Source organism: Dipteris shenzhenensis, chromosome 7 (genome assembly GCF_047967505.1).
Source record: "Dipteris shenzhenensis isolate YYH24624 ecotype China chromosome 7, Dip_SZ_1.0, whole genome shotgun sequence".
NCBI classification, from domain to species: Eukaryota; Viridiplantae; Streptophyta; class Polypodiopsida; order Gleicheniales; family Dipteridaceae; genus Dipteris; species Dipteris shenzhenensis.
In genome coordinates this window covers 50,758,746-50,902,924 of record NC_141602.1, presented here as the reverse complement: position 1 = coordinate 50,902,924, position 144,179 = coordinate 50,758,746, and the positions used below count along the sequence as shown (strand labels likewise).

Here is a 144,179-nt window from a genome sequence, read left to right as displayed (position 1 = left end):
AATTGTTGGCCTTCATTTGCAACATGAATTTTTTCATTGGCCTTCCCTAGAATCCCAAACTGAAATTTTACAGGCCTACCCTAATCTTCATATTGAAGGACAAAATCTGACGTTGGCCTTCAAAAGTAAGTAAATAGAGGCAAATACATATATTTATATTCTGCAAAAATTTAAAAAATTCTTCAATTGCTGGCCTTCATTTGCAACTTGAATTTTTTCATTGGCCTTCCCTAGAATGCCTAAAGGGCTTTGAAGCCTGTTGAAGGCTTCAAATTTCAAGGCTAAGTCTGCGTTATAAGTTGTATTCTTCAGGAAACTAGTGACTCTGTATCATTCATACTTTCAACGAGAAATGGGATAGAACAAAGTATATCAGAGCCATGCCCCTTCCTTCATTTCACAAGAGTGGCTATTTATTCATCCCCTTGTATGAGGTAATCCCTCGTAGAGCAGCCAGCCAAGGGATGCCCTTATGTATTCATATTGTACCCTTTATTATGGAGTTTAATTATCTTTGGTGTCCATGTCACTAAATGGTTTACTCATAGAAGTTTCTTTTCTTTGGGGAAAAAAACTACTGACTTTGTTCTTTTCATGCTAAAAATTCAAAGTCAACGGTACACTATTCAAAACTTCTGCACTTGTGTATAGTCCAATTTAGAATTGGACCAATGAAAAGTCCCAATATGATGAATATTGTGCTAATGTGGTTTTAAAGCTAACTTTCAAAATAAAAATTTAGTGAAGATGATTGGGTGTAGGTATTTTTTGTGAAGTTTAGGGAATGTACTGCATATGGATAAATTGCTCAATTCGTAACTTATTCATTGTTCAATGGAATGTGACAAAATTGGTATTTAAACTAATGTACACAATTTTAAAGTCTTGAATCATATTAGGATAACGTTTGCTTCAGTGTAGCCAATCGTGAAACTATTTTCAGGGCCATTTTGGGGCCGCGATGTGATGTGCTCCTCAATGAATATTTGAATTTTGCACGGACCCGCGCTCTCACCGAAAATTTTCTCAACATCATGAAGGCGCACTGGCGTAATAATGAGATGTAATCTATTTGTTCTGAACACCGCATAGCTCGATACATGGCATCTCTGCACTGCTTCACGTAGTGCAATCCCTGGCCTACGCCGCCTGATCATTTATCATCGCACAGCCTTTTGCTACAGCTTTGCCACCTGTCACTGGGCACCGTACCCATGCAGATCATTTAAATTGAAGGTTGGCTTGGAGAGACCACCATGCTAGTTCTTGGCATAATAATTAGATGCAATCTATCATTCTGAACACCACTGCAGCGCAGTCTCTAGCCTGACCACCTGTCACATCATGCAGCCTTTTGTCGCATCTTTGCCCATAGCCCATGCAAATCATAGGTTGGCTTGGAGAGACCACCGCATTGGTTTTTTGGCATCATTCTGAGCCTTGTCTCAGCACACTCTTTGGCCTAACGACTTGTCATCGCCTAGAATTCAAGGTTGTCTTGGAGAGACCACCATGCTAGTTCAGGGAGTTATAGCTCCGTTACCTATTTTTACGATTACAGGAGGAGGTCTATGAAAACCAGCACGCTGGCAAACAGAAGGAGATCTATGAAAGCCACCGCGCTAGTTATTTGAGTTATATATTTGTGTACCAAGGAAAATGTATTTAGTTGTGAAACTAAGCAAAATGCAATTGACGATATGGCCCTTGCGGGGTCCCCTTTAGGGGCAAGGGCCATATCAACATGCCATTGTTGTCCAGTGGCATCCTAGATATTGTATAATGCACTTCGATATCGAGTGAAAATTGAGCAAAAGAGATTGCAATGTACATCTACATCCAATAACAGGTTATATAAAAATTATCAACTTATACCAAGCAAAAATTGAACAGAGGATCTTACATTTATAAAAACTCGACAATTATTGAGGGCCTTAAAAGCCAAAATGTTACAGGTAGCGGCCATAACCATTCAAATATAAAAGTTAACTACAATGCATAGTGAGAGCCTCAAATTGAACAAAAAGAGATTATATAAATGCCTTAGAGACCAAAACATTATATCCAGTGAGCCAAAAGATCATTGAGAGCCCAAAAGATTACATCCAGCCATTGTTGAGAGCCTCGTCTGAGTGAGAGGGAATTTGTACAACTTAGCTTTTTGCCAGTCTAGCTTGTTGCATTTAAAAAATTTAGAGCAGGGGCGGAAAAGAGCTAGAGGAGGGGTGTGGAGCAAAGTAGCAGAGCATGTGGAGCAAAGTAGCAGAGCATGGGCAGATCAAAGCAACATAGTAAAATGCTAAATGCAATGGATCTTATATATATTATAAACTTCGAGCCACCGTGGTGGCTGAGGGTTCCATCCATATTAATTGTAGGCCACCTCGGTGGAATCTTAGGCACTACCCCAGATGTAAAGAATAAGGGAGAGAGATAGGAGACTCAAGTTCAGCTTTCTTCACAACACACAAAAGAGAGAGGACACAAAGTTGGAGGGTGAAGCCTTTCTTCACTTTTGCACACAACAACAACCATACAATAGAAGAGGGAAATACCCTATATGTCAAACCTAGAATACGTGGTTCATATGTGAACCCAAACCAAAAACATACGTGGTAGTCTAACTACACCACGAGTACAACTAACATAGGCGGTGACATAAATGATAGTCATCCAGGAGATATATCGGGGGTAGAGCTTGATATCTCAACACTCCCCCTCAAGCTCAAATCCATCTCACGTACACCAAGCAAGCTCCTAAATCTGCAAAGCTTCTCGGTACCCAATGCCTTCATAAAAATATCAGCCACCTGCTCCTCAGTGCTGACATAGACAAGATCAATCTCACCAGCTAGAACCTTCTCTCTCACAAAGTGATAATGCACCTCAATGTGCTTCGTTCTAGCATGATAAACTGGGTTATTAGCAAGCATGATGCTGCTAATGTTGTCACAATGAATGACAACTGCTGCATGAATTGACTGTCCCATATCTGCAAGTAGCTTTCGTAACCAAGCTACCTCACATGCAGCCATTGCTGCACCCCTGTACTCAGCCTCTGTGCTCGACAAGGCAACTGTTGGCTGCTTCTTGCTGCTCCAACTGATGGCACCACTCCCAAGGGAAAACATAAAACCACTAGTAGATCTCCTGTCTGAGACACTACCAGCCCAGTCAGCATCTGTGTATCCATGTACCTGTAATGCACACCCAGCTTCATAAAACAGTCCATAATGCAATGTGGACTTCACATACCGCAGTATGCGCCTAGCCGCATCCAAATGTGGCTTCCTCGGTGTCTGCATAAACTGACTCACCAACCCCACAGCATAGCTCAAATCTGGTCTGGTTATAGTCATGTAAATCAAGCTACCTACTATGCGCCTGTACATAGTAATATCTTCAAGAAGCTCACCTGTCTCTGCATTGAGCTTCACATTCTGCTCCAATGGAACAGAGATAGGCTTACAGCCTGTCATCCCATATTTGGACAGCATGTCCAAACCGTATTGCCTTTGCAACAGCCATATCCCACTCGGGGATCTAATAACCTCAATGCCCAAGAAGTAACGCAGCTGTCCCAAATCCTTCATCTCAAATTTCTGCTTCAACAACAGCTTCACTTCATTAATGTCTGCATCACTATCACCTGTAATAATCAAGTCATCAACATAGATGACTACAAGCACAATCCCTTTGTTTGTCCTTTTCACATAAAGTGAAAAATCTGAATTGGAAATCTGAAATCCAATAGTGACAAGATATTGCCCTATCTTGTCTGACCATGCCCTCGGCGCCTGTTTTAAGCCATACAAGGCTTTGCGCAACCTGCATACAAAATCGGGGTGTGAATTATCCTCATAACCTTCTGGTTGCATCATATAAACCTCTTCCTGCAAATCACCATGCAAGAAGGCATTTTTCACATCCATCTGATGCAAAGACCATCCCTTTGCAGCAGCCATAGCAATTACTGCTCTCACGGTTGCCATCCTTGCAACTGGGCTGAAAGTTTCCTCATAGTCAATTCCATATGTCTGCGCAAAACCTTTGGCAACCAATCTTGCCTTGTACCTGCTAACAGACCCATCAGCATTGTGCTTTACTTTGTAAACCCACTTGCAGCCAATAGCCTTCTTATCATGAGGCAAAGGCATCAAATCCCAAGTGTGGTTTGCATCCAAGGCAGCCATCTCTTCATCCATAGCTGCTTCCCAATTTTTATGCCCTGCTGCATCCTCAAAACATGTGGGCTCTGACCATATAAGCATAGTGATGTGCTGTATACCCATCATATCTCAGCCTATCAACTGGATACTTAATACGAGTGGACCTCCGTACAACTGGATCAGTTGCAGGAGTCTTTAAATCATGCCTGCTTTTCCTTGCACTAGGTGTAACAACAAAAGGAATCCCAAGTTCCTCATCAAGGCTCATTTCAGAGCCACTTGACTCTCCATCAACATGAGAGCTACCAGCAGACACATCAAACACTGGAGCATGGTCCACTTTTTCTTTTCCCTTATGTGATACCTGCACAACACTATCAGGACTGCCATGTGACGATTCACTAGATCTCAATCTCCCTGTCCATGCATTAGATCCACTAGTAGAGGACTCTCTGGGTCCACTCAAGGCTTGAGATTGCTGCTCTGCATTTATTGCAGCATTCCCATTTCCTGCATCTGCATCTCCTACCATAACAGTTGGTGCATACCAGCTGCTCATTTCATCAAAAACAACATCTCTGCTCACTTGCATTTTGCGGGTGGAAGGGTTATAACAGCGATACCCTTTCTGGTGCAGAGCATATCCAATAAAGATGCATTTTTCTGCCTTTGGATCCAGCTTTGTTCTCTTCTCATCAGGAACATGAACATAAGCTATGCAACCAAATACCTTCAAGTGAGAAATATCTGGTTTTTGGCCTGTATACATTTCTTCAGGCGTCATGCCATGGACAGCTGCAGTGGGGGTTCTGTTCATAATATAAACAGCAGTTGCTACTGCTTCAGCCCAAAAATAATCAGGCATGTTTTTCTCATTTAGGATCGCCCGTCCTACTTCTGCAATATGCCTGTTCTTCCTTTCTACAACCCCATTCTGCAGAGGGGTAGACCTGCATGAGTACTTCCTTTGAATTCCCTGTTCTTTCAGATATTCACAAAATTCTTCTGAAAAGTACTCTCCCCCTCCATCAGATCTTAGCACTTTAATATGCACACCTTTCTCTTTTTCAACCATGGCCTTAAAAGCCTTGAAATGGCTGAACACTTCACTTTTGTGCTTCATAAAATAAATCCACACCTTCCTAGTGTAGTCATCAATAAACATCACATAATAATGGCATCCACCAATAAAAGCAACTTTGGTTGTCCAAACATCTGAATGGATCACTTCCAAAGGTCTTTTGCTCACCTTAGCATTTTTGGGAAATGCATGTCTGGCCTGCTTACCCATTTGGCATGCTTCACATACCTTTTGCATTCCCTCAACTCTGAATTTAGGCAAACCTGCAACAATGTTTTTCGTTTGCATAGATTTCAGCCTTTGTATATTCACGTGCCCAATGCGCTTGTGCCATATCTCAATATCTGCAATGACACCTCTCCCATGCGCAAACATAGCAGCTTTCACCTCAGGCATATCAACATCCAAGGTGAACATTCTGCCATTTTTGTTGCCTTTTGCAACCAAGCGGCACTTATTTTTCAAGTCCTCAACAAAGCATCCATCAGGATTAAATCTAACCTGCAGACCTTGCTCAACCATTTGGCCAATTGAAACCAGGTTCTTAGTGATTTTTGGAACATGAAGTACATCTGCCAAGTACTTCGTTTTGCCATCCTGCATAGCCAATGGCACTTTACCAACCTGCGTAATTGGGTGCGCAGTATCATCACCTGTTTCAACATAACCTGGCTTATCCAAATTTCTAACATCATGAAGCCACTCACCATGACTAGTCATGTGGTTAGAGGCACCTGAATCAACATACCAAACATCATTGCAAGCTGCAGCATCTCCTGACATGGAGTTAACCATATGCTGCATCACAAAAAGGTGCTCATTTCTGTCGTCACCATGCCCACTTGATGATGCATAGTTGCTTTGCTGCAACTTCCCACTTTTGATGTCATTCTGCTTTTTATAGCATGTATTCTCCTTGTGTCCAGGCTTTCCACAATAATAGCATTCTGTGCTGCTATTTACTTGCTGGTTCCTTTGCCATGAACCACGGCCTCTTTGGCTCCCCCTGCCTCTAGAACTACCACGTCCTCCTCCATAGGACTGGTTTTCCTGTTGTTGCTGTTGGTTCTGATTTCCTGCACGGCCACCAAAACGGCCTCTTCCTCTACCCCTGCCTCTACCTGTATTCGAGTAGAAAGCAGTCTCTTGAGAAGTTGAGGTGGCTGAACCACCATTCCTTTGCTCTTCACTCAGCAATAAGTTCCTGAAAATCAGGAAATGTTTCACGGACTCCAATGGATGTCCGAAACTGTGCATAATCTTTCCCAAGACCATTCAAGGTCACGGACACTAAGTCAGGTGCTCCAATGGAGGCAAGAGAATCTGCAAGGCCTTTCACCTTCAAGGAATACTCATTTATATTCAGATTTTTCCTTTGCACATTGTGCAACTCCTGCTTTAGCTGCATCTTTCGTGCTTTGGTATTTGTGCTATACAGGTTCACCAATGTATCCCATGCCTCCTTAGGCGTCTCTACATCCTGTATATGCACAATCATAGAATCTGAAATGCTAACAGACAGCCAATACAAGCATTTTCTGGCTTTTTCATGCCATTCTTTAAAGGTCTTCAATTCAGCAGGAGTGGGAGCAGCACCCAAAACTAGTTCTGCAGTTTCACCACTGATGTACTCCCAAACTCCCTTTCCCATAAGGAAGTTTGTCATCCTGAACTTCCATGCTTGGAAGTTGTTCTTGTCAAGCTTCTCACTGACAATGGTAGACAGATTCTCAGACATTTTACAAATCACGAATTGCAACAGCAACCTGTAAACACAGCAAATGCCTCACAAGGGCAAATAGCATATACTGCGCTCTCGCCACACCACGAAGGGCCTCTCAATCTGAAACAGTGCACTCCTGCACTTCTGGCTGTGCTACCTGCAGAGATTTGCTCCCAAACTCGAAATAGGAAAGCAACACTGGTCCTCTTACCAGGACACCACAAACTTGGCTTGCTTTCTTGAGCTCCTTACCACGAACAAGGCTCTGATACCATGTAAAGAATAAGGGAGAGAGATAGGAGACTCAAGTTCAGCTTTCTTCACAACACACAAAAGAGAGAGGACACAAAGTTGGAGGGTGAAGCCTTTCTTCACTTTTGCACACAACAACAACCATACAATAGAAGAGGGAAATACCCTATATGTCAAACCTAGAATACGTGGTTCATATGTGAACCCAAACCAAAAACATACGTGGTAGTCTAACTACACCACGAGTACAACTAACATAGGCGGTGACATAAATGATAGTCATCCAGGAGATATATCGGGGGTAGAGCTTGATATCTCAACACCAGATGGGCTGGTAATCATGAAGAAGACAACATGTGGTGCCACTTCGGTGGCTGGTAATTAACTGCCAGCCCGATGGAATCTTAGCCACGACAGACGTGGCTGATGAGAGCCACCACCATTGAGCAGTAATTCCTACAAAGGTATTTATTATGAAGCTCTAATCGGTGTGCGAGTTGCAGGGTGTTTGCAGGGCATGGGCAGGTTACAGGTACTTAATCTTCCAAGATTTGATGAGTGGGAGGTGTGAAAATTCAAAATTTGTGGGAGTAGCAAAATTTCAGCCACCGGTTTTCCCCCCTTCGGCGATACATGTCAGCAGAATTGGATATCCCAAACAAGTGCAATGTGGCCTAAAATGCTTTAAAACACAAATAGGCCAAAGGGCATGCTATCAGGTTTGATGCTATGTATTATTAAATGCAATGAGCTTTGGCATGCTTATGAGCCATATAGCAAGCAAGTGCATGGATAAAAAACACTTCAAAATTATAAATAGTGTTGGATTTATTAAAATATCTTTGCACATGCATAAACTGCACTTTTCCAACTTCTTCCATTTTAATGTGAAGCTAGATACTGATACCAACAACTATCAATGTTTTAAGACCACCATGCACTAGTCCCAATAGTTTGGATTTCAAATTTTCAATCCGTTTTGGTTTTCAACAAATCAAAAAGCGTGCCCTCAAATGGGTATGCATCACTTTAGCACAACATTGGAGGCCCATTAACCCATGCATAATGATCTTATTTAGGTGTGTCCTTGGGTTGAGGAGAAGCTCACGTAGTGTACTTTTGAATGATTACTTGGCTGCATGTGTGTATAGAACAAAATTTTGATGTTTTTTAAATAAATTGCTATATCCTATAGTCTCTAGGATGCATGCTTCACATGCAACATAGCACTTGTAATGCTTTAACGGTCTTATTCCAAATCCTTATTCCATAATTTTTCTCTCATGTTCAAGTTTGGAATGTGTACTACAACTTGAAGACAAAGTTTGCCGAATTCCATTGAGTAATGTATAAGTTATGGGTCATGCAAGATACCTATACACAAAAAATTTCCTGAACCTCACCAAAAATGGCTACACCCAAGCAAACAATGACCCTATTCTAAGATTAAAACATTACAAAATTAGCATCTTGAATGAGATCATTAAACTATTGGAAATGCTATTATGCCTATGAAGCATGTATCTTGGACAATATATGATATCCAAAATATTTAAAAAACATCAAATAGTTATTCTACATATGTATGGAAGAAATTGTTCATTGAAAGTGCATTGCTTGAGCCTCAAAGGATGCAACCAATTGAGAACCTTTGCTATGGTTTAAAGGATGTTCAATATTGGGCTGCAATTGTGTGCATACCTTTGAGGGCATTTTTTCTTATTTGGTTGGAAATGCAAAACTTTTGACAAGATGCACGAGCCACAATTATGTAGCTTCTACATGGTGCTCTTAGAACTCTAATATTCAATGATATTTGGAATTTACCCATAAATAGATGTATTAGAAACAACTCAATCCATACATGTACAATGCTCTTTGAATAAATCTTAACATTATTTATCATTTATCCTTTTTTTCCGGAGTCACTACCTTGCAATGATGCCCACAAGCATATCAAAGTTGGTCCTGTTTCTTAATCCATACCATCAAACATGCTAGCAAGCCATCTTGCCTTACTTTTTTTGTCTTCCCTTGGGTGTAGGACTAAGTGAAGGTGAGAGTCCTTTTCAAAGGGAAAAATAATTTTTTTGATTTTTTTTGTTTGTACACCATTCAAAACTAAATAGGTCCTTCTCATTAATGGGTTCTTAGATGAGGACAAAAATTACAGATGGTTTCATTGCATTCTATATGAGCTACTCTACGTTCACTTAATGGTTCGATTTAGGTGGGCACTAATCTTTTGTTAGTGCTGCGTAATGGTAACCATGTCAACAAAAAGATCGTGCTCTAAAATTTCAAGAGGCAATCACTTGTAAGTAATATGTAAGATAGCACGTGCAACCAACAAAAGGGGTTCTATATTTTTATGGAGTTATGTAAAATATATATACATGAGCGGTTTTTTAATTCAAAAAGTGAAAATTTCCTAACATAAGGGATACTTTAATTCAAGATTTTGCATCAAGAAAGCTCTTCTTATATTCCATATTTTAGAGATTGAGGTGTAGATGAAAGGGCTACCCACTTGTCTTTCATTTAGCAACATGAGAGGTACCACATGGCTCTTCATGAGGCCTCTATGCTTTGCCAAGAGACCTGAACCAACAAGGTGAGGCAAATGATGAAGTACGTTGTGTGACCCTACAACAGACACGTTGGGTGCCTGCCATCTTTGCTCTCCCCCCAAACTCATCATTGCTTCCTTCGATTCTCAGTCCCCCTCTTGAAATTCTTGATCTTCCTTGTGTGGTTTTGCTTCCAAAATCTTTCCAATCCCATGCTCCACAATGCTGATGGAAATGGGTAGAGAAGATAAGGGCAAAGAAAGCTCTTTGGGCAACAAGAATGTGGGCTATTCGGGAAGCATGGTAGGAGATCCCCACTTGGGCTGATGAGCAACGCTTTGTTTGTTAATGATGGTGGCACAAAGTTCGAAGTATTTGACAGGGCAAGCCTTGAAATTTTTTTTACAAAGATGGTATATGTGAGATGGAGATGTTTGGTTTACATGAGAGACATGGTAGGCAAGGCAAGGGAAGGCTACCAAACGATGGTGGCATTCTCATCATAGTGCATGCGCAGATCAGGGAGAGCTTTTGTGTTGTCACAAATATTGCCAAGAAACTCTGGGTCTGTGTGATGTAACTTCAACGTCGAGAGGTTTTCGATTTCCTCAGTGCAATCAACCTTTGAGTTGTGCATGACGATGTGGTGCAAGAAGGCTTTGAATGGCAAAATTGTAGCAATTGGCGAGATTGTGCAGGAAGAGATATAACAAAGTGGTTCTACCATGCAAGAGGGAAGAGGAAGATCGCACCATTCACAAGATCGAATTAGCTCACTTTCAATCTGCTCGGTAATTTTGATTTTTGAAATGCAATTTCTAATCTCAACTCTTATCTCTAAAGTCCAATTTTTATCTTAGAAACGGACGAATTTGGCAAATCTTGATCCCTAAAGTGCAATTTCTTATCTCTAGGCAATAACCTAGAAATGGACAAATTTTGATAAATATGTCCAGCAATTATGATCCTTGACGTGCGGTTTTCTATCTCTAATGCTGGAATTAGACAAGTTTTGATGTACCTATCTAGAAATTCCAATTTTCACAAGCTCCTCCCAGCTACACTCTAGAAGAAAGACGAAGCCTATCACAATAGCTTTGGTGAAAGAGAATCTTTCTCAATGTGTGAACATTGTAATTTGTCATGAATGTTATTGTTAGTGTATTGACGGGCTTTATGGTAAGCTTCACAGGGCTCTTGGAGTTTGGTAGTCATATATTTATGATTGCCTAATGATACCTTGAATACTGTCATAGCTAAGAATCTGCTGATTTGTCTATCTTCGAGTAGAAACCTCATGAAAAAAAATCTAAGATGAAGAGGAATCCACAAAGGGACATACTGGCCATATTCACCTACATATGAAATCAAATTCACAATGAAACTCCCTATAACAGGCAATGATCAATATTCCATGTTCAGAACACTTCTTCATAACTCACACGTTTTGATGGGAAACATCTGCAAAACCGAGCTAGCTTTGGAAGAATGAAATGGGAAGAAACAACTCACACGCTGCCCTTACGAAAGTGCCAATTCTCATTCTTGTATTCAAGTACTATTACATTTTTGCTCCTTTGAATCTAACTAGGAATCCCATCCTCTTCATTTGTTAGATGGATCTAGGACTGTCTGCTAAAGTCCCATTCTTCCTTTCAGCTCTTGCATTCTGCTGAGGAGTATCTACACATGTGAATTGTCTTCGTATGCCATGATTTTTGCAAAAGTTCATGAATGCTGAAGACATGTATTCACCTCCTCTGTCTGATCTCATGACCTTGATCTTTCTACCTATCTGGTTTTCTACCATGGCTTGGAATTCTTGAAATCTGGAAAACACTTCAGATTTCTCTTTCAAAAAGTAGACCCAACAATATCTATTGTAGTCGTCGATGAAAGTCAAGTAATAAAGTGAACCATTGATGCTGTGGGTCTGGGCATAACCCCATACATCTATATGAATCAAATCAAGAATACCTCGTGCACGAGAGGTAATTCTGACAAAGTTGGTTCGCTTTTGTTTGCTGAAGTAGCATGCTTCACAAACTTTTCCAAGAAACTGTAGCTTCGGAATCCCAATTGCCATATTCTGATTCCTGAGATCTACTATGGCTAACCTAGCAATTTCTTTGAGAGGGAGAATTTCATCCCTTATGATTATGAATTGTCATTTGACTATGCAAACTTGGATGTATGGGAGAGCTACTAGCTTGAGCATCCCACTTCTCATAGGTTGTTCCCCAATAATCCTTAAATGCTTTCTCAACCTTGTGCTTAGGTTTTGTGCACTATAATAGAAAGTATGGGTCATCTTCCTCATTCTCCCTAGAGGCAACGACAACTGCAAAGTTATCCCCCTCTTCCAGATAGTTAGTGAGGTCATTGAAACTCTCCCCAAACAATGGTGAGTCATTGTTTGTCTCTCCATTATTTGTCACTCCATCTAAACGTAGAGGGAAAACTTGAACTCGCTCCCATGTCTTCACAGTTGCAATATTCTCACAATCGTCATGATCCCCTATGATGCATGCACTAAAGAAACAAGAAAGTTTTCTTGTTTTAATCAGTTGGCTATTTGAAAAGCCCCATATGCTATGCATAGCACGAACTCCTTTAATTTTATCACAATCATGTCGTCTTCTCCTTTGCACTTCATCCACTTTCACTTCATGGAACACTTTGCGTACTATACTATTTTTAAGGCTTTGTTTACAATATGTTGAATGCGCTCCTGTGGAGAGGTTGGTTGTAAGCCATGTTACAACATCAAGGACATCATTGAGTTTTTCTTGAGGGCATGGTAATTGGTGTTTAAAAAGATATTTCTTAATAACAGCACCAAGGCTCCATCATGTTCACCATTGCCATGGCTAGGCCCAACAAAATTCCACATCATGTCTAGACCAATCAGGAATTTGAACCTTGAGACAAAGTACAATCCACAGGCTGATTTAAATTGAGAGGCAGCACCATCTTACCACACCCAATGTTGTTTTATATTTTTTGCATGGAGGTTTTCCATTTTCAGCCATTCCCAATGTAGTAGAAAAGCATGCTACACAAATAAGGTTTCATGTTCCCTATCATCTAAAATGTAGAAATGGTATGTGCATTGCATTGACCCAGATTCCTATGATTCAGCAAAAATATTGGAATCAGGTATAAAAAGTTGTGCCCCCATCCCATAAGTACTTGTTCAAAAAACACACCTAGGACCGTATTTTTTTACAGTTGTGCATGACACTAAGGCAAAAATAGTATTTAATGCTAAGTGGCATGCCCATTCGATAAGTACTTGTTTGGATAACACACCTAAGAGGGCATTTTTTGACAGATGTGCATCACACTAAGGCAAAAACGGTGTTTAATGCTTGATCGACAATGCAAAGCATATCTGATTGGCACAAAACTTTTCATGCACCTCAACCTAGGTGGTATCGACTTTCATGCAAAGTGGAACTCCCATCCCATAGGTACTTGTTCTGATAACACACTTAGGAGCGTGTTTTTTGATGGTTGTGCATAACACTAGGGGAAAAAGGTGTATAATGCGTGATCAACCATTGAAAGCATATCCGATGGGCACAATACTTTGCATGCATGCCAACCTAGGTGGTATTAACTTTTTTACATAGTGGCATCCCCATCCAATAAGTACTTGTTCGAATAAGACACCCAGGACCCTATTTTTTTATGATTGTGCATGACATTAATGCAAAAACGGTGTTTAATCCTTGATCGACCATGCAAATCATATTCGATGGGCACAATACTTTGCATGTGTCTCAAACTAGGTGATATTAAATAGCATGCAAAGTGGCATGCCCATTTGAAAAGTACGTGTTTGGATAACACACCTAGGACCGTGTTTTTTTATGGTTGTGCATGACACTAAGGCACAAACAGTGTTTAATGCTTGATCGACAATGCAAAGCATCTCCAATGGGCATAATACTTTGCATGCACCTCAACCAGGTGGCATTAACTTACATGCAAAGTTTCGGGTCCATCCTATAAGTACTTGTTCAGATAGCACGCCTGGGAATACGTTTTTTGATGGTGGTGCATAAGACTATGGGAAAAACAGAGTATAATGTGTGATCAACCATGCAAAGCATATCCAATGGGCACAATATTGTAAAAACGCCTCAACCTATGTGGTATTGAGTTTCATGCATAGTGGCATGCCCATCCCAAAGGTACTTGGTTGGATAACACACCTGGGAGCGCGTTTTTTGACAGTTGTGCATAACACTAGTGGGAAAATGGTGTATTATGCATGATCAACAATGCAAAGCATATCCGATAGGAAAAATACTTTGAACGTGCATCATCATAGGTGGTATTAGGAGCGTGTTTTTTATGGTTGTGCATGACACTAAGGCAAAAATGGTATTTAATGCTTAATCGACCATGCAAAGGATATCTGATGGGCACAATACTTTTCACATAACCTAGGTGGTATTGAGTTTTAAGCAAAGTGGCGCACCCATTCGATAAGTACTTATTTGGATAATACACCGAAGAGCGTGTTTTTTGACAGATGTACATCACAATGAGGCAAAAATGGTGTTTATTGCTTGATCGACAATGCAAATCATATACTCTGGGAACAATACTTTACACACACCTCAAACTAGGTGGTTTTGACTTGCGTGTAAAGTATGTCCCCATCCGATAAGTACTTGTTCGAATAACACACCTAGGACTGTGTTTTTGGACAGTTGTGCATGACACTAAGGCAAAAATGGTGTTTAATGCTTGATCAACCATGCAAAGCATATCCGATGAGAGAAATACTTTGTGAATGTCTCAATCTAGGTGGTATTGACTTGCATGCAAAGTGGCATGCCTATCCCATAAGTACTTGTTTGGATAACACACCTAGGAGCGTGTTTTTTTACGGATGTGCATCCCACTGAGGCAAAAACATTGTTTAATGCTTCATACAAACCATATCCGATGGTCACAATATATTTCATGTGCCTCAACCTAGGTGGTATTGAGTTCCATGTGAAGTGGAACACCCATCCAATAAGAATTTGTTTGGATAACACACCTAGGAGTGCGTTTTTTAACAGATGTGCATCACACTGAGGCAAAAACAGTGTATAATGCATGATCAACCATGCAAAGCATATCCGATGGGCACAATACTTTGACGTGCCTCATCCTAGGTGTTATTTACTTGCATGCAAAGTGGTGCACCCATCCGATAAGTACTTGCTTGGATAACACACCTAGGAGCGATTTTTTTACGAATGTGCATCACATTGAGGGAAAAATGGTGTTTAATGGTTCATTGCCCATGCAAAGCATATTCGATGGGCACAATACTTTGAATGCACCTCAATATTGGTTGTATTGAGTTTCATGCAAAGTGGCATGCCCATTCAACATGTGATCTCTCTTATATTATTGGAACACATGGACATGAACCCACCTCTTTATATGACTCACTCTTCCTATTTTCTAAAGACCCCATAATATCCCATACACAAATAACTCTCACCCTTTACCAAGGCATTTATCATTAATACACATGGTATTTACAATGATCCATTTCACTCATCCTCTCAATCCCATACAATATCTTAGAAAATAGAAATAAGTGAGAGCCGCTAGGCTATCACTTGATACTCAAACTCTTATCAAAGATAGAGAAAAACAATACCAATGCCAAATAAAAAGTATCAATTTTTGGTGTGAGAGTACAATACTTAAACTCCATTTTTTCCTTAGTGTGATGCACATCCTTCAAAAAATACGCTCCTAGGTGTGTTATCTAAACAAGGATGGGCATGCCACTTTACAAAAAATTCAATACCACATATATTGATGCAAGCTTCATCGACCATGCAAAGCAGATCACATGGTTACAATACTTTGTACGCACCTCAACCTCGATGGTTTTGAGTTTCATGCAAAGTGGCACGCCCATTCGATAAGTACTTGTTCGGAATACATACCTAGGAGCGTGTTTTTTGACAAATGTGCATCACATTGAGGCAAAAATGGTGTTTTAATGCTTGATTGAAAATTTAAAGCATATCTGATGGGCAAAACACTTTGCATGTGCCTCAACCTAGGTGGTATTTACTTGCATGCAAAGTGGAGCACCCATCCAATAAGTACTTGTTCGGATCCAGGGAGTGCATTTTGTGATAGTTTTGCATAACACGAGGGGGAAAACGGTGTATAATGCGTGATCGACCATGCAAAGCATATCCGATGGGTACAATACTCTACAAACACCTTAACCTACCTAGTATTGAGTTGCATGCAACGTGGCATGCTAATTCAATAAGTACTTGTTCGGATAACATGCTTGGGAGCACATTTTTCGACGGTTGTGCATAACACTAGGAGGAAAACGGTGTATAATGCGTGATCAACCATAAAAAGCATATCCGATGCACACAAAACTATTCATGTGCCTCAACTTAGGTGGTATTTACTTGTGTGAAAAGTGAATCCCCCATTCGATAAGTACTTGTTCACATAATAGACCTAGGACCATGTTTTTTGACGGTTGTGTATGACACTAAGGCAAAAATGGTATTTAATGCTCAATCGAACATGCGAAGCATATCCAATGGGCACAATACTTTGCTATACTCTAACCTAGGTGGTATTGATCTGCAGGCAAAGTGGCATGCACCATTCGATAAGTACTTGTTCAAAAACACACCTAAGATGTGTTTTTTGACGGATGTGTGTCACACTAAGGCAAAAACGGTGTTTAATGCTTGATCGACAATGTAAAGCATATCCAATGGGAACAAAACTTTGCATGTCCATTAACCTAGGTGGTAGTGAGCTGCATGCAAAGTGGCACTCCCATTCCATAGATACTTCTTTGGATAACACACTTGGGAGTGCGTTTTTTGACAGTAGTGCATAACACTAGGGAGAAAACGGTGTATAATGCGTGATCGACCATGCAAAGCATATTAGATGGGTATCATACTTTACAAACATGCCAAAATAGGTGGTATTGACTTACGTACAAAGTGGCTCCCCCATCCAATAAGTACTTGTTCGAATAACACTCCTAGGACGATGCTTTTTTATGGTTGTGCATGACACTAAGGCAAAAATGGTGTTTAATGCTTGATCGACCATGAAAAGCATATCAGATGGTCAAAATACTTTGCTTGTGACTCAAATTAGGTGGTATTGAGTTGCATTCAACGTGGTGCACCCATCTAATAAGTACTTGTTCGGATAACACACCTAGGACTGTTTTTTTTTTTTTTGTGCATGACACTAAGGGAAAAACAGTGTTTAATGCTTGATAGACAATGCAAAGCATATCCGATGGACACAATACTTTGAACTCACCTCAATCTAGGTTGTATTGACTTGCATTCAAAGTAGCGCATCCATTCTATAAGTACTTGTTTGGATAACACATCTGGGAGCGCGTTTTTTGATAGCGCGGTGCATAAGACTCGGGAAAAATCGGTATATAATGTATGATAGACCATGCAAAGCATATCTGATGGGCACAATACTATGCACGTGCCTCAACGTAGGTGGTATTGAGTTTCATGCAATGTGGCTTTCCCATCCCATAAGTACTTGTTTGTATAACACACCTGGGAGCGCATTTTTCCCAGTTGTGCGTAACACTAGGGGGGAAACGGTGTATAATGCATGATCGACCATGCAAAGCATATCCAATGGGCACAATACTTTGCACACTGCTCAACCTATGTTTTATTTAGTTTCATGCAAAGTGGCACATTGATCTGATAAGTACTTGTTCGAATAACACACCTGGGAGCATGTTTTTTCAACGGTTGTGCATAACACTAGGGAAAAATGGTATACAATGCGTGATCGACCATGCAAAGCATATCTGATGGTCACAATACTTTGCACACACCTCAAAAAATGTGGTATGTACTTGTGTGCAAAGTGGCACTCCCATTCGTTAAGTACTTGTTCGCATAACAGACATAGGACCGTGTTTTTTGACGTTATACATGACACTAAGGCAAAAACAGTATTTAATGCTCAATCGACCATGTGAAGCATATCCTATGGGAAAAATACTTTGCACATGCCCAAACCTAGGTATTATTGAGCTGCATGCAAAGTAGTATGCCCCATTCGATAAGTACTTGTTCGGATAACACACTAGGAGCGTGTTTTTTTATGAATGTGCATCACACTGAGGCAAAAATGGTGTTTAATGCTTGATTGACAATGCAAAGCATATCCGATGGAAACAAAACTTTGCATGCACCTCAATCTAGGTGGCATTGACTTGCATAAAAAGTAGTGCTCCCATCCCATAAGTACTTGTTCGGATAACACACTTGGGAGTGCGTTTTTTGACGATTGTGCATAATACTAGGGAGAAAACGGTGTATAATGCATGATCGACCATGCAAAGCATATACGATGGGTACAATACTTTGCAAACATGCTAAGCTAGGTGATATTGAATTGCATAAAAAGTGGCTTCCCCATCCAATAAGTACTTGTTTGAATAACACACCTAGCACCGTGTTTTTTGATGGTTATGCATGACACTAAGGCAAAAACAGTGTTCAATGCTTGATCGACCATGCAAAGCATATGCAATGGTAAAACTACTTTGCACATGCCTCAAACTAGGTTGTATTGAGTTTCATACAAAGTCGCATGCCCATCCGATAAGTACTTGTTCGGATAACACACCTAGGACCGTGTTTTTTTAATGGTTGTGCATGACGCTAAGGTAAAAACGGTGTTTAATGCTTGATAGACAATGCAAAGCATATCTGATGGGCATAATACTTTGCACGCACCTCAACCTAGGTGGTATGGACTTGCATGCAAAGTAGCACATCCATTCTATAAGTACTTGTTCCGATAACACACTTGGGAGCGCATTTTTTTACGGTGGTGCATAAGACTAGGGGGAAAACGGTGTATAATGCATGATCGACCATGAAAAGCATATTTGATGGGCATAATACTATACCTTGACATGGGTGGTATTGAGTTTCATGCGATGTGGCATGCCCATCCCATAAGTACTTGTTCCTATAACACACCTGGGAGCGTATTTTTTCACGGTTGTGCATAACACTAGGGGGAAAATGGTGTATAATGTGTGATCGACAATGCAAAGCATATAAAATGGGTACAACAATTTTAACATGCCTCAACGTAGGTGATATTCACTTGTAAGAAAATTGGCGCTCCCATCCCATAAGTACTTGTTCGGATAACACACCTGGGAGCGTGTTTTTTGATGGTGGTGCATAATACTAGGGGGAAAACAGTGTATAATGTGTGATTGACCACACAAAGCATATCCGATGGGCACAATACTTTTAGTGCATCTCAACCTAGGTGGTATTTACTTGAATGCAAAGTTGGGTCCTCATCCGATATAAGTACTTGTTTGAATAACACACCTAGGACCATGTCTTTTGACGGTTGTGCATGACACTAAGGCAAATACGGTGTTTAATGCTTGATCGACCATGCAAAGCATATTCGATGAGCAAAATACTTTGCACATGCCTCAACCTAGGTTGCATTTACTTGCATGAAAAGTGGCGCACCCATCCAATAAGTACTTGTTTGGATAATACACCTAGGAGCGTGTTTTTTTACGGATGTGCATCACACTGAGGCAAAAACGGCGTTTAATGCTTCATCGGCCATGCAAATCATATTAGATGGGTGCGATACTTTCACACACCTTAATGTAGGTGGTATTGAGTTGCATGCAAAGTGGCATGCCCATCCCATAAGTACTTGTTTGGATAACATACCTGGGAGCACGTTTTTTGACGGTTGTGCATAACACTAGGAGGAAAATAGTGTATAATGCATAATAGACCATTCAAAGCATATTTGATGGGCACAATAATTTTTAGGCACCTCAACCTATGTGTTATTAACTTGCATGCAAAGTGGCATCCCCATCCGATAAGTACTTGTTCGAGTAACACACCTAGGACTGTGTTTTTTAATGGTTGTGCATGACACTAAGACAAAAACATTGTTTAATGCTTGATTGACCATCCAAAGCATATCCAATAGGTACAATACTGTGTACATTCTGTAACCTAGGTGTTATTGAGATGCATGCAAAGTGGCACACCCATCCAATAAGTACTTGTTTGGATAACACACCTAGGAGCATTCTTTTTTATGAATGTGCATCACACTGAGGCAAAAATAGTGTTTAATGCTTGATCAACAATGCAAAGCATATCCGATGGGCACAATACTTTTCACTTGTCTCAATATAGGTGGTATTAACTTGCATGCAAAGTGGCATCCCCATCCCTTGTCCGGATAACACTAGGGGGGAAATGGAGTATAATGCATGATCGACAATGCAAAGATGGGCACAATACTTTTCACACAACTCAACCTAGGTGGTACTAACTTTCATGCAAAGTGGCATGCCCATCCCATAAGTACTTGCTTAGATAACACACCTGGGAGCGTGTTTTTTGACGATGGTGCATAACACTAGGGGGAAAATGGTGTATAATGCATGATCGACCATGCAAAGCATATCTGATGGGCACAATACTTTATACATGTCTCAACCTAGTTGGTATTGATTTGCATAAAAAGTGGCACCCCCATCTGATAAGTACTTTTTTGAATAACACACCTAGGTCTGTGTTTTTTGATGGTTGTGCATGACACGGAGGCAAAAACGGTGTCTAATACTTGATCGACCATGCAAAGAATATCCGATGGGAACGATACTTTGGATGCACATCAAGGTAGGTGGGATTGAGTCCCATGCAAAGTGGCACACCCATCCGATAAGTACTTGTTCAAAAAACACACCTAGGACCCGGTTTTTTTATGGTGGTTTAATTGAGGACCTCTCCCCTCCCTCCTTTATCCCTAAACATTTATACCACTTTCCCTTTATTTAATTGAAGCCCTCTCCCCTCCATCCTTTATCCCTACTAAATATCTTGCTATCATATACTATGAGACTTTTCCTTTTTATTTAATTGAAGCCCTCCTTCACCCCTTTATCCTTAAATATTTTATTTAGTGAAAGCCCTCCCCCACCCCTCTTTTGCCATCATACACCACTCCCCCCTCTCCCTAACAAATAAAGTACTAATTAAAAATTATAATCAATGAGTAGATTATTAAAAAGAGACTAATATTTATGTAATTGTTGTTGCTATAGCTTGCTTGCAAAGCTTGCAAAGGACTCTCACAAAGGACATGGCTATAGGTTTTGTTCTAGGAATGGATGTGACTTTATGTAGCAAAAGAGAAGTAGTTGCATTTTCTACAATCCATGATAGTGATCCCAATTCAGTTTGCCACTTTTGAAGACTTGGCAAAGATCAGGTGGTAGTTACTATATCAAAGATTCTTAGTGCACATGTTGAGCTAAAGTATAAATGTGGAGATATGGAAACACTTGGAGATGTTATGCCCTACAATACATCCCAACAAATCATTTATAGCATGGGAAAGAGACGAGACTTATGCAACAGACACTCTCAAGAATATAAAGTGTACCACTTTGGATTTTACTGTAGGGGACATTTTACAAATGAGGTCATTTGCAAATAAGAATGTAGTAGAAGGTGAAGTATTGGGATTTGAACAAGTGGAGCAATGGTCATTTGCATAGATGAGGATTCTAAAAGTCACTGATGATGGTATGGTTGATTACATAACATCCTTATGTGATCCCTACTATGAGGTAGGCAAGAATATGAGATGGAGCATGCAATTAAACATGAGAAAGAGGCACGTGGTTTTCAATGATAAAGATAAGGTATACTACAATATCAAAGGACCTAAAAAGTGTGCCCACGTGCCAAGCTCTATCACTTCAAATGTGGATAATTTCAATGTACTCAATTATAGAAGTGACATCTTATCTGGAGTGGATGAGTTCATTAGCTACTGGATTATCCCATGGTACATATTGGGATTTAGTCAGTAAGGCAAAGGGCGGCAAAAAAATTAGCATTCATGATATAGAGGAAAAACTCAAAGTATTCGACTCTATTGCAGAAAAGCAAAGGCAAAGAGGGGATGCCATGGCTTCTTCTCATACTTTGTATACTCTTTGGAAGAAGAACTTTGGATATGTTAAAATCCCAAAGAGGCAAAAAATGTCAAAGTGCAATGTCTGTGATGATTTAAAGCAAGCGATTGAGAGTGCAACATGCCCAAATCAAAGGGAATTATTAAAAAAAAAACAAAACTCTCATCATGACCTTATTTGACATTCCAGACAAAAATATGCATTTTGGAAGGAGCAAGCTATTTCGCATCCCGATGACTACATGTGCCTTATTGTAGAAGGCATGGATCAGAATACAACAACATTGCCTTGTTTTCTTGCCACTCCACCTAAATTACAAGGAAAGCACTTTCTAAAGACACATTTATGTGGAGTGTTGTGCATGGAATTAAGATTTTTGCAGATATATGGATTGATTTTTTGCATCTACATGATAGCAATCAAGTTGTAACATTGATTACAAATGCAATTCGCAATGTACATGCAGAAAAAGGTCGCCTGCCACTAACTTTGAGAATACAAGTTGATAATTGCTAGCAAGAAAATAAGAATGTACTCATGTTTGCATTCTGCTCAATGCTAGTTGCTCATCGAATCTTCAATGAGGTCGAATGATGTGGATTTTTGTATGTTGGGCATACACATGAGGATATCGATCAGGTTTTTAGCACAGTCTCAACAGAGCTTAAATGCAAGGATGTGGAGACAACAGATGACTTGGTAAGAAGATGTGGAAGTCAAGTTGGTGGTCGTAAGGAAAGTACGGTATGTGAGAGGCTTCATTCTACCTTTCATACAAATGGGTGGTGACGCATTGATAGGTCAACCAATACACACTACTTTCATTTTTTTTTTAAATGAAAAATTAGTAATGCAATGGCAATTGTATTCTCATGATAAAAATGGGAACCTGAAGAACCTTATAGTCTCTTAACTTCAATTGCCAGCAAGGAAATGTATCCAACATGGGCTCCTATATAAGAATTCAATGAGAGGTCTAACTGTGAAATAGAAGGACTAAAAACATTTATTACATACAAAGAGGAAATCCTTCAGAGATACCCTAATTCAAAGCCTACTTGGGGAGAACACACTACCACTGTAATTAACAAGACACACAAATTAATAAAGGACCTTGAGAGAATGCGAGGCTCAAAGGATGTTGAGGAAGAGTGCAATTTATTTTGGCCAAATGTTCATAATGATTTGCACCCAACTCCAGTCTTTGAAAATGAATTTGTATCAGTACTCCCACATCCATATTGTGGACCAAAGAAGAGAGAGTTCCTACCACAAGTAGATATAGAGGTCAATTGTTTTGTTGTGATTTGGCCATCAGATGATGAATATGATAATGTGAAGTTTTGGGTTGCAAAAGTAGTTGATGTGCAAAGAGATGATCAAGGAAGAGCTACAACATTTATAGCAGTATGGTATGAGCCAAAGGGAAGGAAGGAGAATATGGATTACAACACATTGTATACTAATTGTATAATGAAGGATTGGGTCCCAAATGATGAACCAGTCTCACAAGTTTCGACAGAGACAATCATAGTGTCTTGGCATTCAAGGGCAAAGAAATCAAAGAAGTGCATGGGATATGAGGTAGAAGGAAAAATAAAAAAACCGCAGCAAAGTATTTTGCATATACATGAATTTTTAAGGATGCTCGCCATGGAGAAAGTAGAAGGAGACAACAAAAATGAAGAATGTCCATGATAAAATCTTTGTATTGAAGTCCATTGAAGGATTCAATTTGGGTATTAGGCAAGGAGCCAATCAATTATAATTGTATATTAGACTAGGTACAATACTGAGTCATCGCCTCCTATGTCAAATGAGAGTCAATGCAGATGTCACCCAGGATTGGCAAGGCAATAGCGAGTTAATGCAGATGGCACTTGGCAAGCGACAAGTAATAAGACAACGGGGAGTCAATACAAATGGTATGAAAGGCTCTTTAAGAGCAACAATTTTGTAAATTTATGGTATATCATTTTATACAAAGACTCTAGCTAAGAGCAACATTTCTCAATGTAAACATATGATAGCTATAATTGCTATAATTCTTTTTTCTTTTTTTTAAAAATAATTGCTATAATTCTTTGGTTCAATACAAAACATGGGTCTTATGGCATGTCTTTTTTCGATTAAAAAGTTTTAAATTCATGCAAATTCGTGCATATTGCGAGTGACAATGTTCTTTAGATGAAATATTTAAGTCTCCTTTCATGGACTTATAAATTATCACCTTAAGGAAAATTTTTAAAAATAATTAAATTAATAATAACTTACGAATAGCTAGAATTTCCAAAATAGGATTCTTTTAAACAAAATTCTTGCATGTTAGTGCAAAAGTATAGATTGAAAAAATAAGATTTTTATGTGAATATGCTAGTGCCACAAACTGAACTTTTGATTTGGGAAGGATATTTTCACAAAGTAAAATTTTGATTTGGGAAGGATATTTTCACAAAGTAAACTTTTTCATTTGGGAAGGATTTTTGGGCTTCGTCCAAAAATAGCAGAAAAAGTCCAAAATTAATGAAATAGGTGTTGTGAAACTTGAATCACAGACCAGCATTGGTTGTCCACTCGACCAGGTTGAAAGACCACCTAAGACATTGGGTAGGGATGCCCATTTTCTTGTATCTGGTTTTGTTTAGTCTCATATACCCTTTGGCCTTTCATAGATGTTAATCTCTCTCTCTCTCTCTCTCTCTCTCTCTCTCTCTCTCTCTCTCTCTCTCTTCCAGTATAGCTTAGATGCTCCATCTATCGCATGTCGATACCACAAGGAGAACTAGGTCATTCACAAGGACCGCCTATAGCTACACACTTCAAGACCTGGTTGGAGCCCAAAGAGCTTCCAAAGAAGCTCATCGTCTACAGGGATCACTATTTTCACCTCTCAAAGAAGGGTTTCATTATACCTCTAGAATACGCATGAATCCCATCTACTGCACTCACTGAGGATCTCCATGGGTAGTTTCGAGTGTCATCGCATCGACTCTATATCGAGAGTGGATGAGCTGATGCGATTCTTAAGGAAGGATGCATATGCACATTGTATGATTCGCAAGGAGATTGAGTGAGAGGAACAATTCGCATTCACATGCCCTATGTACTATGATATCCATGGCTTCTATCATTGCCTCTTCAGAGACTATTTTGGGCTTCTCTTCAGGCTCCTTACATTCCTAGACTACATGTGTCTTGCTGCCTTCCTTCACGAGGCACTTCAGCATAGAGAGCTTCTACTCAAGGCATAGAGACAGGCCTCTGACTCATAGTTCGATCCCTCTCAAAATAGGATTACTGAGTTTTTCCACTCAGACCGTATAGACCACATAGCCCCTACCCATGTAGAGACCTAGAGTCCACTCAATTCGGATAGACCACATAGCCCCTACCTGCACAAACACATCATACTTGACAGCAAACAGACACATAGATTGCACTTGGTGACCTGCCATCCTTGTTCAGAGACCTAGGGAACAACCTGTAGGAGTTACAATAGGTTTCGTTAGGAGCAAGGTCATCGCGCTAAGAGACCAAGATGGGCTACACTTGTAGACAACCACCAGTGCTCCATCATAGGCAACACATCATCACAATCTCACCCTTCCCCCGAGTCCTTCTTGAAACCTACACAATCATGAAGTCACATTGTGCTGGATGAGGATGATGATTATGACTCCACTTATGCTATATGACTGTATTTTTAGGATTTAGTACCTCCACCCTTCTGCTTATTTGTATCAAGTTTTTATCAGTCTCATAGACCCATCAATCTTTCGTAGACATTAATAAACTCTCTCTCTCTCCCTCTCTCTCTCTCTCTCTCTCTCTCTCTCTCTCTCTCTCTCTCTCCCTCCCTCCCTCCCTCCCTCCCTCCCTCCCTCTCTCTCCCTCTCTCTCTCTCTCTCTCTCAGCCCACCACCTCACGATCCCTTAGCCCAACCCACCATCCCTCAGCCCCTCCCCACCTAGTCTCTGTAGCTGCCTATCTATAGTCCAACACCTAGCCTAGGCTCCTATCTTGACACCTAGCATATCCCCTACTATGTTGCATTGACCTAGGCCTACATGGGGAGCCCTGTTGTGTGTCACGAATCAACATGGGTACCCTATCTGGTATGACTACACATCCTAGAAAGAACACAAGAGACCTTTGGTGACACCACGGACTACTCCCAACTACTCCATGTCCAAGAAACTAGCTCTAGGCCAAGAAAACATTGGGCTACCCCATGAAAGTGCATCGGATGCTCCAAGAAAGGGCCTAGGCTACAAGATCAAGGCCAAGAGCCAAATCAAAAGTCAAATCAAGAAAAGGGTAAAAGGGTAGCTTCTGTTAAATTATACAGTGCAGCGAAACAAAAATTGAACAAAGAATAGAGAGTACACAATAAACTAGAGAGGAACAAACTTTTCCTTCAATACTAATGTAGTACAGATGATGGCTCCGTCCACCCGTGCGCTCCCATAGTGGAGCTTAGATGGTGATCTAGACAGATACTAGGTGAAGAGCTACTAGCTGGAAGATCTGATCTGATACAATGGACTGGGGAGGTTGCCTCTTTATAGCTATGAGGGTGGTAGTCGGATCAACATAATAGTCGGCGGAGTCGACCAGTCGACCTAGCCGGTGGAGTCGACTAGTCAGCCTAGTCGGTGGAACCGACTAGTCGTCCATGGAATATTCAGAGAAATTCCTATACCATCGCCTCGGGGGCTCTTGCCCCCGAACCCCCACCAGAGGGGGCCACCGGCCCCCCTGGGGACCAGCTAGCCCCCAAGCCCCAGTAAGAATAAGGGGCTCCCACACAATCACCTTTCTACCATCAACAATCTCATTGATTGACCTCATCTGACATGCAAGTCAGGATCCATCCAGTGTCCTAGGCTCACACATGGCTTCTCCTCATGTGGGGGCCTTACAACTTGAGCATCTTGGACCATTGGTGGGGTGGTTACCAAGAGGGTGGGGCATTGAGCATATCTAACACCCCCCCTCAATGTCCACCCGTAGGTGAACTACCTTCTCGGCCCAATGCCGAGTCTCTGAAGATGACCCTGAAGCTGATCCTTCCCGAGTGCCTTGGTGAAGATGTCTGCTCATAGTGTGGGAGAAGGTTCTAGTAGGTTTTATTGATCTAGTTTATGTCAGCACAGAGGATCAGGTAGTTGACATATTCATGAAGGCATTGGGCACAAAGAAGCTACGCAAGTTCAGAGACCTGCTTGGTGTGCAGGAATTGGGATTGAGCTCGAGGGGGAGTGTTGAGATATCGAGCTCCACTCATGATCTGCTAGGGTGACCGTTGTGCATTTATGTCACCGACTTGTTAGTTGCAGATGCAGTTCGTACACCGCCCATGAATAATAGTTGGATGATGGCTATCTTTATGTACTCTAGTTAGTGGATCAGTTAGTATGCCACCTAGGTTAGTTGAGTTTGGTTTGAGACCCACATATAGGGTTCATCTATTCCTTTTGTACTAAGTGAGAGAGTTCTTTTGGTTTTCACAACTAAGAAGAGGAAAACTATTTTCAGCCTCCACCTTTGTGTGTATTCTCCCATTGTGTATGTGAGAAAGCTGCAAGTGAGACTCCTTACTTCTCTCCCACTCTCTTCACACTTTTTTCCACTTTTTAATGCTTAATAGAAGTGGGAAAATTTGGCTGTATTCTTATAGTCAAGAAACCCCAAACCTTGGATTTGAGCATCTAATCCTATCATGCAACATCCTAGTTTTGGACTACAAAATTATGCTTCAATAAAAATTTCCAATGATTGACATAATGATGGGTCTTAGAGGTAATGAAGCATCAGGATCAGTGCCATCAAGGATTTTGATCATTGGCAATTCTCTTGAATCATACAAGTGGGCATTATGGATGCGCAAACCCAAGGTTTAGGGTTGTGTAATGGGCAATGAAACCGAGAACTTTTGCCTACTTCTACATAGAGAGCAAGGGGGGGAGGAAGAGAGTGGGGATGGGATGTAGAGAGAAAGAGTAGTGAGGGGAGGGGAGGAAGGAAGGCAAAAGGGGCTCTGGAGAGGCAAGGGGTTAGGTAGAGGAAGAGAGGAAGGGGGGGCTATAGAGAGGAGGAAAAAGGCAAGGTGGGGTTGTATGGGGGAGGAAGATAGGAGAGGGGGTTGACTATGAAGAGGCAAAGGGGTAGGAACAAGAGAGGAGAGTAAAGTAAAGGGCAAGAGGGAAGGTGGGGCAGCATAAGGGTAAGATAAAGAGAATAGAGGGAGGTGTGGAAGCTGAAGAGACATGGTGGTAGGAGAATGCCAAGCTAACTAGGAATGGAATGGAAATATGGAAAGCATTATGGAAAGGCAAAATGGAAAGAAAATGAAAGAACAAGTGCTAGGCAATGATAACCAAAATACTCACATGTAGATAGCTTGATATTCACTGATATATAAAGACTTAAGACAAGTACAACACTATATAGTATGACACAAGACTCTAGAAATCCATAGTGTATATGGGATAACTCCCAATATGACATGTGGCATGTCCAGGACTCACTAGACTATAAAACACCCCCTAGACACCTAGAACACTCATTTTTTACTCACTTTGGCTTCATATTCCAACACCCCCCCATGAAGGCAAGGTGAGAGACTACTGGAATGGAACCAAGAACAGAACATCACAATGACAATCATCAAAATGTGCACCCAATGTAACTTAGAGGCTAAAGTATGAGCATGTTCAGAGGTTGATCCAAGCAATCTCATGGCTTGAGACTCAACATGCTCAGAGGCTCACATTATAGCATGGCTACATGACCAACTCATAGGTCTAGGAATACACCAACATCTTGGAACTCCGCCAGGCCTGATAAAATGAGATCTATCAAAGACAATACATATGGTTCCCACATTACATCCCCCTTGGCTTCATAACAGGACATCTTAGAAAGCCACACACCAAAATAGGAAAACCAATACATCTTATTAGGAGGACTATCCAAGGCAGAGAACCTTTAGACTCAATGAAAACCAAACACTCAATATATATTATTTTAGGGGGACTATCAAGGGCAGAGGACCCCAAAATACATCAAGCTATAGTAATAAAAAAATAGATCTCTTATGATAAGAGATGTCCTCCAAGTAGCCACTGCACATGTGTGCACATCCTTGCGAGACGATGACGATGCCAAAGAAACGCAAGGCAGGAATGCCCCAAAAGATGTGTTGGTGAAGTCCATGGGGTAGCTAGATGGAGCACTCACATAGTGACTCTCAAAATGGCTAAGGGAGAGTCATCGATGTCAAAGTAGAGGCCCTGGAGGTGTCACAAGCACTTGAAGAGTCAGTCAAAAGTGGAGCTCGGGCACCAAGGACAATCGGGTGGTAATCAGAGAAGTCGGGAAGTGTTTGGAGCTCGCATCAAGCTCAAAGTAGAGCTCCAGTAGAATGTCGGGCAGAAGGAGCAAATGGCGGGCTAGAGCAAAGGTCAACGATGGAGAGGATGGATAGCTCCACGTTGATCTGGCTACATTATGCTTGGGTTGTCAAATCATTGAGCTCCAAAACAAAATTCGCGCATAGAAACAAATTTCATCACTTCTTGCAAGGGTTGTAACTTTTCACAGAAAACTTAGATTGCAATGATGTTCGAACAAAATTTTTAGTATTCAAGGTCCTCCACAACTTTGCTAAAGGCACAAAGCCATGATTCTACTTCTAGCTTCGGATAGAAGCATCACATCATCTGCTGGTCACAGAAAGATGTAGCGGAAGGAAGAAGAAGAGAGGTGGCAGATCATGGTGTGGAGAAGAGAGCTCAAAGAAGGAGAGAAGAGGGCAGCCTTCCAAAAGGAGGAGGTAGAGTAGCTTCATTGGCCTCCCTCACCTCAACCTCTTGGAAGGGAAAGGGAAAGAGAGAACAAGGCTAGGGACGTGGCTCTGATACCATATGAAGAGACATGGTGGTAGGAGAATGCCAAGTTAACTAGGAACGGAATGGAAATATGGAAAGCATAATGGAAAGGCAAAATGGAAAGAAAATGAAAGAACAAGTGCTAGGCAATGATAACCAAAATACTCACATGTAGATAGCTTGATGTTGACTGATATAGAAAGAGTAAAGACAAGTACAACACTATATAGTGTGACACTAGACTCTAGAAATCCATAGTGTATATAGGATAGCTCCCAATATGATACGTGGCATGTCTAGGACTCACTAGACTATAAAACACCCCTAGACACCTAGAACACTCATTTTTGACTCACGAAGCAAGAAATAGATGAGAAGGGATCTTGCTGCCACCATACCTTGACATAGATTCATCATGCCACCACCGTATCTTGCTATAGCTTTTAGATTTTTAACTTTTTGTAAATGTTTTTGAATCTGTTGGTCAGGGAAATGATTTGGAAATATTGGGTATTAAAGGATCTAAGGTTGTGCTCCACTCATCAAGATCAGTTGATAAACATCTAGCCACTAATCTTAATATGCAATCATGCCAAGTGAGAATATCATTAAAATAGAATTTCAACAAGTGGTCAGATACCACTAACTAATCTATTTATAAAATTAACTTAGTTTTGTAGATTGGTGTTTACAAAATTGGGTTAGTTGCAAGATGTAAAAATTGGATGTACAAAATTGTTTTATATGATTGCTTTTACACTATTCTAAGTTATTGCTACTACTCTCCTTTCATTTGACTCCTCCTCCTCTTTGTCATGCTCCATCTATAGAATGCAAGCCAAAATATTTTCCTTCAATTCCATGAAACACAAACACTTTCTATAAGAGACCACAAAACTCTTTGAGATGTCGATTACAAATGTTAGAGAAAATTTCACAATTGGGGTTGTGAAATTGAGTTGCAAGAGACTAGTATTGAGGACTCCACCATTACACAAGCACTTATGGATGTAGAGGATGGGGAGAAAGGCTCCAAATTGGATGGTTGGCAGATCAACATTTTAAAGTAACTACTTGAAAGAGAATGTTAACTGTGATTTTTACTAAAGAGGTGAGTATAATTGCCATCTTCCAATAGCTACCAATGTCTAGTTCATTGCATATTGCCTTTTCAAGTGCAAAGTCAATTCAAATGGTGCAAGCAGTCCCAGTGAGATATGATGGATATGTTTTGTATAAGATATCAATGATAACTTCAAGGTCTCCTATGCAAGGAATGGATTAGAAGAGTGATGGGAATGTTTTGATAGAATAAGCCACAAGCAAACAAGAGTACTTTAGATGCTCTATAAGACAGAGCAGATGTGTAGGTTATTTGAGGTTGCAGTGTTAATTGTTCTTATGGTCACTGCACTGGTACCCTTAACGAAACACAATGGAAAGGTAAACTAAAGAGGAGACTCTCTGTAGGCCTACTTACACAAGACATTGGAACATTTGTTTTTAGACACTGCGGTGAGGCACCTAAGTGTTTTGCTTCATGTAGTGCATTCATTTACTATTCTCTACCCCACGACCATGAAAAAATTACCAGATTTACAATTCACATGCATGGATTAAGTGCAATGGTCCATCAATTTATGCATCAAGATGATCTTGCAAAAGTGGAATTGTTTTAGGCCTTGGGTGGTAGTAGAATCCTTGCAAAGTAGATGGAAAGAGACACCCCATCCAATTTTGGTTGGCTATTACCTAAATATGGCATAAAAGGTGAAATTTTTGGTTTTGTCAAGCATAGCACTTGGATTGTTCCGACTTTCTCAATAGGGGAAGTAAATGGTAGACCTCTCCATCATGAAGTGCATTTGTATTGCACCGTTTTGTGCTCATTTTGACTTGGATTAGAGACATTTAGAACGTGAATGGTTCCAACTATTAACTATGTGGTGAATTCAAATGTAAACCTATGGGTGGGCGGAAATGATATAGTATATATTGTCTTGCATCAATTGGTTATGTATTTGCCATCTTTCCCTCATGGTGGTGTGGCTATTTGGTTTGTTTGGTAAGACTAAATATGTTGAGTTGGCCTTGTATGCTTCTATCAGTATGTTTTTTAGGCTTACACCTTTCTTTAATGGAGGACTTTCTCAGTGTTTTCTCACTTATTAATGTCCATTTGCTTTTCCTTGCTCGCATTTTGGTAGTACTCCAATCAGATCTTCTTGTGTTTGTGCATCTCCATCTCTAACTCTCTTAGTAGTGTGCACATGTGCATGCAGATATGTGTGTTTCCTATGCTTATTAAGTAGATAGACAAAGATATGTGATTCATGTGATTGGTTGTATAAAGCAATTAATGTGAAGAGAGGGGCTAACATAACTAGCAGGGGGGTCAATGGTGGTATGATTAAGGGATAAAGATATTGGATGCATGATATCAAAGTGGTCATGACCAGTGGGAGATGATGTAAAGAATCCACATATACAAAAAAGCATAATGGATTCTTCCTACTATATATAAAGGAGGATAATCCCAAACCTACCATGTGGAAGAATTTTGAGGTTTGAGAAGAGGAGGAGGGAGGTTCAGGGAGGTAGCAGGTGAATCTGCATGATAGCATGGCTAGCACTATAGACAAAGCAGGACCTGAAGCTGACGACGGTATGTGGGAGACATTGTGGGACCCGAAGTTGCACAAGAACCACTAACATGGCCCGCCAACAGCTACAAATGATGTGGCACAGATGATTACCAATGACTTGGTGTGACAGATGACTGTAGACAACATGGAGGATGGGCAGACTCGCATATGTGGTTAACAATTGGAGAGAGAGAGAGAGAGAGATTTTGTGTGTGTGTGTGTTGTTATGGATAAATTTTACCAAGGTAAAAGGCATAAATATGTGTGTGTGCTTGTATGTGTGGCAATATTATAATAAAATATGGTGTGCAAAGGGCCCAGGGTTGAGATGGCAGGACATGACCATGTGCCACCCTTCCACATAAGAGGACCCATAAGGTGTGTTGTACATAATCCATGGTAGTAATATTATAACATGTTAAGGTGGCGTGGTTCCTCCATGTGCCACCCCTCCACCTAGGCAGTCCCATGCCTGCATTTAGTGAGACATGGCCCAAGGACCATGGGAGAAGTAATATAAAATAGGTGGAGATAGATATTATATTGGATTATTCCCTCCATGTAGGATAGGCCCATGTGGGGGGAGTGTAGATAGTCTAAGAATGCAAGTTAAATAATGGAGAAAGTAGGATGAGGTGGCAAGATTCCTTGTGCCAACCCTCCACTTGTCCTCCTAGATGTTTGAACGTATTATAAAATTGAGAAGAGACCAAGGGAGTATCTTAGACTTGGGATATGGGGTTTGATTTATGTGGAAAAATGAGGCAAAGGGTTGTCGCACACAATTGAGAGTGCGTACCCACCTAGCCCACATGGGAGATTCCTCCACACACACTATGCATGTGGGAGGATGCATTTATTGGGAGAGACCCCCTCTCTTGGCTATAAAAGGAGGGGGCTATTACTTGATGTGACACACTCATTCTTGTAAAGCCACCATGCTAGTACCTTGATTTCCCCCATCCTTCCTTTCAAATAAAGCATGACTCTCTTCTCTTCCCTTAATGTCTCCATCTCTACATTCCACCTCCCATCGTGTACATGCTCCTCTTCCCCCTCTCCCTTCCTCTTTGTGCCATGGTCTCCCTCTTCATTCCCACCCTTATTAATCAATTTTCCCCACCCATGTTAATGCTTCTCCCTTCACGTTCCCTCTCCCCCATGGCCCTCAAGCATTGCCATAGCTAGCATCTAGCCTCATGCCTTGATTTCTTTTCTAGATAATAGAATTGGTATGGCTCTCGGGATGCGAAGTCTTCATGGCTAGTGGCATAAAATCCATCGACATTCGTTACTCCTACACCTGTGTGTAGTTTTGTGGCATCTGTGCATCTTATGCGTGCGGATCTCTATTTTTGTGCCTCCAATCTACGACATCTGTGTGTCTTCTGCTCGCGGTTCTCCGTTTCTGCGGCTGCAAAATTGTGTGTCTTCTGCTTGCGGTTCTCCCTTTCTGTAGCTACAAAACTTCTGCAACATACATCGTGCCCCCCAATCTTCTCCTTCTCTTTCTCTTCTCTTCTCCTTTTATTAAGAAGTGGGAATTGAACCCAAGATCTCCCCATTCACAAAAGGAAGACTTACCAATGGGCCAGCAAATAGGAAGTGATGAAAACGTAATGATATTGTTTATATGTTGAAATCTCATGAACTGTAACTCTCTAACCGTGTGGAGTTTCCTCTTGCTGTAAAAAGAAAAAGTACTTCATTTCATGTGCTCTATTCATATCTCATACTAGATTGTAGATTCTGAAAATTTTTAAGTTCACTCCTTGAATGCACACCACATGAGGAGGGTGGATATTTATGTCACTTCTCGACGGAGTTCAAGGACTTGGTGCTTGGTCCTCTGCCCATTACGGCTACCAATTGGCAAGATCTCTTTCTTGATCTTCATGTTGATCTTTAACAACTGATTGTACAATGCATTGCTCGAGGAGATGATGGGTGGGATGATACACCTTGGATGGTTCAAGGTGAAGAACTAGTGATACACTGGGAGGGCTTTGATTCCAACTCTACTCATGTGGGGGTTAAAGGTCACTGTGCCCTAACCCTGGTTATGTACAATACTCAAACACATATATAAATGAATGAAAAAAAAGATTAGGGTGGTCTGCACCCACCAAACGTGTGTGGCTCTCTGTCTCTCTCTCTCTCCTTCTTCCGTTCTTGCCTCTGTTGAGAACACTCTCAACTGGTATCAGAGCCCGGGTGATCTAGCTGAGCGCGCGTGAATGCTTGAAGCTCAACAGCTCTGTGGGAGGAAGAAGAAGCTCTGTGGGAAGCTTTATGGGTGACTTTACTTGCATCCGAGTGTGCAGAGACCTTGGAGGAACCTTTGGAAAAGTCACTTTGGCTTTGCGAAGTGGTTTTGAGAGCTTGCTAAGTGTTTTCAAAGAAAAAGTCGTTTTTTGAGCTTTTCCCTGTTTCGTTCGATGACAGAGACTCCATATTGACTTGTAGAGGCAACTATTGCTTGCTTTTGGTGTCCACTTCACTTCAGGAGCTTGGAAACACCTTCATTCTTGAATCTGGGATCATTTCATTGGATTTCTGACTCACTGTGTCAGTTTCTGCGTTTTTTGCCCAAGTGTTGGAACTCAAGTTTGGAGCAACCATTTGCAGATCTGTCAGTTCCGGTGGACTCAGGAGGTCCTAAAACTTCTATGTTGCTCATCATTCGCACTCCGGTTGAGTTTACAAACAACTCTGTTTCCAAAAACTTTTTTCAGTCCGTGTGTTGGACCCAGTGATTGAGACCACGATTTCCAAAACCGTCTGTCCCATTGCGTTCCGGATGCCCAAAAACCCCTACCTATCAGTTCTTGCGTGATTCGGTGGAGGATTTTCAGAGTTATAGATCTCTGTGTATTCGATTTCGTCTCTCTGTTATGCATTTTTCATTCTAAGGTTTTGAAACCTTAGATTTATGCCACATGGCAGTGGATAAGTGTTGCCTCCCATTTCTCACTCATCGGTTGGGATTTTGGAGTTCTGGCAGAAGAGAGATATTTACAGATTTTCTTGCTGAGTCCGATTATGCAATGGCGCCCATGTTTTGAGGCATCTCAAGTTCTATTTTCAATAGCAGTCATTATTGTGGGACCATGATTTCCTGAGCATACCTTATGCAGATCACTCTGGTTGCAATGTGCGCTCATTCGTGGTGTGCATTTGGTTGCAGTGGATGATTTGTAGGCCATTTGGATGCATTGCGGTCCTTATTGGATGCGCTGATAGGCCCAAATTGCCTTATGGGATGCTATTTTTTATGGACGCTTTGCACATGGATGCTATTTTATGCTGAGGGACAGCTTTGACACATTGCAGGTGATGCACTGATAGTGCTATGCTCTCTTGGATGAGATATTATTGATGCATATGCCAGTGGACGGTGTTTATGCTTGAGTCATTTGGCACTTATTAGCATTTCCTTTTGGGCCAGATTTGCTCATATGGATGCATAGTATATGCACATGAGTCAGATGCATCTTTTGATGCTTTGAGCTTTGAGTTTTGGTGATATTTCACTCTATTGTGGCATACACATTTGGGTGCACCTGGTATTTGGTGTGATTCTCTCTTGCAGGCACTAGCATTTGGGATTTTGTTTCATTTGCATCATGGCGTCCTCTTCCATGTCTGAAAAGGAGTTTTTCAACATTAAAAAGTTTGATGGGACAAAATTTTCTTTGTGGAAAGAACAAATAAGGGATGTGCTTATTCAAAAGAAGCAGATTAAACCCTTGATAGGGATTGAAGCTAAGCTTGCAAATATGTCTGAGGATGATTGGAATGAGTTGGATGCATTAGCAAAGTCTACTATTAGACTTCATCTTGCAGAGTCAGTTTATTTCACAGTAGTGAATGAGCAGACTGAATGAGCAGACTACAGAAAATTTGTGGAAGAAACTGTGTGCCACTTATGAGAAGGAAACTGCCTCTAATAAAGTTTACCTCATGAAGAGGTTGTTTGAGCTGCAGATGAAGGAAGGGGTCTCCATTGCTTCTCACTTCAATGAATTCAATATTATTTTCAGCCAGCTTCAGGCTCAGAAGATGAATTTTGATGCGGAGACTAAGGCAATATTTCTCTTATTTCATTGCCATCCTCATGGGATACCTTCCGTACAGCTGTCAGTAACTCTGCACCTAGTGGAGTACTGAAATTTGATGATGTTGTGGGTAGCTTGTTGGCCGAGGAGATTAGACGGAAGTCTATGGATGGCAACAAGCAGGATGCAGCCTTAAATGTGCAAAGGGGCAGATCACAGTTCAGGGGGAAGTCCCAAGAAAGAGGGAAGTCTCGTAGCAAATCCAGGGCACGGAACATTAAGTGTTACCATTGTGGCAAGAAGGGCCATATGAAAAAGGATTGCTACAAGCTGAAAAGAGAGCAAAAGGATAAGAAAAAGAATGCAAATTGGGGTGCAAATCAAAAGGAAGAGAGTCCAAGGGAGGACAAAGGAAAAGTGAAGATCGAGGAGATCAATGCAGTCACACATGATGGTGACAATGACATTCTCTTCATGTCTAGTTTATCTGCAAAGTTGCTTACCACTTCAGATGATGCATATTCCTAGAATTGGATTTTGGATTCTGGTGCTTCATTCCATGTTACTCCCCATAAGGAATGGTTCTCCACTTATGACAGTGGAAAGATAGGTTGTGTGCATCTTGGAAATGACTATGCATGTGACATAGTGGGAGCAGGTGACATAAAGTTTTCTTTTGCAAATGGGTCTGCATTTGTTTTGAAACATGTGAGACATGTGCCTAAGCTAACCAAGAGTCTTATCTCAGTGGGTCAGCTAGATGATGCTGGTTTTCACACCACTTTTGGCTTTCAGAGTTGGAAAATTCAGAAGGGCTCTATGCTTTTGGCCAGGGGTGCCAAGTGTGGGACTTTGTATCCCTTACATGTATCAGGGGTATTTGATCATGTTGTTGCAATAACCGAGCAGCCAAGCACTTCTTTGTGGCATTGTAGGTTGGGGCACATGAGCCAGAATGGAATGAAACTCTTATGCCGTTTGGGTTATGTACCGCATTTGAGTTTCTCTGATTTTGAATTTTGTGAGCATTGTCTCTATGGGAAGCAGACTAAATCACCCATAAAAGAAGGGGAAAGAAAGAGTTTGAAATGCTTGATTTGGTGCATTCAGACGTATGTGGTCCCATGCCTACACGGTCATTAGGCGGGGCCGAATACTATGTGACATTCATTGATGATGCAACTAGGAAAGTGTGGGCTTATGCTATAGCTCGGAAGAGTGATGTATTCCAGGTATTTCAGAAATGGCTGGCCTTGGTTGAGAATCAGTCAAGTAGAACGCTTAAATGCCTACGGACTGACAATGGTGGAGAGTATCTTTCTCATGACTTTCAGCATTTCTGTGATACACGTGGGATTAAGAGGGAGCTCACATCCCCTCATACTCCAGAGCAAAATCCAATTGCAGAAAAGATGAACTGTACCATTCAAGAAAGGTTACAATGCATGCTTTCCAATGCAAGTCTTTCTGGTGGTTTTTGGGCTGAGGTAATGAAGACTGCAGTACATGTGATCAATAGATCACCTAGTAAGACTTTGGATGGTGGTATTCTTGAAGAGGCATGGAGTGGCAAGAAGCCCTCTTACTCTCATTTGCGTATATTTGGGTGTGAGGCATATGCAAATGTGCCAAAAGAGCTTCGAAAGAAGCTAGATCCTAAGTCTAGGAAATGCATCTTTCTAGGTTATGGTGAAAGTGGAGAGATGGGCTATCGAAGCAAAGAAGGTCATACGCAACCATGATGTGGTCTTCAATGAGAAGAAGATGCATAAGGCACCCATGAGGGATGTTGAAATGGGGAGAATCAGTTTCCAGGATGTGAATCCACCTACATATGTTGATAAACAGCAAGCTGTCCATGCACCAAATGTGCAAGAAATGGTACCACCAAGTACTCCCACAGGTATACAATCAAGGGTAGATGATGGATCATCTATTAGTGGAAATGATGAGCCAAATGTGGCTGATATGCAAATGGCACAGCAATCTGAAATGCCTTTGAGAAGATCATCTAGAGTGTCTAGACCACCTGATAGGTTTGTTCTAGGGGTAGACTATGTGATGGTTACTGATTGCGGGGAGCCTTCTTGCTACAGAGAGGCTATGATGCGTGAGGATCAACACAAGTGGGAGTATGCTATGCAATCAGAGATGAGTTCACTTATGAAGAATAAGACTTGGGACTTGGTTTCTTTGCCACATGGAAAGAAAGCATTGCCATGTAAATGGGTCTACAAAATGAAGGTCACAGGTGATGATGTGCCTAGGTACAAGGCCCATTTGGTCGCTAAAGGGTTCAAGCAAGAGAAGGGTGTGGACTTTGATGAGATATTCTCTCCGGTTGTGAAGATGACCACACTTAGATGGATGCTTGGACTAGTGGCATTAGAGGATATGGAGCTTATGTAAATGGATGTAAAGACAGCTTTCTTGCATGGGGATTTGCATGAGGAAATTTACATGGTGCAGCCAGAAGGCTTTGAAGAAAAGGGCAAAGAGCATTTAGTTTGCAAGCTGAAGAAGAGTCTCTATGGTCTTAAGCAAGCCCCTAGAGAATGGTATCAGAAGTTTGATGCTTTCATTCAGTCCCAAGGTTTTAGAAGGAGTGAAATTGATCACTGCCTCTACACTAAAAGGGCTAAGGATAGTAGCCTGATAATCCTGGCACTATATGTGGATGATATGCTATTGGCTAGCAAGAATACTTATGAGCTAGATGCATTAAAGGCCAAGTTGCATGAGGCCTTTGATATGAAGGATTTGGGACTTGCAGGTCATATTCTTGGTATGTGCATCACGCGTGATCGGAGTAGGAAACTCCTTTGGCTTTCACAAAAAGAGTATGTTACAAAAGTATTGCAGCGCTTCAATATGGAGGGGGGGAAGGTAGTGAGTACTCCATTGCCTCCATATGTGAAACTGAGTCATATAGATATTCCCAAATCAAATGAGGAAAGGGCCATGATGGCCAAGGTTCCTTATGCATCAGCGGTTGGGAGTCTTATGTATGCTATGATAGCTACTAGACTAGACATTGCATTTGCAGTGGGAATTGTTAGCCGGTATATGGCTAATCCAGGAAAGAGGCATTGGGAGGCAGTTAAGTTCATCATGAGGTACATGAAGGGTACCAAGGAGATGTGCATCTGCTTTGGTAGAGGAGACATGCATGTACTTGGGTACACAGATTCAGACTATGCAAGGCATGTGGATAGTAGGAGATCCACTTCTGGTTATGTGTTCACGTTTGCAGGTGGTGCAGTGTCGTGGATGTCTCACACACAGAAGTGCGTTGCTTTGTCTACCACAGAGGCTGAGTATGTTGCAGCCACAGAGGGTTGCAAGGAGGCTATATGGCTTGATCGGCTAGTGGGAGATTTGGGGATTCGTACAGGTGTACCGACATTGCATAGTGATTCCATGAGTGCTATTCAACTAGCACGGAATCCGGTCTTTCATGCAAAGACCAAACACATTGAGGTCAGGTACCATTTCATCAGGGAGGTACTTGAGGACAAGCGCATAGAGCTTGTCAAGGTTCATACAGATGATAACCCTGCAGATATGCTGACGAAGAGTCTACCTAGTCAACGGTTTGAGTATTGTCGTGTATTGATGGGCATTGGATAGTATGCTCACTGGTTGTTCTCCCTTAAAGACACATTGTCCTTTAAGTGGGAGGTTGTGGGGGTTAAAGGTCACTGTGCCCTAACCCCGGTTATGTACAATACTCAAACACATATATAAATGAATGAAAAAGAAGATTAGGGTTTCTGCACCCACCAACCGTGTGTGGCTCTCTGTCTCTCTCTCTCTCCTTCTTCCATTCTTGCTTCCGTTGAGAGCACTCTCAACTCATTGTGCGGTGATCGAGCTACTTGCTGCATCAGAGGTAATTAAAAAGGTGACAATCTTCCGAGGGTGGGATGATCCACAAGCTTGGGGGGAGATTTGGCACATCTGCTCATTAATTTATGTAGATAAGCTCGTCTTGAATGATTTCTTCTCAACCTCACCATAAAGGTTTCTAAGGCTCGGCTATGGTTGGTAATGTTTCAACCAAGGAATCCCTTTGTACCTAATCAGCCCTTTGAGCCACATTTTGAGCTTCATGTTGAAATTCTTTTTGCCCAAAAGATAAACTATCTATAACAAAGGATTGTAAGCTTGTTTGCTACTGAACATCTTGCTCAAGTATTGTCTTCTCCCCACCCTCTCCTTCTACCTATCTTGGAATACCGAGAATCCTGGGATGTCCAAATTTTAGTCTTGGTGTAATGACATCTTGGATCCTTTAATTTGACTGAGCATACAAACCTTCATCCAAGGCTGCTGGTGTGGGTGTGAAGCTCACTTCACCGAGGGGTAAGGTGTATTGTTATAGCAAGTCTACACCTATAAGTACTTGCAACCAAGCTGAGTACTTGGCACTCATTTTTGGGCTACAAAAGTTGCAAGAACATCACATCAAGCAACTTGAGGTGCGAGGAGATTCTCAACTCGTGTATGAACAAGTTAGTGGAATGTGCGGAGCGAAGGCTTGGTTCCACAACATCAATAAGCATTGGAACTTTGCAAACAATTTGAAGAGGTAAAAATTCAGCATATCCCTCGAGCTCAAAATTTAGTTCCTGATCTCTTGGCACATGAAGCTTGTACTTCAATCATGCATGAAACGAGTGGTAGCACTACCTCAACAAAGCCGCAAGCCATGAATGAGGGTGATCATTTGTAAGGAATGCAAAGGTTGTGGTCATCGTGAAACTAAGTCTTGTGCATATTTGATATGAGTTTATCGACTTCAGAACATCATCATAAAGGTCCTTAAGGACATTTATCAAAAGAAGGATGCCAAACCGCACACCCCTTGAAGAAATAGCATGGCGACTACAAGAACTGGAAGAAGTTGAAGGTGATGTGCAAGCTCTCCAACTGTTGACATTTGTCATGGCATTCTTGTTTGCCTTGATGAACAACCTCATGCAACGCCATGTCTCTAACCCTACCTATAAAGATGGATGCAATATCATGCCTCAACCAATAAGGTTTTGTCCTTTTAAGATTGTCTATGAGCTATTCTATGCTGAAGATTCTTCCCATATAGCATTTCACAATACACTAGTCACACCCTACCCTGCCTATGTGTGCTTTGTGGATGCATCTTCACTTGATTTTCATTTCAAGCTACCTCTTTCCATTGTTTGCCAATAGATAAGCCTCATTTTGCCTCTCTCTTTTCCATTTTCCAAGCATGGCTGACATTCTTGTGTTCTGTGGTCGGGTTGAAGAAAATCCAAATGAGTATCTTAAGGCCTTCAAGAGCCATTGTGTTTCTCACAACTTTCTTACTGAAGATAGATGGTTGTTGGTTCTTCCCACATTTCTAGAGGATTTGGCTCAAGTGTGGTGTGAGAAGCAGGCTGAGGGCGTTTGCCAAAGTTGGCCAAGGTTGACAGCAGCAGCTATGATCGAGTATTTCAGCAAAGAAGAGGAGCCGAAGAATGTGTACCTACAGGTGGCAAACCTGAAGCAGTTAGAAGGTGAGACGGCGCGTCGATATGTAGATCGAGCGGCCATGCTCCTAGATCGTTTAATTTCCACACAGGAGGACAATGCAAGATTTCAAGCTGCAATGACTCAGCATGTGTTAGGCTACCTTGTAGCAAGGGCAAGTGATGAATTTCGCATCAAGCTTAAATGGGAGAATCCAGAGACCATGGTGCGGGCACAAGAGATTGCTCAAAAGTTTGATAAATTTCAGTTTGACCCTGCTTCAAAGAAGATGGTTGTCCCTCCCCAACCCCCTCAATTCTTGCAACAACAACTTACGGGGTCCAACTTAGGGGCATACCCCCACCCCCCCATTAGGGATGTATCCACCGCCTCCACCTCAAATGTATGGTCCTCCCTTAGATGCTTACCCTCAACAAGGTGTATATCCTCACCCTCCGCCTAGAAGATTTTCCCAACCTCACCCATGAGCCCCCCTCCTTCCTACTCCCTCGACCCCTCCTGCTAAAGAACCCAGAGTTAATGACCTTGCCAAGGCCCTGAATGATCTTTGGCTTGAGATGGTGGGCATCAGAAATCAAGCCAATCACCCTCCAAGAGAACATGCCAATGTTGTGTGCTACAAGTGCCACCATAAGGGTCATTATTGTATCGAATGTCCCAATATTCCAAGGGTGAATCCTGTAGGTAAAACAGGGACCGAGGATTCTGACATAGAGGTCCTTGACCTCGGGAAGAGAAGTCGTACCACCTTGGACCCCTCTCTAAACCCGGGCCGCCCTAGGAAGAGGTGTCCTTCTCAAAGCCCTCAAATGCTGAGATGGTAGACCCACCAATAGAGAAGACTAAAAGATCTTGCATGAGTAAGTGGTCGCCCTCAGATTTCCCTATCGACTCAGGGCAAGAAGACTATTCGATCGTTCAGGACCTTGCTCATCAGTCTCTGAGCATCACACTTCCTCAACTAATAGCATTAAGCCCTAAGGTGAGACGTGAGCTACAAGAAGGACTCTCAACAAGGAGGAGCAAGAAAAAGGAAAGATACAAGAGATTTCTTCTATCTCTGAAGATGTTGATCTGCATCCGCATAGAATAGATGTCATCATAGATAATTGCTGTATCAAAAGTGTGTGTGTTGATGGGGGAGCTGCATGTAATATCATGGTGTCCCGTATCATGAAGAAGTTGAATTTGAAATGCACAAGGCGTTCCTCCACTTGAATCAAGGTAGGAGATGGACGACGACTTGCCACCTTGGGAGTCATTGAGGATTTGCCCATCACTATCAATGGGTTGACCACCACCATCAATTTCTATGTAGTGGACATGAAGATACAGGCAGGAGTTACCCAGCCATACTCGAGAGACTGTGGTTGAGAAAGAGTGATGCAATCAGCTATTGGAAGACACGATAAATGTCTTTTGGTGCTTCAAAGGAGAAGATCCCGATGCAACCAAGTGCCACTGAACCAAAAGAAGAAGAGGAGCAAGACAGTGATACTCTCTCATCCTTGGTGTCTGAGTCAATGGAAGATTTAGACGGGGGGGAGGAGCTCTCAGAGGAAGAAGTTTACATGATGGGGGTGTCTCCGACCTTGCTACCTGATGGGATATCTCAAGGTGTATGCCTCAGGCACACCTTATGTTTCTATGTGTGAGTGCTAAAGGCACAGTTAAGTGCCCACAAGCACAGTTAGGTGGTGGAGAGCCACATAGGATGATTGAGAGAATCTAGGAGCAGTGGCTGAGAGGAATTGAAGAAAGGCGCGCCCGTTTCGTCGCCATTGCACGAAAGTCGTTGACTGTTCCATCTGCATTTTCTCCCAGCACACCTCATCTTTCTCTAATTCCTTTCAGGGGGAGTTAGTCCATACCTAGAGCTATCCTGTGCTGAAATCTGAGTAGCAATGGCTGCATATTCAAGGAGAAATCAGAGAAAAACCAGTCAACTTTGAAGAGGCAAGATAGGGCGACCTGACGCGTTTTTGTGCCTCTTCTTCCCAGAGGACCTTCTGTGGTATACCAGCTCTCTTTTGCCTCAAAAACCCCCTTTTCCTTTGCTTTGAAGAGTGAGCTACAAGCCCTCCAAGTTCAGCTTTTCTGTTTTGACAGTTTTGGACAAGTTTTTGAAGATGATGCTACATAAAATGCTACTCTAGCATTTCTAGTTTTCAATAACTTTAGTACAAGTGTGGCTTCAGTTTTGTTTTGAATTACTAGACCTGTTTTTGATTGGAAAGTATTTATTTCACCCACTTCTATGAAGCATGTAAGAAAAAGCATCATTGATTGAATATTGGTCACTAGTCTTTGCTACATCAAGTGCTCATATTTTGGAAGTCTTTCAGTTATTTTTGCCTTGTAAGAGAGATAGACACTGCCCAATATCTGGGTTAGACCCTCTCATGGCTACCCTATTTAATCTCGAGAAGTTCAATGGAAAGGGCTTCCACACATGGCAGATGAAGGTGAAATTTGCATTGATGAGGGAGAACTTATGGGGACTTGTCAAACCTACTCCTACCGCTACTTCTACGGCCTCCAATGCTGGAGAAACCTCAACTCCGACACGACCGGCAAGGGATCCAGCTAGAGAAGAAAAAGCATACGGTATCATTGCTCTTGCTTTAGGAGATGATTATATTCACCATATCTCTGACTTGGAGTCTCCTTCGGAAGCTTGGCAGAAGCTTGACATGATTTTTGGTGCTAGCTCTCACATCTCTAAACTATCACTTAAAATCTCTTTCTTTGAATTGAAGATGGCTAGTGGTACTACTTTAGCAGCTCATGTCAACTATATGCGAAGTCTTATGACTCAATTAGCTTCTATCAACTCTCCTATTACTCCAGATGATGCTATGGCAGTGTTACTTAAGAGTATGCCTGAAGATTATGATCACATTGTTAGCACTTTGAAAAATCTTCCTAATCCTAATCTTGAAGGTATTATCTCTGCTCTCCAAGAAGAAGAAAGGCATAAGGAACTCAGGAAAGGCAATGACACTGCTTATGCTGTAAAATTCCAGAAGAGCAAGTATACCCATGGAAAGACAAATCACCTTTCAAAGGACTGCTTCAATTAATCCATGCAAGCACTGTGGCAAGAACAACCATAATGAGAAGTTTTGCAGAGCCAAAGAAAAGACAGAAAATGCACTTACAGTTAATGAGCCTCCACAAGATGAGGCATCCTTTGAAGATTATGCATTTTAAAACATCTCTATGTATGCTCCAGATCTCTCTTTTTATGTCAAGGTACTCAGCCTGGATAGTCCTCCAAAATGAATGAAAATAAACTATTGTGTTTTGTGTGTTTTGTAAACACCTCTGGTCACCTTATGATGTAGGCCATGTGTATATTTTGCTCCATGGTACCTCCTGCAGACATTGTGTGCATGTACATGCAGGGAAGATAACCATTGGAAGGTCTTTTTGTATCCCTTTTGTTTACCTTACACCCATGGGAACCCTTGCTAGCATGAGAACCTTGCCATAGATTTATCCTTGACCACCATGAGATGGCATGAGAAACTATGAGACTAGATGTATCCTTGACATAGCCTGAGGCATTCCCTTGAGGGGGCGTTTGATGGGATATCTCAAGGTGTATGCCTCAAGCACACCTTATGTTTCTATGTGTGAGTGCTAAAGGCACAGTTAGGTGCCCACAAGCACAGTTAGGTGGTGGAGAGCCACATAGGATGATTGAGAGAATCTAGGAGCAGATTGAGGAGATGATTGTGGAGCTCTGAAGTCATCAATGATGTCAGTGAGCATGTATGAGGTGCCTACTTAAGGACCTCACTCTTCTTCATTCTACAACTAAGTAATGCAAGTATTCTGAGTTTGTGTCCACTGTTTCCTTTCCTTTCAGCTTACCAACACTACCCACGGAAAAGTAATAGCTAGTCCTCAATAGCTTGAATCTATGATTTCCCCAGACCTCACTCCAAGTGAGAAAGATGAGTTCGCAACTAGCTACCACCACCTTTGGCATGTGACTATCATAGAACACAAGAAAGAGCTGAAGCCTAATGCTAAGCCCAGTGGCTCAGAAGTATCGGAGATTAGGGCCCCTACAGACCAACGCTTTGCGCTCAAAGTTGCAGAATCTTGTGGAAGCTGGGTTTATTGTTCCGGTTCACAATACTGAATGGGTTTCACCAGTGGTAGTCACCCCAAAGAAAAACAACAAGTGGCGGGTCTGCATCAATTATAAGAAACTCAATGTGGCCACCAAGAGGGACCATCATCATCTACCCTTTCAAGACCTCATTCTTGAGAAGGTAAGTGGTCATGAGATAAATACTTTCTGCGATGGTTACTTCGGGTTTTATCAAATCAGAATTGCCAAGGAGGATGTGCTTAAAACCACATTTGCCACACCCTAGGGGATGTTTGCATTCAAAGTAATGCCATTTGGCCTCACCAATGCTCCTACTACCTTTCAAAGATTTATGCAGATGGTATTTGCTCCTTATTTGGGGGCTTTTTTGGAGGTGTTTTTAGATGATTTTTGTATATTCTCGACACGTAAGGAGCACGTCATGAAGGTTAGGTTGGCCTTCCAAAGGATCAATGATGCGAATGGTAGTCTCAACCCTGATAAATGCACCATTGGAGCCACTCAAGGGAGGTTACTAGGACATATTGTCTCATCCGAGGCGTTAAGCCTAACCCTGAGAAGGTAGAAGCTATCCTCAAGCTCTCCCCATCGCCAACAACCAAACGTCAAGTACGCTCATTTGTCAATCTAGCAGGATACTATGTTGCTTCATTGATCAATATGTTGCTTTGACGTGACCCATGACTACACTATTAAAAGATGGGATTAATTTCTCTTGGGATGAGGATTGTGATCATGGGTTTATACAAATCAAGAGTGCTCTGGCTTCAGAACCCATTCTACGCAATCTTGATTGGTCAAAGACTTTCTATATCAATCCTGGGTTTGGTGAGCACACTCTGGCAGGTATTCTTCTCTAGCAAGGGGAGGATCGGTTCATGTATCTCGTATGATTTGCTTCTCGACAATTGCTTGAAACTGAATGACTCTACTATGAGGCTGACAAGCATGCCTTGTCTTTGGTATTCTACATTGAGAAATTTAAGCATTATGTGGCTGGAAAGTCCTTCATTATAATCTCTAGCAATGGTCTTGCACAGTAGGTTCTTCAATCACCAAATCCCATGGGCCAGTTGGCCAAATGGTTGGCAGTTCTACAAGAATATGATTTTTCTTTCAAAATCGTAAAAGGGGGTTGTTCCAACTTGAAGAATGCTTTGATTGATTTAGAGGAGTGACTCGATGTAACCCTTATAGAGGCCATAGAAGTTGGGGATCCATGGTATGGTGGTATCTATAGGTTTTTGACTGCTTTCTCCTTTCCTCTACCGACCACCACTTCGAATCCATGGCTTCTCAATGCTAATCGCTTGCATTGATCCTTGCTAGGTAGTCCAACATTTGCTCGGATGTCATGACATGTAGAATTTTGTCATACCATGAGGGGTACCTTGACTGACCCCGCCCTCAGCTGCCTCTGCCATAGCTACCTGCACTGTATTGAGCTCCACGTCTGGAAATTCATCATCAAACCACTTGTGGGTTCCCCTGTGTCAAGATGAGAGATAATCTGCCACTGCATGCTGTGACCTTGGTCTATGAACGACCTCAAAATTATATTCCTGAAGTAGTAGCATCCATCGCGCCAGCTGACTTGTCAAGTTCTGCTATTTTACCAAGTACAAAAGTGTAGAGGTGGTCGACATGAAACACAAATTGCTGGCCCAAAAGGTAGTGCCAAAACTTATTTATTGGAAAGACCATCCCCAAGCCTTCTCTTTTCATCACTACATAGTTCCTCTCTACTCCTGATAGTCTGCGGCCTGCATAGTATACTGGCTGGAAACACCCTGCCTCATCTTGTTGCATCAGCACACTGCCAACAACAGCTTGATTCAAGGCATCCACAAACACATGAAATGTCTTTTCCCAATATGGAGGTATCAAAATGAGTGCTTGAGAAAGTTTCACTTCAGCGCCAGGTAAGCCTTCTCACATTCTACAGACCATACGAAGGCTTTGGGCTCCACATGCACCAACGCATTCGGAGGTATTGCCATGTGTGCCAGAAATCGAAGGTGGCAGCCATGCCATCGTATCTGCCCCAAAAATCACAGGCATTCTTTTGGGTTGACTTGTGCTGGAGACTGCATTATTACTACCACTTTGTCAAGGTTCACTGTGCAATACCTTTGATGATGATAACATGCCCCAACAGATGGCCACTACGAACCGAGAATGCATACTTCATTGGATTCAAGCTGGATGACACCTCCTGGTGGCAAGCTTTGAAAACTATGCCGTAAATGACTCAAGTGGTTGGCTTTGGATCCAAAGACACTGAGATCATCCAAAAAATTCCTGATGAAATCCATTAAATGTTCCTCGAAGTTCTCCTACATGGCACACTGGAAGGTAGATGGAGCATTCCGCAAGCCAAACCACATGACTGTGCATACATACATGCTGTGATGAATGTAGTTTTTGGCTGGTCCTTTGGTGCCATTCGAATCTGGTTGTAGCCACTATAACCATCCAAAGAGGAGTAGACTTCATGCCATCTAGCATGGAATCCATATATGGGAGCGGGAATGGACCTGGTACCGTAGCTGCATTAAGTTTGCAGTAGTCAACACAGATCCGTTGCTTTTTATTCTTCTTGGGCACTATCACAATCAGAGAGATCCACTCCGGTTCTCAATCAATCCAATGAATCCGACCTATAGGAGTTGCTCCAGTTCAATTTTTACCTACTTTGACACATGCGAATTCATGCGCTATCGATGCATTTTAGTTGGCATGGCATCCTTCTTCACATTAATGCGGTGTTGGTAAAATCTGTTACCCTGATACTACACTATTGTATTTGCCCCAAAAGAGAAACAACCCTCTTGACCATGCACCACAATCCTCTACTAACTTGGTAATGCCAAAAAAGGTGAGGCATAGATTCAATTGCTCCTCTACAAAAGGGGCATGCTATGTCTATGTCCAAGAAACTTCCAACTTTAGCATGTATTGGTAGCCACTACATGAGTATCTTCCACATCAAAAAGTGAAGTCACAGGGGAAGCATGAGTATTTATAGGCTAGGAGCATCCAAATGTCCCCAAATGCATAGACATCCTAGGAAAAGCATGGATTCCCAACATTAAGTTAAAATAATAGTGAGCAACCCAAACTTTGCAGAATTATTTACTCTCAAGGACCAACCCAAGCCACTAGGATTACTAATACAATTAGAAGGCTAGCTATCCAACACTAAAGGCACAATCTCATCCAAGAAATTAGATTAAGTAGTTGGAACTCACACCTCTTGATCCCTAGAATACCACATAGCTGAATGATTATCCCATAGATTCATCCATCTACAAACACCCTTATTATTTAGCATTTTAAACAATGTTATATTATGTGGAACAAGCAAAGCACCATCAACAACGATTTATTTTTTTGAGCAAAAAAATGTGAGAATATTAATATAAAAAATGTTTGTATGCCATAAGAGTTATTCTTCTTGTAGTCCAACTAGTCCACTAGCTATGGATAGAGACAAAAAACTTCCAAGAACTAGAAAAAAAATTGCATGTAGAAGGCCAGCTTGACACTTCAGGTCCTCCTATAGATATAAGAGGGGACATGAAATGAGAAACTCTAAGCAACATCATCAACAGTGTCTAAAGTCGGAGCATTGGTGGTAGCAGCATCCTGAAAGGGAACACTCGGTAAGGGTCAATAGAGATATCCTGATCATGAGAAGATACACACGGGTCTAGAAAGTAGAATATGAGGGAGGGTAATGAGCAACAAGTCCTTGAGCAACATTGTTTTGAGCAGAGGTAAGATTAGCTTCAGCTTGAGAGGATGCTTTTCTGTAGGTCCATATGAGGAATACTCCGCCAACCAAAGTGACGCTTTAGCCTCCAAAGTGGACTCAAACACCGCCTCCTTCTGTGTCGGATCCACGACCCCCAGCATATTGAATGCATAAATTTTGTCATATTGCCAGATGTGTGCATCCAAATCATTCACGAGCTCGCCCTTGGAACTTAGTATACTTCACATTGGCTACCATAGTGGATGGATTCCTTGGAGAGACCAAAACAAGAGGCACCTATGAAAATGGCCCTCCTCCAACTATTAGAACTGGTGGGGTGTTGAATATGCCTCGTACCACCGACAAGGCGTGTCGTGCTATCAGTGAAGATGGCTTGCTCAACACACACTGCCCCTGTGGAAAGGGACACACAATAGCATCTTGTTCTTCTGTAAAATGGTTGGGGTAAAATTGGGCTCCACCCTGTCTCAGAATGTTTGCACTAGAAGCTTGCAGAGTCTTCCGAACATCTCGCTCCGCCCATAATTCTCCGTCAGCGGTGGATAGGGACCTCCTAAGCTAATGGGGCAACCTCGTGGTCGAAACTAATGGATCCGAAGGTCCTTTCGACCTCATTTGCATTCATGCCACGTGTGAGTTCTGCAATTCGATGAATCAGTCGATCGATTCCTGCATGAAGTAACCACATCTGGCGAACTAATTCACTTGCTAAACAGCGATCACCAAAGCAAGCGTGGTGTGGCTGGCTATTGACCACACAATTAGATCCTCGATCACAGTGCTGAGTTGTTGTCACTTTCGGATTACTCGAGTTTGCAAGCCAGCCACCACTGAACCTTCAGGTCGTGGTCGCGTCACCTGCCGTCCCTCTAAGCAATGCTAACGCAAACAATGCACCATGAGGCTAGACACACATCGCACATGAATGAGACTTGTGATTAACTGTGGTCACCAATGTGTAGTGCTATACTATACACACTATACTGTACGCACTATAAAAAGCTTATAAACACACATGCAACACACAGTATGCGAGATAGAAAATGAAAGACATTGTATCATTTGAATACGTGAATCTGCATAATGATAATCAATCAACAATTGGTCCCTTGGATATACAACATGTGGTTGCAACCACTCGCGAAGGGTTGCGGCTGCTTGCACCTCTTGGAATCTATGCTAACCCCGCAGACTATTAAGGATTTAACTCTCTCTCTCTCTCTCTCTCTCTCTCTCTCTCTCTCTCTCTCTCCCCCCTTCCCTCTCTCTCTCTCTCTCTCTTACAGAAATTGAAATTGTGTGTGTGTGTGTGTGTGTGTGTCAGTAGTGTGTCAGCTGCATTTACACCCCCAAGCCAACCACATTTGCTCCCCCCTCATATATACATATTTATATTTATATATGTATGTATGTATATACATATGTATATATATATATATATATATGTATGTATATACTTACATATATATATACATACTACATACATACATATATATATATATATGAGGGGGGAGCAAATGTGGTTGGCTTGGGGTTGTAAATGCGGCGGACACACTGCTGACACATGGAGAGATTTGAAATCCACTACACTGGGACCATTAGATCTCATTTGAGATGATCCAATGGATCATATCCATACATAAATTTGCACTACTTTATTGGGAAGAGTGCATTTAAGACCATCCAAAAGCCAAATAAAAATGAAAGATAGATTTTCAAAAGTTCAAACCTCTTTGAGGACCGGGAAATAACACTATATTTCCTCTATAACACTGTGTATTTGGGTGGAGAGGAAGTCTAGAGAGGGAAGCATTCAATTAAATTAGTTTACACTATTTTAAGGCTTGATTAGGCTTGCATCTAATTTATTAGAGGATGTGGAAGATGACGCTTGGTGATAGGTTGAAGGGGGGGAGAGAGAGAGAGAGGGGGGGGGGGGGCATCGAGAGAGAGTGAGATGGAGGAGCCTAAGAGAGAGAGTGAGCCGAGAGAGAGAGAGAGAGAGAGAGAGAGAGAGCTTGGAGGGGCGCAACCTTGGCCATATCTATATAGGTAGATAGAAAGTTCTTTCAAAGAAGGTTCTGGAACACCGCTTAGTCGACCTTAGCTTATTTTTTAAAACGTTATGTTAATTGTTGTTACGTTAATCTTTTCAAGAGACGTAGATACTAATACAAATGAACCTTTAAAAGTTATCGTGTGGGTGCCTATTCTATTTCCTAAGGAAGAGTTGTGCTTTATGGCAAAGAGGAGTTGGGAGTGGAGGGGGAGTTTGGAGATGTATAGCATTATGCTCATTCCTCCTTACTCTAGTGTTGCTTGCCTAATACACTCTCTCCTTTGGAATTGATGGCTTGCCCAACCCACTAGGGTTTCTCCCTCGCCTCCTCTATTGCCTTTCCTTGTTCTTTAGAGTGCCATGTGGCACTCATGGGACTTGCATTTTGAATGCTTGCCTACATCTCGAATCAACACCACCCGGCCTTGCCGGTGTCCACAACTGTGAAGCCGCCATCAATGCCATTAAGATATCCAAAGCCTATCTATTAGGTTGAGGGGGGAGCTTAAACGTTTACATTGTCCATGGTTTATATTGTTGATAGCATCATGTGTGTGTGCATGGATCCAATGACTTGGATTAAGCGCTCCCTGCATGCCCTTCAAAATATCGACCCGCTTCCTTACATAAGCACCATTTTAAAACGGATTTGCAATCCACTACATTGGGACCATTATATCTCATTTGAGATGATCCAATGGATCAAATCCGCACATGAATTTGCAACATTTGATTGGCAAGAGTACATCTACACCATCCAAAAGCCAAATAAAAATGAAAACTAGAGTTTCAAAGTTCAAACTTCTTTATGAACGAGGAAACATTGAATTTAGTGCATCTTACCAAGACTATTTTTGCCCATCTATTGTATTTTCTATCGTCTATTCTCCTATTCTATTTCCTAAGCAAGAGTTGTGCCACATTGCAACAAGGCATTAGAGAGGAGGGAGAGTTGGGAAATGTGCCATGTGGTGCTGTTTAATTATTGTTCAACTGAAAATTCTTGAATATTTGTGCGTGCGCGTGCATGTGTGTGTTTTCGTGCACGTGTGCATGTGTATATATACATACATATATGGTGTGTGTGTGTGTTTTTTCGTGCACGTGTGCATCTGTATAGATACATACATGTACGGTGTGTGTGTGTGTGTGTGTGTGTGTGTGTAGTAGTAGACATTTACAACACCCCTTTCCATAGTGAAGAGTAGACAAATTTGGAGAAGGAAAGAGAAATGTTTAATAGATAAACATTGCAATAAACATCCAAAAAGAAGGAGTAGCATCATTAAAGGATGAACAATTTTCTAAAAAAGGAAATGTGAGCAGTAGAGCTTTGATAAGTCATTTGGTAGCATCACTTTTATTGAAGAGGGGAGTCTACCTACCTACCACCATCCAACAAGCAAAATAGTGAGAACCAATTTTAATTTTAGTTGGGAAGATAGGTGTCATAAACACCCCTCCCTTGTTATCGGAGTCACAATAAGATTGTTTGGGTAGCACGATCAGTTTAGAGGTTAAAGAGAGAAAATAATGAACATTTGTAGAAAAAAAAGGAGGGGGGGATTCAATACAAATTAATAGAAATAATGGGGGAGAAAAGGGGGGTTAAGGAATGGGTTAGAAGAAGAGATTAATATGAATAAAGGTGAGCTAAGAAGAAGAAAGAATTAAAGATGAATAAATGGGCTAAGGAAGTAAAGATAAGATTTAGAATATTACTTTTAAGGGGGGGTTTTAAACAAATTAATAGTGGGGTTAGGAGAAAGGAAAGTTAACAAGGGGGGTTAGAAGAGGTTTAACAAATAATCAAAATAAAGGTAGGCAAAGAAGAAGAAGTAAATTAAAGAAGATTAAATGGGCTAAGGGAATAAAGAGTGATATTTAGAAAATTAAATTTAAGGGAGGGGGGGGGTCTAAGACAAATTAATAGAAATAATGGGGGGGGGAAAGGGAAAGAGGAGAGAGGTTATAAGGTAGTGAAGAAAAGGGTGAGTAAGGTAGGGACATAGGAAAAGTGAAAAAGAATTTAGAACTAAGAGAGAGAGGAGAGGGGGGGGGGTTTAAGTAAATAACTCTTAAAGAAAGGACTGGACCTGAGAGTCCATAGCTCCGATGATAAGTCCGCGGAGAGACATGGTGGAGACGAGTCGCGCAGTGACGCCCATCATAGGCAGTGTGGTAGCAACGAAGGGCCAAGCTGCAGAGTATCCTTTAGCATACCGTAGACGTAGGGAGAGTAGAGCACAGAGGTCAAGTGGTCTCGAAATTCGAGGTCCAGAGGTGTAAAGTGCAGACAGTGCACGTGAACTCATAGGGCAAGGAGCAGCAAGGGGCAGCGCACACAGCATAGTGGGGATAGAGGGCAGGTTGGCGCACGGTGGGGACAGAGGGCAGCGTAGTACAGCAGTAGGCTAGAGGGATGTAGACTACTTGGAGGATTGTTGGGAGTGTGAGTAAGTTGTAGGGGAGGGGGTTTAAATAGATGGGTAGAGCACGTAGTCGGGAAAAGGGAGGTGAAAAAGGATGGAAATGCATGCATCGTGAATTGGGAAGGCCACCAGTCGAGGTAGTCAGATAATAAGTGAAAGGTAGTCAGACCACCAGTCGAGGTAGTCAAACCATAATGAGGCATGAGGATCCAAAGAAAAGTATGATGTAGGCGGTTAAGTGTGGGACTAAGTGCTTGATTGGGAGAGGGAAAGTAACACAGGTTTTGGTTAAGTGTGGGAAGGGGGTTAGAGGGAGGGAAGGGGGAAAAGGGGGGGGGGGTTGGGTTAAGTTTTGGTAGAGTTAGATTAAAAGATAAAGAGATGATTTAAAGAGGAAAAGAGGTGTTTAAAAATTAGGAAAAATAAAGAGATGCTTAAAACTAAAAATTTTAAAAAAATATTAAAAAACAAACTTGAAGGGGGGGGGTAAAAGTATAAGAAAAAAGGGTTATTAGAAAGGTGTAAATTAGTAAAACGGAAAGTAAAAGGGAAAAATTAGGAGTGGAAATAAATAAAAAATTAATGTAGGAGATAAGGAGGATAAGTTCATGACAAGGTAAAAAATTAATAAGAAGGGAAAAAAAGGGGGAAAAGATTAAAGGTGGGTTAAAATAGCTTTAAAAGGGGAATTTAAATGAGGATTTAAAGGGAAAAAAGGCAATTTAAGTGGGAAAATAAAGAGGGGGGGGGGGGAAGGGGGGAATAGGGTAAAGTGAATGTAAAGGGGGGAAGGAATAGTGTGTGTGTGTGTGTGTGTAAATGTAAAGAGGGGGGGAAGGGGGGGGAAATAAAGTAAATGTAAAGGAAAAATGAATAGGAAGTGTGTGTGTGTGTGTGTGTGTGTGTGTGTGTGTGTGTTTGTGTTTTTGCCAAATTTTCTTAAAATTCCTCAAAGTTTGAGATTTATAAATGAAACCTTATATTTTATTCTTGAAAACTAAAGGCAATATACAATCCCAACTTTGACACCCTGGGTGAGGCTACTCGTCTCATAATAGGAAAGTAGCAATGACAAGTTGTAGAAAAAAAGTGGGAGATTGTGAAAAGAATCCATATGTACAAAAAGCATACTATTAAAAATTTTTGTAAGCCCATCATGTGGATGAAATAGAGGGTAACACCTATTATTGGGATGTGCCCTTTGCAATGAGAGCTCTAAGATTAAGATGTATTTAAAATCTTACGAGAAAATGGTAAGGCCATGATGTGAATGATGGTATTAAGCCTAAATTAAAGGCAAAACCTACCGTTATGTTGTGAGTAGAGTTAGGGTGGTTTTAATTGATGGTCACTTCTTGTAGTGAGTACCCCGAGTCTACTCACAACCTACCATTAGGTTGTGGGTACACTTAGGGTGGGTTCAATTGATGGTCACCTCTTGTAGTGAATGCCTAAATCAACTTTTTTTTTTCAACTTAGGGGGGCTATTAAGAATTATGTGTAGAATTTGGCCTCTTAAATACACATAGAAAGGATTCAACATAGACATGCTCTCGACATGCTCCTTGTATGTACTTAATGTACGAAAAGCAAAGAAGTGGCGCGTAAAACGAGATCCCTCCTTGCCTACAGTGAGCATTGATTGGGGATTTCTCTTACAAACATATGGCATGCTAAGTGAAGTGATGTACAAGCTTACATGGCTAAATGGAATATGCACTTATTGATGTGCAACCTTAGCACCAATGGAAATGAGATAAGGAGGTTGTTCATTATTGTAACCACTCTCATGGTACTTGCATGTATCTTGGCTTTAAGGAGGTTGTTCATCATTGTAACCACTCTCATGGTACTTGCATGTATCCTGGCTTTCCAAAAAGTGTTTGTGCCCTTTGCTAGATGTATTGTCCTAAGATTTTCCTATCTTAAAGTTGCTTATTGAGTCAATAGATCATATAGAATAAAGGGTTTTTGATACTCTAGGTGCCTTCCTTGGATGCAAAGGCAAAGTAAGACCAAGGCTGTAATAACAACATATGGGACAATTTATGGGTAGGGTAGAGTAGAAAGCATCCCACGAAAGAATCAAAGAGTAGGGTTCCATTGTGGTTCTATGTAAGAAGGGAATGATTAAGCCGGTTGCCCTCTCCAAAAGGACTTGCATGGCCTTTCATGGGAGGAATAGGTGCACAAAAATGGGTACATGTTTAGTGGTAGGTTGTTTGGGTCAGTGAACCAAAAAGAACAAGTGGTGTAACCAATACAATCTTACTATAGGAAGATGTAGTAGGGACAAAGGATGCATCACTAAGTGTCAAACATCTGACAAAGGATGCATTGCTAAGTGTCAGACATCTTCTAGAGATATGAATATTGAATTTAGTGCTAATGTCATATACCAAACTTAAGAAGATGTAGTAGGGCCAAAGGATGCATCACTAAGTGTCAAACATCTTCTAGAAAAATAAATATTGAATTTAGTGCAAATGTCATAGACCAAACTTAAGAAGTCAAGCTTGACCGATGAAAAACGCAATACCCTTTATAGAAACAACTATTATCCTTGCTAAGGGAGCATTTATATCTATAGCTGTGAAAGTGTTTACATCATCAATACTCCACTCTCTTCATAAACCCATTAACTACTTTCAATAATTACCCTAAGCTGCTAGAGGGTGCTAGGTCAAGCACGCTGTCAAGTAGGCCTTCTTGGTGAGCTTGGTGGCTTGATGCATTATAAAAAATCAAGACAATATTAGTAATTTAAATAAAAGTTTAATTCTTGGTTTGACCTCCTTTCCCATGGGAAAGATTTAAAAGTTGTTACATCCTCGATAAACAATGGGAGAAAAAAATGTGGATTAAATATGTCTATGAAGTTAGCACTATGGTTATGAAATGTCAAGGACGTGATATGCTTGGGCTCATTGTAGCCCATTGTGTTTACCATGTTCCCTATGGATGATACGATTGGACCACGCATAATGTGAGGCTAATATCCTCATGAGAATGGGGTCAAAGATGTAATCTTTTTATTTTCTTTTCTTTTTTGCGAAAGACAACAGTATTAAAAAAACAAAGCTTAAAAAGCTTGACCCGCTCCTAAAGAGCGATCGGGTTTGTGATTCTCCATATGTGATTGATGGTTGCAGCTGTTGCTACGTGCCTTGAAGGCACTACTGGTGATACACAAAGTCAATACGGTGCTTCATTGAGTGAGAGGATGCGATATGTACAATGCTAGACCGAGCCTAGACTAAGATTGTTTGCAAGAGAAAAACCTTGAATTAAATTAAGAAAGAGATTAAAAAAAACAAGCGTAAGGACGAAAGTGAGCTATAAGGCTGAGAGAAGGAGTCTTGACCAAGCGTAGACTAAGATGGAACTATGTGATGGAAGGTGTGAAATGTATGGAAATGTGTTTGGAGAAAGGGTGGCAATGTTGAATGAATTGTTAAAGGCTGTTGAGCAACTTAGTCAATCTTTGTTTTTTTGACCTTTTTGTGAATTGAAAAAAAAAGAGCACGTTGCTTACTTGTCCGCACCATCTTGCTCTTCCTTCCCGTCCTTCCCTCTAACCATGGAATCAGTAAAACCTTCAAAAATCCCATCCACCTTCATCCTCACCCAACATTCGCATCGATTCAACCTGCCAATCTCAACGCACTCGTGTTTTAATTCCGCCTGCACCCAGTATCCGCTCTCACCACTGCCCAAATTCGCCAAGAACGTTCGCACCAGTTCCTGCCGCACCCCATTTCTAATTAATCCGTTGCGAAACCCATTTGGGAAACCATTCATACGGACTTCTCATGAGGGTCTACGATCTCGGCATCCACAATGGGAGCTTGCCTATCTGCTTTTGCCGAGAATCAGCCGCATGAGAGTAGTCAGGATAGACAGAAGACACCGGACCGAAAGGAGGATCAGAACGGCGCACCTAGAACGATAAGAGAAAGGCTAAAATTCTCTAAGACGGTAGTTCCATTAGGCAAACGCACGAAATTCGGATATTCTACGGATTTTCAAAAGAAATTCAAACTTGGGAAGCAACTGGGTCATGGTCAATTCGGCAAGACCTTCGTTGCGACCCAACTTGCCACCGGAGAGCGGGTTGCCGTGAAGGCCATCCAAAAGAGCCAGGTATGAGCTTACGGCAATTTTAATCGGCGGACATGCATAATGATTTTCGACAGAAATTGCAGGCGCAAGTACCTTGCTGTTCTGAACTGTCTAATTTCAACGTGCAGATGCTCTTTCCTATTGCTGTGGATGATGTAAGGCGCGAAGTAAAAATTATGCGTGCCTTATCGGGGCATGAGAATGTGGTGCAATTCTACGAAGCATTTGAAGACGATGATTTCGTTTATATTGTCATGGAGTAAGTTGAATTTTTTAGATCTTGATTCTCAAACGCTTGTGATACGGGAATTACGTGCATCATATAGCGATCTTGTCTATTAGATGCATTGGGTAAATTTATCTCGGTTAACCTTTCGCAATTTATTGCGTATTCAAACTTGTGCTCCATTTTCTGGCTTCGTCATGCCTTTGCAAAACACCTAGGATTATAGAAAAAGTCCCATGTGCATTTTTTAATAAGGCCAACGAATGATTATGGGTAGAATTGACGCAAATTTTAATGTGGTCGTCTTTAAAAGCAACTGTATTTACTCGTCTACCTACAACGACAATGCAAGTTTATTGGGTAGGTTAGTTATGGATAGTTAGATGGTTTCCTTGATAGGATCAGTTGAGTCTTGGAGCATTGGTGTTTCCTTTGTTTTAAGAATTAACTTAACACATCTCTCTCTCTCTCTCTCTCTCTCTCTCTCTCTCTCTCATGGTATATCGATAATGAGAGGTTACCAGGATTTAGGGGAGCTTTTGATAAGGCCACTGCTGTCATGATGAACTCCTTGAGAGGTTGGACACGTTCACGTCAGTGAGACTGGACTTTGCATATGGGCAGATCCACTGGTATTCTAGTAGGCTGGATTACTCACCATTTTTCTTACAGCCACACTTGGAGCTTTCTCAGAAAGGGGTGAGGATTCCTGATGATGCGCTTTATCAGGAAGTCCAACAAGCTATAGCACAAATTTGGGCTGTGGTGGATGCTCTTCCATAGGATGGATGGGCTGTGGAGAATTTCTTCAATAGGATGGGTGGGCTCGACTGACTGAAGATGTCATTTAGGGTAGGCAGAGTTCTAGGATGAGGCATCGCAGATCAAGTAGACCTCCAAAAGAGAGAGCGCACTCTTTGCTGTGATCCAGCCTAGCTAGCATCAATGATGGGGCTAAGTCCTGTTAGAACTTTGGGGAGACACCAAGTGGACACGAGACACAAGGGTGTAATGCACACAGAAAGCTCCACTGATAGTTCCACAAATGAATTTACAACACCTAAGGTTGTATCCAGGTACGAAGAAATAAAATAGACTAGAATAATGAAGCTAAGTCTAGCTTAAATAACCATACCATTGTAATATTCCTACAAATTCCCCCTCAATGGTGTGGCCGAAGTAATCTGGAAATGTCTCGGTAGTAGCTAAGGTACCTAAAGTACCATGGTTCCATAAGGATATAGTAACCTATGGGAGTACAAGAAATAACAATGTCATTTTACACCCCCCCTTGACATTGTTTGTATGTCTCTCATCCGCAAGCCTTGTCGATGATGTACTAAGGATGGTGAAGATATGTGATTTTCCTCAAATGGATTATAGAAAAGGTCGATGAAACCATCCTCAATACAAGCCCGAATATAATGATGATGATTTTCAATGTACTTCATGCGAGCATGAAAGACACTATTGTTTGCATACTGACTATCAGAGTAATTGAGAGTGGCTACACCATCCTGTGAATGATGCAGATCATGCATTAAATTCGTCAACCACGTGCATTCCCTAGTGGCTGCATTAGCTGCGTTACATTCAGCTTCACTAGATGAAAAAGAATTTATGGCTTGCTTCTTATTGAGCCATGAAATGCAAGCTGAATCCAATGAGAAACAATAGCCAGAAGTGAATCTTTATTATCAATGTCCCCTGACCAATCTGAGTCTGTGAACCCATAAAGGTCGAACTCACAGTCTCGAGCATAATGAAAACAAAAAATGCGTGTACCATGTACATATCTGAGAACCCTTTTGGCTGCTTCTAATGAGTGATTGTGGGACAATGCATAAATTGACTGAGCAACCCTGTAGCATAGGCAATGCCAGGCCTCGTGGAACACAAACTTTTCAACGATGTGAGGCTGCTTACCAATTGCCTGTAAAGAGTACATCAAACTTTTCAACGATGTGATGCTTACTGATCTTGAGGCCTTGTTGTAAGAGGAGTAGCTGTGGGTTTTCTGTTTTCCATCTTAAATTCCTGCAAGAGACTCCTGGCATACTTTGGTTGTGACATGCATATCCCTTCCTTTGTTTGCCAAAATTCAATGCCCAGATAAAAGTGCAATAAACCCAAATCTGTCAGCATAGATTGGACTTCAGCAGTTTTCTGGTCACTATTACCACTGAGTATGATATCATCCACATAGAGAGTGAGGATGTTCAAATCTGGATCAGTCTGAGTATTGAAAAAACCCTTGGACAACAAAGCTGATGGCTTGAGCCCACCTTGTGCTCTTGTCTATTGACCACAAATCGTTGGGGTTGCTGTACATAGACCTCCTCCCTCCTTGAGATCTGCATTGAAAGAGGTAGTCTTCACATCCATTTGGTAAAAGTAACCACCCATAACATGCAGCTAACGAAATGAGACAGTGAATGGTAGTCATTTTGGCTACTGGAGCAAAGGTTTGCTCACAGTTGATTCCCTCTTGGACTCCTTGGGAGCTGTCATGTGCCCTCCCTAAAGCAGATGTACTAGAGGGTTTCTTGCTGTCCCATAGACCTTTTGGTCTCTAGTGGACGTTAATAGACTTTCTTGCTTTCTTCCTACACATACCCCCTGGCCAAAAGATGAGCTCGGTAGTTCTCCATTGTGCTATCCAAATGGTACTCGCCCTTTCAAATCCATTTTGTGCCCACTAGTTTATCCAACAGGAGGATTAACCGAATCCCATGATTCTTTTCAATCATTGGGCCTAATCTCTCATTAAATTGCTTTCTCTCATTAAGGATGACCCTGTGCATCCTGAAATGTCTGAGGCTCAATTTCAGAATCCATAACAATTCTTATCAAGGCATAATTGACCTTGTCATTAGATTGCCTCGTTGTCCTTCCTAAAGAAGGCTGACCCTGTGCATCATGAATGGTTAATCTAGCCCATTTTGCTGTGGCTTATCGGCAGTACGACCTGCTCTTTATATCCCACAACGTTGATACACAATGGGCTGTCCATCCCCAATAGCTGACTGCTTATCTGAAACATGTGAGGCAGGATGATCCACTTCATTATGTGGCAGCCCATCTGAAGCATTTGAAGCAGGAATAGGTTCCTAGACACACGTTGTGTGGACAAAAATGTAAATATGCTTTTTATTTGCTGCATGCTGATGGGTAGGTGCATAGCTATGCATATAGCTAGTTGGAGGCAGTTTTGAGTTTTGGACACTCCCATAAAAACTCTACACTGATGTATAGATGGCAGAAACTTCTACAGGGACTTCTGGGAGATGATGAAAAGCAATCTGGTTGTAACCAGACTTCCAGAGCAAGGGTGTCCAGTGTGTGGTCAAGTGAATTGTTTTTGGGGTCATATAAAGTCAAGTCATGAAGGGTTTTTTTACATTTTCCTGAGTCAACATGTCTTGCATGTTTCAGGAATTTGATATGTTCTGGTGTCCATGTCAAGGGGCTTTTCATGAGTGTGTATGGGGGTGCATGCAAGTCTTAATGTGCATGCTATGTGTGTGAGAATTATGTGACCAAAAGGTCCAAAATGTGTCTTGGGAGGTATTTGCATTTTATGGAGAGAGGTAAATTCCACGTGATGACGTGGCTGTAATCAAAAAAGCATGCATGAGTTGTGGCTACGTGAGAATGAAGGAGGAGCTTCTAGATGAAGGAGGGAGAACGTGGAGATGCGACTCGTGGAGGGATGCTAAACGAGGATGATGAGCTCGGTGAAAAGGGGTAGGAAGTGGCTGAGCCAGGGGGAAGCTCGTGGAAGGAAGGTGGTGATCTGAAAAGCTCCGAACGGGGAGAGCTGCAGTACGTGAAGGTTGCTACTACATGAAGGTGGCTGGAGAATGATCAGGGGGGAGCTCGCGGATGGGGGATTAGGAGAAGGATCAAGAGAAGGGTACATGAGTGAAGGAAGGCGTGAGCTTGCAGGTGGGATCGACTTCACGTGGAAGTGAAGGGAGGGTCGCAGACGAGGAAGTGAGTGGGAGGTTTGGAAGGTGGAGAAGGGAGGCTGGCAGAAAGATAACGGGTACGCTGGGAGGAAGGAATCGAGGGAGAAGGAACCGCGCAAGAGAGGCTCACAGTGGATGGGAGGTTGTGTGAGCGAGGAGCTGAAAGCGGTGCTTGAAGGCCATCATGTGTGGCAAAGGGAACTTAGTGAACCAAGGAAGCTGCAGTGGTGACTGTGTACATGGCAAATGTGGAAGTTTGACTGCAGGAACTTGGAGTATGTGGGCTCCTGGTGCTTTGTTTTAGCGAACTCTGTGGCACTCTATGGCAGTGGCTTGAGGCACATCCGCTAACTGGAGGTTCAGAACGACTCAAAAGCCTGAGAATGACAGAGAATATGCTTTGTGCGCCTCTTGGCTGCATGGGAAGGCGTTGCCTCAGCATAGGCTGAGACTTACTGGACCGAAGCCTGGTATCTTCATGGTGAAGTGGGGATAGGAACCGGGAAATTTGGTGAGCCAGGAAGGCTGCGCGTGAACTCGAAGACGGGAGCAAGCTAAAAGACCAGAAGAAGGGGGTTGCCTTGGATGGAAGCTGAGTTGAGGAGGCGTGTGAGCTCGTAGGAGGGGCAGAGGTCGAGGAGCTTGGTGGGTGGAGATCTCAAAAGAGAACACAGGAGCTCGGTGAGCAAGGCAGGAGCCTTGTGAGCTCGGAGGAGGGCCACGTGAAGAGGAGGACCACAAGCAGGAATTGCAAAAGGATGGCCATGCCTTTAATAACGTCCGGATCCGGCTTGGAGATGGAGAAGCAGTTTTCCTAAAAGGAAGAGAGAAACTCAGGAGTTGGAGGCACTTTCAATTGGGGCGGGCTTTACTAGATCCAAATACCCCATTAGAAGAGGAGAAAGATTTTGTGTCAATATCAATGAGATATTTTTGTGGATTCTCACACCTTTGGAGATTATATATATATAAACAATAAACAGTGTTCAAAGGGTTTGATAGTGTCACAAGAGAAAAGTTCTATAGGGTCTAACAATTTTCCAAAGTACTGTAGCTTAAAAAAGAATTGTACGTTTGGAAGTGGTACATTGGAAGGGCATCTACTGAGCATTGTATTTGGTAAGGATGTACATGAAGGAATTTTATACTCTAAGTGGGTTAATCTGTCTTTGCCCCCAACAGGACCTTTTCTGGATGATGTGTTTTGCTTGAAGCTTGTCCGGGATGAAGATTTCCAGGGGTTGAGGGAGTCCATGGTGTCTAGTGTTTGGGGAAAGGATGAGTATATGGAAGAGGTTGCAGTAGTTATAAAGGCAGTATAGTGCTCTATCGTTTGTGCAATCATCTTTTTGGTGCCTCCACGGAGGAGTTCACTTCAGTTTACAACACTGAAAGAGCAGATGTTCTGAGATGTGTTGCAAGCAATGGAGCAATGGGGAGAAATCCACACATGAGAGTGATACAGTGTGAGTGGTGTGTGGAGAGTGTGGTCACAGGAAGGACAAATGCATTGAAGTCCAGCTACGTGTGATCCGTCTCCATGCCAGAGTGCAGAGAGCTCTGAAAGTGCTTGCCCGCAGGAAAAAGAATGCTCTTCGGATGCAGAGTGAGCTTCTTCAGTAGTGTGTTTGTTTTGTTGCTTTCCAGTTTTGTTATGGTTGAGTTAAGCTAGGGTGTGACAACTGAAAGATTGTGAGGATGGTACAGGACTTCCAAGAGTACTGGGGGATGCCGTATGAGAATGCAGTAAGGTTCGTAGAAAAGATGAAATTTACAGCACTTATGAAAGATAGGGCAACCCCTGAGATTTTGTTTCAAATCCTGAATTATTGCTTGCAGGGAGATCCAAAAGCATGGTTGCAGACTCAAGTTGCTACCTACAGGATTGCTCATCCTCAGCAGCAAAATCCGGGGTATACAGTGGTGAGAGTAGCTTTCCTCACATGGTTTGCACAAGCGAAGAGCCCTAATGAAGTTTGGAAAGAGCTGTGCAAAGTGAGGCGGGAGGAATAGCAAGATGTGAATCGGTATCTAATCCAGTTTGGGAGATTATGGAGTTTATGGTGTGAAGCTCTTGTTCCAGAAGTACCACCTTAAATGATCAAGCGTGATCGTTTCATAGCTAGCCTGAAGCCTACACTCAGATTGAAAGTGGAGCTGAAAAATCTGGATAGTTTTAAAGATGTTGTCAGAGTGGCCAGGAAGAAGGAATGGAAAGTCCAGAGACTGAGGCAGCTTGGCATGCAAGAAGAACCTAAGAATCTGATTGAAAGTCCAGAATAATAAAAACTTATGCAGAGAGAGAGCCAGTATCTGTTCCTATGTAGGATGACTCCCTGAAGAAAGACTTGCATGATGCTGTAGAGCTTATGAAGTCACTGAGCCTGAATTGGATGGAGTCTGCAAGAAGAGGAAGAGGCCGAGGTATGCAAAATAACATGAGAGATGTACAGGCTGGGAGTGAAGGAAATTCAACTGGAATAGGTAGAGGATGGGGATACATGAGCAATGTGAAGTGCTGGAACTGTGGAGAGTGGGGACATCTCAGCCCTCACTATGATAAACTAGCAAGAGTAGGTGGAGAAGTTTATCCTCTGATGCAGAAGACAAATGACAAGTCAGGAGACTTCAATGTGGAAGTGAAGGATCTGAATCAGCCCTCTACCAGTGGAGTCAAATGGGATGATAAAGGAAAAGGAAAGGCAATCAGCCTGATTAGAGTGGAGACTATTCCGGAGATCATGCCAGTGGCAAAGAGAACCATGAGTGCAATAGGAGAAAATGGACCCTTTGCAAAGAAAGAAAAGCATGTGGAATTTTATCTTCGTCCCCAGTCTCCTAAAAAGAAGAGTCGGAGGCCCAGGAAGCATTACAAGACTTCAGATTTACATATGGGTCAAGGACAGGAAGAATACACATTGATGAATGATTTGAAAGGGAGAACAGCCAATATAACTTTTGCACAGTTGCTTGGTTTGTGCCCGAAGCTCAAGAGAGAATGGAAGAAGTTGGCTAATCCCAGGAAAAGTAATGAGCAGGAACCTACAAGAGGAGAGATGGAGATGATGTCTGTAGAAGATCTTCCAGATTTATGCCCTACAGTGGATGCATGGTGTGGACGTATGAGGCATGTATGGAGAGGTTGGGGCTAAAATTGAATGCACATTCAAATTTTAGGCTCCGATTGGCAAACCATGCAAAGGTGAAGTGTCTGGGTATATGCACGGGAGTAGTAGTGGATGCTTTTGGAGTATCATGTTGCATTAATTGCCACATTATGCCTGCTGGTTTGGGAGCATACCCGCTGATTTTGGGCAGACCTTGGCTCAAACAAGTAGGAGCAATACAAAACTGAAAGATGGGTACAATTACATTGCATAATAAAAAGGGAAAGGCCAAGAAATTTAATATGAGAAGCAGACAAGAAATAGAAGAAGAACCAGAAGAAACAAGCATGGAACAGGAGTCAGAAAATGAGACGGAAGAAGAAAGTACTACATCTGAGGAGGAGGGGCAAGTATCATTTCTGTTGAAGGAGTCTGATGCATATGAATTGCAGGCAGCAGAGAGACAAGAGGCTAAGGAGGAGAGTAAGCTTGAAGATATGGATAACTTGATGCAACCCCCACCTTCCCAGATAGAGAGAGAAGAAATATTGTTGTCCATGTTGAATTCCAGTCTGGAAGAAGTGGAGAAGGAGTATATGAAAGTCATTCATCAGTATCCAAAGCTGTTTATTACCTCACATGAAGAGATCAGGGGTTTTCAGATGTGAGTTAATGCACATTGAGCTAAAAGAAGGCAGCAGACCTGTTTTTCAAAAATTGAGGAGGACACACAGAGAGCTCTTGCCAGTGCTGAGAGAGGAGTTAAATAAGCTGCTCAAGGCTGGGCTGATATATCTAGTGGAGCATTCAGATTGGGGCAGTCCAGTGGTAATAATTCCTAAGCACACAAGAGGATGGAGAGTATGTATTGATTACAAACCTCTCACTGCGGTAACAAAAAGCAATCATTATCCTCTTCCTTTTATTGATGATATATTGGATAGAGTTGAAGGGTATGAGAAATACAATGTGCGTGATGGATATTCAGGATACTTTCAGATTTCAATTGCAGAGGAAGATCAGATCAAAACTACATTCATCACACCCTAGGGTTGCTTTTGTTACAGAGTAGTGCCTTTTGGATTGAAGAATGCACCGGCATGGTATCAGGAGAATACTGATGAAGTGTTAGCCCCTTTCATTGATAAATTTGTGAGAGCATTTCTGGATGATATATGCGTGTACAGTTCTAAGAGAGAGCATGCATGGAGGCTCGATCAAGTGTTCCACAGAATGGATGAAGCAGGAGGACAATTCAATCCACGGAAGTGTTAGTTGGGATGCTCCAAAGTGAAGTTATTGGGACATATAGTATCTCAAAATGGCATTGAGCCTGATCCAGAGAAGGTGAAAGCCCTTATTTTACTTTTAGCTCCCTCTACATCTAAATAGTTGCAAACTTTTGTGCAGAAAGTGAAATATATGACAAGATTTATACATTTAGTCTCTCAGCTGTTATATCCTCTGCAACAAGCTATGAAAGAAGAACCTTTGCAATGGATTGAGGATTGTGAAGCAATGTTCAATAGAGTGAAGGAGATGTTGGGAGAGATTGCTTGTGTGAAAGCTCCAGATTTCTCTCAGACCTTTTATGTAAACCCTTCATTTGGACCAAATGCTGTGGGAGTCATCTTATTGCAGAAAGGGGAAGAGTCCCGTTATATGCGGCCTGTGTATTATGCTAGCAGAGTTAAGACAGAAGTAGAAAGGAGATATACAGAGGCAGAGCTGATTCTGTCAAGCTTGGTGTATGCTTGCAGGAAGTTCAAGGCATATCTTACCTCAAAACCATTTGTGGTTTAGACTTGCTGCTCTTTATTGCCTCAGCTTGTCAATACTTCAACGCTTTCTCGAAGTATGATGAAGTGGTTGGTTGAGCTGCAAGAATATACTTTCTCATTTCTGGTGGAGAGCACTTCCAAAGCCACACTGGCAGATCTGTTAACATACAAAGAGGGTCCCATTTTGGTGAAGGAAGTAGAGAAGAAGATAGATAAAGAGGAGCATCCTATCATTCTAGGAGCATCTATCTTGCATTTTGATGGCTCATATAGGAAGAGTTTACATCAAGCTAATGGAGGCTGTGTGATTACTGATTCAGAGAGCAAGCTGATTCAGAAGGAGGGAGTTCATCTGGAAGCGGGAAGCAATAATGAGGCGGAGTATGCAGCATTATATGAGGGGTTGCTGGCTGCACTTAAGCTGAAAATTCAGAAGATAATGATCAAGGGAGACTTGTTGTAAAGCAGGTCCTGGGAAGTTGGCAAGCAAGAAACCCGAGGTTGAGAGGGTATCTAGCCAAGGTGAAAAGGCTTCTTTAACAATTTACAGCATGGAATATCCAGCATGTGCAAAGGGAGGATAATCAAATGGCACATGAGCTGGCTTGGGAGATGAGTGATCAAGATCCAGTGATAGCAAGGCTTGAAGATCCACTATACAGAGGGAGAGAATTCCTGGCTCAGATAGTGGATTTCTTACTTACTGGACATCTACCTCAGGAGCTTAAGAAGAGTAAAAAATATCACTTCATACGGAAGAGCAGACAGTATATGATGATTGATGATGAGCTTTACATGAGAGGGCTTGATCAAATTTTGAGGAGGGTGCCCTGGAGAGAAGAAATATATTATATACTGTCATCCAGTCATGAAGGAGCTTGTGGAGGACCCTATGCTTTTAAGATTACACTGCAGAAAATACTTCTGGAGGGTTATGTGTGGCCTTCAATACAGAAGGATGCGCAGCATTGGTGTAGATCCTGCCATGAATGTCAGAGGATGGGAAAAAGAATTCTTAAAATGGAGCCGAGAAATATTATGCTGGTTTATGATATTTTTGGGAGATGGGGAGTAGATGCAATTGGTCCTCTACCCAGAACTGCCAGAGGGAAATGTTATATGCTGACTGCAGTGAAGTATTTATCAAAATGTGAACACATATGCTGGAGATTTGGGATTCCCCTAGAGTTACTTTCAGATAGTGGTCCTGGATTCAGAGGAGAAGTGACAGATTACTTGTGCAATATGCTGAATATAAATCATAAATACATCACCCCATATTACCCTCAGTGCAATGGGTTGAATGAGAATTTTAATGGGGACTTCAAATTGATGATGACTAAGATGACTGGAAGCCACACCAAAAACTGGGATTTGGAGATGAATCAAGTTTTGTGGGCATACAAGGTAGCGATGAAGCATAGCACTCAATTCTCTCCATTTCATTTGGTGTATGGAAAAGAAGCAATTTTGCCATTGGATGTAGAGATACCAGCTTTGAAATTTTTTGTTGAAGAAGGATATGAGCTTGTACACAGCTACAGGGAGAGATTATTGGCACTGCAGGTGATGCAATTAGACAAGGATTTGGCTTTTGAGCATTATGCCAAAGTACAAATGCGGAGGCAAGAATTGGAAAATGCAAAAATCAAGAAAAAAGAAATCGAAGATGGAGACTTGGTTCTCATATATAATAGCAAACTGGATAGCACTTTTCATACTGCTTTTCAAACCAAATGGGAAGGTCCATACAGAGTGGAGAAGAAATTTGAAAATGGAACTTATCAATTGAATGATTTAGATGGTAAGAAGCATAAGAAGAGAGTCAATGGTGTCCGGTTGAAAAAATACTTTGCATGGTTGATGGTAGCATTGAAAGAGGAGAATCATGAAGATAATGAGCTATGGCAGAATCAGTAGAAGTCAGTGCAAAGTGAAGAAGCAGAAAATTTGGATCTGTCATTTCTTTTTGGCTCACTGCTGGACATGAATGTCATAGCAGAAGAAAGGGGTTGCTAGAGATGTGTGGACAAATATGTAAATATGTTTTTTATTTGCTGCATGCTGATGGGTAGGTACATAGCTATGTATATAGCTAGTTGGAGGCAGTTTTGAGTTCTGGACACTCTCATAAAAACTCTACACTGATGTATAGATGGCAAAAACTTCTACAGGGACTTCTGGGAGATGATGAAAAGCAATGTGGTTGTACCAGACTTCCAGAGCAAGGGTGTCTAGTGTGTGGTCAAGTGAAATGTTTTTGGGGTCATATAAAGTCAAGTCATGAAGGGTTTTTTTACATTTTCCTGAGTCAACAATGTCTTGCATGTTTCAGGAATTTGATATGTTCAGATGTCCATGTCAAGGGGCTTTTCATGAGCATGTACGGGGGTGCATGCAAGTCTTAATGTGCATGCTATGTGTGTGAGAATTATGTGACCAAAAGGTCCAAAATGTGTCTTGGGAGGTATTTGCATTTTATGGAGAGTGGTAAATTCCACGTGATGACATGGCTGTAATCAAAAAAGTATGCATGAGTTTTGGCTACGTGAGAATGAAGGAGGAGCTTCTGGATGAAGGAGGGAGAACGTGGAGATGCGACTCGTGGAGGGATGCTAAAAGAGGATCATGAGCTCGGTGAAAAGGGGCAGAAAGTGGCTGAGCCGGGGGGAAGCTCGCGAAAGGAAGGTGGTGATCTGAAAATCTTCGAACGGGGAGAGCTACGGTACATGAAGGTTGCTACTACATGAAGGTGGCTGGAGAATGATCAGGGAGGAGCTCGCGGATGGGGGATTAGGAGAAGGATCAAGAGAAGGATACATGAGTGAAGGAAGGCGTGAGCTTGCAGGTGGGATCGACTTCACGTGGAAGTGAAGGGAGGGTCGCAGACGAGGAAGTGAGTGGGAGGTTTGGAAGGTGGAGAAGGGAGGCTGTCGGAAAGATAACAGGTACGCTGGGAGGAAGGAATTGAGGGAGAAGGAACCGCGCAAGAGAGGCTCACAGTGGATGGGAGGTTGTGTGAGCGAGGAGCTGAAAGCGGTGCTTGAAGGCCATCATGTGTGACAAAGGGAACTTAGTGAACCAAGGAAGCTGCAGTGGTTACTGTGTACATTGCAAAGGTGGAAGTCTGACTGCAGGAGCTTGGAGTATATGTGCTCTTGGTGCTTCGTGTTAGCGAACTCTGCGGCACTCTGTGGCAGTGGCTTGAGGCACATCCCGCTAACTGGAGGTGTAGAACGACTCAAAAGCCTGAGAATGACAGAGAATATGCTTTGTGCGCCTCTTGGATGCATGGGAAGGCGTCGCCTCAGCATAGGCTGGGACTTACTAGACCGAAGCCTGGTATCTTCATGGTGAAGTGGGGATAGGAACCGGGAAATTTTGTGAGCTAGGAAGGCTGCGCGTGAACTCGAAGACGGGAGCAAGCTAAAAGACCAGAAGAAGGGGGTTGCCTTGGATGGAAGCTGAGTTGAGGAGGCGTGTGAGCTCGTAGGAGGGGCAAAGGTCGAGGAGCTTGGTGGGTGGAGATCTCAAAAGAGAACACAGGAGCTCGGTGAGCAAGGAAGGAGCCTTGTGAGCTTGCAGGAGGGCCACGTGAAGAGGAGGACCACAAGCGGGAATTACAAAAGGTTTGCCATGCCTTTAATAACGTCCGGATCCGGCTTGGAGATGAAGAAGCAGTTTTCCTAAAAGGAAGAGAGAAACTCAGGAGTTGGAGGCACTTTCAATTGGGGCGGGCTTTAGTGGATCCAAATACCCCATTAGAAGAGGAGAAAGATTTTGTGTCAATAGATTATATATATATATAAACAATAAACAATGTTCAAAGGGTTTGATAGTGTCACAAGAGAAAAGTTCTATAGGGCCTGACAATTTTCCAAAGTAATGTAGCTTAAAAAAGAATTGTACATTTGGAAGTGGTAGATTGGAAGGGCATCTACTAAGCATTGTATTTGGTAAGGATGTACATGAAGGAATTTTATACTCTAAGTGGGTTAATCTGTCTTTGCCTCTAGCAGGACCTTTTCTGGATGATGTGTTTTGCTTGAAGCTTGTCCGGGATGAAGATTTCTAGGGTTGAGGGAGTCCATGGTGTCTGGTGTTTGGGGCAAGGATGAGTATATGGAAGAGGTTGCAGTAGTTATAAAGGCAGTATAGTGCTCTATCTTTTGTGCAATCAACGTGAGGTAGGAGAATCGGTGTAGTATTGACCATTTCCTTTGTCATCTATTTTGGATGTATGTAGCTGTAGTTACAGCCTCCCCAAAATACCTTTGATAATTTCTTATGCTTGAGCATACACCACGTCATCTACATAATTGACCTGTTTCTCCTCTTTGCAGCCCCATTTTGTTGTGGTGTATAAGGCACAGCCATATGATGCATAATGCCGTGTTCCGATAAATATGCCTTGAAAGTAGCTGACATGTATTTCCCTCCCCTATCAGTTCTGAGTATTGTGATTTTGATTCTCTACCAAATTCTTCAATTCAAAAAACTAGTGAAACACCTCAGATTTTTCTTTCACGAGAAAGACCCATGTGAATCGAGAGAAGTCATCGATGAAAGTGACAAAATATTTGGCAGCTTGATGTGTGGTTATGTTTATGGGTCCACAAACATCACTATGCACAAGATGCAAACTCTTTGTTGCTCTTACTGATCCATCCTTTTTTTTTTGGGGCAAAAAGAGACTTCTATTAAGTATTAAAGAAAACCGTTAGAGCAAGCTCCATACGAGATACACCATGCAATGCATGAAAAGCTCAAGAGCCAAAAAGAAAGGATTGGGGCTGATAGTGCCATCTCAATCCGGTAGAAACCTTTGAGAAAAAGGGAGAACCCCTCCAAACTTGAAGAAATACAATCCTTCTAGAAGAGGCTTCCCGTAAAGGGCCCTGCATGCTAGCCCATATGGCTATCAAAGTGTGAACCGTGTCAGTCCAAATACCCGTGAACACCTATGATGGGTGTATCTGGGTGCCATCCAAGGCCTCTGTACATCTGGCTCTACAAATGTGCCAAGAGAGAATGCTAGCCAAAATCTCCCAAGAGGTGTCCACTGAAGCATGAGAAGCTCTGAAGGGAGTAAGTGGTACATCCTGAAGAGAGCAGGGCTCTATCACCTGCCAGCAGACTGAGAGTGCCCAAGAAGAAGGCTCACCCTCATAAAACACCTGGGGCCCAGTAAGGGATAACCATGCGACTGAGCCCCAAGCCATGAAGAAAGGGGAAGTATGAAAAATGCTGAGTATCTGAGCAACCCCTTTCCAAACAGTCCTCGCCTGACTGCAGTCCCAAAGGCAATGTCGCACTGAATCCTCTGCAGAATGACAGCGAGGGCAAGTGGGATCAGCCCCAAATCGTGATCTCCACAGGTTCACTGCATCCTACGCAAATCTGCGGTGATGAAGAAGCTGTCCCAATGGGGGGCTCTGGAGGGAATACAACCCCTACTGTTCAACTGAAATCTCCTGGCATTACCAACCGTGAAACGAAAGAAGGGAATCCCCCTCTCTGTGTACCCATGATCTATCCACTCCCACTCTCCTGGGTCCCACTGCAAGCACCTGATAGGTGCACCTCCATATAACCACAATCTCCAGGATCCCAAGGACAAGAGTAGAGGGTAAGGGTCTAAGTACCACTGCAAGCCCGCTTCATGGTCCACAAAACCAGCAATCCACCTCGAAGAGCGATCACCTGTAGAGGAACTGCTGTCCTAAAAAAGGTTCCCATCCAAGTGGTAGAAGTAATAGGCAACTCAACTGTCCATTCCACCGGGATGGCTGCATCTATCTACTGAATCCTTCGTGCTACCCCTTTGAGGTGACTTACGAATTGCAGTCTCTGATCCTCAGGTAGCCTAATAAATGCCTTCCAAGTGCCTACTGTGTAAGCGGGGCCTCTCTCCCATCTAGACCACTGCATGTAATGGAAAGTGCCCAATGGTCTGCCATGCTCATTAAGTATACTATCGTTCCAAATGATCAGCTGCCTATCAATCTCTTCGAGGGTAGAGGGCGGAACCTTTTGAAGAGTGTTCCTGAAGCTTCCCCAAGCTTTCAGGATGGCAGTCATGAGAGGAGAGGTAGGAGATCTGAGAGGGGCGGATGTAAAAATCCAGTGAGGGCTGTCCACCCAATCATCTCCCAAGGTTGGTGTGCAAGCCTGAATGCGTTTAGAAAAGAAATCCTTCCAAGGTTCTTGCCCAGGCATGAGTCCCCTCACCACCACCTTACAAAGCAATGCCCTGCACTGCGAGTCCGGGTCAATGATATTAAGGCCCCCTTCACATGTAGGGAGAATAATGGTCTCCCAAGCCACCCTCGCTGCAACATCTGCCGACATCATCCACAGGTCACAGAAAGATGTAGCAGAAGGAAGGAGAAGAGAGGTAGCACATCATTGCATGGAGAAGAGAGCTCAAGGAAGGAGAGAAGAGGGTAGCCTTCCAAGGAGGAGGAGGTAGAGTAGCTTCATTGGCCTCCCTCACCTCAACCTCTTGGAAGGGAAAGGGAAAGAGAAAGAGAGAGCAGGGCCTAGGAATATGGCTCTGATACCACATGAAAGATCATAGTAGTAGGGAGAGAAGCAAGCTAATACTAGAAATGAAAAGGAAAGATAACAAGCATAATGGAAATGAAATGGAAAGAAAATGAAAGCAATGGACAAGTACTCAGATGATACCAAAGAGCTTGATGTTGACTAATATATTAGACAATAGACAAGTACAACACTAATAGTGTGCCACTAGACTCTAGAAAGTCACAATGTCTATGGGATATCTCCCAATATGACACGTGGCATGTTTAGGACTCACTAGACTATAAAACCACTCCTAGACCACCTAGAATACTCATTTTAGACTCACTTTGGCTTCATATTCCAACAGGATTTTCACTTTTACCCATCTTAGTTCTTCCTCCTCCCCTCTTCTAGCTGCTATTTCGAAGGCTTGGACCAGCTTTAAGAGTACTCTTCTGAGAATATACTTGATAAGCATGGTAGACCACTAGGCACTTCTCATTACATGGAGTAGTCAAAGTGGGAGAGGGGCCCTCCTTCCATGGGATCCTGGAAATCTTTCAAAAAGATTTAAGAGGACCATAAAATGCAATCATCTCAGAGGAAGCATAGAGAGGATTTAGCAGATTGATGCAGCCATTCTAGTGAACTAGATGGAGACATATGATATGCCTAGTTCGTGTTCCACTTGGATAGGAGCTTTTACGAGTTCGAGCATTCCAATTCAGGTTATTGCTTTATGACGCTCACATGAGGATGCCTTGGTTTTTGATGTCCAGGTGTGAGGCAGGCTGTCTTGATCTCCAGACAATGTTCTACTAGAGATTGCTTTGCGGCCTATAAGACTCATTGGTTTTGTGCACGATGGCTCGGATTCTCATTGGTGTCTAGACCCCAACCCACTTCTCTTGGCCTTGGGTTCATGGAGATTGTGGCTCTGTAACTTCACATTTGAATCAAAAGCCATATCTTTGTAGATAGACCACCTTAAACCAAAAAGGTGTATCTATGGTGCAATCCCTGTAAAATTTGCAGTGGAACCCAAGGGAGTGGGAATGGATTGATGAAGGACATTGAGACAAGAGACTCCCCCTCTTTTGTTACATTGTAAGTAATGCCAGGAGGTTTCAGATTAGTTGTAGAGGTTGGAGATCCTCTAGAGCTTCTCATTGGAAGAGTTTTCACATTCTACCGATTTGCTTTTTTTTGTGTGGAAGAGACTCCAGAAGTCCCACGGGGATAGAAAAATCAAATGGTAGTTAACCTGTGGATGAAGACTCTATAGGTCCTTGTTGCCACTCTACTATGGAATAAGTTCAGCATTGCTTATGGGATTGCAAACATGAAGGATCATTTGGAAAGGGATTGCTAGGATCTTCAGCACCTTTTGCCTCCTACCCTTTCTTATGACTTTGGGATCAGTTGCTTGGCCTTCCCTTTCAGTTCCTTAGGTATTTTATGAGAAGCACGACTCTTCTTGAGCTTTCTCGATTCAGTGACAATTAGTTGGGTCAAGTTCTTTAAATGATGTTTCAGGCTCACCCTTCATAGCGGTGCTTGCGTCTGTGGATTCCTCTTGGTAAATTCTGGAGCGCATTTCAGCATGGCATATCTAGAAAGTCATATGCACAGAGGCCTTGGATCATTTCTAGATCTGAGCATGCAGGGTTTCTCCTTGGCTTCCTTTGCTAGGAGGGTTACTTTCCTTCAGGAATGGAGAGGCTCCCCCTTTTTCTTGGAGTCTTCTGCAGGGTTGAGATGGCTTTTTCAGCCTCAAGCTTGGTTGTTTTCTAGCTCTTTTTTAAGGAGCCTCTTTGGCCCATTTTGAGACTTATTTTTTCATGCAGTGCATGTTGTATTTCCTCTTTGAGCTTGCTCTCGTGGGTTTTTTTAATACTTAATAGAAGTCTTTTTCCTGGGAAAAAAATTTGTTGAGAGAGAGTGACCAACTTTTTGTCCTCAATGGTTTCAATCTGCTTTCTTAAATCTGAAATTTTCATACGTGCTCCACGATGGTCTGTCCATCATGCATCCCGAGTTCCTTGAGTTGATGGATTGAGGGTATAGGCAATGACCCATGCCTCATTCACCAATCCGTCCCATGCATCCTTGGCATGATTGTACGATTTGATATTTTTCATGACATGTCTCTTTACAGACACACAATCAAAGACAAAGCTTTGGCATTCCCATGCTGAAATCTCCTTTGGTCCTCTATGAGAGAAGGAGATGAGTTTGTAGATGAGGTCTGACTAGTTGCCGAACTGGCAACAGCTGGAGCAAGAGACCTCACTTCATCCCCTGAGACGATATCCCCAGTCCTTTGCCGAGCAAAATATTCTTAAGCATAAAGGACCACAAGGAAGAGTTCGAGCCATCCAACTTATCTCCCCCGATGCTCCAACTTATCTCCCTCCGTCAATGCCCCAAAACTATCTGAAATATTGACTGCAAATCTGAGTGCAAGTGTACCCACACAGAACAAAAAAACAACTCACTGAGAAGTGTATTGCACACTGATAATCATCGACAAATGTCAACACCCCACTCTATACTGACAACAACTTTTGGACCTGCGAAGCTTGAGAAATCTGACTGAATGAGGTCATTTTCTATGAGAACAGTGTTGATCAGCAGCAAAGGGTTACCCACGAGCAGGAATAGGTAAAAAAAGACCAGAAAACAGGTCCAAAACAGGCTTTCAGGTGGTCATTTTTTGATAGACAGGTGAAAGAAATTGTTAACAGCAAAAAAGTGACAGGCGCTAGCTCGACCAGCTCTGAGCTAGAGTTGTTTTTGCCAAATGTGAGGCCCAATCAGATTATGAAGTTGGCCAGTGAAAAGGAGCTAGATCACGTGCAAAATAGGACTGTTTTTAGGGCAGCCAGTGAGGAAACAGGTTTGCCACTTGCTGTCTTCGAAATCCGAACAAAATCCTCCACGAAATGTTTAAAAAACAGCTGCAAACAGGTGTTTTTGTAGGGACAGCTCCATAACCAGCAAAAAATGGATCAAAGACTGATGTCTCCAAGCGACAATGAGTTGCATCAAGATCCCACGAATGCCCACAGTTGTGATGCTAGCTGCCCACGAATCTGAGCACCAAATGAACAAGGCAGAATGCTCAAGGTGATGGGCACACATGGCCAAGAGCATTGGCTTTGATACCAAATGTTTGAACTGCGTGGAGGCACGAATTGCACATAAGACATGAGAGTGTAATCCACATAGAAAGCTCCACTGAATAGTTCAAATGAAAGTACAACACCTGGGTTATATGTGAAACCTAGATTAGAATAATTAAGCTTAGTCTATCCTACATAACCATACCGTCATAACATTCCTACAGGTGAGAATTGGAGATCCATAGCAATCAATCAAGAAACGATAACTTTTGGCCAAAACATGGCAATATAGTGGCTCCGATACCAACTGAAACAGGCACCCAAGGCAATTAGGATGTATACCTCAATACACTCTGGCATAAGAGTTTTAGACACTTAAGCTTCAAATGTCTTGTATCATTGAAAAGATCAAACATGGTACATGGAATTCCACAGATATACTTTTAAAGAGATGTTTGAGCCATGTTGCATGGGAAAGTAGCATAGACAACCATATCCAACATCATGGTCTAGAAGTTCAGGTGTTCTTTAGACCATATATTTTAACGTATGCAGTAATACTTCCAAATAATCATTTGAAAAATCATTATACTTCACAGCATTTATTGATGATTATTCTAAGAAGGCCTGAATATACATCTTGAAACAACCACTCATTGTTTTCAAGGACTTCAAAGCTATGGTTGAAAAGCAGACTAGTAAACACATCAAGGTCTTCATTGTTATACTGAAGGTGAGTATAAATCAAATGAATTCGATGCATTTTACAGACACTATGGAAAAGAAGGATTTCACATGTGTAATCCAGGTTCTATTCTAACGCCAAGACTTGCAAAAATACCATAGATAACAAGACCACATTCTATCTATAGGTCTAGTATAAAGGATCACAAACTCCGAGCATCAGGTTAGCCAAGCGTTGCGCCGTGTCCATACCATAAGAATCTACTGGTCTAGGTGCTAAGCTAGACTTGGCATAGACCTGCTCTAGGTTCATCCTAAGGGACCCCTACAAATGGGCCCACATCTCATATATATAGACTCTCTCAAGTGTGTAAAATCCAAGGGCACCTGTACACGAGAATAGTCATAAAATGTGAACTAACCCCTTTGAAAGGGTCCACTGCTTGGAGCCAATAATGGCAACTCATACTTGGGGTCATAAATCCATGCATGGGGAGAGGACCTAGCCTTTAGATGCCTCCCTCTCGTCAACTTTGAGTTATTGCCATAGTACATTGTTTGGAATCAATGCCTAGAACTTTTGGGTTGCTTGTTTCAGCTAGACAAGATTGCGGGACAGCGGGTTGGTTTGGGTGCCACCCTCCTTAATATTTGACTCGATATATTAGCTATTATTTGCACGTCATTTGGGAGAAAGACACACAATGTCTTGGGAAGACCATTGAGAGGCAGGAACATATCTGCAAGGCTTGGCTTGTAGGCATCTTTTCATTTTCACATACAGAGGAATTTTTTGGTTCGAAGGTCCACCACATTGGCTGGCATTGAGTTGGGACCTTGTGAACGAATCTGCAAGACAACTAGCTTTTCCTCTAGATATATGACTCTATGTATGGCTTTCAAGTTTTGTAGAAGCTTTTTTCTTCTCTTTTTTTTTCACTTTTATTTTCGTTGTAGAATTTTCGACTTTAGAGCAACAAATTCTCTAAATTTGTACCATCAGATATATTATAGTCTTACAAAGGTATATTTAATAGTAGCTACTTTTTTCTTGGAAAAAAATGTTTGGACATTAATTACATTGAGAAACCTTGGGAGGGGGGTGACATCTAGGATCTAAATTCGGTGATGGCCTCTGGAACCTCCTTCTCTTAATAGAGGTAGTTTAGGATCTTCATTTGTTAGGGTAACCTCCATGATGGCTATAGGAAAACTATGATGGGGCAATGGTTTGTTGTGTTGGAACCTACGGAAATCCCTATGGATCTTCTCTTTGTAGAGCCCAATCCCCAATGTAAAGGCGGTCGAATCTCTCTAGCAAGCTGCCATGTCTGCACTAGCTAAAGGAGTAGTAAACTGCAACCTGGTGCACTTGGGCTGCTGCCAAGAATTGATACCTTTGATGGTAAAGATAAAATTCTCTCGAGAATCATTTTTTAAAGGGTTGGATCACGTGAAAAGGAAGCTCCTCCTACCTTTTCCTCTATAAACTCCAAGTTGTCCGAATCTCCTCCAACAACCTAAGACACTCCGTCCCACTGCTAGGGCCAAACCGTTGGACCATGGGGAGGGGGGAAAAAGAGGGGGTTTAGTTGTTGCAAGCACCCCAAGCATCCTCAAGCTGCCAAGAGGTAGCATAGCTGCCTGTGGGCTGTAAACAAAAGGCCAGGATGGGTGGGGCAGAAAAAGCCGGGATCTGAAAAAAGGGGCATTGTTTGCCAGGAGATGTTGCAAATCAGCAACCGGGGGATGAAGATGCAGAAATGAATAAGGTCTGGAGACAACCGCAAGGCTTCCCAAGGACAACAAAGCCAGCCTAAAGTTTGGTGAAATGGTAGTTAGCCAGTGCACTAAGGGAAGTGCTAAAAGGAAGGTTGACAGCAGAGAATGGGAGGGAAACCAGCAGCATAACGGAGGGGAGAGGCAAATGTGAAGCAACAAGGGAGATGAGCCAGATGGAAAGAGTAATGCGGAGGAGAGGAGAATGGACAGAGGACTGAGGAGTGTGGAAGAGCCAGTGGGAGGGAATTTCAGGAGAAAGAGGAGCCTACACCTACGCAATAGTTTCCTTAGCTTGATTTGCCTTTTTGGCTTGCATGTGTACAAACTTCAAAGGTCAAACAAGGCACAAACGTTTCTGGCTGCATCTCCTTCCATATAATTAAGGAAGAAAGTGGATATCTTCAGTGGATAAATACTAACAGAAAGGAGGCCTGCTTTAACTGGGAAAGCAACTTTTTTTTTTTTTGCCAGTTAATTTTGTTTATTGGGCCAGTGATATTATGTTTTGTCAGTTTGTAATTCATTTCATGCTGTATTGCTTGGGTTTTCTAACCCTTCCTTCTCGTGACAGGCTGTGTAAAGGAGGAGAGCTTCTTGATAGGATTCTTTCCAAGTATGCCTCTGTCCTTGTTTTCTTTTATTGTCATAGATTAATATTTTATCTCCTTTATCCTCTTCTGTAAATGTAAATTAACAGCTTGCAAACCTGATTACTTCAATTTGAAACCAAACCTTAAGATACTTGAAAATACTTAGCAATAAAATCGCTGCTATTATGACAGAGGGGTATCAATGCTATTACTTGGGAAGGAGCCATCTCACCTCATTTAGTCTTCTCTTTTTTTATGCATATCTTATGCATTGCAGATCATGCATGTTATGTTAGTACCTAACTTTTATGTACTTTTGATCTCCAAAAGATGTAGTAGACCACCTAGCTTGAGATGTTCAACTTTATTGACTTGGCATTTTTGGCACTTTTATACATATTCTTGGACGTCCTTTTCTATTCCAAGCCAACAAAATTTGTCTTTTTAGAACTGCAGATGTCTTTTTAATTCATGTGTGTCGTGCATTGGGACTATGATGACACTAAAAAATAATTGATGCCTAATGTCATTATCATTCGGGACGCGTAATTACCTTTGTAGAGTAGGTAGCCATCTTCAATATCATATTTTTTCCACTTGATTTTGTCACCAACCTATGGTGTGTCACCATTATCATGTGACTTCTCATTGAAAGCTCTTCAACCTGTTGGATCCCTCATAATTGCTTTTCGTATCTCAAAAATGTGAGAATCAAACTCTAGGAAATCATTTTGGAATTGAATAAAACTCAATTCATTAACCATTGGCATTTGGTTTAGGGGATATCAAATTTCTCGTTTCGATTTGTCAACTGGATATCAAATTCTTGCATTAAATATCTTTCCTTCCTTTAAGCTCTGGCATTTGCAAATCCATGTGATACTTTCTTCATTAAAAACGATCTCAAACCTAGCACCATATAAGTAGTGCCTCCATTTCTTTAAACCATATAAATAGTATATAGTTCCTTCTCATATGCCTAGTAGTTTCATTGAGTGGTGTAACTTTTTGCTCTCAAAATCTTTAGGTCGACATTTTTGCAAAACTGCCGCCCCAACAATAAAATCACTAACATCGATTTCAACCATGAATAGTTGTTGCAGCTATAGCTACGTCTAACTTTTCAAAATTCGTCCTTTGAGGATCATCCCATATGAAGGTACTTCCCTTCCCATCTACTATCTTAGCATATTGCTAGCATACTTCTGCCAGTATCAAGATTCTGAAGGCTTTGTGTATAGAGGAGGGTCTTATGAAAGCAGTGTTACAGATTTGAGTTTCCCATATGTAGGGTAGAGTGCCTTCTCCTTCACATGTGACAACATCCCTCTTTGCTATTAGTGAATTTTGCCACTTTATTGCTAATACTAGGAGACATGAGATTTTCAGATGAGATGTTGGTCTTCAATAGTAGTTAGTAGCCCTACAAAGGGAAGAGTAGAAGCAACATGCAGATCATTGGGTTCAGGAGTTCTTACTACAACAAGGGCTCATCAACAGGTTCTTTTGGATTAGAGAGCAGAGTTTGCCTTTTATGCATAAGAGTCATTTTGTACTCAAATGATAGGAAGAGTCAATAGACACCGAAGATACGATCCATCATTCTATTAAAAGTAGACGAGACTTTTGTCAATCCAAAAGGCATCACCAGATACTCATACAACCCAAAAGTAGTGCGAAACATTGTCTTGTGCACATCTTGGCTGTATCCTCACTTGGTGATAACCACGGTACAAAGAGGAGGACACATATAGTGAAATATTGACAAAGATCAAAGCAAGCTTGCCCAACATTGAATGGGTGAATGATGATGAGCAGGATGATGACGACTCCAGGCCAGCTTCTATTTTGCACTATATACTGGCCATTAAAGGTTGCAAACCTGATAGGTTTCCCACCTTTGAACTCCTTGGTCTTTGCTGTCTTGCTTGACTTCTTCTTCTTCTTCTTCTTCTTATGCTTTGGCTTTGATGATCCTGCAGAAGAAGAAGATGATGAGGATGAAGAGGTAGAGCTAGAAGAAGAAGAGGAACTTGAAGAACTATGATGGTGCTTAGCCTTTTTCTTCTTGGAAGGCGTACTCCCTTTATGACTACTTGCTTTCCTCTTTTTGTTGTCCTCCTTTCGAGGTTTCTTGCTCTTCCTGGAAACACATGGATCTCTTTTTGGCTGTTACCTTCTCGGTTGCCCCATAAGAAACTCTCTACTTCTCTTCCTTTGCATGAGGATTTACAGGCATGCGAAACATTGGATCCCTTATGGCTTCCATGAGCTGTGCCAGTAAATGTATGCAACTTGCCGCAGTCTTTTGACTTTGCTCTTGCAGCAAGACACCTCTTGTTGAGGTAATTTTCTCTTTGAAAAGCAAAGGCAGCGTGCATCAGTTGCATACACAATGTGTGTGAGAAACTTGCATATCTCAGACAAGTTGTAGGAGAATGGCTCAATCACCTGTCCAGTGGGATTCACAAGATAGGAATGTACATCCAAGACAGAGAAGTGTGCAGCAAAATCAGCAAGAATTTGAGCAGATGGTACGCATTCGTATGTAGGAGATGGAAAATCTCAGAAGGGATCCAAGAGCTCAACATTTGTTTCAAGCAAAAACTATGCCTAATGTAGCTTATCATGTGCCAATGCCAGAGGCACACTCTCGTGTATAGCCCGAGAGAAAGGGATCTCATAGGGGACGGTCTCATAGCAAGAAGAGATCAAGGCATCATCACCGATCTCCAAGCCCTTCACCGTCTACCTCATGGCTTCTGTATCTTCTTCTGAAAGATCATAGTGGTAAGGAGAGAAGCAAGCTAACACTAGGAATGGAAAGGAAAGATAACCAGCATAATGGAATGAAATGGAAAGAAAATGAAAGCAATGGACAAGTACTCACATGATACCAAAGAGGACAAGTACCCCTCTAATCCATGCATCTGAAAATCCAAATCGTAGAAGAGTGCCCTCAAGAAAACCCCAATCTACTCTGTCATAGGCTTTCTCAAAGTCCAGGAGTAGAACTGCCAGCCTCTGCCCGCTCTCTGCATAGCCCACTCTATGGCTTCCCAAAAGGAAAAGATATTATCAAATATGCTCCTGCCATGCACAAAGCCTGTCTGAGTATCATGGATGAGGTCTGGAAGAAGGGGATGCAATCGGATGCTGATCACCTTGGCAAGGATTTTGTATAGAGTGCCCAAAAGAGTGATGGGTCTCCAATGGGATACAAAATTCATGTTGCCACCTTTCGGGATAAGGTGAATGAGTCCCTCGGCCAGTGAGTCAGGCATCTCACCCGAGTCCCAAATGCCCTACAGGGCTGAAGTAATATGATCACCTATCATATTCCAAAAGGCTGTAAAAAAAGGAGTAAGACCATCGGAACCAGAGCATTTGCCCTTATGAAGGGCGGAGAGAGCACTCTTGAACTCTGTGTTGGTAAAGCGTGCATCAAGTGAGCATATTATCTCAGGTGTGACCAACACAGGTAAACTCTGCCAAATTTTATCTCCAGCCACATCTCTGGCCTGCGTGTCGGGATTTAAAAGAAAGAAGAGAGGCATAGAAAGCTGTCGCTAAGTGCATGACGGTATCTGTATGAGACTGCAAAACGCCGTCAGAGTCAATAAGCTGCCTGACACTCTCTCTACTATGTCTGGGACCAAGTGTAGAGGAAAAGTGTTTATTGACTCTCCCTCCCATTTGTATCCAAAAGGACTCCCGTGCATGGAAGGCATACTCTGCTCTCTGATCAAGCAATGTCTGCAAGTGAGCCCTTGCCGTAGCAAGGTGCTCCTGTATCCAAGCATCTGATAGTCGTCGTCTCTGCTCCTCCCTCTGCAAGGCTGCCAACTACCGGCGGTCTGTGGCCACATGTGAAGGACCGGCCACCCCCCCTTGCATGTGAAAAACCCAGATCTCCAAGACTGCCTCTGTGAGAGTCTCATCCGTGTATAAGGCATTGGGGATCCTGATACTGTGAGACGGTCCTCTCAGATGGGGCTCTGAGATGGACAAAACTATCGGAAAATGGTCGGAAGTGGAAACACTAGGTGCAATGCAAACTGTCCCCCCTCTATCAAGAGCCCAGTCATCCACATAGAATCTGTCAATCCGAGCATGGATAGGCATCTGCACCCTATGGTTCGACCATGAAAACAAAAGTGACTAAGACTGAATATGAAATGCATCATCTGACCAAACATCTCTGCCACTGAACTTGAACAAGAAGGCATCCCAAGCTGCTCTCTCGAGGGAATGAATACCACCTTGTCTGCCCCCTTGCTTATCAGAAGGTGCCTCAACCATGTTGAAGTCACCTCCAATAATCCACGAATCTGCAATGTCAGCCCATGAGAGCAACTCTTTCCAAAACAGAACACGGTCCCCTCTGTTGTTCGGAGCATAGAGGTTGAGGAAACCAACCTTACGTCCGTCAATCAGAAGTAAAACCCATTGGGCCCTGGAGGGGGTTATGGTACCGTGTCCAATGATCAAAGGGAGAATAGAATTTGAAACTGATATGCATGTACCTCCTCTGGTTCCCAAGGCAGGAAGCCAAAAAGTTCGGCCTGAAAGCAGCTTACCTGACTTGGAGCAATCTCTGACATCCAGAAGAAAAAGAATGTCTAGGGAACCACCTGAAACTCCTGGATGGAGCTGATTCCTAATCAGCTGTCTGTGACGGCGATGAGGGATGCCGTCCAATCCCTGTATATTCCAACTGGCTATCCTCATCGGCGGGAGGAAGCGGGTTGGAATACCTTACCCGACTTGGTGGCAGAAACCACCGGAGCTGACCTCCTGCCATACACACGAGGTCCAAGGGGAGGAAAGTCCACAGGTGAGAGAGAGAAAGATCTCTCAAAAGGGATGTTGATAATTGGCTCTCCGAAAGTGGAAGGTACAAAATCATCATTTGGGAGGTCAGAGAGGTCCTCTAGAGCGGAAAAGGAGTTCCGCTGAGCCAGTCCTGGGGAGGGGGTACGAAGGATTCCTACCGAAGCAGGGAGAGAATGTAAGACCCCCTTCCCTCTATCCACAGAAGGAGGCACCTGTACTGGGTCCTAATCAAGAAGTGTTGCAGATGAGGCGCCAACAACCTGGGCTGCTGAGAAAGGTACAGCCTGAGGAGTGGAACAAGGCTCCTGAACACTAGTCTCCTCTTGAGGCTCCAAGGGGGTAGCCTCCGAAGCGGTGGAGGTGTGATCTGAAGTAGAGGGCCTAACCACGACTGGAACCCACTGTACAGAAAATTTTTCAGAATCCTCCAAGTTGAGAATGGTTAGTTTGTTCTTAACAACGACAACTAGTGCATGGTGGAGTGCACAGACCACAGATGGGTCAGCCCTAAAGAGATGGAAGGGCTTCAAGAAAGCCTTCTACCAGCAGTTCATGCCTAAACAGTTTAGGGATCATGTTCTTCAAGATTGGGACACTTTGCATATGGATGCATGAGATACAGTGGATGTGTACAACCAAAAGTTTTGGGATGCTTATTTGCAGGTTGCACCTTTCAAAAAGATCTCCAAAAGAATCCAAATGAGAAAGTACAGAGTAGGTCTCAGTCCAAAAATTCAGGTAGTGGTGAATGCTTTGAGGACAAAGAACATTCAGGACATTATGCATTCAGCTTCAGTAGCTAGTCTCGTGCCGTTACAAGATCCAGCGACAGTGCTATCCTTGCATGCAAGAGGTGCTGAAAGGAAGAAAACTGATTTTTCAAAATCAGAAAAAAAAGAGTATCCCAAGGCCCTCAGGGCAAGGAATTTACAAGTACCTTGTAAAATTCAAGAATTATATGGCATTGGATGCGAAGTGGATGGATGAAGACATGTTGTCCGATCATCCACAGCTTTTGGATGTTTACAAGGAAGCTTTTCAGTTGAGGTCAACTAAATAGAAGCTGAGGGGATGTCACCACAATGTAAATATCCTAAGTCAAAGTACAGTTGACCATTTTTTTGATCATAATTAAAGAGTTTTCCATCTGGGTTAATTATGGTTAAAAGAGTTTTTCTATTGGTCAAAGAATTGACTACGGTCAAAGATACTTGACTTCGGTCAAGTAAGCCTAATTTCGGTCAGGAAGACTTGGTTTATACCAAGAAGGTTAATTGCGGTTAACCAAGCTGTGCCAACTTCGGTTGGAGAGACTTCACTGTAATTAAGGTGCCTCTACCCTTGGTCAAAGCCCCTTAATTATGATCGAGAGCGTTGACTCCGGTCAACCAGAGAATAAATATATTTATATATTTGTTATGTGTGCACATGTGTTTAGTGGAGATGCCCACCATGACTACAATTAGTCCACAGTGTATTATTTGCATGCAAAGTGCTAACAATTAATGGGTGCCATGGTGGTGCACTTTAATTAATTGTTGCAGGTACTAAGAAGTGTTATTTTTCCTAAGCGCTATGGAGCCTAACAAGCATCTAGGAGGCGGTTCGCATGACCAAGTGCTTCGAAGACTCCAGAGTTTCCCTTAGTGGCATGTAATTAGGAAAGTAATGTAGAATTTGACAAGTGGCTTATTGCCAAGAAAGAGAGCCTGAGAGCTCATGTAATTCATTCACGTTTTAGATTTTGTAGCAGCAACTTTACGCTGAACTGTGTACTCGAATTCTCTCTCATGAATAAAAACCTTCGGGGGGGTCCAGCCCGACGCTTTGTTGTCCTTGGCCCTAGTGTATTTGTTGAAAGAGCGAGTGAGGGAGAGCTTATGAAGTGTCATTGCTGTCTTTTACAAGTGAGTAGTTTCATCTCTGATCGAGATCGCCATGGAAGGCAATAGCTCTGATACCAATGTAATCTCTCTCTATATAAATCAGCGTTGCTTTCCTTCTCTTTGGTTAGCTGGCTGTTTAGAAAATCTTCACTAGCCCCCTCTCTCTCTCTCTCTCTCTCTCTCTCTCTCTCTCTCACACACACACACACACACACACACACACACACACATAGCACTAGGGCCAAGGAGAACAGTCGGGTTGGACTTCCCCGAAGGTCTTTATTACTTAAGAAAATTCAGAGTACATAGTTCCCCTGCTGTTACAAGAATTCGAAACGTGAAGAATTCACAAGAGCTCTCGGGCTGAAACTTTTTTGGCAACATGCCACTTGTCCAAAATCTGGACCAACCAACACCCCCCCATGAAGGAAATGTGAGGGACTACTACAATGGAACCAAAAACAGAACATGACAATGATGGAGTCTACTGCTCTGTGCAATGTCAGAACTAGACATGGCTCCCATGCTAACTCAGAGGCTAAAGTCTAAATATGGTTCAAAGGTCGGACTGAGCACTCTTATGGCTTTACGTCTCAAACATGACTCAGAGGCTCATGCCTCAGCATGGATGCATGACCAACTCAGAGGTCTAGGGGACCGATGCACCAACATCTTGAAACTCGACTGGGCGTGATAGAAAGACCGATCAAAGCCAATACATGGCTGCCACAATACACCCCCTCGTGGCTCCAGGGACTAATGAGGGACATGGAGCCACACATAATGAATATAAAATCAATACATCATTTTAGGAGGACTATCCAAGGTAACACACATATTGGGGGACATCCCAGTGTTGAGTACCCTTAGATACTCACAAAATAAAAAATGTATATCTCTCGGAATGAGAGATGTTCCCTGAGTGTGCACATCCCTTCTGTCAATTATGTGTTGATGAAGATCATGGCGAGAATGTCCCTGAAGATAGGTCGATGTCGGCCATGGGAGCAGCTACCAAGGCCAATCAGCCCATGACTCAAAACTAGAGATGTTGAATTACCAAGGTTGGGTTGGAAACTTCAAATTTTGGGCAATTATGCCCAAGAGGGACAAAATTCCCAAATGAATGTACAGTTCGATGCTACAATTGCTCATTGTGGGAGTTGGGTGTGGAGCTTTAGGTAGTCTAAATTGATCACGGACAGTGGATTGGAGGCTATGGGCAGTAGTGAGCAGCTCATTGACTACGTCTGCTACATTGTTCCCACAATTGAATGCCGTTTGAAAACAGCTCGTCACTCTCTGGACATCTTCTCCACTCCTTGTTGGTCCATAGCAAATCATTTCTTCACAATGTTGCTAGTTGTGCCCCGCTACAGTAAAGGAGATCACTAATCATTGCTTCACAATGTTGCTAGTTGTGCCCCGCTACAAGTAAAGGAGATCACTATGATGTCGACCTGAACACCTGCGCCACTAGCACCACGGATTCTTCCTCAATGAATACGACCTCCAACATGATCTTCTCGGCTCCTCAGAGATGTGCAAGACAGAAAGAGAAAATGCCTTCTCCTCCAAAATGGCGAGCAGCAAATGGAGAAAGAACTGCGTGGACAATAGCTTCAAAATTCGGTGTAGAGGCTAAGAAGAAGGGAAGAAATGAAGGAAGGAGGGATGGCTAGGAACATGGCGAGGCTTTGATACCACATGAAGGTACATGGTGGAGAGGGGGAGAGAGAGAGAGGGTAGGCTAGGGAGAGATAAGTGACAAGTACAGCTCTCTTATGGAGCGCACACACACATAAGATACCACTGTATATGGGATAATGACACGTGGCATCCATAGGACACTCTAGACTAAAACACTCACTTTGACTTCATGTTCCAACACCTAGCACCTATGACAATTAATTAAATCACACATAGCCATGGCATCCATTAATCGTTAGCACTTTTGCATGCAAATCAATTCTAGACTAATCCTAGTCTCTGTGGGCGTCCCCACCATGCAAACATGTGCACATAACATAAACCAAATTCTTTGGTCGATTGAGGTCAACCCTCTTCATCGTGATTAAGACGCTTGACCATCAGTCGAAGCACCTTAATTATGACCAAGTCTCTCCAACCGAGGTTGGCACGTCTTGGTTAACTGAAGTTAATCCTCTTGGCGTAAGCCAAGTCTCATTGACCGAAGTCAACACTCTCTGACCAAAGTCAACACTTGGTTCTTTGGTTAACCGTAGTTAACCATCTTGGCCTAAGCCAAGTCTTCCTAACCAGGGCTAGGCTTACTTAACAAGAGTTAAGTATCTTTGACCGAAGTCAATACTTTGACCAAATAAATATAACTATTTGAACATAATTAAATAAATGAGGAACTCATTGATTATGATCAATAAATGGTCAACAGAAACTTTGACTTTGGAGTATTTACAGCTTGGTGATAGATATTGTCGTGCTAGTGGTATGTACTCTCCCTCGAGGATATTGTTAGGGAGACAGTCTCCAACATTACTGCTTGAAACATTTGGGTCGCTAGCAGGTACCTCCAGCAGCCACCCCCGTTGCCATTTGTTAGGATATTATCTATACCTTGGAGAGGCAAAATTTGAAGAAGAGAAGGTCGCCGTGATGCCAGCTAGCTAACCTTCCAAGGAAGTGATGACCCAGCACCAAAATGAGCTGGGAGAATCCCAAGATGGGCAAGGTTGCGTTAGCGCGGACAGGGCAGAGGAAGAAAGCTAGAGGGGCAGAATGACCCACAAATGGGATGAGCAATGGATGGGAAGAAAGGCGGAAGATACAAGCGGCGGAGGAGAAGACATCAAAGCAAAGAGGGGATGCAGGGAAAAGGAAGGAGGGATTGATGCGCTAGAGCAAAAGGTAGGCTCTCAGGTTGAAGCCTCACTATGTATCAAAGAGCCAAATTCTTGAGCTTGAATTGATTTCTGTTGTTAATTTTGACACATGAACCGGTGCACTTTTAGAGGGAGCTGCATCTGTAAAGAAATGCACATAGTAGTACTTCAATCTCCAAGGGAGCTTCAACTATTGAATTTTTTTCCCCCTCTTTCTATGCTTCATCACGTGATGGCACCTCTCTTTTTTTTTTCACCTATTATCCATATAATGCTTTTGAATTTTGTTTAGATCAGGTGTAGTACTTCGATTGTGCATTAGTTGGAAGTTTTTCAAATCCCAGGATGAAAGACTATCTTCCAGGGGATTACTGAAACTCTAATTTGGGGCCAGTTTTTCAAGCCCCTATAGTATATATATTATGTTGTAAGGAGTCTTTCTGAATTGTTGAGGTTATGAGATTCAGCTAAAATAGCTAACTACATGATATACTCATCTGTTTCTTTGTCCTCATTTTCTATGGTGGTTGTGATATGTCAGAAAAGACAGCCGTTACACTGAAAAAGATGCAGCAAGGATTGTGAGGGAGATGCTGAAGGTTGTTGCATTGTGCCATCTTCATGGTGTTGTACATCGGGATCTGAAGCCTGAAGTATGTTTTGAGTGCTTTTGATGTAATAGTGTTTATTTGCATATGAGTCCTAGAACCTGATGACTTTTCAGTTTCAATGTTTCATGTCTGGACCCACTGTAGCAACCCATCCAAAGTATTGATTGCCCTACTTTTGATAGCTAAGATGCTTGAATACTGGTGTATTGTGATGCAGAACTTCTTGTTTGAATCTCAAAGTGAAGACTCGCATTTGAAAGCCATAGATTTTGGCCTGTCGGATTATATAAAGCCAGGTGAGACAACTAGACATCTTTGCCACCAACTGAAAGTAAACATCGGAGAAAGTTTTTAAAGCACTGATTAGATGGGATAATCTTGTCAATAAAAACTCTGATTAGATTGAATAATCTTGTCAAATTTTAAACAGCACTTATAATGTTGTTTCAAATTTTAAAAACAGCACTGATAAAGTTGTTTCAAATTTTAATTTTGTTATTCCTGTGGGAACTCTTAAAGGGATGCTTCTTTAATGATACCAGGGAAGGCTTTCCACGATGTAGTTGGGAGTGCATACTATGTAGCTCCTGAAGTATTGAAGAAAAGGTCAGGACCTGAGTCTGATGTTTGGAGTATTGGTGTGATCACATATATTCTACTATGTGGAAGGCGGCCATTCTGGGACAAGACAGAAGATGGTATATTTCAAGAGGTCTGTTTGCCTTTTTATTCAATTCTTCCTGTTCTGCGCTGACTATAGCAATGAAATATTTCTAACAGAATGCCAAAATAATGAATCATGTCTGACTCAGTTCTGTGAATTGTCTCCTTTGACTTTCAATGCTTCTTTTGCCAGAGTCCAAAAATCATAGAATAACAAGTTGAAAAATCTCATCAATCAGGTTTTGAAGAAGAGGCCTGATTTCCAGAAAAAGCCCTGGCCATCTATAAGCTCTGAGGCAAAAGATCTAGTGAAAAAACTGCTGGTCAAAGATCCAAGAGCTAGGCTTACTGCTGCGCAAGCACTCTGTATGTGTCCATTCTTCTTCAAATGGTTTTGTGCCATGAAGATATCAAAATTTAGAGTCGTATGTCTCTTCTTTTTTAGTAGAAAATCTGATGAATGTGTTTTTTTTCTTGGTCTCTAATTCAATTGATTTTCATTCCAAATGTACAGCCCATCCATGGATCCGCGGAGGAAAAGCACCAGATATCCCTCTGGATATATCTGTTCTTTCAAATATGCGTGACTTTGTAAAATGCTCTCGCTTAAAGAAGATTGCATTGAGGGTACACACATTGTCTGTTCATAGAGTAGGGTGGTTCGCAATGTATGGTTAAATTCTTCCGTTGTCCCTCATCTCTTCTATATTTTGGAAGGAATACATCTTACAATAATCGATTATTTTCTGATTGCTGTACAGGCATTGGCAAGTATTCTTAGTGCGGAAGAGATTGCAAATTTGCGAGATCAGTTCAATGCGATTGATATGGATAAGAATGGAACCATCTCCTTAGAAGAAATACGACAGGTGTGTAAGATTAATCCTCTCATCTTGTAATGTATGAATCTTTAACGTTAATGAAGAATACTATATCATGAAGGTGAAGGTACTTAGAGATCAACTTGCAGCAGTGGGTAAGAAAACGAATCGTCTTGGATTGCTAGATTTGTACTAGGCATGCTTCCCCGGAGCTAGAAAGGTTGCATGATGACCATGATCGTAAGACAAAGGTCGGCACCGGTTACGTTTGAAGAACTGTTACATTGCTCCTATATGAAGAGGTTCATGATGACCATGATTGCAGGATAGAGGTTTGCACTGGTCACATTCGAAGAACTGGCTCCATTGCTCCTATGGCAAGAGGCTCGAGAGAAGAAACATGGTCGATCTGGAGATAAGGCCTTTCTTGTAAAAATAAATAGCAAAGGCAAACCTTGCAAGAGCCAGCTGAGGAGGATTTATGGTTGGAAAAGATTTAATTCGAGAAGAAGCTAAAGAAGTGCTTCAACTATGGCAAATTGAGACACTAGGCCATAGATTGCCTAAGTGGGAGAACAAATCCACAATGAAGCAAGTTCAAATCCCAAAGGTAGTGCTGTGAAGCTTCCACTGCTGCTCCCCGCTCCTCCTGTTGCCCTCCTTCTTCCTGCTCCCCTCCTTGCTGCCCCCTCCCTCCCCTCCTTGCTGCCTCCTCCCTCCCCTCCCCCCTACCTGCTGCTCCCCCCGCCTCCCACCCCGCCTCCCCTCCCTCTCTCCCCTTCTCTACTTCCCGCGTTGCTGCAGCCCCCCCTGCGCTGCTGCCAGCTCCTCCCCCGCGTGTTGCCTCCTCCTTCCCCTCCCCCCTACCTCCTGCTCCCCCCGCCTCCCCTCCCTCTCTCCCCTTATCGGGACTCATGCCTGGGCAAGAACCTTGGAAGGATTTCTTTTTTGGACGCATTCAGGCTTGCACACCTACCTTGGGAGATGATTGGGTGGACAGCCCTCGCTGGATTTTTACTTCCGCCTCTCAGGTATCCTGCCTCTCCTCTCATGACTGCCATCCTAAAAGCTTGGGGGAGCTTCAGGAACACTCTTCGAAGGGTTCCGCTCTCTACCCTTGAAGAGATTGATAGGCAGCCAGTCATTTGGAACGATAGTATACTTGATGAGCATGGCAGACCACTGGGCACTTCCCATTATATGCAGTGGTCTAGATGGGAGAGAGGCCCCGCCTACTTGGAAGGCATTTATAAGGCTAACTGAGGACCAGAGGCTACAGTCCGTGAGTCACCTCACAGGGGTAGCACGTAGGATTCAGCAGATAGATGCAGCCATCCCGGTGGAATGGACAGTTGAGATGCCTATTACTTCCACCACTTGGATGGGAGCTTTTTCGAGGACAGCAGTTCCTCTACAGGTGATCGCTCTTCGAGGTATCGGGGAAGATACTCTGGTCTTTGACGTTGGGGATGGAGGTATACTTTCTAGATCCATGGATGATATTCTTCTAGAGGTTGCCTTTCAGCCTATCAGGATTGCTGGTTTTGTGGACCATGGAGCGGGCTTGCAGTGGTACTTAAACCCCGACCCTCTGCTCTTGGCCCTGGGATCCTGGAGGTTGTGGTTATATGGAGGTGCACCTATCAGGTGCTTGCAGTGGGACCCAGGAGAGTGGGAGTGGATAGATCATGGGCACCGAGAGAGGGGGATTCCCTTCTTTCGTTTCATGGTTGGTAATGCTAGGAGATTTCAGTTGAGTAGTAGAGGTTGGATTCCCTCTAGAGCCCCCCATTGGGATAGCTTCTTCATCACCGCAGATTTGCGTAGGAATTTTTGGAGGAGGCTCTGGAAATCCCTCAGAAATAGAAAGATCACTCTTTTCTTTTGGCTTTCTATTCATGGAGGGATTGTAGTGAACCTGTGGAGATCACGATTTGGGGCTGATTCCACTTGCCCTCGCTGTCATTCTGCAGAGGAGTCAGTGCGACATTGCCTTTGGGACTGCAATCAAGCGAGGACTGTTTGGAAAGGAGTTGCTTGGATACTCAGCATTTTTCATACTTTCCCTTTCTTCATGACTTGGGGCTCGGTCGCATGGTTATCCCTTACTGGGCCCCAGGTGTTTTATGAGGGTGAGCCTTCTTCTTGGGCACTCTCGATCCGCCAACAGGTGATAGAGCCCTGCTCTCTTCAAGATGTACCACATATTCCTTTCAGAGCTTCACATGTTTCAGTGGACACCCTTGGGAGATTTTGGCTAGCATTTCCTCTTGGCACATTTGGAGAGCCAGATGCACAGAGGCCTTGGATGACAACCAGATACACCCATCACAGGTGTTCATGGGTATTTGGAGTGACACGGTTGACACTTTGATAGCCATATGGTCTAGCATGCAGGGCCCTTCACGGGCAGCCTCTTCTAGGAGGACTGTATTTCTTCGAGTTTGGAGGGATTCTCCCTTTTTCTCGGAGGTTGCTATAGGATTGAGATGGCACTATCAACCCCAATCCTTTCTTTTTGTCTCTTGAGCTTTTCATGCATTGCATGGTGTATCTCGTATTCCCGTATGGAGCTTGCTCTAACGGTTTTCTTTAATACTTAATAGAAGTCTCTTTTTCGCAAAAAAACAAAAAACGAAAACAAAAAGGAAAACCAAATCCAACGAAGGTAGAATGAACATCATCAAGGACTTGTTTGCTGCCCAGGTGATGGAAAGGTATTATCTCTAGAGATATATACAATGATATGGTGGTGTAGGATGGATTAGGACTTGGTCTATTTTAGAGTTTTTGTGTGCTCTAGTACTTGGACTATATATACCAAGTACTTGTACTTCATTTGGTTGAACATTTCAATTGGAGTTCACTTGTGTTCACTTATTCTTCTCTTGTGTTCACAACTCTTCTCCATTCTTGTTCCTACATGTGGTATCAGAGCTAGTCCTTCCAGCCCTGTTCACTTGCTTCCCTGTCCTCCCACGTGCTCCTGTTGCACTTCTGTCATGGAGAAGAAGTTAGTTCTTGCTCATCAACTTCTCTTTTGGTTTTCCTGAGCTCCCACGAGCTTCGCGTAATCTTGAGCTTCAGTTTTGTTGCGAGATTTTGCACCAGGAAGCACTCCTCAGCTGGGCGACTTTGTTTTGCGTAGCACGCGCTTTTTTTCAAGCAGTTTTGGACACCGGAAGTTCTGTAGTTGTGTCGAGCAACCCGGAGGAGTTTTGACCAGCTGTACTGCCCCTTTCGGAGCTGTTCGTGCTCTCAGAATGTCAGTCTGAGCAACAGATTAGAAGATACCAGCAATATCCATACAGTTCGCCTCTCCACCTCGCCATTTGACTTGCCCGCTTGCCTGTTTCCTCTCTAGATTGCCACTTGCATCTCCGACTTGGTGGTTTGACTTTTGCTCCTACTCCTACTCGAGATCCTTACTTCAGCTCATTTTCGGCCTCTCCCAATTGGTTCTTGCAGAAAGCATTGCGAAGGTGTCTTACAGATTGCATTGCACAGGTGCATTTGGGACAGTTTTCGGCTACACATTGAGTGCAAGTCATTGTTCAGGTGTTGTGCATTGTTGAAGCCAAGTGTTGGCTGTAAGTTGATGCACTTTTGGATGCCTATTGAGCAAGAGTTTGCTATTGCATTGTGATCCATTGTTTGGCTGAGATATAGAATGATTTTTGGGGCAGCAGCACATTGCATTTGAGCCAGTGTTTGGCTGTGGTTGAGGACAACTTTTTGGGGCAGAAATATAGTGTTTGATTACATTCTATATACCAGAAGGGGTTGAGGTTTGAGCATAATTTTTGGGGCAGATTAATTGCTATTTCAGAGCAGCCACTATCAATGAATGCCATTGCAATGATTGCATAGCAATCTGTGGTCGATTTGCTGTCTTTTTCAGCTACACTTGTAGTTATTCTTGAGCTTGCAATTATGTCTCTCAATGAGAATGGTCATATCATGACTGAGGTAGATAAGTTGGATGGACCCAACTATGCTTTGTGGTCGTTTACACTCAAGAATATCTTGGTTGGAAAGGGCTAATGGGACATCGTGAATGGTGATGAGGCTAGACCTGCTGGATCTAGCACGAGTGCATCTTCCACTTCTGGCACTACCACTCAGTCTTCTACTACCGCTTTCACGGAGAATCAAAAGAGGTTTTATCGCAGGGTTGCCCAAGCATTCTCTTTGATTGCATTGTCTATGAAGACACACATTGAGTCTACTATCAAGTCTTGCAAGACTTCAAATGAAGCTCAGGATAGAGTGAAAAGTATGTGAAATGTGAAGAATGAAGCAAGAAGCCTTGCCTTGCACAATAAGCTTAATGACTTGTCCATGCAAGAAGGTCAGACTATTTTAGCTCATATTGCAAAGATTACTGACATTCGGGATGAGCTCGTAGCTATTGATGAGGATATAGAAGATAATAAATTGTTCTCTATCACCCTCAATAGTCTAGCACCCTCGTATGACACGTTTGTTACTTCCTTGACCATTATGCTCAGGGCTGCTCCAATCAATTTTGAGGAGTTAGTTGGCTGCTCTTACAGGAAGAAACACAAACTTCCAATTCAGCTCGTTCCTCTGGTCAGAGTGAGCAAGCACTTGCCACTCATGGAAAGGGTAAATTTCAGAAAAAGACCAGCCATACTTATCAGCCCAAGAAGGAAAGGAATGCAAACACAAATGCAGGGAATGCAGATAAAGGTGCAAAGGTGAAGAAAGGCAGATGCAATTATTGCAAGAAGCCTGGTCATTACATTGCAGAGTGCCAGAAAAGGATTGACAATGAGAAAAAGCGGCAAGGCACAAGTAGTAATTATGTGGCACCAGCTGACCATCTCATGCAAACTTTGCACAAGAGGGAAAGGATTATGTGTTAACTGCATTTCAGGACAGCTTTGGTGCCAGGGGTGATTTAGTTGCATATGATGCTTCTCTTCCTTCATTTTGGGATTCTTCATTTGCTGCCATAGATACTCGGTCTCTAGATAGTGGTGCATCGAACCACATGACTCACAGGAAAGAGTGGATTGAAGAAATTAAACCTCTTCATGGCAAACAGGTTATATGTGCAATGATGCCACTCAGGACATCACAGGAGTGGGAGACGTTCCCATCCTTCTGGATTCAGGAAAGAAAAAGTATATTCGTGATGTCTGGTATGTTTCTGACTTGAGGAAAAACCTTGTTTCCATTCCATCCAAGGCGTATGATCACCACTTGTGGAATTTCAGGAAGATCAATGCCAGATCAAGGATCTAAAGAAAGAGTATGAAATTGTGGCTACAGGTTCTTATGAGGCCAGCATGGGTTTGTACAAGCTTGATGCTCAGCCCTATAATCAGCATACTATGGCTATCTCTTCTTCTACTCCAGGTGATTTATGGCATACCGGGTTTGGTCATGCACATCATAGAGCTTTGGCATATTTGTATAATCATAATATGGTTGAAGGATTGCCAAAATTACTGCAGCTCACTCAAGAGGTGTGTGAAGCTTGTGCTCTTGGAAAGTTGTATCGCCTATTGTTCCAAAAGGATGATCTAGGTTCAGTATTGCAGATTGTGCATAGTGATGTTTGTGGACCAATGAATGTCACAACCAATAGAGGGTATCGGCATTGGCTGAGAACCAAACCAATTCTAGAATTGGAACACTTAATTCTGACAATGGGGGAGAGTATACTTCACATGCTTTTGAGGGATACTTGAAAGAGCATGGGATAAAGCATCACAAAACAATGCCATACACACCTCAGCAGCCGATTGCAGAGAGGAAGAACATGGTGTATGCTGAAATTTAAGAGAATGTCAAAGGCATTTTGAGGTGAAGCAATTGTTACAACCACATATATTCAGAATCGCTGCCCTATACAAGCATTGGTTGACTGGATGCCTTTTGAGGCATTTTATGGGTATAAGCCCAAGGTGAATCATTTCAGAGTGTTTGGGTCTGTTGCATATGCTTTGGTACCAGCTCAAAATCGATCCAAGCTTGATGATGAAAGCATTGAATGCATCTTTGTGGGGTATAGCACTGGAAGCCGAGGCTTTAGGCTTTATGATCCAGCCACAAGGAAAGTAATCATAAGCAGGGATGTTTTGTTTGCTGAGCATGATAGCATGCAATCCATTGGTGAGAAGTTTCCTCCATATGATGATACTAAAGAGACATGGTAGCTAGCTAGGAACGGAATGGAAATATGGAAAGCATAATGAAAGGCAAAATGGAAAGGAAGGAAAGTACAAGTGCAAGGCAATAACCAAAATACTCACAATGTATTATTAGCTTGATGTTGACTGATGTATTAGACAATAGACAAGTACAACAATATATAATGGCCACTAGACTCTAGAAAGTCACAATGTCTATGGGATATCTCCCAATATGACACGTGGCATGTCTAGGACTCACTAGACTATAAAACCACTAGTACACTCATTTTTGACTCACTTTGGCTTCATATTCCAACACCCCCCCATGAAGGCAAGGTGAGAGACTACTGGAATGGAACCAAGAACAGAACATGACAATGATGGTCTAAGGTGAGGGACTATTGGAATGGAACCAAGAACAGAACATGACAATGATGGTCATCAAACTGTGCACCCTATGTAACTTAGAGTCTAAAGTCTGAGCGTGTTCAGAGGTTGATCCAAGCACTCTCATGGCTTGAGACTCAACATGCTTAGAGGCTCACGTTATAGCATGGCTACATGACCAGCTCATAGGTCGAGGAATACACCAACATCCTGGAACTCGGCCAGGCCTGATAACGAGACTTGTCAAAGCCAATACATGGCTCCCATAATACATCCCCCTCTAAACCTATCAAAGCCAATACATGGCTCCCACAGTTGATCCCCCCTTGGCTTCATAACAGGACATGTTAGGAAACCACACACCAAAATAGGAAAACGAATACATCTTTTTAGGAGGACTATCCAAGGCAGAGGACCTTTAAACTCAATGACAACCAAACACTCAATACATATCATTTTAGAGGGACTACCCAGGGCAGAGGCCCCCAAAATACATCAAGCTGTAGGAATAATAAAAATAGATCTCTTAGGAGTAACAGATGTCCTCCAAGTAGCCACTGCACATGTGTGCACATCCCTGCGAGGCGATGACGATGTCGATGAAGATTTAGGCATGGATGCCCCAAAATATGTGTCGGTGAAGTCCATGGGGTAGCTACATGGAGCGGTCATGGCATTACTCTCAAGATAGAAGATGGAGAGTCACCTAAAAATCAATGTAGAGGCCGTAGGTGCCACAAGGACTAGTAGAGTCACTCAATGTGCAAGCCTAGCACCACGGGCAATCAGAGAAGTAATCGAGAAGCCGGAAAGTAACCGTACCTCACATCAACATCATTTTTCTTTATCTTCTTGCTGCAAATTAGTGTGGAGTCTACACACCGTTATAGAAGGCAGATGAGGTGTGAAATGTGTCAGCTCGAATGGTGAGAAGATAGAGCTTCGTTGGCAATAGGAGAAATTGCGTGGGCAGCTACAGCTTAGCTTCGTGGGCACCAACTGGAGCAGCAAAAGATGGAGGTGGAGATCAGGATAGTGACAGTAGGCTGGAAACTATCGTCCCGTGAACTCAAGAACAAAATCTGCGCGCAGAATTAATTTTTGTCACTTTTTGCAAGAGCTATATCTTTTCATAGAACTTGGATTGCAATGATGTAAAAACGAAAATTGTAGTACTCAAGGTCTTCTACAACTTTCCTGAAGACACAAAGTCATGATTCTGCTTTCAGATCCAGATAGAAGCATCACATCATCCGCAGGTCATACCCAATGTTGATGAAGCCTTCAATGGAGAGGAGTAGGAAAGGGGAGCTCCTCCAAGAGAAGAGAGGGCAGCTTCTCTTTCCGGCCATCCTCTACCTCATGGAGAAGCAAGGAGGAAGGGAAGGGCTAGGGAGGAAGGCTCTGCTACCATATGAAGAGACATGGTAGCTAGCTAGGAACAGAATGGAAATATGGGAAAGCATAATGAAAGGCAAAATGGAAAGGAAGGAAAGTACAAGTGCAAGGCAATAACCAAAATACTCACAATGTATTGATAGCTTGATGTTGACTGATGTACTAGACAATAGACAAGTACAACAATATATAGTGTGCCACTAGACTCTAGAAAGTCACAATGTCTACTACAAATTTCATTTTTACATCATTGCAATCCGAGTTTTCTATGAAAATTTATAGTCCTTGCAAGAAGTGACGAAATTTGTTTTTGCGCACGGATTTTGTTCTGAAGCTCAATGATTTGACAGCCCAAGCATGATGCAGCTAGCTCAATGTGGAGCTTTCCATCCTCTTCATCGTTGACCTCTGCTTTAGCCCACCATTTGCTCCTTCTGCCCGACATTCTCTTGGAGCTGCTGTCCGCAAGTTGGTGCCTGTATTCTGCCCGTCATTCTCTTGGAGCTGTTGTCCTTCTACTTTTGTCTGCCATGAAGAAGTTCCAGACTTGCTCCAGCTCATGAAGTTCTTATCAAGGTGATCTTTCCATAGTTACACTTGCATTTCTACTCTTTTCCTGCCATGGAGTCTTTCAAATCAACTACCATTTCGTTCGAGAAGTTTAATGGTAAGAATTTTCTTACATGGCAAACAAAGATGCGTCTTGTACTTATGAAGGATGGAGTGCGTGGCAAGGAGAAAAAGCCACAATCAGATGAAAAGAAAATTGCACACTGGGAGAATCTGAATGACAAAGCTCTTTCTCTCATTGATTTGGGATTGGGTGATGACGTTATTCATCATTTTGATTTTGACTCCACTGCTCACGACTTATGGGCTAAGTTTGAAGAATTGTTCGGCAACAAAATCATCAATTCAAAGGTATTCCTCAAATAGGAATTCTTCAAGCTGCAAATGAAGCATGAAGACTCTCTTCTTGCTCACTTGAATCATATGGAATCCCTTGTCACTCAGCTTGCTAGTCTGAAGGCCCTATAGGGGAAGATGATCAAGTTGTTGTACTCCTCTCGAGCATTGAGGAAAATTCCAAGTATCGGGAGATCATACCAAGGAGGGATGTACTGTGGGAGCCATATGTAATGGCTTTGATAGGTCTCGTTATGAGGCCTGGCCAAGTTCCAGGATGTTGGTGTATTCCTAGACCTATGAACTGGTCATGTAGCCATGCTATAACGTGAGCCTCTGAGCATGTTGAGTCTCAAACCATGAGAATGCTTGGATCAACCTCTGAACACGCTCAGACTTTAGCCTTTGAGTTACATAGGATGCACAGTTTGATGACCGTCATTGTCATGTTCTGTTCTTGGTTCCATTCCAGTAGTCTCTCACCTTGCCTTCATGGGAAGGTGTTGGAATATGAAGCCAAAGTGAGTCTAAAATGAGTGTTCTAGGTGGCCTAGGTGTAGTTTTATAGTCTAGTGAGTCCTAGACATGCCACGTGTCATATTGAGAGATATCCCATAGACATTGTGACTTTCTAGATTCTAGTGGCACACTATATAGTGTTGTACTTGTCTATTGTCTATCACATTAGTCAACATCAAGCTCTTTGGTAACATGTGAGTACTTGTCCATTGCTTTCATTTTCTTTCCATTATGCTTGCTATCTTTCCTTTCGCCCTAGTGTTAGCTTGCTTCTCTCCCTACCACTATGATCCTTCATGATCTTGTCTATAAACCTCATCCTGTGTGGAAGGAAGAATTTGCATCAAAGAGCCTCTATGTTCTCACCATGATTATACTTTGTGTTTGAGTTCAGTTTTTTTCCATCCACAATTTGAAGGGAAATCAGCACACCCCAAGCATAAAATACATGATCCACAGGGGTGTATGTAGAAAATGACAAACAATAGATGGTGTGCGAATGAGGCCCACATCCCCACCAGTGTTGGTTACCTAGTGCATTTCTATCTTTGTTCCACAATAATGAGATACAAAGTGGTAATCCAGACTTCTAAACAGAACATCGTCTAAGCTTCAAAAAAGGTACAATTTGATGGTAGGATGGCAGAGAAACTTCTCAAGCTTGTGTGGGGGCTGCTGATTCAAGGAAGAGAGGGATATGGCTATATGATTTTATGATATGAGAGCGTGAGCAAGAGCTGATGGCTCAGAAATCTAAGGTTGAGAGAGGGGGCACTCTCTCTCCCTCCGGGTGTGTTACAGGCTGTCCAATGACCTGGATTTTTTTAACTTCACATAGCATACAAGGAAGATGATGCATACATGAACAAAGAAAGAAGAAACAAGAATAGCGATTCAATTATATCCGGGTCAGGGTTGTGTCTAGCAAAAGCCAGAAAATCAAAAGCAACATCGAAAATCTAGCTAATCTTACTCCAAATTTTGCACATGTTGAGCTTTGTCATCTCTAGTATTGAGGGTTAGATCAAAGAATTGAGAAAATCAAACCTTTGATTAAGGTTGAGTTGGAAAAACTAACAGTAACTTTAAAATTTTGCCCCATGATGCCTCTACCTTTTATGTTCAATTCTGTAATGGGGTCTAACTAGTTCACCATCTTTTAACGTTCACATCTAGAGCTAGATATCTGGGAATCAACCTAAATTTTCCCAAGTGATATTGTAGACCAATCGCGAACATCAGTACAACGTCACTATGATTTCACATGCTCACTAAATCCTAGAGACCGTATTCGCTAACCATTTCTCATACACTAACAGTCTCAATCTACCTCATTACTCTATATCTTCCCCATCACCATCAAGTGTCACCTTCCAATCCACTGAACAATATCTGTCTCACAATCTAATGTGCATGTCAAAATCACAATCAGATGATCTAGCTATGGCATCTATACGGCTACTGAGTCTCTATACGACTCCCGAGCCTTACTAAATCCCTTTTCAAGGGACCCACCATGTTCATTAGCCTAAGTCATCATTCATTTTTTCTCAATATCAAGAGTTCTCTGATCTGAATCAGTGACCATTGATGCATAGACTCCTGCAACAAGGATCCTCCATACAAAAGAGTTTACAAAAATGTAGCATATGAATAATGTCATCAAAAAAATGTTCAAAATGTGGCATGGTTATGTAAGCAGATGCTACACTCCGCAATATCAAGAAACAACCAATGAGAAAGATTATAATTCCACCTAATGCCATACACACTGCACCATAATTTTAAACAACACTATCCCACAAAAGAGGAAAGTGTAGCTTGCCTTTTTCCGACATTTGAGATTATGGAAAGATGATTAGTGACAACCAGTCAAAGCAAAAAAGTAACTGATCGAATGATGGTTGTGGAAGATTACTACAGGGAGTGTCAGGACATTTACAATGGCATGGTAATGTATGCTAGTCAACTATAGGTTTGACGATTTATGGGTTTCCTATATAACCCAACTCTCTCTTGTCTTTTTGTTTGTTGGTAGGTTCATTGTGGAATACACATCTTTGTCTTGCCTCTCCACTCTCTTTTAGTCCTCTGTATTTTCAAAAGGGACTTTACCTTCCACTGTTTAATGTCCTCCATCTACCTTGTCTATAGAGCTTTTCTCTCGTTTGTCTTCTACTTTTTAAAATTTGCTTCCAAAGCCTAGCAACATCACCTTGGGGACGTTTCTAACCACTCTTTCAACTCCAAGAAGCTCTAGAGATAAGGTCCTAGTTTTGAAGGAGGAGAATGGCATGTGATTCCTTACGACCTCATAGATTCAACTTGCATGTGCTTAGCTGTGAGTTCTTTGTCATGTTAAGTATTGCCTCTCTAGAGAAGTCCAATGCCCTGTGCTTGGTCTCTGTTCATGTTATAGAGGTGGTTCTTACAACAGATGTACATCACCGTCAGAGGCGATACGAGGATATTTTAGAAAGAAACTTTGTCTCGCCAAAGTTCTAGAACCATTTGAGATTTTGGATTGCCATGGGCTGAATGGAGTTGGTTTAATATTTTCCATCAAAGAAGATTTTGTTGCGCCTATTTTTATATATCTAAGGATTATAAGTGTGAACCTTGGCATCTGCCCCACTATAATTTAAATGCTACTTGATTGATATTTCTTCAATATTGTGCTGCTGATTTTCTGTTGGCATGTCATTCTTACTCACTGTGCTGCTGTTTCTATCAACGCGTGAACAGTATTGAAGAGCTACCACTCTTACATTTGCCAGAAACTGAGCTCCACTTTTAAAAATGATGCGGGGAAATATTTGGTGGCCATTTATTCATCCGTTCTGTATTATTTTTTTATTCTTTGTAGACTCAACAACAAATTTCCCCTCATTCTTTGTAGGCTCTAGCTAAAGATGAACCTTGGCATCTGCAAGAGTCAAAAGTTTTAGAGATACTTCATGCGGTACGTTATGCAACATCAATCAAACGATTGCAGTATTGTATAAATGGACAGTGTTTCAAAAACAGGGATTGGTCGTACTATTATACTCTATATATCCACCCCCTTTTGCAAAGACTTACTCTTATTTCAATGTGTTTGATCATCAATAAAAAGTTAGCTTTGCATGCAGATGGACACCAACAGGGATGGGCTTGTGGACTTCGATGAATTCGTGGCTGCCACAGTGCGTGTTCATCAGTTAGAGGAGCTTGATACGAAGAAATGGGAGGAGCAGTCTCGTGCTGCTTTTAACAAGCTTGATGTTGATAAGGATGGGTTTATCACTCCTGAAGAATTAAAGCTGGTAAAATAGCCCAGTCATTTGAATACTGATTTGATTTATATGAAATGGATTTTCTCAAAGATATGTAATCATCTCAAAGGTCTAGTATTGCTGATCTAGCAGTGTGTTTTCTTGGCACATAGGAATATTGTGTTCATGCATATATCGAGCAGAAATTTTTAAAAAATGAAATCACATACATGATGTATTTTCTGCTTATCCATTTATGTGCATTCTATTTGGGTCAATCATGAGGTGGTAGTTTGTTGAATATCTATCGTTCGTTTCGATATGCATTTTGATTTGAAAGACGTTAACATGGTGTTATTGGCCTCTCCGTGGCAGTATGCTGGAATAAATGGTTCCATTGACTCTCTTCTGGACGAAGCTGACACTAACAAAGATGGAAGAATAAGCCTACAAGAATTTCAGTGCCTGCTTGTAGACTCTAAATACAAATGATTCGCCTCGCTTATGTATTCGTATATTTCATAGGGTAGAGTAACTTGAAATTGCTGGTCAAAGACGGTAATTTCGAATGTATTGTTGGAAGTTCAGATATTTGTGAGTCACAGAGAAATGCTGGGTTTGAATGAGGCAAACATAATGTAAGGAGACACAATTCTTTTAGACACAATATGTAGCCCGAGTCTCGTAAGGTTGGCTTACCACAGGTAAGCAAAAGGTGCTTTTGAAGATTTCTGCTGGCCTTTAATGTTGCAGAGATATGTATGGGCGCGCATTTTTTCAGACATGATATGTGGCCTGACCACATGAGGCACCAGCAGGCCGAAACACAGAACATGACATCTATACAGTCTTGCATTCTCTTTGAGGGGTTGAGGAAAGCAGTCTTCTACGACAATGAGTATTGTTTTAATGACCAAAAGCTCGTCACACTTGTTGTAAAATGAAAGGTCTTAAAAGTATTGAGTATTATTAATATGCTTTTGAGAGTTTTTGGCTTCATCCAAATTCACCTAATAATCTAGTTGTACTTCATGGACTTCTAGGTTCAATTTCCTGCTAACTTTAATATTAATAAGGATTAGAAACCAACTAAATGTGCACTGAGAATCTGTTAAACTTTGCAATTGAATCCCCAATCAATATCATCAATCTAGAGCTCATCAATGGCTTGAAAAAGATAATTAGAGTTTATGGTGAGGGAGGCATGCTCACATTTATTGGCACATAATAATTACTCTCAAAGCCAATAAGTGCATTCAACAAAGCAATTGCGATGGGGTTATTGAAATTTTAAACAATTTTCTAATTTTAAAACAAAAAACACATAAAACTAACATGACTATACAATATATACCCACAAATACTAATTGACAACCAACACAAAACTAGCCTAACCACACATAGAACTAATCCACACAACATTGAACTACCTCTAGCTGAATCTAACCCAAAAAATCTAGCTCTAGATCTAACATGATCTTATGGCAAATGTAAAGCACCAATGTAACAAGATGCAAGACATCACAGCCCCAAAATCATGGTTATCCTCCTGCAATTTGTGAAGACTTAAGTGGGGTTCAGAGTGGAGAAGAGATCAGCAACACTTTTATGAAAACAATGCTCCATAATTCTGGCTCTTAGCAGCACAACCTATTTAAAAATGATAGGTACAAGAAGGAAGTTTGCCCTAATGTCCCAATGGCCACAATGGTCCCTCCTTGGAAAACTCTGTTTCTCTCTTTTGGCCAATCATCCACTTGTTGTTACTGTATGACTTTGCTGCCAAGCCATCACCTACTCGCTTTTCGTGGTCTTCTATTTGCCTTACCTTTGGTTACTACCTAGCTACCTTGTTGCAACCTAAACGACATTGTGTCTTTTGGCTGTTAGTTGTCCCCGCATGATGCTGAACACATTTGCCTTCTGCCGCGCAGAGTGTCTTTTGGTTGTTGGTTGTCTACCTATAGGTAGCCTTACTTTTATTTGTCTATTATGCACCCCCTAGCCACCAATTGATGTGGTGGCAAATTCTCCCTTTTCCTTGTTTCACTATGATTGCCGTTTTTTTTAATAGGTGGGTCCAACATTTACCTAGTACTAGCCTAGGGGTTGCTTATGTAATGAGCTGATGCCTTAAGTGATGTGTCGTGAAATCTTCTCTAGCTAAAAGAGGCTTCTCGATACAAGTCGGCAAAATCTAATGTACCCCTATTAGTTCAAACTCAATTAGCTCAACTCCGGGGTTCTAAGAGGAGGAGAGGTGCTTTAAGTCACAAAGTGTGTGTGTGTGTGTGTGTGTGCACACGTGTGCATGTAAAAAGGTGTGCGCATGGGGGCACACATGTATTTGTATTTCTGCATGTCCACATGTGCATGTCTACATGTGTGCATGCATGTGTATGCACAATTATATATGTATAAACAATAGATATGAACATTAATTTTTAAAATAATTTGTTTATAATACATAAAAGCAATTCCAAGAAAACCAATTGTAACAGGTAGCTACATACACACACATGCATGTGTGTACATGCACACTTGTTGGAAATGCATTTCTTATTGGTTGTGTATATGTATATATCTTATGTTGAGTGTGTGCATATAAAGTAAGCTAGTGGTCAAGGCTAAATTTTTCATGTGACCCTAGAAGGGTTTGTATGTTAAGCCAACACATTGTATTTTAGTAGTCTAGTACACTAAGTCTAGTAGACTACATGTTTTGCACTTGCACATGTCCATATTATTTCCCTTAGCGTAATGCTCACTAGCCTTTTGTCATTTCCACATCTTCATTCTTTGGCATGGTATTATAGAAAAAGTTTCTTTACATTAGACTTACCAGAGAGTAGAGCGCTCTCAGTATGCACTGTTGTTAACTTTTATATTTGAATGGTTATGGTTGCTAATCTTTTGGCCTTTAAGGCTATTAGTAATTGCCGAGTTTTTATAAATGTAAGATCCTCTATTCAATTTTTACTCGGTAGAAGTTGTTAATTTTTATATAACCTGTTATTAGATGTAGATGTACATTGTAATGTCTTTTGCTCAATTTTCACTTGATGAATTGTAGTTGATTATCTGGATGGCACCACCGGGCCTTCGGTCTCACCACGGTGGCTCAGAATACTTTTGCCCTCATTTATATTTACTACAAGGACTAAAATACCAATAAAGCAAGACTACAATTTCCTTGGTTTATGATCAAAATAGCGCTAAAATAGCTCTGACGACCCACCGTTGTGTTGCATCTAGAAAAATACAATTAAACTTTCAAAAAATGCAATTGATGATACGGCCCTTAAGGGGTCCATTCTAGGGGAAAGGGCCATATTCACATGCATTATACAATATCCAGGATGCCATTGGACAGATATGGCATGCTGATATGGCTCTTGCCCCTAAAGGGGACCCCTCAAGGGCCATATCATCAATTGTATTTTGCTTGGTTGCATAAGGAAATACATTTTCCTTAGTACACAAATATATAATTCCTCTTTGACTTCTTTCTTTGCTTGTGGTGTCTCCTGGATTGGTCCTTTTGATTTAGTCACTGCCAAAACTTCCACAACCGGTGGATTTTCCGGTATCGTTTCAATCATGATACAACCTGAACAATCACACAACTCATGTAGGGTCATGCTACCTACCCTTCTTGTATGCCATCGCTCCACCTCTTAGTGTATTCGGTAGTTCTTGTATCAACACTACATTGGCTTGCAGGGGTTGTTGTGCTGCTTGAGGTGGTGATGGAACTTGATTACCATATCATACAATTGGAATACCACTTTCAACCCGGTGTTTCACCCATAGGGCACAATTGGGTCCCAGACATTCCTAGGCAATAGCCACATTGTCTTGATTGTTCTTGATTCCAATTAGTCCATTGGTTCCACTTCCTTTGCTATCCTCGATTTCTTTATTGTTGTTGTTGCTGGCTGATGTTGCTTCTATGTAACGACCATTGCATTTGCTCCAATTGCTACCACATTGGCACCCGTTGCTGGAGTTCTCTATGACTATTGTTGTGGGTTGTTGCATGCATTAGTGTTGTACTAGCATGCCATGGTTGGAAGACTCTTGCTGCATATTTTGCACTACAATTGTGGTCATTTTTTATTCACCCCAAAGTTTGCAACTTTTGATCCACTAATTTCTCCAAATTGAAAGTTGACGGAGTTTTTCTTGACTTCTTCTTTTCTTTCTTTCTTTTTGGCTTTCTTTGTTGACTTCTTTTTCTTCTTCTTCTTTGGATAGTTTCTTTTGTTTCAATTGCCTTAGCTTTCTTTTGACATCACTGGGGGTTTCTCTTTTCAAAATTGCTCTAAAATTTGTCTTTAAGTCATTATAACTAGCAAAATTTCCCACTATATACGAGCTAAACCACAACATATCATTTCAAACTCGTGTGCCCATGAACTATTGCAATTTTTTTGGATCACCAAACAAGGTGTTGAAACTACTAGCTCACCACCGAGTTTTGAAATGTGCAACATGATTGTCTGGATCTTCTTTATCTTTACTATGAAACTCTTGAAATTTACATTTCAAACTTACTACCTCTGGGTGTGCCATCACGTGGACTAGTGTATTTGGCCTATATGCTAGTGGACTTTCAGGTGATGGCGGTGGTGAATTTTATTTGGACTCCTTGGACTATTTGGTAAAGTATGAAAAGCTTGGTCCTCTTCATCTTGGCCGTATTCTACATCCGAATTTAATTTGCTTTCTTCCTTGTATCTTTCATCCGAATTTGTTTCTCTGTCTTCAGATCTTTTGTCTTGAATTGCTTCTTTTATTTAGATCTTTTGTAAGAACCTACTTCTTTTTCTTCGGATCTTTTGTGAGATTTTTGTTCTCTTCATTTGGAGTTTTCATCTAAGTATTCTTCTTTCTCTTCTTTCTCTTCATCCAATTCTTCTTCTCTGTCGTTGTTTGTTGTTTGCAACTATGTCTTCTGTTACTTGCTCAAAATCAGCTATTGCCTTGTCCTGAAAGTCCTCGAGGTCTAGTAGATCTGGTGGCAGTTCATATACATCTCTTGTTGAGATATGGTGCCATGGGCACATAGATTAAAGGCTAAGGTATGGTATAGGAAAGAATTAAAGTAGCCACCCTAGGATGTGGACTACATGATGTGGATCAAGGATATCCACAAGGAGAGATGTGGATCAAAGGATCCCACAAGTGTTGACTATTCAAAGGGCACTCTCTATATAAGAGGCCTATCATGTATTGTTGAGTAGAAGAAATGCACATTCACTCAAGATTCTATGTATGAGTCCAAGCTAATCTATCTTGGAACCTAATTGACTTGAGGTACATGTCATGAGCACTCTCTTCATCATGTTTGCACTTAGGTTGCATCCTCCTTAGATTAGTGTTTCATTAGGATGTTTTCTCATGTGACTAAGAGAGCTCGATCCCTTACTTTCAAATCCCTTTCATTTTTTTGGATATCAAATGATAGTCAACTATTGATTCTTCTTGGATTATCTTGGTTTACTCCAAGAATTCTTGAAATCACAAGATCTCACCTTGATTCCTCCTCTAGGTTTTTGACTTTGGTTTCTTCCCATGTCGCCATTTGGATCAAGCCTTCTTGGCTTGATAAATATGTTAGTACCATTTTAGCACTAGCTTTTACTTCTTCGTATTGTTGTCCCCCTCAAAGTCGGAGTTGCAAATGCGTACATTGAGATATGGATTTGTCATCTTGGCTATTTGCAGACATTCATTCTTTTATGTATGCACTGCAATGCCAAGAACGTAAGTGTACTCAATTCAAATGAATATGCATTATACCTAAGTCAGAGCTCATTTGGGATTGTCAAAGCTTGCCATCTTACAAAAACATTAGATTGAGGTGATCTCGTCTGCCGTACTGAGTTTTTTTAATATACTATCCCAAACGTGGTATACAGCTGACCACATTGTCGGCCTAATGTGTCAAAAATCTTCATGGCTCACAAGCCACCAGTCTTGATCTTTGATACCAAATGGGTTGATGGGTCCACAGGATTGCCAGTGTTAACAAAATACAAAACTCTCTCCTTTGGGGGGTTTGGAAATATAGAACTAAACTAGCTATGCATTGTTGAAACTAAATAGAACTAAACTAGCTATGCATTTCCGAAAGGCAAAATTAAGATAGTTGAGATATTGTCACTATAGAGCAAAATACATTTCTCTCTCTCATTGGTTAAGGGAAAGAAGAAAATAGATACAACATTGCACTCAAAAAAGAAGTAATGGAAACATAATGCGCAGAATAGCTAACAGTTAGAATTGTATTCATCATCAGATAAGCTACTGCAAGAACATCAGATTGCACATTCTAATCTCCCCAGTCCATCTCTTACATTCTTACTATACCCGAATCCATGGTTGGTATTCAGTTATAGCTTCTAACTATTAAGACACTTGACCATTCCGACACTAAAGTCGCGTGCATTATTTTACCCCTTAACAATGCCTATGGTGACAGATGGTAATTAAATTGCATGCATGTTGGTGCAGTGTATATTCAGTGTATACATGGGCAAGTACGTATGGATGGACAAGATTGCCCATGTTGGGTGGTGCCATCCAAATAATCATGAAGGAGCCACCATGTTAGTGTGACTAGTAATTAACTGGTAAATAAATCCTATGCAAGCCCAATCAAAATGTGAGTCACCCATCTAAATAATCATCAAGAAGCCACCACAGTGGATATTAATTAGTTGCACTCTACCTAATTTGGTAGAAAAAGACATGGTTTAGCTATCTCAAACAACCACCGTCACATGAGCCAAACAATTGTGGTGGTCATCACTCTATTTAAGCCTCCACTATTCCATTTCATTCACCATCTAATTACTACCATTTTTGACTCCCTTCACCGCTACCTCTCTAAACTTTCTCTACTGTTGCACTTTTCCTGCACCTTCTATCCCCTCTCATAATGGATACCCTCCCAAATGAGTCATCCTAATCCTCCATATCTCCACAATCTGAGAGCATCACACACAATCTTTCCTTCCCCAGTATTGAAATCACGACATGTGAGAGATCCTCACACAAGCATTCCTCCACTAATCTTGGAATCATGACATATGAGAGCTCCCCACACACTCTTAGAAAGACCAATTTAAATTCTCTCTTCGACTTCACCAAGTTGAAAGATGAAGTGAACGTGAAGAATGGATACATTGTCTATCAAAGTCAAAAGATTAACATCAGTGAAAGCATGATTAAAAAGGCACTAGGCATTCCTAGGGGGGTGAATTGCAAGCACAATTCTTGGAGAAGGCATGGAAGAGATGAGATATTATAGAAAAATACCCAAACGCTTTGATTAGTGGAGATGGTGGAGTCAAGGTTTTGATCTTGCCAACTAATGTTCAGGATCTATTGAAATAGACAAGGTAGTACTTTCTTGATACTAGAGGAATCATGAATTTCTGGCATGTTCAAGAAGAATTAAAGCAATTGACCGAGCATACGATTTCTTTCTCAAAAGGGATCTCCAAGAGCATGATGACTAACTTGAAAAATTGCAATGATGGCAAATCCAAATTGTCATCTCAATCAATCGAAGTTGCTATGCACCTGATGGGGACTACCCTCAAATTAGTTTTTGGGCAATATGGTAGGAAGATGAATTTCCTACATATGAACGCCACTGATGCAGGAAAGTCAACGCAACATGAGAGAATGGTTAGGGGGGGTTCAGAAGCCAAGGTGGAGGAGGCATAAGAGAAGGCCATGCAAGCACGAGAGAAAGATGAGGTTGCTTAAAAAATGGCCGAGATGGAAAAGCATAAAAGAGAAGAAGTAGAGAAGTGCATAAAGCTATTGCATCAGTAGCTTGATGATGTTAGAATGGATGGCGACAATGCGGAGCAAGAGCTAGCAAGGATGAAAAAAGTTCTTGAAGATTAGAGACGAACAAGGAGGCTCTTTACCAACGGCTCTTTGAAATGTAGAATGAAATGAATATTGATAAATACAAAATGATAAAGCAATTTAAAAGGGGGAATGAAGAAACCTTGAAGCATTGATGCAAGAGCTACAAGACAGCTTCAAGTCACAAGGAAGAATGTAGATCAGGTAGAGAGCATCCACAGTGTAGGAGACAATGAGAATGTGCAATATTGGAAGGATATGTACAAGTCCATGGAATCGAATTGCACTAGGGCTCTGCAATAGCTTGCCATGGCTTTTGAGAAACTTATGACAAGCATTTCTGTCCTTTTTGAAAACCAACAAAGAGTGGATCTTTTGGAAGATGCCTAAAAAGAAGCTACTACAAAATTTCACCAGGTTTAAGAGTAGTTGGTAGCATCAGATAGAGTTGTTGCAGAGAGTGAGCATCAAGTGGAGGAGTTGCAAGAGAATGTCAGCACCCTTAGGACGAGGCAGGAAACAATCAAGAAATAGCTTGCTAATGCACTAGGTCAGACTATGGTCTTGGCAGTCACAATAGTTAAAGTGGATGACTATCCTCTTCCAATGTGGTAGGGTAAGAAGTGCATGGTATGTCGGCTGCACATCATAGGATCTTCCTTTATAAAAACAAGTTGTTTTAGGATTGCAACCAGCATGGTGGCAGTACATCATAAGTGGTATAACAGTTTAAGAGTGCAACCAGCAAGGTGATAGAATAGGATAAGTGGTCACCAACATGATGGTTGGTTGCATATGATATATGGGACCTTGCAGGGCTCCTTTAGGGGTAAGAGCCATACTGACATGCCATTGGACATATGGGGCATGTCGATATGGCCCTTTTCCCTAAAGGGGACCCCTCAAGGACCATATTAATTATTGCATTTATACAAGTTGTTTTAGGATCGTGGTGGTTTCCTTCAAAATTATTACAAGATGTCACCAGCTTGGTGGTTTTATAAGATAGGTATCATGCATTATATATATATATATATATATATATGTATATGTATGTATGTATATATGCCTTTGTAAGACTAAAATACATTAAATCATTTGGGATGACTAAAAATCATATGTGTCTGAATCCATTTTGAAGATACTGTTGCCCTTCTTTCATCTAGGCATAGCTTGCAATTGGAACTTAATACTTCTTACTAGATGAGAGTACACATTTTTTTGTGGACTCTTATGTAATAGTTCATAATTGTGGCCTCTCTGGGATGCTTTTTGTACCAGACAACTCCAACTACTACATTCCACTTCTCGTAGCTTGTTTCCCAATGATCCTTAAATGCTTCCTCAACCTTGTTCTTGGACTTGGTATGCTACAACACAAAGTATGGGTCATCTTCCTCATTCTCCCGAGAGTCATCGACAATTGCCAAGCTATGCCCCTCTTCTAGAGAGTCATTGAGATCATGAAAAGACTCCCTCTCACATCATTGAAAGGTTAGGCCTAATTTTGAGCCATAAATTTCATTTACAACTTTGTTTGCTCACCCAACGACCCAAGATGCGGGAAACAAAATTTTATTGAAATTGAAAAACATTATAAAGAAGCTAATTAAACTAATCAAGCTACTAGAAAGGAAAATAATTTCACTACTATAAAACAAAATGATTTCAACCAGGTTGGTTTAGGATAGACACATAACTATACCAGCTCAGTGTTCCGACCATTGGTAGATTTTGAAAAATCACACCACTAATTAAATGAATCAAGATAGTCCAAGCATGACCAAACCACCCCATAAATTAAACCAAACTAATTTTACTACTAGTAAAATAAACTAATTTAACTACTAGGAAACACATCAATTTCAACCATTGAGCTAGTCATCAATTATTTCAATTTTCAAAACATATTTATGTTTATTTTCTATTCAACCATGCTGCTTTAGGGCAATCACATAACTCAGGTTTGTCATAAACCAGCTCGGTGATATATAGCATGCTGTTCCCACCACCTGACTCATTTAGGACAATCACATAAGTCCAAGCCAACCCGGTTACTGGTATATGACCCGAACTAGCCCGAAAACTAAACTTAAATAATTTAGCTGTACGAAACACAACAATTTCATCCAACCACTAGGCTGGTCATTAATTATCTATATTTGTGTATTATATTTCTATTTCAACCACACAGGTTTAGGATAATCATATAACTCCTGTTTGACATGAGTTAGTTCGATGATATTTCCATGATGTTCCAACCACTTAACTAGTATTTAACTACAGTCTAGGAAACACAATACTAGTTTAGGACAATCATATTAAGTCCAAGCTAGCCCAATTTAGAAATTAAACAATTATAACTATTCCAAAACCCATCACAAACAACCGTTGGGATGGTGAAATATATTGTCATTCAACCATGCACTAGTGTAGGACAATCACATAGCTAGTGTTTGACCTAAACCACTAGGGTGGTATATTGCATGATGTTCCAACCACCAGGCTAGTTTACGATAGTCAACTTAAGTCCAAGCTAGCCCAATTTAGAAATTAAGTTAAACAATTAACCTATTCCATAACTGGTGTTTGACCTAAACCAGCAGGGTGATATATTGTATGATGTTCCAACCACCAGGTTGGTTTAGGACAATCACATTAATTCCAAGCTACCATAGTTTACAAATCAAATTAAAAAATTAAACTATTCCAAAACTCATTTACAAAGAGCCACCAGGCTCGTTTAGGAAACCACTTACTTGCATTGTATCAAGCATGTGTATGATGTGCTCATCCCACTACTTGCGTATCGTCCTATGTTTGCATATGACTTTCTTATATGGAGAAACCCTTGTATGCTTGTGCTATAGCATTTTCACTTGATCAATAACTTTGGCACTTAGGTTGTCTCTCCTTTTCTTGCATTCTGTTGAAGCCTAAAGACTTATCAGATTGTTATGATCCTACATTGCTTCATCTCTATGTCCAACCTCTGGAGCCATGTTGGTCCATCTGATTGACAACATCTTTGACATTGTGCACCCAAGCCATTTCTCATTTGTTTCAAAGGATACGAACATAGCCAATGCACCCTCTTTAGAGCTAGCTGGTCTAAGATGTGCACTGCTTTCACTTTCTATAGGACATTTCTCAGGTTTGAGAGCATCATCTCTTAGGCATGCATATCCCAAGGTATTGGGAGGGATCTCATTCTTCAAATTTTAGGGTGCAGCCTAAAGCTTGTGAAGACCCGAGATTGGTATTCACATGAATGGCCTGATGTTGTTGCCTCAAATGCTTCCACCAAATGTGAGACCATAGATCCTTGTTGCTCTGTAAGGAGTATTATTTCTCTCTTGACAAACGTTGTAAAACATGCCTTCCATTTCCGTTTCAATAATGTGTCATTTCTTTCCCTCATGCCTTAACCAACTTTTAAGGTTTCCTATTTCGTAGCCTCTGTTTGGTTCTCTAGCAAGCCATGCGGAGCTACATCTTGCCATTGACAACATGGAGATGATCAGTGAAACACCACCAGAATAGAGATCAGCTAGCTTGTGAGGCAAGAAAAGAATAGAAGATGACTTACCCAAGTAGAGACGATAATGCCAAACCAAAAGAATGAGGTCAGCTTGGGTTGCCTCTGCATGGGCAGAGGCAACCCAAAAGAATGAGGTCATGTTGGGTTACCTCTGCACGGGCAGGTTGTAGGCCAATAGGAGGACAATGTACTTTGCATGGCAACAAGATGAGGATGCACTTTAATATTTGAAGAGTTGCAGGATGGGAGGTGAATTTTTTTGAAAGTACATGGGCATACCAAAATTTTCAGCCACTGTGTGCTTCCCCCCCGGGTTCACATGTATATATTCATGTTCATGTTCAATACAACATAGTGTACAAGTAGCTATCTCTCTCCCCCTCTCTCACTTCCATGATCATGGTATCAGAGCCGGTGGTGCTCCCACTCCCTTCATGAGTGTTAAGCCCTTCTTATGTGAGGCATCCTCCATCTCCGAGAGTGAGGTTCATCTTTACGAGAGAGTTTTTCATGAGAGATAATGCAAGCCCTTGCTACATCAAGGCAACAAGCCCTTGTTTGTGAGGCATCTTCTCCTCTTATAGAGTTCATCTTGTAGAATTCTCTTGATCTCTGATTTGAGACAAAAATCTTCAAATTCTAACTCTTCGAGCTTAAGGTATGTTATTTTTTATATTGAGGTTCTTTCTTTCAACAAAGACTCTGTTCTCTGTCTTTTGAGAGATTGAGTTGATTCTTCTCTTGAAATATTTTGTGGAGAAAGAGGTTCATTTTTGTGAATCTTTTAAGGTCCATTGTTTTCAAGGTATTTAATGAGAGAGAGTATTCTAGGAGGTTTTGAGTCGAGTCATCTCTAGTTTCTATCTAGTTTTTCCCTCTCTAGTACCACCCACAACCTGAGAGTAGAGAAGCTATAGATCTATCTTGACTCATGTACGGGACATTAAAAAATATATAGATCTATCTCGACTCATTGTATAGAAGCTATAGATCTATCTTGATTCAGGTACGGGACATAAAAAAATCTCTACACTAGAGCCTCAAGCTAGGTCCTCAGCTCCTCCAAGCTCCAACTCAAAGAAAAGGAGCTGTCTCAACGCACCTACACTAGAGGTGAAGGTCAAGGGCATTACAAGCTACAAACGGCCGCCATGAGAGAACTCATGCTATCTACAATGGCTTCTATGCCAAGACACAATTGCATGGTTGAAGGAAATGCCAGCAGCTCACAAGCGTCCACCAGCCGAGCTCCAAAGCTCCAGCCTGAAGCCAACAGATTCACATGCAATGAGCAGCAAACTCACTCAATGACCCGCAAGACAAACAGCCTAGCCAGAAGCAACCTATGCAACGACCAGCCAACTCCACGCTCAGCTATAGCAAACGGTGCCTGCATGTTGCCTCAAACAAACTTCTCAGGGACTTATCTAGCCTCAGCTGAAGCTCGACCCACAACCTCTACAACAGCCACCACGGTCTATTCTGCGCCATCCAAACGAGCCGACTCCTCTGCCTCAAGCAAATGCACTGCAAGGACACCTCCAATAGAGCATTCACCCAACTCCACACAACTTCAAGGCCTACACCTCGCAGCAGCAAGCAACAACAACTCCTTTAACAGGAGGCTTCACGGGCGACGCTACAACTGATCCCTGCTCAGCTCCCTGTCCCTACTGCTATGGCCTCCGTCAAGAGCCAACCGCCAATGGCTAACGACCCTTCACTCACAACAAGCACCCATGCTCCATTGACCAACACAACAGTCGACGACTATGACTACAAAGATGTGCTCAATCATAGAGAAATAGACTGGTGACTCAAGCCTCCTCCACCATATAGCAGCACCGCTACAATGGCATCTCAGCCTAGGCTCTAGCATATAGGATGGCTACCTAGTGCTCCATCAATCGGCTTGCCAGTAGCAGTCGATCACTCATCAACGCACACCAACGTCAGCTCCACCCTCAACCAGTGTTTCCTCTTTCCTCAACCTCAACGCTATGTGCAACACCACTGACAGTAGTGCCGAGTATTGCACGCTCCAGCCCAAATGAAACGCATGCCAAATGTAGTCCATCAACGTGACCGGCCAGTGACCCATGGAGTGGGAGAACCCTGTAATGCAGTGTCAAAGCGGCTCTCCAAATGACCATCAATGCCACCCATGATAAGCTCAACAAGCTAAATGCAATGTCTCATAAGACTTGTAAGCTCTAGCCGCAACCTTACTGACCACCTTCTTCAACCAACGCTCAGTGAAAAGCACTCACACAAGGAGCTCCAAGAACCGGCTTCTCCATCTTCATTGTCGTTGCCACCGTGTTGCTCTGCATTTCTCTTCCATTCATCACAAGCTTTCCGAGGTTTGCTATCCATGTGCAACACATGGAAGATAGCATTCCTCAGCATGAGGATATTTTTGCATTAGTGCAATCCTGTCCCAATGCAGTGGATATCATCAGGTTCAGCCATAGTGCAACCTAGGGAACATATGTGTTTTAGCATGCACTTTTGGTTGTCAAATAGAGTCCATACATAATGCAGATTAGTGGTTGGATCCAGGACTTAGATCAGTCCCTTAATCCTCATTCGGCACCTCATATCCCTCGGGGACATCTTATGTTTTCTAAGTTGTATTTCAGGCTTCTAGGCCTTTATACTATCAGCTCCTTCTTGATGACGAGCCTATGACAGATGCTACATCCCACACCGATGGATGTTCAGCCATGCACATATCAGATAACCTTCAGCTCATGACAGTTGAGCATCCAGGTTTGACAAGTTGCCATACCTTGTCAGTTTCACTTGCCTCATTTTCAATAAAACAGTGTATCATACTTGCACCTTCGGCCCTAGCTTTTATGCAGTCCCTAGATCACTATGTCCACATGGACTAAGTGATTTTCTTTGACCCGACATCATTTGACAAAGATCATAGCTCTACTACAACATAACTCTTCCATTGCTGTTAGTTCTTTTGGGTTGGTGACACCCTTGTATGTCATACACTGACTAGCTTAACAACCAGATCTAGTAGCTGGACAGTCCACAGTGACTCATGACATGTTCAGCCACCGTAGCCATACACACTATTCTTCATGCAGTCATCTTTCGATCAACTAGTCTTTGATCTAGTGGCCTTTACTTTTTGCACATTTTCTTCCTCTTGCCTTTGGCCTATATTCTAGGTTTTATTCCCAAAGGCAAAGGATGACCCATAACTTGAGGGGGAAATTCACGTTATGTATAGGATAGTAAGTTGTTCTCATTGTACATGCTTCCACTATGTAGTCACTATGCTCACATACACATATACTACTTTGATTTTGTTTTAGGTTTTTTTTCAAGTTTGGATGATATAATATGCACAAAAAAAAATCCACAAAAGGTCTTGTACATGCACCCTCTACTTATCTAGTGCAATTAAAGAGGGGGTGTTGAGCTCAAGGGGGTCAGCAAGAAATATGTAAGATAGCATGTGCAATCAACGGAAGGGGTTTGATATTTTTATAGTCACATAAAATTTACATACATAAGGGGTTTTTAATCCAAAAAGTGGAAAATTTCATACATAAGAGATACTTTAATCACCTTAAAATTTATGGAAGGGGTGTATGTAGGTTAAAATAATCCATAGGTAGGGGATTTTTCTAATACCCCTTGATCGTACGTGCTATATGGGGTTTTTACATAGTGGCCACCTGGGATGTTGAGGATGGTGTAAATTGCATAATGAAGCAAATCTAAAATAACTCATCGCATTCTCATGTCAAGGGAAGGCCCCTTTCTAAGAACACTATATATAAAGCTTGACAATACACAGACAGTTCTTGTGTACATGTGTATGCTTGTGGATAAGGGAGTTATTGATAAGATTAAAGTTGGATTCCTATTGGTTGGCCATACTGACGATCAAATATATCAAATCTTTAGTACATTCCCCAAGAATCTTGGAATAAATGATGCATTCACTTTGGTTGTGAAAGAATCTTATAGAATCTTATACTCCATGGCCTAAAGTTTATCACCTGAAAGAGACTTATGCTTTCAAGAGATTTATTCAAGGTGAACCACGTGACAAATGTTGTATCAAGAGATTGAATGACTTGAGCTTTTATCATAAATTTCTCTTAAATAAAAAAGTAGATCAAATAACATATCTATATGTTAAGAAATAGGCCTCTTCTCCAAATCGGGTACCCATGGATGGCTTGCAATTTTTATCTTTCATTCGAGTTCATGAAATTCATGCTTCAGTGCAAGAACTTTTAGTGATTGAGAGTGTGGTAAAGCAGGCACAAGCTCAAGGAAGGGATGTTGACTATGAAAAATGCATGTCTGAGAAGAGAAGTTTGATAGAGAGCGGCAAAAGCATACTTTAGAAGTGCTGACAATGGAATGTGGTGGAATTTCTTTTTTTAAGACGAAGCCCTCATCCTTGAATGGTTCAAGAGTAACACTACTACTTTGTGCAATGATTTTGTATAGCCAATTCATCTTGTCCTTGTTTTAAACAAGTTGTACAACCCTCGTACAACCTCAGAGTCTGCACGAGAGATGTACCTTGGTGCACGATGATCTCATTAAAGATGAGAAGAGCTTATTGAAATGTGGGCAAGTTTCATACACAATTTTAAGGCTAGATCCATCATTGCAATTGTTACTCAAGAGGATCCTCTTGGAAAACCATTTTGGATTGCAAAAGCTTGGTAGAAATTCAAAATTTGCAAGGGCCAGTAACTTCCATTGTCATGCAATGGTTAAATAGGACTATGTATACCAATCTATGTTCCACTTAATAGTTATTCAAGGTTCCAAGTTCATGAGACGAACGTCTATAAGCTCAAGTTTGAGCTTGAATGGGTTCTTGAGGGCTTTTCCATTGTAAGCAACCATGGATTTAATGGAAATAATATGGTTCATAGTCTTGGAAGGTTGTGTACATATCATTTTTAAAGTCATATTAAGTTGTGGCATTACAAAGTACAATTTCCTTGCAATGTGCCTCTAGAGAGTCTTGACACCCCTTGTGCTTTTGTGTATGTCATAAATGGTGGAATTTTTTCATAATCCCACCCTTTAGAATGATTATCTTTGCCTAAAAGGTTTACGGGCCTATATAGGCATGGATCCGAACATGTAGCATTGATTATAGTATAGTGAAGGGTTATAGTATGACATTAGAAGTAGCACTTTTTAGAAAATCTAGTAAAATTATATACTTTATGGTCTCTATGACCTCACAAGTAGCACCTTAAGAAGAATCACATCCTTTCCATTCCCTAAAGCATCACAACTATTCCCTTGAAGAGAGATCATTGCATACATTTCAACCATACTAGTTGTCTTGTTTTGACATACAATTCATGTGAAGATAGTGGGAGAGAGGGAGGAGTCTCACTTGCGGCTTTCTCACATACACAATGGGGGAATACACACACAGATGGAGGCTGAAAACAGTTTTCCTCTTCTTAGTTGTGTAAGCCAAAAGAACTCTAGTACAAAGAAATAGAAGAACCCTATATGTGGGTCTCAAACATAACTCAACTAACTAAGGTGGCATACTAACTGAGCCACGAACTAGAGTAGATAAGGATAGTTGTCATCCAGCTATTATTCGTGGGCGGTGTACCAACTGCATTTGCAGCTACCAAGTCGGTGACATAAATGCACAACGGTCACCCTGGAATATCACGAGTGGAGCTCGATATCTCAACACTCCCCCTCGAGCTCAATCCCAATTCTTGCACACCAAGCAGGTCTCTGAACTTGCGTAGCTTCTCTGCGCCCAATGCCTTCGTGAATATGTCAGCTACCTGATCCTCTGTGCTGACATAAACTAGATCAATAAGACCTAGTAAAACCTTCTCCCACACATAGTGATAATGCACCTCAATGTGCTTTGTTCTAGCATGATAGACTGGGTTATTTGCCAAGTGTATACTGCTCATGTTGTCACAATAAATGACAACTGGCCCATCTATAGACTGATGCATATCATAAAGTAGCTTATGCAACTAAGCTACCTCACATGCAGCCATTGCTGCACCCCTGTACTCAGCCTCTGTGCTCGACAAGGCAACTGTAGGCTGTTTCTTGCTGCTCCAGGTGACTGCAGCACTCCCAAAAGAGAACACATATCCACTGGTAGATCATCTATCAGAAATACTACCAGCCCAATCAGCATCAGTGTATCCATGCAACTGTATCTGAACCCCAGCCTCATAAAATAGTCCATACTGCAACGTGGACTTCATATACCTGAGTATGCGTCTAGCCGCATCCAAATGCGGTTTCCTTGGAGCCTACATAAACTGACTTACCAATCCAATAGCATAGCTTAAATCTGGCCTGGTAATAGTCATATAAATCAAACTTCCTACTATGCATCTGTACATAGTAGGGTCTTCCAGAAGCTCACCTGCATCTGTGCTCAGCTTCACATTCTGCTCCAAAGGAACTGAAATAGGCTTACAGCCTGTCATCCCATATTTGGATAGCATGTCCAATCCATACTGCCTCTGCAAGAGCTGTATCCCACTTGGTGATCTAATCACTTCAATGCCCAACAAATGACGCAGCTCTCCCAAATCCTTCATCTCAAACTTCTGCTTCAATAGCATTTTCACATGAAGGATATCTTCATCACTATCACCTGTGATGATCAAATCATCAACATAAATGACAAGCAGCATAATACCTTTCTTTGTTTTTCTCACACAGAGTGAGAAATCTGCCTTGGAAATCTGAAAGACAATAGTGACAAGATACTATCCTATCTTGTCAGACCATGGTCTAGGTGCTTGCTTCAAGCCATACAAGGCTTTCTTCAACCTGCAAATAAACTCAGGATGAATAGCATGAACATAACCTGGTGGCTGCTCCATAAAGACCTCTTCTTGCAAATCACCATGCAAGAAGGCATTCTTTACATCCATCTGATGTAAAGACCATCCCTTTGATGCAGCCATAGCAATGACTCCTCTTATAGTTGCCATCCTTGCAACCGGACTGAATGTTTCTTCATAATCAATGCCATATGTTTGTGCATACCCCTTGACAACTAATCTTGCCTTGTATCAGATGTTCACATAACCATCTGCATTGTGCTTGATCTTATAAACCCACTTACAGCCATTGCATTCTTGTCTTTAGGCAAAGGCACCAATTCCCATGTAGCATTTGCTTCCAAGGCATCGATTTCTTCATCCATGGCTTTCTCCCATTTTTCATTTCCCATGGCTTGCTCAAAAGAAGTGGGTTTTGGTTCCTGTATCACTTTGACCATATAGGCATAGTGAATGGCTGTAAATCCATCATATTTCAGCCTATCCATAGGATACCTAGCTCTGGTAGACCTGCACAAAATAGGCTCACTTCCAGGAGCCTACATAAACTGACTTACTAATCCAATAGCATAGCTTAAATCTGGCCTGGTAATAGTCATATAAATCAAACTTCCTACTATGCATCTGTACATAGTAGGGTCTTCCAGAAGCTCACCTGCATCTGTGCTCAGCTTCACATTCTGCTCCAAAGGAACTGAAATAGGCTTACAGCCTGTCATCCCATATTTGGATAGCATGTCCAATCCATACTGCCTCTGCAAGAGCTGTATCCCACTTGGTGATCTAATCACTTCAATGCCCAACAAATAACGCAGCTCTTCCAAATCCTTCATCTCAAACTTCTGCTTCAATAGCATTTTCACATGAAGGATATCTTCATCACTATCACCTGTGATGATCAAATCATCAACATAAATGACAAGCAGCATAATACCTTTCTCTGTTTTTCTCACATAGAGTGAGAAATCTGCCTTGGAAATCTGAAAGCCAATAGTGACAAGATACTATCCTATCTTGTCAGACCATGGTCTAGGTGCTTGCTTCAAGCCATACAAGGCTTTCTTCAACCTGCAAACAAACTCAGGATGAATAGCATGAACATAACCTGGTGGCTGCTCCATAAAGACCTCTTCTTGCAAATCACCATGCAAGAAGGCATTCTTTACATCCATCTGATGTAAAGACCATCCCTTTGATGCAGCCATAGCAATGACTGCTCTTATAGTTGCCATCCTTGCAACCGGACTGAATGTTTCTTCATAATCAATGCCATATGTCTGTGCATACCCCTTGACAACTAATCTTGCCTTGTATCAGATGTTCACAGAACCATCTGCATTGTGCTTGATCTTATATACCCACTTACAGCCATTGCATTCTTGTCTTTAGGCAAAGGCACCAATTCCCATGTAGCATTTGCTTCCAAGGCATCGATTTCTTCATCCATGGCTTTCTCCGATTTTTCATTTCCCATGGCTTGCTCAAAAGAAGTGGGTTTTGGTTCCTGTATCACTTTGACCATATAGGCATAGTGAATGGCTATAAATCCATCATATTTCAGCCTATCCACAGGATACCTAGCTCTGGTAGACCTGCACAAAATAGGCTCACTTCCAGGTGCTCTCAAAACATCCCTGATCTTCCTTACTCTAGGTGTAACAACAGAAGGAATACCCAACTCATAATCAATGCTCTGTTTTGAGCCATTAGATTCACCATCCACATAAGAGTGACCTGCATTCACATCAAACATGGGCTGATCTACCTTTTCTTTTCCTTTTCGTGATACCTGCGTACCACTATCTGCATTGCTTTGAGGAGATTCTCTTGATCTCAATCTGCCTGTCCATGGCGAAGTATGTGAACCACTGCTAGAGGACACTACAGGTACACTGATATTTTGTGATTGCTGCTGTGAATTCTGTGTAGCATTACCATTTTGTACATCTACATCAATCTTCACATTTACTGGTTTATACCAATTGCTCATCTCATAAAAAACAACATCTCTGCTCATTGTAAACTTACAAGTAGAAGGGTTATAGCATCTATACTCTTTCTGCTGCAGAGAATAACCAATAAAGACGCACTTCTCAGCTTTTGGATCCAACTTGGACCTCAATTCATCTGGCACATGAACATAGGCAATGCAACCAAAAATTTTCAAATGAGAAATATCTGGTTTCCTACCAGTATACATCTCCCCTGGCATCATGCCATGTATTGCTGCAGTGGGAGTCCTGTTCATTATGTAAACTGCTATAGCAACTACTTCAGCCCAATTATAATCTGGTAGATCTTTTTCATTTAGCATGGCCCGAGATACCTCTCCAATATGCTTGTTTTTCCTTTCTGCAAGTTCATTTTGCTGTGGGGTATGACTGCATGAATATTGCTGCTTTATGCCATGCTCCTGCAGGAACCTTGCAAACTCATTTGAGAGGTACTCTCCCCCTCCATCTGACCTTAGGCATTTTATTTGCAGGCCTGTTTCTTTTTCAGCCATAGCTTTAAAAGCTTTGAAATGCCCAAACATTCACTTTCCTTTTTCATAAAATGCACCCAAACTTTTTTGCTGTAGTCATCAATAAAAGTGACAAAATAATGATAGCCTCTAATAGATGCAGCTTTAGTAGTCCACACATCAGAGTGGATTAATTCCAATTTCTTTTTGCTCTCTTGAACATGCCTAGGAAATGGTTTCCTTGCCTGTTTTCCAAATTGACAGGCTTCACATAGCTTATGCATTTCTGCAACCTTGAATTTAGGCAATCTTGCAACAATATTTTGGGCCTGCATTGATTTAAGTCATTGTACATTAACATGACCAATGCGTTTATGCCAGATATCAATATCTGCAACAACACCCGTCCCATGTGCAAACATTGCTGCACTCAATTTAGGCATGTCCGCATCCAATGTAAACATCCTGCCCTTCTTCTTTCCTTTTGCTATCAAGCGACCGTTATTTTTCATATCCTCAACAAAGCATCCATGAGGATTAAATCTAACCTGCAAGCCCTGCTCAACCATTTGACCAATAGAAACTAGGTTCTTGGTGATATTCGGGACATGAAATACATCAGACAGGTATTTCTTTTTCCCATCCTACATAGACAAAGGAATTTTACCAATCTACACAATAGGATGTGCAGTATCATCACCAGTCTCCACAAATCCTGGTTTTTCCATTTTCCTTGCATCCTGCATCCATTCTGCATGACCTGTCATGTGGTTTGACATACCTGAGTCAACATACCACACATCATTTCATTCTTTAGCACTTGTCACAGAATTGGTCATGTGCTGCACTATAAATAGATGCTCATTTCTATCATCACCCTGTCTACTAGAAGTTGCATAATTGCCTTGCTACAATTTTCCATTCATAATGTCATTCTGCTTTTTGTAGCAGTCCTAGCCGCTGTTTGCATTTTGGCCTCTCTACCATCCACCATGGCCTCTTTGGCTCCCCTTGCCTCTAGAGTTACCATGTCCTCCTCCATAGGACTAGTTTTCTTGAGTTTGCTGCATATTCTGATTTCTACCACGGCCTCCAGATCAGCCTCCTCTACCTCTGCCTCTACCTCTTCCAGCATTTGAGTAGAAGATAGTTTCTTTTGAAGTTGTTGGGGTAAAGGGCAGTGTGCCCACCCACTTGTACAGTGCCCATGTATACTCATATATATATGATAGAGGAATAAGCTAGAGTAGCTTTTGCTCCACCACTTTTGGTGTCTCCTATCCCTTTGTGTGTGCTCTCCTCTCCCACAACTGGTATCAGAGCAGGTCGTGGTGTTCGATCTGCGGGGATCTTCGCGAGGGCTTGTGGTGTGTACGAATCGAGCATTGAAGGAGCTTTGGATCGATGTCTCTCGTGGAGAAGACGGGGCAGCCATAGCTATGATTATCTGCTGATCTGAGCTCCGGGAGCTCGAGGAAAAGAGCCGGGGAGTCTTGCGTTAGGTGCTCGTTGTAGTTCCATCAATGGAGCTACTGTTGCATAGAGGCCGGCTTAGGAACCGTCATGGCGGCTGCTTTCTTGCAGCTCGTTGGAGAAGCTGAAGCCTTGGTTGCTACTCTAGGCATGTTTGCTACTGCAAACTCCTTTGAGATCGACTGAGTCGCATGGGCGCTTGTTTGAAGTTTGAGGCGCTGAAGTGTCTCGGTGGCTGGGAGCCTGGCTATTGTGTTGTGACTCAGAGAGGCACTCTTATTGCTTGTTCTGTTTGGATCATGGGACTTCGTTTGGCTTGTGAGCCCATTCGTGGCGATTGTGAGTCATGGTTGCTTTCAGGGTGCCAAAAATGAGATGGCTTTGGACGATGCAAGCTGCATGGAGAGAAGAGTTGACGATGCCGAGGAGCCATTGTAGAGCTGTTTGCTCTATTGAGTCACCATCTTGAACGTGGCTGGGCCGAGAGGGCGCTTGCAGCATGTATTCCTGTGGAGGCTTCACATTGATGAAGCTGTAGCTGCCTCAGTCTTTGGAGATGTTCCAGTCTTGGCATAGTTCTTTGCCATTGTCTCTAGCTCATCTGGGAGCTGTTGGGGAGCCTCTGGATTGCATGTTTGATGCAGTTGAATGCTTGGGGGATAGACGGTGTTGCATTTGAGGTCTTGGAGCTGAGCATTGGCTGATTTTGGTCTCTTTGCGGGACATTTTGCAGAAGTACGCCTTGTGGACATTGTGTGGGATATGTGCTTGTGCACTATGTAGCTTCTTTTGGTTGCAATTGAGCTTTGTTAGCTCGTGTTTTCCCGTGCATTTGGGTCCTTGTACGGACATACTCTGGTGCATCTTAGTCCTTGTGAACATTCCGTTACATTTAGTCAGTGGGTTGCATATCTTTTTTGCAGATAGATCACTTTGGCAGTGGCAGTGACACATGCTTTGACAGTGGTACATGCCTGGTTGAGATGCATTGACAGTTTGTTGGATGCATGGTTATTTGCCTATGTTGGATACATACAGTGGTACGGTGATGTATTGAGATCCTGTCAGATTAGCATCATTTGGAGCACATTTCGGGGCTGTTTTGCCAGTGCTTTTGGGCTATTTAATTGCTGATCTATGAGCATTCTTGGGGCTGATTTGGTTGGGCATTGTACTTGCCATTTTGCTGGTGTTGCAGTTGACATACTGGGTGTTCTGTTGGATGTATTTTGACCATTTTTGGGGCTGTTTTTTGCCGGAGCAGATAAGTGCTGTAAAGGGCAGCAAACATTCAAGGAAGCTGCTGTTGCTGTTTTTATGACAAAATAGTCATTTTCAGGACTAAATATCTCTTTCTTGGTGCGGAATTGCACTTTGTGCCAAACTGAAAAGTTGTAGTTCACAGAATATACTACAAATTTGCTTTTGATCCGATATAAGCTGCAGGAGTTACAGCCTCTGCAAGACCACAAAAAGTTGCAGTCTACTGTCTATTTGTGACCAATGTGCAGGAAGCTGTTTTTCAGGTGAGAATATCTGAGAATCCACAAGGATTTGGCTTTTGAGGTCAACTGATAAGTTGTAGATCTTTCTACCAGCTACAACTTTGCTGTTCATACCTTTGGTATCCGGTCTTTCAGTGAAAAGATATCGCTGTTCAAAAACAGGGACAGCGTGTTATTTTTCCCAAAGTGGCTGTGAGGTATTGTTGTAGGAATTTCTCTTGCACAACAGTGAATTGGGAACTCACAGTAAATTACAGAAAGTGATTGGAATCTCACTTCAGTCCAAGGGCATTATTGGCATTTTGGCAAGTCACTTTGGCACATTTGGCAAGTGGTGAATGCTTGATTTTGTTGCCAAACAATTGCGCGCTTGAGGTGATGCAGTAAATGCCATTTCGATGCATTATGGATTTGCATTGGTGGATGCTGCACTGATGTTTATGGATAGTTGAGCTGGGCTCCTATTGCCATTGGTTGAGCAGGCATTGCTCATTTGGTTTAGTGCATTTCTTACTTGGATTGCTAGTCATTGGAAGGTTACTGGGCTGCATATATTCTTGTTTATGCCTCTTTATGGCTGAGTGCTTTTGAGCATTCGATCAGCCAGTTTATTTGGAGACCTGATTGGTCTGGACAACACTATATTTTTGGTCATTTGGGTTGCCTATTGCACTATACTGCTCTTTGGTTGTGAGCTATTGTGCCACAGATATGGCATCTACAGCTGGTAGTGCCCTCTTTGATATTGAGAGGTTGGATGGATCAAACTTTTAGTATTGGAAAGAGCAGATTTATGATGTGTTAGTGCAGAAGAGGCAGCATAAGCCCATTCAATGCAAAGGTGTCAAGCCTGATAGCATTAAACAGAGTGATTGGGATGACATGGATGAGCAAGCATGCTCTATCATTCAGTCATCACTCTCGAAGTCAGTCTACTTGCAGGTACAGGATGGTGTACAGGGTATAGATTGCCATGCATATGAGTTCTATACTCGTATATGCCGGATGTATGACCATGATAGTGTTATGTTACAGCATGATGGGCTGAAATGTCCTGATGGGCTGAAATACAGCCTTGATATGCACTCCAAAGGTCGACCAATTGGTAGAAACAGGTCATGTTCAAGGGGGAATTCCAGGAGCAAGTCTAGCTCTCGGACTTGTGTTAGATGTTTCTATTGTGGAAAGTATGGCCACATGAAAAAGTATTGCTGGAAATGGCTGAGAAAATACAAGAAGAAGAGCAAGGTTAAGAATGACAAGAAGAAGGAGAAGAAGCATGTTGAGCTTCAAGGCATGGATGCCAGGGTTTCCACTGACAGTAGCAGTGATGAAGTTTTGTCTATGTTTGACACCTCCTTCTTGGCCACTGATGTACCCATTCTTGGTGATTGGATGTTAGATCCATGTGCTTCATGTCATATGACCCCTCATAGGTCATGGTTCAGTGCATATCAGGAATGCATTGTGGAGAGTAGTTTGATGGGCATTGATCATTCTATGGATGTCTATGGTTATGGGGATATCCACCTTGTTATGCCTAGTGGCTCTATTCTTGTTCTACATAGGGTTAGACATATACCAGGACTTGCTACGAGCAAGATCAGTACTGGACAGTTGGTTGAGGCAGGTTATCATGTCTCTTTGGGTGATCATGCATGGAAGATTGCTAGAGGCAATCTGGTTATGGCTAGGGGATCACAGGTTGGATTCTCTTATGCATTGCATGTATCAGGTGTCTAGGATAAGATGCTTATGATTAGTAAGCAGCCATCAGCTAGTTTATGGTATGCCAGACTTGGACATATGTCTACTGCAGGTATGGAAGCCCTTACAACATTTAGATACATTCCTCTTATAGATGTCTCTCAAATTTTATGTCATGATTGTGATGATGGTCAGCAGTTGTGGGCCTGAGCCTACCGTTTCACTAGGTGGCGCCTCTTACTTTGTGACATTTATTGATGCTGCTACAAAGTACATATGGGTATATCCGATTCGGCAGAAGCATGATGTATATGATACATTTCAGCGCTTCTTGGGTAATGCTGAAAATCAGTCAGGAAAGAAGCTATTGAGCTTGATGACTGATGGTGATGTAGAGTTTGCCTCTCCTAGATTTCAGCATCTATGTGATACACTTGGTATCAGGAGGGTGTTAACCACTCCTCATCTTTCTGCTCACGATGCCTTGGCAGAAGGCATAAATCGGATTCTATTGGACAGGATTGGTAGCATGCTACGATATGCAGGTCTTACCGAATGCTATTGGGCTGAGGCATGTAAGACAACTGCATACTTGCTTAACAGGTCACCCAGGAGATCTCTAAATGGTAGAGTGCCATTTGACTTCTTGACAGGCAGGGCACCATGTTATGAGCATTTACGTGTGTTTGGCTGCGAGGCTTATGCTCATGGTTCCCGATTGAGGAGGTGTATCTTTCTTGGATACAGTGAGTCCAGTAGGGACTACAAGTTATGGGATTCTTCAACTAGAGAGTTGATACGCAGCCATAATGTCTATTTCAGAGAGGATGCTATGTTTAGACAGCCCAAGACTGTGGATAGCAGGAGAGTGGTGTTCCAGGAGGGTGTAAGTGCATTGATACCTCCGAATTCTTTGCGAGGGCAGCCCATATCCCTTGGAGTGGGAGGTTTTTCCCACGGTGAGCAGGTTATAAAGTTGGGACAGCCACGATTACTTCCTGATTTTGGTCAGAGACGATCATATGTCTCAAGTATTCCACAGGTTTATACTCCTATGGAGATTGTTGATGCATCTTCTATGGACAGTTACAGTTTACTCCTAGGATGCAGAGTGCCTCTTGTAGATGAGGATGAGGCTATGCATTGTGAGGAGGATACCTTGGCTAATGATGCCCGGTATGATCCATTGGCTGGTTATGCTAGGACAGATGTGGTTTCTGCAGTTATTGACTCGGGTCATATTGTGCATGGGCAGGAATCATTGATATGTTTTCTTCGTAAGTGCCTTCATGGCTAGAAGCAATCCCCTCGAGCTTGGCTTCATAGGTTGATACCGTTATGAGAGCTCAGGATGTGATGCGCAGTGAGACAGGTTATGGTCTCAGTATTCAGGAGGTCGCTATCCTTCTGAGGTTACTTGCCATATGGTTCCTTATGGACAGGGATGCTTTGCAGTGGGAGCTGCATGGTCTTGATGATGTTTGTCAGATCCTTGGTTGTTTCAGTATGGAGAGGGGGAAGTTACTGAGTACTCCATTGCCTGTATTGGCTCCATACTTGAAACACAATAGGTTTGACGATCACAGATCAGTTGAGCAGCAAGTTATGGTTGATATGGCAGCCATAGTACTTCATGCATCCATGACTGTGTTGAGACTTGGTTCTCACATGTTTGCCATTGGGGCTACACTTCCAGTTCTTGCTTCCGTTGCAGTGGGAGTTGGTAGCATGATTATGGTAGATTTTGGCAGTAGGGAAGCGGTTGTGGACATCAGGTCCTTATGCTTCCAGGAGCAGCATGCAGGTGATGCAGGTTGGGTAGACCAGCAGAGGTCTATTGTAGGTTATGTGCCTATGGTCACAGGTGGTACAGAGAAATTTTCTCTGCACAGTGATAGTTCGAGTGCTATGGACTTAGCACAGGAGCACGTGGTGGTGAGAGTTCACTCTCCCAGTGAGATCTAGCATGAGATCTTGGTTGACAGGCATCTACAGCTTGTCATTTTCTATCCTGCAAACCTGATGTCTGCTAGCAGCTTATCCTCTATGCACTTTGCATATTGTAAAGTGCCGATGGGCATAGGATGATGGTCTGGTCATCTTGTTTTTCAGCCTATGGCTGATTGTATTGTATGTGTACTATACTCCCTTAAAGGCACATTGCCTTTAAGTGGGAGGTTGTTGGGGTAAAGGGCAGTGTGCCCACCCACTTGTACAGTGCCCATGTATACTCATATATATATGATAGAGGAATAAGTTGGAGTAGCTTTTGCTCCACCACTTTTGGTGTCTCCTATCCCTTTGTGTGTGCTCTCCTCTCCCACAGAAGTTCCTCCTGAAGAAGATGCACCCCCATTTCTCTGCTCTTCAGAAATTAGAAGAGCAACAACTCTTCAAAATCAGGAAATTTTTCACGGATGGCAATGGATGTCCAGAACTGTGCATAATCCTTTCCTAGACCATTCAAGGTCGCAGAAACTAGATCATCATCTTCCACTGGCGACCCAATGGAAGCAAGTGCATCTGCAATTTTCTTCACCTTCATGTGGTAGTCATTGATGCTCATATTTTCTCTCTGCACATTGTGCAACTCCTGCTTGAGCTGCATTTTCCTGGCTTGCATATTTGTGCTATACATTTTTGCCAAAGTATCCCATGCCTCTTTTGGCGTACTTGCATCCTGAATATGTACAATCATAGAATCCGAAATACTGATAGACAGCCAGTACATAACTTTTCTGGCTCTCTCATGCCATCCTTTAAATGCCTGCATTTCCTGTTGATTGGGAACATTAGGAAGAACTGGTTCTTCTTCATTTCCTGTAATGAACTCCCAATAGCCTTTTCCCATAAGAATTGCAAAAGTAGAACTTGCATATTGAGGATTCCTAAGAGAGGTTTTATTCCTAGCCTTATGCAAGTACAAGCGGGGTACAAGCAGAGCTTTGCCGTCGCTAGTCTACACACACATTATGTACTACCTAAGTCCATGTTGGCACAGAGACAACATACTCCCATATCCATTTTATTGCCCGTCCTCGAGTTATGGCTTATTGCGAGCACGTAGCTGGATTGCCATGCCTTTAGTCCAGTGGCTGAAGAACTTGTGTCATGCTAGTCGATCCTGTTGTAAATCCTTGGCACCATACAATTTTTGCTCAGTTTCTAGGTAGCCTGTATCCACCGTTTGTTTGAACAGAGACATGTGGAGTGCTTCTAAGAAGATCACTCTTTGATAGAGTCAGCTTGTATTTTGAGCATCGACCCATTCATTGGGATTAAAACTGAGTGGAGGAAAATGGGTATCGAGGTAACATGGGACCTCTAGAATGAATTCCAATGTTTTGTAGAAGATAGCACTTAGGCAAAGGAAGCGATCAATGTTGCCGTGCATTATTTGCTCATGCTGCTGAAGTGCTCGTACCATTGTGCCTTGGATATTACATTCTACACCAGAGTATGGTTTGATCATTGGCCAATTAATGGTGTGATCTTCATCCAAAGTGTGTATGTTGGCTTCCCATTTTTTATGTCGTGGATTTGCATAGAACTTGGGATGGGTTCTGAGACATGGAGGTGCACATAGGTACTCTTTCAAGAAGATTACATCAAAGAGCTTAGGACGGTGCCAATCAGGTTGTGGATCCAACTTGCTTATCCAACCTTCATTAATTTGATGATGTGACGAAGGTTGGTAGGAAAGTTGTCCAGGGTCCATCCACCTCGAGTTTTCATATCAGGATATTTGGTGCGAAATTCCTTGATGGGGTTACTAGGGAGTGGTATCTCATCGAAATCATACCCATCATTGGAACTTGGCATGGGAGTACGAATTGGATTATTCGGATCCTAGTATTCAAAATCAAATACTGTGTCATTTTCTACTGATGGAAGCACAAGTAATGTCGGAGGTGATGACGGGGTAGGGAGAGAATCTGGGGACATGGGGAAGAAATATGAAAGAGTGTTAGTTGTGGAAGGGGAAGCAGAGGGAAGGGGGGGAAGAATTGGGCAAATGGTTTGAGTAGCTTGGTAATCCTCAAGGGTAGGATTAGCAAAGGAAGGGAAGAAGCTAGGTGTGAGGGGCTCGTAATTCTGTGACTGTTGGGTTAGTTGAAAATGGTGATAGGCATGAGCAAAGAGACGATGGAGGGAATAGATGTTAGGATGGAGCTCGGGGAAGGTTAAGAGGGTGGTAGAGCAGTAAGGGTAAGTGAGGTTATAAGGTTGGCAGAGAGAGTGGTTAGATATGGGAAGTTGGATGTGAGATAGGCCCTATCATCTTCTGACACTTCTTTTTGCTGGTGTGATGGTTGCATGGGTGGGATGTCGGTTATGTCATGCCTTGCAAATAATAGTGATGGCCTTTGTAGCAATGGCAACAGACCAGCCATAACCCTAAGGGGAGGACTACCCATGAGGCATACATATGCAATGAAAGCATCCATCCTGAGTGCTATATACCTGGCATATGTAGACAGGCAGAAGATATTTCTCTCATCTTGGACAAGTCTTGGCAAATGATGCACAAAGTTTTGGTCCCTATGGAATGTTCCCATTTGATTGTTGGATGAGCAGATATGATCTTGATTTGGAGTTGCTTCCATTGGATAAGCACACGTGCATTGAGGTGATCTTCCACTTGTAGAGTAGCATTGGTGTTGTCTTCCATTGCCTCATTGTTGTGCACTAGCAATTGGAGTTCAAGCTTGCAGATGATTATCTTTTGAGAGTGCATCTCATTCATTTTTTCTTTGTATTTCTGGTAGATGGTTGTATATGCCTCCTTAAGCTTTCTCATTTGCAAGGTGACCTTTGCCTGTTGAGGAATATATTCAGTGGTATTGGACCATTGGTCCAAGAGTTGTGCTTGTGAAATGCTGGCCTCTTTAGTGGTAGCAAGTTGGTCCTTTAAGATTCTACATTCCCTTGTAAGCTCATCAATGCTAGAGGCACGTACTGCCAAAGACTATTTAATGTCTTCAAGCTTGTCTTTGCAATCTTGGAGCTCTTCTTCTTTGTGAATTAGAGTGAGTCACTCTTGTGCCACTACCTCCATCTGCTGAGCATGTGCGGAGGTCAAGGAGTTATAGTAGGCCTGCAGGATTGCCGTTGCTTGTACTGTTGCTGTCAGCTGTGTTTGACTTTGGTGGAGGTTGGAGGTCACATCCCTCACTGCCCTCTCTTGAGCTTGGAGAGCTTGGTTCATGTGCACTTCTTCTACCTCCTTCTCATCTATCTATGCTCAAAGTGCCTTGACCTCTATGGTGATTGCCTGGAATTGGTCTGCTTTGGTGCCAACCTTTCCTCAGGCTCTGGTGCCGATCTTGCCTCAGGCTCTGGTTTTGCTGCTATTGTTGGAGATATATTGGTTGCAGTTTGCATCGAAGTGTAGCATCTCGTGGGGCAATTCCTCAATTTCGACCTCCAGAATAGGTATTTCTTCTAAGGCATCTGCACTTGCCAATGTGATAGTAGGAGAAGTTGGTGACGGCTCCCATATTGGTGAGAAGGGTATGTCCAACTCCTCAATTGGTTTTGGTTACTGGGAAAGAGTCATTTCCCATCGACAACTACCATTCATTACTCCCCATGTTCTCACAGATAGATGCTAAGATGCTACAAGTAGATCCTCCACTCACACATGAAAAACCAATCGATCTACAGGTGCCATTCTTTATGGCTGACCTTGAGTGGGATAATGAACCTGAAGAAGGTACCCATACCAATGATGACTCAGATTTTCCTTGGGACCTTGAAACTAAGGCTGAGAATGCTGAAATTGAAGATCAAATCTTTGATAATGACAGCCATTCTGTATGCTCTAATGCCAGTCGAGCTCCCAAAAATTAAACCTCTAAAGTTGAATAATAGCACAAGATCCCACAAGAAAGCTGAAGGAGGAAATCGTAGAAAATCCAAGGCCGCACATTTTGAATTCGAACGAGTCCAAACAAGGAGATCATCGAATTATATCTTGCAAAGCCAGCTCCCTCAAAATTAGAACCACCACCTCTTGAATGGTCCCCTGAGGGATTGGAAGGAGTATGTGCAGCAAATGAACCCTTACTTGGAAACACCTTACCAATGGAAAAGTTACCCCACAGTTTCCAATGTAAGAAGTTTCAAAAATATAAGCCACATATGCAGATGAAAGCTTGATCAAGAGACTTCAAAAAAAGAAAGTCAAAAAGAGCCTAACGAATCGGTAAATGAAACTATGCCACCCAATACTCATGGCACATGTCAGGCTAGTTCAACACCATCAGAGGCCAATCTTCGAGAAGTGCCGAAGTACTTCAAGAATTACACAAGAGGTAGTGCCCCAATAGTAATGCCAAGACCACTAAGAGAATCTAAAGTTCAAGAAACCAATAGCATTAGAGAAACTCCAAGCTATGAGGGACCGGCAAAAACACACACAATAAACCTCACCCTTGAAGGGGAGGAAGAAAACTAGTTTTCATTGGGAAACAGCTTCGATAGGTAGATGAACCCAAACTCAAAGCACTCCTAATGGAATACCGTGATTGCCTAGCATGGTCATACAAAGAGATGAAAGGAATTTCACCAGATGTGGTAGTACACATGATACCTATAAGGGAAGGTGCTCACCATAAGGTATGTGAACCTTATCGCACAAATCCTAAGTATGGCACACCATGGTTTATGATGAGCTGGAAAAACTCCTCGATGCCAAATTCATCTACGAGATAGAGCACACTGATTAGGTTTCACCCATCATCATTGTGCCTAAACACAACAAGAAGCTCAGAATATGCATAAACTTAAAGAATGTGAATGCCGCCACAATTAGGGATTACTATCTCTTGCCCTTAATCAGTGTTGGTGCTCGATAGTATAGTCATTCAAAGGGCTTTCTCACTCCCAACACAAGGTGCCAAATACCCTACATGGCCTGCTAATGCAAAATTTCTCAAAGTACAACCTCTCCTCTCCAAAGGCACACTGTTCCATAGGGATGGCATATTACTTTGCACCATTTTAAACCTCGCCTCATGGAAGGAGCACAATTCCTATCCATAATCCCGAGGGTTAAGTGCGGCAAGAATCGATCCCTTCCACTCCGCACATTTGTTTTGTTGAGTAGGAAGCTAAAGCAAGATTGGATCCAACACTTAGTCATCTTCTTGCCAATATTTGTATCTAGTTATTGACATTGCTTTATGAATCACCCACTATGACATGCTGTTGCAGGGGAGCTGATCTGCTTGAGATTGTCATTTAAGATGTGTCATCCAATGCTCTAGGTACAATTGGTTTTATAGCTCCTGTCCCCACATTCACCTTGATTGTGGTGTCACGATTTTGGATTGTCAATTTATCAGTTCCCCAGTCATGGAGGACTGATGCTTCCTGTAACCAAAGACATCCCTATAAGATTTTAATAAATTTTTTGGGAAGATCCAAGATTGTGAATTGAAGGGAAAAGTGGACTCTTGCGACCTTTGTGGACACACCATTCACTATTCCCAAGGGTTTAGCCCGTGAATCATCGGCAAGGCATATGTTGAAATTAGCCTTTTGCATTGGTGGGAGACCCCATTCATCGTAGAGTTGCTTTGATAAGACATTTACACCTGCTCCACCATCCACTATGGCTTGGACTTCATTATATGCCTTGTGGATCAAAGGCACAGTAATTTTGTGTATGTCATCTATCTCACCCATCCGCACAGGGATATCTTTGATGTCGTTCATAGGTGGAGAGGGATTTGCAAGTTCAATCCATCCTTTGAAACTCTCCCAGTGATTGGGACAATTCTGTAGGAGGATTTTGATGGGAATTGACACAGGGCAACTCAAGATGCTAGAGAGTGCGGCTCCTTCAAGTTGACATGGCAGTACATTATGTTGTGGAGTCTGTTGTTGGAATAGAGGCTCGAGTATAGTATCAATACTTTGTGGGGACAAGTCATGGATTGGGTCTGAGCTTATTTCTCAGCCTCAAATTGAGCTTGTTCCTTTTGTACCCATTGTTGAAGTGCCTGAAAATGAGCCTTCTGCACTTCTGCATTTGGGTAAGGAGCTTCTTTTATATGAGGCTCGGGAGCTGATGTGGATGAGCTTGGCTGCTCATTGCTTGATAGAGGTGGAGGCACTTGTGCTTTATTTTTAAGAAGTCACTTTGGTTGGATTGGAATGTTAGGGTCCTTGGTGGCCTCTTTTTGCTGGCGTGTAATTACATTCACAGGTTTTGATATTATGCTTGCCGGCCCCAGGCTTTGATGGTCCACCCCAATGATGATGATTGGGATGTTAGGCTTAACCTCTGTTTGTTGTGGGACCTTATTTTTCATGAGACAATACATACAGGCATGCCCTATGCCACAATCTCTGCAGAGTGGTTGGAAAGTAGCGGGGCTACCACAATGAGGGCACTCTGTGATCCGGTGAATTTCTCCACAACCGTAGCACTTGATTGGTGCTCGATATGTGTTGGGACATACTTGATTTGCATTGACTCATATTAGTCTCTCTGCGCCTTCTACATAGTACACTGGGTACTCTGCTTCATACTCAATTGGCGAGTCTACTTCCTCGGCTTGTAATTGATGTATTGGAACTGCCTGAGGAGCTGGATTTGGCACTCTTGGACATGGTCGTGGATTCAAATTCCTGATTAATTGTGGGACTTGTGTCTGAACAGGAACATGATTTAGCCTCGGAGCTGGGGGCGCTTGTGCAAGTGCTGGTTGCCTATACACTGGCATGGGTGCCGCTTGGTATTGTTGAGGTCGAGACGGGTTGTTACGCATGTTGAAAATGCAAGTGTCTTCATCATGGCCATCGACGATGCATATATGGCACCACAATCTTGGTGGTGAATTTGCTTGTGCAGTGATCCTGGCTCTTAGGACCGAGCACTCATCTACTGTATGATTGGCCATGCAGTGTGGACACCAGCCTTTTTCTTGGCATGGATATGTTTGAGTTGGTGACTAAGACAAGTGAATTTTATGTTCCATGGCTTGCATCATGTCTTCTTTGAGCTTCATGGCCATGGCCTCTAGGCAATCTTCATTTGATGTTTCATTACTGGACTTGGATTTGCCCTTTTTACAGCGCTTATCTCGTGCACTGGATCTTCCATCATCACTGCTAGTGTCAGAGTCTATCATGCCATCCTCGATGTCAATGGTTGCCGCATGAGCAGCACTGAATGTTTCATGAGCTTAAATTCATGCCCTTATTTGCATCTCTAGTTCGAGGCTCTTCATGGTCGTTTAGGTCCTCTGTCATCCAAGAAATAAGAGCAATGACAAGAAAAAACCATGTAGCTTCATACAAAAATAGTTTAAATCTTTTTGATGTAGAGCAAATGCAAGAAAGGGAGTCAGATTCATAATTAGAGAAAGTGTCAAAGGGTTTATATAGTAAACACGACAAGTTTTCAGAGTATTTCTAGCATTGAAAGTAGACAACGTTTTGTCAATGTAGAATCTTTCAAAGACTTCTAAAAATACTTTTTCTGGTATAATAAAATCAAACAATTTATTAACAAAGAGAAGATGGATAAATCTTTTACTTCTTACTTTCTTTTTGTTAAGGACTAGTAAACCATTAGGTTTTTTAGTAAGAAATCTAACCTGATCATGCTCTGAGTTGAAGTCAAGTGATTTGGTCATGTCATTGAATTCTTCAGACCCATGAAATACCCTTGGCTTCTCGAAGGAAGATGCCATAGAGCTAGGGGTAATGGAGATCCATTTATATTCTTTGCCCTTTGTAGGCTTGAGAATTGCTTTGCTTGTGTTGGAGATTGGTGTGTTGAGATGATGAAGGAGTAGAGAGGATTTGGGGGTATTCAAGGCAAGGTTTCGGGCTGCCTCTAGCATATATTCATGGAACCAGAAGTATACCAGGAGTGTTGTACGAATATCAGAAGGGAAGGAAGCAACCCAACCAATAAATGCTGAGCCTAAGTCTTAAGGTTTGGTGTGAATGGGCTTTAAGTCCAATTGAGGGGTAGTAGCTAACCTAGCTCAGTTGACCTAATTGGCCCAGTTAGTCTAACTAACCTAACTATCTATTTAGATGCGTAACAGTTAGTCTAACCTAACCTAGTTATGGTTTAAACTGACTGTAGCTAACTAAACTAACCACAGTTAGTTGAGCTAATCTGGTATAGTCAAACTAACCTAACTATCTAGTTAGTGTAACTAACTAATAGTTAAACTAACCTAATTGTAAATAACTAACCTAGAGTTAGACTAGCTGACCTAGGTTAAATCTAACCAATCCTAAGTTAAAACTAACCTAGGTTAATAATAACCTAACTATAGTTAATTGGATGGTTAGATTAGGTTAGGGTTTTTTTGGGTTTTGTTTTTGTTTAAAGAAAAAAAAAATTGTGGTGATGGGGGGGGTGTCGTGCGGCGGAGGTTTTTTTTTTTTGGGGGGGGGTGGGGTTGAAGTTGTAGGAGGGGGGAGGGGCTGCAAAATGGACCCGGGGGAGGAGGTTATGGAGGGCCTTAAGGCCCTCTTTGGTGGAGGCTTGGCTAGGTTGACGGGCACCGGGCGGGCATTGCCGTCACGCAGGTGGGAGGAGGAGGGAGGCGATTGGGGCGGATATGCACTGCGGGTGGTTGGCGGCATCGTCGCTGGCGGATGGGCACTGCGTGCACTGCCTCCAGCTAGGCCAGGCCGTGCCTTACCTTAAGGCAAGGGCTTAATAAGCCCTTGTTATAAGTATGGAGAGGAGCGGCCCGCGAGAAGGGGGGGAATGAGAGAGAGAGAGAGAGAGAGAGAGAGAGAGAGAGAAGAGGGGGAGGAAAGAGGGGAAAGAGGAGAGAAGGATAGAGAGAGAGAGGGAGAAGGGGGGGAAAGAGGAGAGAGAAAAGAGAGAGAAAGAGAGAGAAGGGGGGGAAGAGGAGATAGAAAAGAGAGGGGGGAGAGAGAGAGACAGAGAGAGAGAGAGAGAGAGGGGGTAGAGAGAGAGAGAGAGAGAGAGAGAGAGAGAGAGAGAGAGAGAGAGGGGTGGTGGAGGAGGGAGAATGGAGGGGGGGGTGGAGATGGAAGGGGGGGGGTGGAGGGGGGTGGAGGGTGGAGGGAGGTGGAGGGAGGTGGTGGAGGGGGGTGGTGGAGATGGGGGGGTGGAGGGGGTGGGGGGTGGAGGGAATGGTGGTGGAGGGGGGAATGGTGGAGGGGGAGGGGGTGGTGGTGGAGGGGGGGTGGAGGGTGGAGGGGGGTGGTGGAGGGGTAGGGGGCATGGAGGGTGGAGGGGTGGAGGGAATGGTGGTGGAGGGGGGAATGGTGGAGGGGGAGGGGGTGGTGGTGGAAGGGGGGGTGGAGGGGGAGGGGGAAAAAAACTTGACGGACGGAAAACTTTGACGAAAATCCAAAGGGAGGAAGAGATGGTCACCTGAACGCTCTCCAAGTCTTTCTTGATGTAACGGGATTGTTGAGGACGAATGGACAGTGGGTGGATGGCTAGATTATCACTACGAGATGGGCTCGAAGTAACTCACATGTGAGGATAGGAGTGGGGTGGTGGTCGATGGAGAGGGAGGAGTGTCTTGCGTAGGGCTCGGAATGGGGAAGAGGATGGAGGCAAGATGTGAAAGAAAAAGCATGAGACAGATGGGTGCACTTTTATAGGGAAGGAGGGGGAGCTGTGGATTTAGTCAAACACATGTGCACCTTTGAATTTGTCCATGTTTGAGTAGTCAAATACATGTGCAGCTTTGAATTTGTCCACGTTTGACTAGGGAGGTGGTTTCAATTTTTCTTTTGGGTTATGGCATTTAGAACCTTTAATCATTGATTGCCCATAACTTTTGGTGCTTGTGTCAGAACGTGCTTCTGTAAAAAGGAGAAATGTTCACAATTTCAAGCTCTACACTCTCACAACCATCACATGGTCTGATTTATTCCTTAAGGTGCCATTTTTCTAGAAAACATGCATTTTCCTAAATCGATAACGAAGAGTTTCAGCTAGGAATTTTTTGTTAAACTTAATTTTATTTTATTTACTGGAGTTGGAAAAATTTTAACTCTCCTAGCTCTTGAGTGATATGTTTGTGAAAGTTCGAAGTAGTTTGTTTTTTACACATACCTATGTATGTTTACTCGTTACTTGAGATGCTAGTCTCCCTAGCAGCGGCACCAAATGTTGGCTCTTTTCCATGGCTTCCATAGGAAGAGCAAGGTATTCTCAGTATGCAGGGTTCCGAGGCTTTTTGTCACCTACAGATATATCGGGGTTGTCGTTTATAGTATATATGTAGCTTAGGACCTCAAGTTGTATTCCAATGAGAGACGTAGGCTTAAGTGTGGTAAGTAAACATAGTATATGCATGTGTGAAAAGAATGTGCATCATCATGGTTGAGGTACTGAAGGCTTTCGCCTTCATTAGGGGTTGCAGGGTCTAGAAGGAGTTTAAGGGTTAGAAGGAGGTTCCAAGGTTTAGAAGAAGGTTCCAGAGTTTAGAAGAGGTTCCAGGGTTAGAAGAAGGATCCAAGGTTCAGGGTAGAGTACATGGTGGAGAACTCATCTCCCTTGTAGATCATGGAGATTAAGGGTTGAGGAACTAAGGGTTTAGGGGAGCATAGGAGTGGGAGAGGAAGAAGGGTAAGAGCATAGAAGACAGAGGAGGGAGGAGGAGAAGGAGGAGGAGGGAGGAGGATGAGGAGGAAGGAGAAGGGAGGAGGAGGGAGGAGGAGGAGGAGGAGGGAGGAGGAGAAGGGAGGAGGAGGAGGGAGGAGGAGAGGGAAAGGATGGGTTGCAAGGTTGGAGGAGAGGGGAGGAGGAGTTGCAAGGTTAGGACATGCTTTTGGATGTGGAGTGCAAGGAAGCATGGACACTTGAGACAATTGGTTGGAATACCAAAGTACAACTCAACACAATGCTCCAAAGAGTGTGGGCTTCATTCCATTATGGGGTATTTATACAAGTTGGAGAGCTTCTCTCTCTGCATGTAGGAATTGTAAGACATTCTCTCTCTACACGTAGAACTTGCATATAGAAGTTGCATGTAGGAGTTGCATGTTGCATGTTGCATGTAGGAGTTGCATGTAGAACTTGCATGTAGAACATGCATGTAGGAGTTGCATGTAGAAGTTGCAAGTAGAACATGCATGTAAGGAATTGCATGTAGGACTTGCATGTAGGACTTGCATGTAGAACTCGCATGTAGGAGTTGCATGTAGAACTTGCATGTAGGAATCGCAAGTAGAACTTGCATGTTGAGGATTCCTAAGAGAGATTATTCCTAGCCTTATGCACAGAGACAACAGTAATATCTCTATAGCCTCTTGTAATGATTGACATTATTATATTTATAAGGGCTAGCTTAAACTCTATCCTATCCTATAAGGGTCCATCTGGTTGTTTTTTATAAAAATGATCACATAATTACATCTTTTGGCAACATTTGAAATCTTACTTTTAGATTTGAGCTTGATAGTACTTTTTCAGATAACAATCAAATCAAATTAGACATAGATCAAATCTCAAATACTTTGTGGTGACGCATGGGCATTGTTGGCATCACATTTGTCATTTTCAATCATTTTTAGTTCAAATTGCACGCCTTCAAAGAATTCTTTAGAAACAACCTTATTCTATACCAAAGATCAATCTCGATCATTCAAAGGACATAAGACTCGTTTTTCAAGCAACTACACATAATAGGTCACCTAATATGAATTTTGATTTGAAGCTTGTCTGAAGCAACAAGGTAGACAATACAACTATAGCAATTGGAGATTTAAGCCCATTGAAGGATATTTAAGGTAGCATGTGCATTAACTTGAAGGATCTTTTAATTGAGAAATGTTCAATTTCAAAAACATTATTGGTACTATAAAAAGCAGTCTCAAATTTGAATTTACAAAGATTTTACAAGTTTGTAATGGAAAAGGGTCGTGATTTCCTATGTAAAATAAGTGCAATCAAATCGAACCTTTAAATGCACGTGCAAATAGTGGATCCCTCAACATTTTTGAGGTGGAAGAATTACTTGGTTCGAAGGAATAGTGGGACATTGTTCCTAAGAATGCCTATATTATTAGGGAAGATCAAAAGAATATGATTTGGATGAGAACGTAAGTCAATAAAGAACATCATCAACATCTGAAAGTGGAAAGTCGATACGATCTTATAGGAAGCACCCTAGAACACTCAATAATATAATAATTCTCATAAGATT

At 42.1% G+C, this 144,179-nt stretch overlaps 1 protein-coding gene and 1 pseudogene across 1 annotated transcript; both read left to right on the top strand.

Annotated features, from left to right (window-relative positions):
• The window catches only part of LOC147900464 (AAA-ATPase At4g25835 pseudogene), a 2,018-nt pseudogene extending 2,013 nt beyond the window's left edge, over positions 1 to 5 (top strand).
• Positions 6 to 57,880: 57,875 nt separating this feature from the next.
• On the top strand, positions 57,881 to 105,518 carry LOC147900463 (calcium-dependent protein kinase 28-like). Its single transcript, XM_087377490.1, has 12 exons — positions 57,881 to 58,498; positions 58,606 to 58,736; positions 80,253 to 80,294; positions 90,396 to 90,507; positions 90,683 to 90,761; positions 91,008 to 91,177; positions 91,368 to 91,494; positions 91,643 to 91,755; positions 91,890 to 91,997; positions 104,223 to 104,285; positions 104,455 to 104,628; positions 104,953 to 105,518. Exons 1-12 carry the CDS (start codon positions 58,196 to 58,198, stop codon positions 105,067 to 105,069), a joined length of 1,539 nt encoding a protein of 512 aa, XP_087233616.1. The 5' UTR covers positions 57,881 to 58,195; the 3' UTR covers positions 105,070 to 105,518.
• Positions 105,519 to 144,179: the final 38,661 nt, after the last annotated feature.

Excerpts from the sequence above, each read along its gene's own strand:
- LOC147900463 (XM_087377490.1), top strand. The coding sequence starts at position 58,196 with ATGGGAGCTTGCCTATCTGCTTTTGCCGAGAATCAGCCGCATGAGAGT. Across the intron at positions 90,508-90,682 it reads ATCGGGATCTGAAGCCTGAA|AACTTCTTGTTTGAATCTCA; the intron begins GTATGTTTTGAG and ends ATTGTGATGCAG. Across the intron at positions 91,178-91,367 it reads AAGATGGTATATTTCAAGAG|GTTTTGAAGAAGAGGCCTGA; the intron begins GTCTGTTTGCCT and ends CTCATCAATCAG.